This window comes from Arachis hypogaea, chromosome 9 (genome assembly GCF_003086295.3).
Source record: "Arachis hypogaea cultivar Tifrunner chromosome 9, arahy.Tifrunner.gnm2.J5K5, whole genome shotgun sequence".
In the NCBI taxonomy this organism is placed as follows: domain Eukaryota; kingdom Viridiplantae; phylum Streptophyta; class Magnoliopsida; order Fabales; family Fabaceae; genus Arachis; species Arachis hypogaea.
The window spans coordinates 104,197,852-104,342,030 of NC_092044.1; the positions used below are offsets into that span (position 1 = coordinate 104,197,852).

The 144,179-nt window shown below is 34.8% G+C and overlaps 7 protein-coding genes and 2 long non-coding RNA genes across 20 annotated transcripts; 1 reads left to right on the forward strand and 8 right to left on the reverse strand.

Moving 5' to 3' along the window:
- Positions 1-25,424: 25,424 nt before the first annotated feature.
- Positions 25,425-26,033, reverse strand: LOC112711421 (ethylene-responsive transcription factor ERF106). Its single transcript, XM_025764070.3, has one exon. The coding sequence runs from the start codon at positions 26,031-26,033 to the stop codon at positions 25,425-25,427; it is 609 nt and encodes a 202-aa protein (XP_025619855.1).
- A 1,837-nt stretch (positions 26,034-27,870) lies between these two features.
- LOC112711422 (ATP-dependent 6-phosphofructokinase 4, chloroplastic) lies at positions 27,871-33,979 on the reverse strand. The gene is made up of 15 exons (XM_025764072.2): positions 33,860-33,979; positions 33,412-33,765; positions 32,492-32,538; positions 32,308-32,347; positions 32,123-32,185; positions 31,908-32,045; positions 31,554-31,712; positions 31,413-31,466; positions 31,248-31,316; positions 30,788-30,917; positions 30,527-30,567; positions 29,998-30,222; positions 29,233-29,281; positions 28,699-28,853; positions 27,871-28,318 (listed from the first exon to the last, which is right to left on the reverse strand). Exons 2-15 carry the CDS (start codon positions 33,640-33,642, stop codon positions 28,172-28,174), a joined length of 1,548 nt encoding a protein of 515 aa, XP_025619857.1. The 5' UTR covers positions 33,643-33,765; positions 33,860-33,979; the 3' UTR covers positions 27,871-28,171.
- An 867-nt stretch (positions 33,980-34,846) lies between these two features.
- On the reverse strand, positions 34,847-44,213 carry LOC112711423 (uncharacterized). Of its 3 annotated transcripts, XM_025764075.3 has the most exons (4): positions 42,259-42,563; positions 38,921-39,054; positions 36,348-36,622; positions 34,847-35,693 (listed from the first exon to the last, which is right to left on the reverse strand). In XM_025764075.3, exons 3-4 carry the CDS (start codon positions 36,614-36,616, stop codon positions 35,135-35,137), a joined length of 828 nt encoding a protein of 275 aa, XP_025619860.1. In that variant the 5' UTR covers positions 36,617-36,622; positions 38,921-39,054; positions 42,259-42,563; the 3' UTR covers positions 34,847-35,134. The 3 variants fall into 3 exon arrangements, with proteins under 3 accessions (XP_025619860.1, XP_025619859.1, XP_025619861.1); XM_025764074.3 differs by lacking the exon at positions 38,921-39,054 and having other exon boundaries at positions 42,259-44,213; XM_025764076.3 differs by lacking the exon at positions 38,921-39,054 and having other exon boundaries at positions 40,428-42,554.
- A 1,549-nt stretch (positions 44,214-45,762) lies between these two features.
- LOC112711425 (uncharacterized) lies at positions 45,763-49,896 on the reverse strand. The gene is made up of 6 exons (XM_025764077.3): positions 49,494-49,896; positions 48,323-48,811; positions 47,539-47,760; positions 47,388-47,460; positions 46,772-46,879; positions 45,763-46,433 (listed from the first exon to the last, which is right to left on the reverse strand). Exons 1-6 carry the CDS (start codon positions 49,608-49,610, stop codon positions 46,066-46,068), a joined length of 1,377 nt encoding a protein of 458 aa, XP_025619862.1. The 5' UTR covers positions 49,611-49,896; the 3' UTR covers positions 45,763-46,065.
- Positions 49,897-78,063: 28,167 nt separating this feature from the next.
- LOC140175354 (uncharacterized) lies at positions 78,064-83,097 on the reverse strand. Of its 9 annotated transcripts, none has more exons than XR_011865999.1 (9): positions 82,292-83,097; positions 81,763-82,031; positions 80,669-80,766; positions 80,321-80,588; positions 80,056-80,216; positions 79,819-79,943; positions 78,996-79,723; positions 78,640-78,725; positions 78,064-78,558 (listed from the first exon to the last, which is right to left on the reverse strand). XR_011865999.1 is itself a non-coding variant. In XM_072203350.1 (7 exons), the coding sequence occupies exons 4-6, from the start codon at positions 80,544-80,546 to the stop codon at positions 79,866-79,868; spliced, it is 465 nt and encodes a 154-aa protein (XP_072059451.1). In that variant the 5' UTR covers positions 80,547-80,588; positions 80,669-80,766; positions 81,763-82,031; positions 82,292-83,097; the 3' UTR covers positions 78,064-79,723; positions 79,819-79,865. The 9 variants fall into 9 exon arrangements, 3 of the variants coding, with proteins under 3 accessions (XP_072059451.1, XP_072059452.1, XP_072059453.1); XR_011866000.1 differs by having other exon boundaries at positions 78,640-78,748; positions 81,763-82,043; positions 82,292-83,053; XR_011865997.1 differs by having other exon boundaries at positions 78,064-78,725.
- A 6,717-nt stretch (positions 83,098-89,814) lies between these two features.
- On the reverse strand, positions 89,815-91,806 carry LOC112711427 (uncharacterized). Its single transcript, XR_003157483.3, has 2 exons — positions 91,074-91,806; positions 89,815-90,768 (listed from the first exon to the last, which is right to left on the reverse strand). It is a non-coding gene; the product is annotated as an uncharacterized lncRNA (long non-coding RNA).
- Positions 91,807-94,261: 2,455 nt separating this feature from the next.
- Positions 94,262-96,684, reverse strand: LOC112711428 (steroid 5-alpha-reductase DET2). The gene is made up of 2 exons (XM_025764080.3): positions 95,763-96,684; positions 94,262-94,799 (listed from the first exon to the last, which is right to left on the reverse strand). Exons 1-2 carry the CDS (start codon positions 96,090-96,092, stop codon positions 94,323-94,325), a joined length of 807 nt encoding a protein of 268 aa, XP_025619865.1. The 5' UTR covers positions 96,093-96,684; the 3' UTR covers positions 94,262-94,322.
- A 29,100-nt stretch (positions 96,685-125,784) lies between these two features.
- On the reverse strand, positions 125,785-138,128 carry LOC112711430 (uncharacterized). Of its 2 annotated transcripts, none has more exons than XM_025764081.3 (2): positions 137,281-138,128; positions 125,785-126,520 (listed from the first exon to the last, which is right to left on the reverse strand). In XM_025764081.3, exons 1-2 carry the CDS (start codon positions 137,620-137,622, stop codon positions 126,044-126,046), a joined length of 819 nt encoding a protein of 272 aa, XP_025619866.1. In that variant the 5' UTR covers positions 137,623-138,128; the 3' UTR covers positions 125,785-126,043. The 2 variants fall into 2 exon arrangements, with proteins under 2 accessions (XP_025619866.1, XP_025619867.1); XM_025764082.3 differs by lacking the exon at positions 137,281-138,128 and adding an exon at positions 127,515-128,155.
- Positions 137,718-141,261, forward strand: LOC140175355 (uncharacterized). Its single transcript, XR_011866001.1, has 3 exons — positions 137,718-137,834; positions 138,615-139,343; positions 139,784-141,261. It is a non-coding gene; the product is annotated as an uncharacterized lncRNA (long non-coding RNA).
- Positions 141,262-144,179: the final 2,918 nt, after the last annotated feature.

A 144,179-nucleotide genomic window follows, 5' to 3' on the forward strand; every position in this document is an offset into this window, starting at 1 on the left:
CATCCAAAAAGACAAAAATAGGCACGTCCCTAGCCTATTAGGGATTAAGCAAGGAGATAGGAAAAGCTCCACAACTACATGAAAAGATTCAACAAAGCATGTCTAGACATACAAAATCTACCAACAGAAGCAGCTATCATGGATCTCATCAATGACCTGCGAGAAGGACCTTTCAGCCACTCAATATCCAAAAAGCACCCAACATCCCTGAATGAGGTACAAGAACGGACAGAAAAATATATTAACATGGAAGAGAATTCTCAATTAGGAGAGACCTCAAAACATGGATTCTCCTACCTCTCTCAGGACAAGGATAAAGAGTCCAACAAAAATGAAGATCAACCCGGTGAGAAGCCTAGAAAATACCACAATTACACCCCTCTTCGGGTGTCTCTTATGGATATTTACCGAGAAATATGCAACACTGAGAAGATTTCACCTCCTCGCCCAATCAAAAGCAAAAGAGAAGGAGGAAGTCGGACAGAGTACTGCGAATATCACTAAATCTATGGACACCCTACTAACGAGTGCTTCGACCTAAAGAATGTCATAGAAAAATTGGCAAGAGAAGGGAGACTAGATTGATACATAGCCAATAAAGTGGATGAACCAAGAAAAAGAAGAAGGGATGAAGAGGTCGGAAGAACTAAACGTCCACCTCACACCCCTGAAAGGCATGTTCACATGATAAATGGGGGATTCGTCGGAGGAGGGATTTCTAAATCATCCCACAAAAGACACTTGAAAGAGTTATACCATGTCGGAGAAAGGAACAGGTCGCCCAAACTCCCCACTATTACCTTTACTCAAGAAGATGCAACGGGCATCATCTCGGGGCATGACGATCCCATGGTCATCACCATCATACTGGCCAATGCTAATCTCCACCGAACATTGATAGGCCAAGGGAGCTCCACATATATCTTGTTCAAAGCCGCCTTCGACAAGCTCGGTCTACAAGAAAAAGAGCTCAGAGCGTACCCAAATAGCTTGTTCGGGCTAGGGGACACACCAATTCAACCACTAGGATACATCTCTCTGCATACAACTTTTGGAAAAGAAACCCAATCAAGGACACTAAGCATAGACTACATTGTAGTCGACGTGAGCTCAGCTTATAACGCCCTTATAGGTCAGACAACATTAAACCAGCTCGCCGCGGTAGTCTCCACTCCGCATATATGCATGAAGTTCCCAACTCCAGAAAGGATCGCCATAGTAAAAGGAGATCAAAAGCTCGCGCGACGCTATTACAACGAAAGTCTGAACCTTAAAGGAAACCCCAGCGGGAAAGAAATTAACACCATTCAATTAGGGAGAGTTTGAGCTCGCGAAGAACTTCGTCTACAACCTGAGGGTGAGACCGAAGAAGTCCAGATTGGGGATGCTCAGGACAAAACAACAAACGTTGGGGCACCCTTGAAAGGAGACTTAAAAGAGATACTGATACAATTTCTAAAGGATAATGCGACCTCTTTGCATGGAAGGCAGCAGACATGTCCAGCATAGATCCTAAGCTAATGAGCCACAAGCTGGCAGTATATCCCAGCTCTCGGCCCGTGCAACAGAAATGCAGGAAGCTCGGGCCGAAAAGATTCCAAGCTGTGGATGAGCAAGTTAAAGCCTTATTGGAGGCAAGGTTCATAAGGGAGGTCAAATACCTATTATGGCTAGCCAACGTTGTCTTGATGAAGAAGTCAAATGGCAAGTGGAGAATGTGTACTGACTACACCGACCTCAATAAGGCCTGCCCAAAAGATCACTACCCGCTCCCAAACATAGATACTCTAGTGGATGCCTCTTTTGGATATAAGTACCTCTCCTTCATGGACGCCTATTCAGGATACAACCAAATCCCAATGTACCCACCTGATCAAGAGAAGACCTCGTTCCTAACCCTAAAGGCAAACTATTGCTATATAGTTATGCCCTTCAGACTCAAGAACGCATGAGCTACCTACTAAAGACTGATGAACAAAGTCTTTGCTGTGCACATTAGGAAACTCATGGAGGTTTATGTAGATGACATGATGGTAAAGACACAAAGTGAGGAATCGCTGTTGTCCGACCTCACCAAGGTGTTCAACATGATAAGAAAGCATGGCATACGACTCAATACTGTGAAGTGCACCTTCGCGGTAGAGGCTGGAAAATTCTTGGGCTTCATGCTCACACAAAGAGGAATTGAGGAAAACCTAGATAAATGCCAGGCTATACTCGACATGAAAAGTCCGAGCTGCGTCAAAGAGGTACAACAACTCAATGAAAGGCCGGCAGCCTTGTCCAGGTTTCTAGCCGGATCAGCCACAAGATCTCTTCCCTTTTACGCAACACTAAGAAAAAGGAAGAGGTTTGAATGGAGAACAGAGTGCGAACAAGCCTTCCAAGATTTCAAAAATTTCTTGGGGCAACCGCCCATTCTTACCCGACCACGGGAAGGAGAAACACTCATATTATACCTCGCGGTAGGAAGTCGGGCAATAGCCTCAGTACTAGTCAGAGAAGACGAAAGTGGGCAAAAACCCATCTACTTCATCAGCAAGGCTCTACAAGGGGCCGAACTAAATTATCAAAAGATAGAAAAGTTCCCCTGCGCCTTCATACTCACTTCTCGGTGACTCTGCCCATATTTTCAAGCTCACACTATCAAAGTTCGGACCAACCAGCCCATAAAAGGCATCCTACAGAAAATAGACTTAGCTGGAAGAATCCTTCAGTGGGCAGTCGAGTTGTCCGAATTTGACCTTCAATATGAAGCTCGAACGGCTATCAAATCACAGTACCTGGCTGACTTCATCGCTGACTACACTGACACCCTGGGAACTCCCATAAAATGGAATCTCTACGTGGACGGCTCTTCAAACAAAATCAGGAGTGGCGCAAGGGTGATAATAGAAAGCGATCAGGGAATACAAATCGAACTCTCACTAAAGTTCGAATTCCCTACCTCGAATAATCAGGCTGAATATGAGGCATTACTGACTGGTTTGAAGCTGGCTAGGGAGGTAGGAGTTTAAAAGCTTGCGATCTTCAGCGATTCACAAGTGGTTACCTCCCAAATAAAAGAGAGCTATCAAGCTAAGGATCCCACCGTGAAGAAATATCTGGATAAAACTAGAGAACAACTCAGACGGATAGGGGAATAAGAGGTCCAACATATACCTCGAGAACAGAATGCCCGAGCTGATGTACTTTCAAAACTAGCCAGCACCAAACTAGGGGGTAACAACAAAAGCCTCATCTAAGAGACACTTCAAAGTCCATCAATCTTGGAGGAATAAAAGGTCATAGCCATATCAGGTCAAGATCAAGAATGGACGACCCCAATAGTCAACTACCACAAATTTGAGACACTCCCCACAGATAAAAAGGAGGCAAAAAGGCTAATACGAGAAGCACAGCACTACACCATGATGGGCGACACCTTATATAGGAGAGGGATCTCAACACCCCTCCTAAAATGTGTGCCCACCTCCAATACAAAGAAAGTCCTGGAAGAGGTACACAATGGCATGTGTGGCAACCACCTGGGTACACGAGCTCTTTCCAAAAAGATACTCCGAGCTGGATTCTTCTGGCCGACTTTACAAAAAGAAGCGATAGAGTTCGTCAAGACATGCCCACCATGTCAGAAGCATGCTAACTTTCGCATTGCTCCACCAGAAGACCTCATCAGTGTGACGTTGCCCTGGCCGTTTGCAAAGTGGGGGCTCGACCTCCTTGGACCCTTTTCCCAAGGGTCGGGACAAGTCAAGTTCCTCATTGTAGGAGTAGACTACTTCACAAATGGATTAAGGCAAAGCCCCTAGCTAATGCCACCGCTCAAAGAAATCAGAAATTCCTATACAGGAACATTATTACAAGGTTCGGGGTCCCTTACTCCATCACCACACACAATGGTACCCAATTCACTGACACAGGTTTCAGGAACTTGGTAGCTGACCTAAAAATAAAGCAACAATTTACATCCGTAGAACACCCACAAGCCAATGGACAGGCAGAAGCTGCCAACAAAGTCATACTAGCTGGGTTAAAATGGAGACTACAGGACACAAAGGGAGCTTGGGCTAAAGAGCTTCCACAAGTCCTATGGGTATATCGGACAACTCTGCACTCCACCATAGAAGAATGACCTTTCCGACTTGCTTACGGAATGGAGGCAATGATCCCACTAGATATCGAAGAAGGATCTCCCAGAATGATCCTATACAATGAAGAGGCCAACTTTCAAATTCAAAGGGAAGAACTCAACTTACTTGCAGAGGTCCGAGAAAGAACTCGGATTAGAGAGGAAGCGTTAAAATGTCAAATGGCTTCAAGGTATAATCAGAAGGTAGTCCAGCAAAGTTTCACCAACAACGATCTCATCCTAATCCAAAATGACATTGGAACTGGTCGATCAGGAGAAGGAAAACTAGCAGGTAACTGGAAAGGACCTTACCGAGTCATAGAGGTACTGGGAAAAGGCTAATACAGGGTGTCCGACCTCGAGTGGTGAGAGCTACCAAGGTCATGGCATGCTTGTAACCTAAGAAGGTATAGTTAGAAAGAAATAAAGATCTTAGGTCAAGGTGCACTCTTTTTCCTGAAAAGATTTTTTAACGAGGCGCCAGGCCAAGTTCTACAAAATTACCCAGCTTAGAATGGTAAGCACTCATATGTATATATTTTTGTCTATATTCCTATTTTCTACTTGAATAAAGTTTTTCAGATTCCCTAAAAAGTTTCCTACCAAAGACGCATTAACCTGAGCGCAAAAATTCATCACCCGATACAATGAGGTCGGCAAGGTGAAAGCGATAAAAATAGATTAAGGCAAGAAGTTATAAAAAGTAATCCATAAAAGTGGCTTGATGAGGTCTGACTAAAAATAGACTACTAAAAATAACTTAGCTTAGACCGATAAGAGAAGTCGGACCAACAAAAACTTAGCTTGGACGATAAGAGAAGTCGGACCAACAAAAACTTAGCCTGGACCGACAAAAGAAGTCGGACCAATGAAAACTTAGCTTGGACCGATAAGAGAAGTCGGACCAACAAAAACTTAGCTCAGACCGACAAAAAGAAGTTGGACCAACAAAGACTTAGCTTGGACCGATAAGAGAAGTCGGACCAACGAAAACTTAAGAAGACCCGACAAAGAAGTCGGACTAATAAAAGGATCACTAAAAAGAGACCAAGACATCTCGCAAAAGCCAAAGAATCCAGGAATACTATGCTAAAAGGTACGAAGCCTTGAAAAAAGACACTACTTAAAAAGCAAAATACAAAGTCAACACGGCGCTAGAAAGTCATCCAAACAAACTAAAAAGAAAAAGGTTCCTTATCAGGATACTATCTAAAAAGTTGTTAGAATATGACTAAAAAGCCCGGACAGCAAAGTCGTGCAGATCGACGTCAAGAAAAGGCGCAAGCATGATCTCAGGACAAGAAAAAGCCAAAAAGGTTGAGAAACAACCTAAAGGCTCGAAGCCATGCGCTAAAAGGGAAATAACTCTGCCCAGAACGTCACGATCCAAAGTCAAGATCATTCAAACAAACTAAAAAGGTTCTATAACGAACACTAGAAAGTTGTTGGACGAGTTAACCTCTAGGATCATGACGTTAGAATTTTTACTAGTAAAGAATTTTGTAAAAATATAGTCGCGTTGTGAGTATAGATTCTAAACTAACAGAAAATCCCTTCGTACAAATGTTTGGTTGTCACAAGTAACAAAACCCAATAAATTTATAAACCGAAGTATTCAAACATCGGCTCGTCTTCTCAAGGAATTGCAGGGAAGTATGATTTATTATTGGTTATGGAAAAACAGTGTTTGGGTTTGAAAAAGGTTTTAAGCAAGAGAAATAGATTGCAAGAATTAATAAATTAATAACTAAAGAAACTCTTGGCAAGGTATGAAAACTGGAAGTCCTATCCCAGTTATCTTTAACAATTGTGATGAGAATTGGATTTTTCTCCCACTAAGTTAACCTCTAACTATGAAGATAAGTCAAGTGGATAGAATAAGTTTGGTTCCTCAGGTCCTAGTCTTTCTTTGGAAAAGGCTAGAGTTATTGAAACTTGAGTTAATTCTTGAAGAATTCCAATTTTCAGTCGACAATGAGTTTGACAACTCAAGAGTTACCAAATAATCAATTAAAGCCAAGAATATAAAAAGCTAAATTGAAATCATAAATATTCGGAATACCTCAAATTATATTGAATGAAGATGTCAATTCTAACATGGACAATATTCATAAGCCAATTGGGCAACATAAATCAAACACAAATAAAAGCTTCAAAGTAAAAAAAAATAGAAGAGAAACATAAATTATTGAACCTGGTATGAAGAAACAATCCTAATCCTAATAGAAATCCTAATCCTAAATCCTAAGAGAGAGGAGAGAACCTCTCTAAAAACTACATCTGAAACCTAAAATTGTGAGTAATGATTGAATTATGAATGAATGATCTAATTCTGCTCCACTCCCAGTCTCTAATCTATGTTTTCTAGGCTGAGAACTGGGTCAAAAATAGCCCAGAATTCACTCTCAGCACTTTCTGGTCCGTACAGGTCGCGGCAAAGTGACGCGGAGGCGTCGTCCATGCGTTTGCGTGGATTGAAGTTCGCAGATGCGACGCGGACGCGTCATCCACGCGTTCGCGTCGCTTAACTTCGGGGCAGCTATGGCAAATTATATATTGTTGCGAAATCCCGTATGTTAGCTTTCCAACGCAACTGGAACCGCATCATTTGGACCTCTGTAGCTCAAGTTATGACCATTTGAGTGCGAAGAGGTCAGGCTAGACAGCTTAGCAGTTTGTTCAACTTCTTGTGTTTCTTCTACTTTTGCATGCTTCCTTTCCATCTTCTGAGCCATTCATGCCTTGTAATTCCTGAAATCACTTAACACACATATCAAGGCATCGAATGATAATAAGAGAGGATTTAAATAAAAGAAAATAAAAGGCAAAGAAGCATGTTTTCAGTCATAGCACAAAATCAGGAATGAGAATGTAAAACCATGCAAATCATATGAATAAGTGGGCAAAGGCTTGATAAAAACCACTCAATTGAGCACAAGATAAACCATAAAATAGTGGTTTATCAGATCACCTCGTCCAGACAAAAACCAGGAAAAACCAAAAAGAGGTCGGATAGGAACACACTGACCCTCTATAGAGGCCCACAAGAGGGTGCAAAGGTATAATCAACATCTCAGAAAAGCATATTAAGCAAAATAAAGCATTAAAGACTCAGAAGGTCACCTAAAAGACAGTCTCAGAGTTTAAAAGTGTTTTTGTTTTCACAAAATAAGATTGCGTAGAAGCAACTAAGTGTCAACATAGCCAACCATATAAAAAGTTACAAAAAATTAATGTTCAAAAGTCCACAATCCGGACTATGCAAACACACAGAAATCACAAGGGGTTCAAAGTTTTCCCAGTAGCAGCATCCTGAGCAGAAGGAGGAGGAATGGTCTTCAAAGGAGTTGCATCCACAGTCCCATCTTTTCGGTTCAGGATTTGCACATCAGGGTCAGGCTCTAGACAGTCGATCTCAGCTGAAGGAAGTGAGGAAGCAGAGGCTGCAGAAGCTTTAGCTGGCAGAGTAGAAGGAGGACCCTCATCTTCATCGTCAGGGGCAAGAACAATCTTGCCATCCTTCACGACATTGTCTAGACTGAAGAGAGTCAGGTCGAGTTCGGGAGCAAGAACTCGGACCTGGGCTTTCAAGTTCTCATATGCGTCAGTTACGCAGCCCACCAGATGACTTTGCAATTCTGCATAATCGGCATGGGCAGATTGAAGCCTCTCCTGGGTCTCCAACAACTCACCATAAGTACGGGTATAGCTCTCCTTATATTTTGCCTTCGACTCCTCAGCAAGGTTTGCGGCAGCCTCCGTAGTAGTAGCTCGGGATTTCTCCTTCTCCACATCCAGCTCAAGTTTAATAACCTTGGCATCAAGCTCATCTTTCAAGCTCTTAATTCTGTCATATTCGGACTTGGCATTCTCCATAAAAGCTTTGGTAGCTTGGACAGGAGATTCCATAATAACCTGTGACAAAGCCGCACCCATGTGGGCCATCCGAACACTATTGCTGGTAATGAAATCCAAGTGATGAAGGATGGACACATCATCCATGGGAAGATGGCCACAAGGAGCAATATGATTATCAACAAATCCCACAGCATCAAAATATGGGGCACTCAAGTCAAAAGTACCAACAGTCTTTTCCTTTTTTGGAGGAAGACTGGTAGTAGGAGAAGAGGCAGCACCAAAGGTCGGCTGGAGAGGATCAAAAGAAACCACATGAACCTGAGGCGTGGGAATTACCATCCTCAGCCCGGAAGCATCTGAGGTCGGCTTCTTGGGAGGAACTTGAGAAGATCCTTCCCCAGAGGCTTTCGCCGAGATGTTTTGAGCGGCCGTTGCTTTCTTAGGCCTACGAAAGTGTTTCATAGATTTTGTAGATTTCACCATTTTTGCAAAAAGAAGCCAAAGGAAAGGTCACAAACAAAAAAATGCAAAATTCAACCAAAAAGCAAGATTATAGAAAAGAAGTCGGACACTACCGAGCTCAGCACGGAGAAAGGAGGGATCTCCTAAGAACCTTTTTGTGTCGAGATGAGGAGGTTCTCCCCAATTCTCCTCTAAAACACTCACAAAGGCATGTTCGACCTCATCCAAACTCTCCCAAGAGTATTTAGTCACAACAACATTTTCTTGCCAACATAAAGGGAAGGTCGGCTCATTATCCTCGTCTAAGAAAAAAGGGTGAACACCCTCAACAGCTCGAATCTTGAAATAGTAATTCTTAAAATCCCTAAAGGACTCGTCATACATAGAGAAAACTTTCTTCCCTTGAGCAGCTCAGAAAGAAATCCAAGAAGCTTTCTTTTTAGCTATCCCAGGCTTTGTCAACATAAAGAGGTCAGAAAGAGATTTACGGTAGGTCGGACACCCAATTCCTGACATAGTAGTTGAAAGATCTTTATGAAACCCCATGAGTTCGGATGGAGTTGAGAAGGGGCAAAATTGCAAGACTACAACAGTTCGATCTCGAAAGCGGTAAAAGGGATGGTGATATTCAATTGACTAAAAAAGTAGTCGTACGCGTAGAAAAAGGGTCGCTCCCCCTGAGTCAAAGAGGGAAAGCTAACCCTCTCCTCGGGGTCTGGCGACACCAACTCATACTTTTTTTCCTCATCCCTATTACTGCAAATTTTATGAAACCTCCTAAGCCGGACACAGTACTCAGGATCGGCCACGGTAACGTACATCAACACTATGGAGTCCAACCAGTTAGACATCCCTTCAGGAACCTTAGTAGATATCTCAACAATATTTTTGCGAGAAGATATGGACCAACTATTCCTACAAAAAGAGAAAAAAAGAAAAAACTTAGGTTACTACCAAACAACTCGGGCAAGTATGGAGACAACTCGGATAAGGAAAGTAACAGACACGACAGTAAAAGGGAAATCCCAAGACTCACACCAAAGTTCAAGGGCACCCTTTGGAGGCAGCAACAAGGCAAGAATTCTAAAAGAAGGGAAGACGAATAATTCATGCCCTAAACACTTCTTAGATCAAGCGTCATTCCATACAAGTAGCGAAAATAAAAAATTACAATCCTTTCCTACCAACAGTTTATCTCCAAAGCTACAACCTTTCTCTATAAAAGTTCAATCAAGAGATTCTCATATAAGGAGGAAAAGAATCAAGAACGGTGACAATAAAACCCTAAGAAAGAAAAAAACTACTAGGCACAAAGGTGCAACCTTTTTCAGAAAAGATTCAAACTTTCCAAAGCAAAAACCAAAGGCTTTATGCGCAACAATGTAAGCATGCAAGATATGGAGAACACCGAAGGAAAAGAGAAAAGGCCTACTAACCTGCAGAAGGGTAGACGACAAACGGTTCAGAAAAAGAAAAACGATGAAACCTGCGCCAAATAGTCACTTTGAAAGCTTGAAGAGTAAAAGGCTTAGAGACGAGAAAGCAGATAACGAAGCAAAGGGCGAAGAGAAAGGAAAAGAAAGAAACTGAAAGCAAGTCTTCGAAATTCAAAATAAAGATGTAAAAGAGGGAGAGAAGGAAACGGCAAAAGGAATTAAGGGGCATTAAACCCTTGCACGTTTTCAAGGAAAACAAAAATGCGCGCTGCAAATAAAAGAAGAAAGAAACGCTTCGCATTTTAAAGCAGGAGGCTAGCCAAACAGAATTTCTACAAGAGATCATATAAAGACAAAATGCTCGAGCATGACTTCCTCAAAGGGGTCGAGGTTCAAAGACACGACCTTAAGGGTAAGATCGAACTCGAGCAGGGGCACTGTTCATACCCTGGACCGAGTTGTATGACCCAGGGTGACCAAAGGTACAAGTGACCGACCTCTTCAGGTTGGGTTGCCACCAATTTCTTCTAAAAGAGTTCGGTCAAATCACTATAGAGGCCCAAGCAAGCCCAAACGAAGAAACGCAGCCCATTCTAAAGGCGGCAAAGCCAAAAAAGATAAGGTAGTTCCCTTAAAAATATAAGATAAGATAACTATCTTATCTCAAAGGAAGGTCGCTCCACATTACTATAAATATATTGGAGCACCCAGGTATAACTCATACTCTGATTCTACACAAAATCCTACCTAAAGCACGTGCTAACTTAAGCATCGGAGTCTCTTGCAGGTACCACCACCCTCCGGTGACGAAGGATCAGCAGCACCACCAAGTCCAACACATCGGACACAACAGATCCGACCACAACAACAGATCTCAGTCGAGATCGACTTTCAATTTCAGGTAACACTCGAAACACTTTCAAATTCTTGAGGGTTTCATATTCTTCAATATTGGTTAAAACTTACAACTCATATTTGACTTTAATTCAAGTTACTTTTTCTATGTTATTCTTGTTGCTTGTAGTATGCATAAGGTGGTGTTTTCAACTTGTTGCAATAGAGTTCAAATTGATTAAAACCTTGAGTTGACAATTAGATATATTTTAATTTATCAAATGTATCAACTTCTACATCTTTTTATTTTTGTCAACATACATGAATTCAATTTTCACTTCTTTTGGATACTTGGATATGAGTTGTTATATTAAAACTTTTATAATCTTCTAGCAAATTGATTATTGATTGGTAATTGATAAATTTAATTTAATTTTTAACATTTTCTCTTAAACTAAGTTTGACAAAAGCTTTTTCTTCCATATTTATCTTGATTATACAGCGACAGTACTAATGATATCTTTCTTCTCATATGTTGATTCTTTAATATTTATGAATAAAGTCTTTTAGATATTGAAAACTCTTTCAACCTCTAGTTCCTCTTTGCAAATGTTCTTGTAATCTCTTCATCTAAAATCTCTTCAGCCTCTACTTTAATAATAAAAATCAGTCTCTTTTTTATTTTTCTTCTGTTATAATGGTTGTAGCTAACTTTTCTCTCTCTCTCTCTCTCTCTTAAATTATTGTTATACGTATCCTTTTAACACTTATTTTAATTATATTTAATTGTATTTATTGTCACGTTCTCTTGTCAACAATTATGACTTAGTTCAATACCATGTTGCATTCATCATTTAACTCTTTAAGATAGGTTGTTGTAGTTGACAACGATTATTTTCTTCTTTCAACAAATTTTGGACTATCTTCTTTTGTGTACAACTCTGTATCAAGTATCTTCGTATTTCTAATATGAAACGTAACGTTGTAGTCACTACATGATTGTATCTCATCAACATTATGTGAAAAACTCTTTCTACTATAATTTGTCATAGTGTCAATGAAATATTCTTCTGAGCTACAACATAAATTTCTCGTGAACTTGCATCAATAAGACTTCAAACATTATAAGCCTTTTAATAGTTTGATAACATCTTCTAACTATTTTTTTCCATTGATTTGGGAATCTCACTATAATAGCTATAATAAGCTAGCTAACATGAGAATACTCTTAATTCTTACCACTTTTTTGCCAAGAACTCTCTTACTTGATAAAATCTCTAATAAAAATACTCTTATTTTCACAAACTCTTTAAGTGAAAAAACTATTCTCACAAATTCTCTAACTCTTTATCAATTCACACTAAATTAAACTAACTCTGTGAACAAATTACTGCATACAAATTCTCCCATACCTTACAAAATCTATAACAATTAATATTGGATTAAATTAACTCTGATACCAAATAAAAATATAAATCTAATAATTGAGTGGTCCCAAAATTGCTCATTCACATAAATGACACCTTAACAATAATACAATACAATCTTAATATAATTTTCTCTCAACAAATATAATTTTCTCTCAACAATAACATAACAATATACTATGAAGAAAAATAATATTATAATAATAAGATATATCTCTATTTTCTATTAACTCTCTTAATAAATAAAAAGTGAAGACTCTTAAACTTATATTATATTCCTTACAAACTTCACTTAAGAATTATTTCATATGTAAATTTCTATTTACAGGCAAATCTAAATACCTAATAACTAATATTCTTAATGTTTAAGAATAGTATTAATGATAGACAATTTATATTTAATTTGCTACTTGCTTTCTAATTTTTAAAGGTTTCATATTCTTTAATATTGGCCAAAGTTTGCAACTCATGTTTAATTTTAATTCAAATTGCTTTTTCTATTTGATATTTTGATTCTTCTTTCTTCTAATGTGCATAAGGTGGTGTTTTTCATTTTTAGTAATAGAGTTCAAATTTTTTAAATCTTGAGTTAGCAATTGGATATGCTTTGACCTATCAAACATGTTAACTTCTATCTTTTTTTTGTCAACATTGATGACTTTAATTTGTATTTCTTTTAGACACTTGAATATAAGTTGTCATGTTAAAGATTATATAATTTTTTAGCAACTTTATTATTGATAATTGATAAGTTTAGTTTAATTTCTAACATTTGTGTTAAACAAGATTGTGATCTTCTTATCAAAATCGAATCTCATCAACATATCCTTATATAAAATTTAAACCTAATGACACACTTAGACTAAAAAGAAAAAAACCTAATGCTAGGCCTAAATTTTATATACTATCTTTTCAAATACTTCTATCATTTTTTCAAATACTTTTATCATTTATATCTTCTATAACAAAAACATATTTAAATTATTTTATATTAGACCATCTCAATAATGCTACATGATAAAGTTATTCTCGTAATCAACAGTTGGTTTAATAGTGTATTAACACAATAAAATCTGTTAAAAAAAAAGGAGACACAAAAAAAATTAGTTAAACTTGATTACAAAAAGAACTTCTTTACCTAACATTTCTCTTAAAATAATATCTCTCCAAATACACAATTATAGTAAACAAATCACAAAATTCTACCATAGTATTAACTCAACACATATATAACTAGATTGAGTTGATCAACATACAACATAACTTACAAACTCATAACTCATGCTTCTTATTATGCTTCTCACAAGATATGACCTGTGAACCTTGATTCATTATCTTTTTCATACTCTAACCTAAAAGTTCATGTAATTGACAGAGCGTGCCTCAAAAGTGATGTAGAATTAGGGTGGTAATGGGGCGGGTTTTTACCCCATTCGATCTCGTTCTGCCTTATAATAACCCATCCCTTTTCTACTGCAGGTAGTAAAAAGTTAAACACTAACCTGCTCTTACGGGTATTCGTCCCTATAATTATTAAAATTCAACAAATAAAATTAAATTTTAAAATTTATATAACCATCATCACATGCATAACATAATTAAAGTAAAAACTTAAATATAATAAAATATTATTAATTATTTTACCAATTATTTTACATATATTATATATACCGGGATGAGTATTAGTTAAATCCGACCTCGTCCCATCCAAAATTCTGTCCCGCTAAAAATTCATCCACATCAGGATAGATAATCAGCCGTCTAGATCAGGTAGAATATGGGATAGGTACCCGCGGGTTCAGGTAGTGTTTCCATTCCATCCTTATGTAGAACATCATACTAGTAATAACTTGAGCATTTGTCTTGACAAGGATATCAAATTCAAACCTGCTATTATTTTTTTCATTATAGATTGCCAAGATTTTTTTGGATAAATCTATCAAAGAAAAATGTAGGGCTAAATTGCATTAGACAACACGACTTTAACTCCTTAACATTAGGATTATCTGTCCAAATCAGGTAGGGTGTGGGGTGAGTACTTGCGGGTTCAAATAGTGTATTCTATCCTTATGTAGAACATCATACCAGTAACAACTTGAGCATTTGTCTTGACAAGGATATCAAATTCAAACCTGTTATTATTTTTTATTATAGACTGTCAAGGTTTTTTTAGAGAAATCTATAAAAAAATGTAGGGTTGAATTGCATTAGGAAACATGATTTTAAACTCCTTAACATTAGAGGTAGAAACAGGTCAGACAAAATCAAGTTTCATCCCTAATAAGCTAGGCTATAATAAATTTAAGTGGCTTAGGCTTAGTCTATATGTCACGGCTGAAAATGAGACATGATCGGCGCTCAGGAAAATAATCCCCAAGCAAGCCTAACCGACTTAAAAATAAGTTGAATAAAAAAGTTACAAATATTTTACAAGTTCTAAAATAAATATTTATATATTTTTAACAAAAAATTAAAATAACTAAGAATGGTTGGATCCTACCTGTGACATATGGAGCATACACTTCTAGAAGTTTGACAAAGAATAAGTACTCATTGCAGACCATTACTCTTGAATAGAGAGTTTCACATAGTCAAATATTTGTTCCTGAAAAATATTTTTAGAAAAACGGGATGAGTTTTACAATTCAGTGACTAGACAATACATCTATAATTGACATGAGACTATACAAACATCATTATTAAAGTAATTTTTATTAGAAAATAATAATTTATAATAATAAGTGAATCAATAAGGGAGTTCTCATACAAAAATCAAATCAAAAGTCCACACTTGGGCGGCTCCACCTCAATGGGTAGCCCTTTCCTCTCATGTGTCCTAACAGAATAACAGATCTAACGTGTGGCCTACATGTTAGGCTAGCAACACCCGTGCTAGCTGGGGTCTGAGTTAGATACATCTAAGTTAACATCATAACCGTCGTTAACTACGGTTTTCTAATACGAGCCTCCCAAACCAATTCAAAACATATAATTTCAAATACAACCAATCTTTTGACCTTTCAATTACATAAGGTATCGAATCAAATCAAATAATACCTTCTCATAAAAAATCCCTTTCAATCATATGAATGTCGAATATACTTTAAAAACTCAGAGTATATAAGTGAATATCAACAATATTTCAATGTTTCAAAAACACATATTCAAATAAAATCGAATATTCAAAAATAATACAAACTTCATCAAAAATATATATGGTCTCAAAAACAGATATTCAAGTAAGATAAAAAAAAGTTTAAAATAATGCAAAACTTCATCAAAAATATATACAGTCTCATATGCATATTAAAATTTTGAATTTCACAAAAATAAATATTTAGTTCTAATAAATCCATTATTAAAATCAAATTCAAATTCTTGATTAATAATTTGTAAATATAGTCATAAATTCAAGTAGCATATATCAAAATAATTATAGATGTAAAGTCAAATAATTATAAATGTAAAGCCTACTCACAACGTGGTCCTAAGGGACTGAAGAGACCAAAGCCGAAGTGCGAAATTAATGGGTGAGGGAACGGCGGTCTCCAACGGTGTGCTAGGCAGCAACCAGGCACGACAGAGCTGGCGGCGTCCTCTCCTCCATCGCGTTTCCCACAGCGACAGCTCTCTGCCTCAATGTCTCACTCTCTCCCCTCTTCGTTAGCACCGGTGGCGACGTGTGGGACAGCGGCTCCACGACGGTAAGGCACGACGTAGGCGTGCTCGAAGGCGATGGCAGTGACGGCGGACAGCCTTCCTTTCCTCTCTTTTCTTCTTCGTTCCCTCACTCTCTCCTTTCTTTTTTCTTTCCTTCCGTTCCTTCTTCCTCTTTCTCTGAAATGTGTGTGTGTATGTATGTAAGAGGCATGTTGTGAATTTTATTTTGATATTAGGATTAGGGTTTGATAAAAGGGATAAGGGTAGAATAGGTATTTTAATAAAATTAGAGGATAAATGTAAAATGTTTCAAAAAAAACCTTGAAATATTACACTATAGCTTGTTATAGACTATTCACTGAGCACTAAGTTTAGCTTGTTGATAAGTTTGACTTAACTTAAAATCTGTTAAAAGACATAATAATTTAAAAAATAAATAAATAATAAAATAAATAAATAAATAATAAAATAAAATAAAAGGTATTAAATATATTTAAAAAAGTGTATATAGTTAATTAAAAAAAAATAGTCTAGTAGATAAAATTTTTTAAATAAAATAAATGATATAAAGTTAAGCTCTCGCCATTATTATTTTTTAATATAATAAATTTATATATTTATATATCTTAACAAATTTATGTATTTATATATCTTAATAAGCTAAACATGCTATTTCATAAGTTTGAGCTTAGCCTGCTAGAAAATTATTTAATTATTTAATTTGTTTGTGGTAGTACCTATATTAATTATAATCACAAATTATGCTATTTCAAATTAGATGACTTATATAATGGTGATCTCATTTATTGTTATACATGTTAAATTGAATAAGTTATAATTACTTTTGATTTGGAATTAAATAAGAATAAAATCAGATATTATCTTTTGGACTTTAGATAATTATCTTTTGAATTTTAAATATATTATCTTTTGGACTTTAGATACTATTTTTATTTAGACTTTCGGGTTTAATAGGTGACATGCTCAAATATAAATAGTACTTTCAGAGTTTCGGTCCAAAAATATACCAAAAGTCGCCTCTGCAACTCTTTCTCTATCAGAGAAGTTGTAATTCAGCCGTCTAGGGATATAGAAGATTTTGGTTCGTTGAGGAAGACTGAGACAATCCTTGCATCAATTTTTGATTTTTAATTTCTAATTTTTATGAGTAAAGGTATGTTTTCGCATTATGATATGTTTTTAGTGATTCAATATGAATGATCTAGATTAATAAAATCATTTATTCCAATAAGTGGTATCAGAGTCATCCATAATTTAGTCATAAAAAATATTCAATTTATTATTCCTTTTAAATTAATGTGTATATATATGCGTATGTCGTATACATTTAGAATTGTTGTGCAGTAAAATTATATATTTTGAACATTCTTCAATGGTTTAGTTCATTGCTACTGCACATATATGTAATTTTACCATGTGCGTGCGTCATATATATGTATGCTATAATGGGTTCCTTTTATATATATATATACACACACAAGGACACATAAGAAAGGATCGGGAATCGACACATATGAGGAACTTCTCTATTGTAGAGAAAAAGAAAAAAGCATTCCTTTCAAGTCCCTCCTTATTCCTTAGTCTATGTCAGAGCGGCCGGAGACTAGTTTGATTCTTTTGCCACAGGAAAGATGATTAAATACTTGCTTCAGGACTGAGATATTCTAATTGACTCTTTACACTTGGCTTGAATAAAAGAGATTACTTGAATTAGAATACGGATTATGGCTCTATGACCTCAGAGCAGCCTAAGGCAGGTTGATCTAGAATCCCGCTTTATACCATTTTCAAACCTATATATATACACACACACGCATCATTATGTTATTTTTTGCTATACACATCGTGTTTCAATTATTCCTTTCCTTTTGAGATTATGCTCATAAAATTATTCTGATAAATAAATATTGATGATTCATTCTAAAATATTGATGGAATATTATTGAATTATAATTATTTTGTTTTAATTGTGTGTGCCATTAATTTGGTATAAAATTAATTGATTATCCTTTTGAGATATAAGGATTATTATATATATGTGACTCATGCGAATATTAATCTACTCAAAGGAAGATTTATATTTGGTCAAGTTATGTGTGCACATTAATAATATTTGAATAACGGAAAATAATGTTCATTATTTATGCAAACAATAATCGGCTCAAAGGAAGTTTATTGTTTGGCCAAATAATAAGCATTATACACTTTTGTTTATTTTCTATTAATTATGCGATAAATAATCGGTCCAAAGGAAGGTTATTATTTGGCCAATTAATAGAAAATATATGCGGTAATAAATAGGTTGCAAAGTTTAAGTTTCCATGTGCGCATTCAGTCGGTCCAAAGAAAGGCTTAATGTGTGACAGAAATTTTGACAATATTTGATTACTGCAATGAAAGTATCACTTACAGTTAATTTTTCTATCCAAAGATTGAAAATTAATGTTGTTCTAGATATCTCAATATGGATCTTTTCCCATTATTTAACTAATATTTACTACATATTTTTTTGTTCTAATCCAGAAACTATGGTTTCTGATACCAATATTTCTGCACAAATTAGTAGTATTCCTATGTTGAATAGTTCAAACTTTAAGGTTTGGAAGGAAATTGTGAAAATTACCCTCGCTTGTATGGATCTGGATATAGCTCTTCGAGAGAAGAGACCCACTTCTACTCTAGAAAATCTCAATGGGGTTAAAATAGAAAAGTGAGAGAGATCTAATCGAATGAGCATTATGATCATGAAGCGCTTAATTCCTGAGGCATTTCGGGGCTCAATTATTGAGGATAAAGATGCCAAACAGTTCCTGAAAGATGTTGAAAAATTCTTTGCTAAGAATGAAAAGACAGAGGCAAGTAGTCATTTGAGCAAACTTATCTCCATGAGGTATAAAGGTAAAGGGAACATAAGAGAATACATTACGAAAATTTCTCATCTTGCTTCTAAATTGAAAGCTAAAGTTAGTGTTGTCTGAAATTTCACTTGTGCATTTCATTTTGATCTCTCTTCCTGTACACTTTGGGCAATTCAAAGTGAGTTATAACACTCTGAAGGACACTTGGTCCCTAAATGAGTTTATATCTCACTGTGTGCAAGAAGAAGAGAGGTTGCAGTAAGATAACACTGAAAATGCTCACATAGTTTCATCTTCTCAGTATAAAAAAAAGCGTGATACTACTGCGAATGCACCTTCTCAGCAGAAAAAGGCTAAGAAACAGGATCAAGTTTCAACCTGTTTCTTCTGTAAGAAGGTGGGACACATAAAGAAGGATTGTACCAAATATGCCACTTGGCATGTAAAGAAGGGTATGATTCTTACTTTTGTTTGTTCTATGGCTAGTTTAAGTTCTGCACCTGTTGATACTTGGTGGGTATATTCTGCTGCTACTACTCATGTAAGTGTTACTATGCAAGGTCGCCCGTGGAGTGGACCATCAAGTGATGCTGAAAGATACATCTATGTGGCAGATGGCAACACAGTTGTAATTAAAGTTATAGGAACCTTTAGATTATGTTATACGAGTGAATTTTACTTGAATTTGTTTGAGACATTTTATGTACCGTCATTTGGATGGAACTTAGTTTTTGTTTCTCATTTGGACAAATCAGGTTATTTTTGTTCGTTCGGAAACAAAAAAGTCAATCTCTTTTATAATTCAAATAACATTTGCTCTGGTCGTTTGGTGGATAATCTATATAGGCTTGATTTGAATTCCTATAATAATTAAATACTACAAATAGGTACAAAACAAAAACTAAATGAGAATTCGGCATCATTATGGTACAAACGCCTAGGCCACATCTCTAAACAGAGAATTCAGAGGCTCTTGTCTGATGGAATTCTTGGACCCCTAAATTTGGCGAATTTTGAAGTCTGCATTGTGTGCATAAAGGGAAAAATGACAAACGAAAGAAAATTAGGTGCTAAGAGAGCTAAAGATGTCTTAGAACTGATACATACTGATATATGTGGCCCGTTCCCTACTGTCTCTTTGAATGGATAACAGTGTTTAATTACATTCATAGATGATTACTCTCGTTGCGGGTATCTATATTTAATTAATGAAAAGTTCCAAACCTTGGATGTTTTCAAGTCTTTCAAAGTTGAAGTTGAACTTCAACTTTGGGAAGAAAATTAAAGTTGTTAAATCTGATCGTGGTGGTGAATACTACGGAAGATATGACAGTTCATGTGAGCAATGTCCCGGGCCTTTCGCTCTTTTCCTAGAGGAGTGCGTATTGTTCTGCAATACATCATGCCAGGCAAACCTAGCATGACTGGTGTTGCAGAGCAAAGGAACCGAATTCTTAAGGACATGGTGAAAAGTATGATTAGTCATTCTTTCTTGCCTGAATCACTCTGGGGAGAAATCTTAAAGACCGCAATGTATATTCTTAATAGGGTGCCAACTAAAGCAGGTAACAAAACTCTTTATGAAATTTGGACTGGGAAAAGTCCTAGTATAAAGCATTTGCACATTTGGGGATGTTCAGATGAGGCGCAACCTTATAGGCCACATGAAAGAAAATTGGACTCAAGAAGAATTAGTTGTTATTTTGTTGGTTATGCTGAGTATTTATGGGGTACAAATTTTACAATCATGCATCAAGGTCTATTTTTGAAACTGAAAAAGCAAGATTTTCTGAGGATGTTAAGTTTGGGGGGAAGAAAATATTAGGAATGTTACTTTTGATGAGGATTCTGTAATTGATAATGATCAGGTCTTTGTACCTATTATTATTCAAGACACAGTTATAGTACAAGAGTACAATGAGAATCATACTATAGATGCAGTTACAATACAAGAGAATAGTGAGAATATCGTTGTTGCTCAAGATACTACTACAGCATAGAAAAATAATGAGAATTCTTCTCAACTCCAACCTATACAACAAGCTCAACAACCTCAAGAAGTGCCATTAAGGAGATCCAACAGAGAAAGGAGAAGTGCAATTTCAGTTGAATATGTAGTCTATCTCCAAGAATATGAGAATGGCATTGGTTTGACAGAAAATGACCCAATCAATTTTCTTCAAGTCATGCAAAGTTCTAACTCTGAAAAGTGGATCAATGCCATGAAAGAAGAGATGAAGTCTATGAAAGACAATGACATTTGGGATCTCATAAAATTACTTGAAGGTGTAAAACCAATTGGTTGTAAATGAATATTTAAACTAAAAGGGATTCTAAGGGTAATGTCGAGAGATATAAAACTCGTCTAGTCGCTAAAAGCTTTACTCAAAAGGAAGGCATAGACTATAAAGAGACTTTCTCTCTGGTATCATCGAAAGACTCTTTTAGAACCATACTAGAATTAGTAGCTCAATTTGACTTGGAGCTACATCAGATGGATGTAAAGACAACGTTTCTCAATGGTGACATTGATAAAACGTGTATATGGTATAACCAGAAAATGTTGTATCAGACGATTCAAAATCTATGGTTTGTAAGTTAAAGAAATCCATTTATGGTCTCACACAAGCTTTCCGTCAATGGTGTCACAAGTTTCATCAAGTCATTACCTCATATGGTTTTGAGGTAAATATCATATATGAGTGTGTATACCGCAAGTTCAGTGGGAGTAAATACATCTTTTTGGTCTTATATGTTGATGACATTCTACTTGCCAATAACGATATAGGCTTGTTACATGAAACTAAGAAATTTCTATCGAACAAATTCGAAATAAAAGATCTTGGTGATGCCTCTTTTGTATTAGGAATCGAGATACTAAGAGATCGCTCTCAAGGTATTCTTTGATTATCACAAAAGAACTATATCGAAAAGATTTTAAGTAGATATGTCATGAAAAATTGTAGACCAAGGACACACTCTTAGCTAAAGGAGACAAGTTCAGTCTCAAGCAATGTCCCAAAAATGATATTGAGAGGACAACAATGCATGATAAACCTTATACATCAGCACTAGGGAGCTTAATGTATGTTCAAGTCTGCACATGTTCTGATATATCATTTATAGTAGGAGTGTTGGGTAGATACTTAAGTAATCCGGGCATGGATAATTCGATAGTTGTTAAACGCGTAACGCGTTATCTGAAGAGAACAAATGATTACATGCTTACTTATCAGAGATCAGAAAATTTAGAGATCATTGGGTACTCTGATTTTGATTTTGCGGGATGCCAAGATAGTAGACGCTCTACTTTAGGCTGTATCTTCATTTTGGCTGGAGGAGCTATTGCATGAAAATCTAACAAACAGACTCTTGTAGCTTCCTCAACAATGGAGGCATAATACGTTACTTGCTTTGAGGCATCCAAACATGACATATGGTTGTGAAACTTTGTCACTAAATTTTATATAGTAGATGACATTGAAAAGCCATTAAAGATATTCTGTGACAACAAGTCAACAGTACTATACTCCAATAACAATAAGAGCTTGACAAATTTGAAGCATATAGACATTAAGTTCTTAGTTGTCAAGGAGAAAGTTCAAGAAAAACAGATTTTTATAAAACATATAGGAATAGAGTATATGCTAGCAGACCCATTAATCAAGGGATTGATCCTTAAAATCTTTCATGAGCACACTACTCGGATGGGTGTCAATATTTGTGATGCTTTAATTTAGTGGGAGTTTATTTTATGCTATATGTCCTATGACAGATATTGAATTAATTTCTGCAGAATTAAGTTGATAGTTTATTTCATGTTATGTGAAATATTTATTTTGTAATATTTGTTTTGTGTTTGATCTCAATAAAGTTTTAAAATTGGACTAGTTGGAAATAGACATGCATGAGATCACTTGACATGTAATTTCCATATTACTCATCCAAATTTGATCTATGTCGTTAATTATATTAGGATGGTGATTGTGGTAGTTCAGTTACGACATTAATGTAATAAAAGCTGCGGTGATTCCATATCTAATATACGAGGCGGACCAGATTGTTAAAGTAATAAGGGAATAGCATTTAGATGCGCACATAAAGTTTATAAAATGTGATTATATCAAGAAAGAATATATGTATAGCTCAAGTGGGAGATTGTTAGGAAATTATTTAATTTCCTAATTTGTTTGTGGGCAATACATATATTAATTATAATCACAAATTATGTTATTTCAAATTAAATGACTTATATAATGGTAATCTCATTTATTGTTATAAATACTAAATTGAATAAGTCATAATTACTTTTAATTTGGAATTAAATAAGAATAAAATCAAATATTATTTTTTGAATTTTAGATAATTATCGTTTAAATTTTAGATATATTATCTTTTGGACTTTAGATACTATTTTTATTTGGGTTTTAGGGTATAGTGAATGCCATGCTCAAATATAAATAGTGCATTTAGGGTTTCGGTTTCCAATATACCAAAAACCGCCTCAGCAACTCTTTCCCTATCAGAGAAGTTACAATTCAACCGCCTAGAAATACAGAAGGTTTTAGTTAAGAAAGACTGAGACAACCCTTCCATCAATTTCTGATTTTTAGTTTCTAATTTCTATGAGTAAATATACGCTTTCGCATTATGATGTATTTTTGGTAATTCAATATGGATGATCTAGATTAATAAAATAATTTATTCCAACATAGCCTATTAAAAAATTTAGACTTTTAAAATAGTTGGAACCTGAACTTATTTTCTATCAGGTTGAGCTAAATCAAGCCAAACACAAGCCAATCCACATATCCCTTGCTTGCAATTGTCTTCGTTGCAAACGAGTTTCTTCATTACTTATGAAATGCTTAGGAAACACCGATCCCATACATATTCATTCGAAGAATCATAATCATCATCTTTTGTATCCTCAACAACTTTTTCTTCATCAAGAGGGAGAGCACTATCTTCTTCTTCGGAGGAACTGACTTTGATACAAGGCCACTTTCTGGGCTATCTCTTGTTTCTCTTTTTCCTATTGCAACATTTAAAATATCCATATCCATCATAAACTTGCCAATTGCAACGTAGCAGATGAATATCTTCCTTACGTTTTCAATGAATTAGGGTTAGAGTTTTAAATTATAGCACTTACTCCAATAAAAATGTTAAAATATCTTCTCATAAAAATATTTGTATTAAAAGTATGACTTATTTATTTAGTTACATTTTAAATAAAGATAATATTTTTATAATATATCAAAATTAAATTCTACAATTCATCATATAATGATAAAAAATAATTTCACATAAAAATAATTATAAAATCTTCGTTAAAATATCCACCTTAAATTATAGCCCCTTTTTATGTGGGTGACTTTTTGATAGATTCTCCAAGTTTGTTTAGATAAACTTAAAACAAAATTTGTTTTTAAGTAATTTTTTTTAAATTGAAAAGAATAGTATAAAGTAATCTGATGGAGAGTTTATAGCTTCTTTTACTTTTGTTATTAAAAAATTATCAAAATACTAAAAAATCAAAAAGATATTTTCTTCTAACAACTTAATAATATATAAATAAACTCTCCATGAGTTAATGCTACACCTTTTTTCGGTAAAAAAATTAACTCGATAAACTCAAATTCGCACTATTTATAAATTAAAATGCCTATGCCAATTAAATTGGATTGGTCCAATAATTAATTTACTAATATACTTAAACAAGTGTCAGGGTTTAATTCCGCCTTATGCAAGCAGCAAGTGACTATCAGCAAACCTTTAAATGGAGTTTAATAGTACGACGGATTAATTCTTAGTCAGTCGAACTAGGAGATACAGTAAAAAAAAAAAACAAAAAACAAAATCTCCATGCCAATGGACTCTCATGTAGCATAGCCCCACAAAGAAAATTAGTAGTTGGCAATTACTTCGTTATCTTCTGAAAATTAGAGTTCTTTTTTATATATAACTCTATCCAAATAAAAGAGGAGGGAGCGCTAATACAATACCAATTGTTTATTAATCTACCCTATTTAGTAGGGCCATCAAGAATAGACTAACAGAAAATATCAGAGAATAACTTAAATTTTTACAGAAGTATGTAATATATGAAAGATGATAATTTATTCTATAAATTTGTAAAGATACTGGAAACATTGCATAAATTATTTAATGAAAGCACCCATACTATTCAATGTAACATACAATCATGGGTAAAATATTATGGAGTAACAACATCGTTGATAAATCTAAGAGTAACTTAGAAGTTAGAAGTCACCCTTATGGTATGTGGACCTGAAACAAGTGAAACTTCACTCTATCCTCCTCAATTACAGGATATACTATCTTTTTAGCCTTTTAGGTGTATGCTTCAATCCTTTTGTTAAGTTGTTCTCTTTTTATAAAGTTAAAAAGAAACAAGGGATATAGTTACATTATTTAATTCACATAATACGTTGCTCTTCATTAATAGTGAATGAAAACTTCACAAAAATACTAAATTACACATTCATGGAAAATTTTAGTACATATTGCACATTTCTTTAGCAAACAAAAGTAAAGAATGACTATAACCTATAAAAGTTGAAAAGGAGAAGATAATGCAATCATTGAAAAATGATATTTGTACATAACATTTGTGGCAGATATATGTTCATGTTCACAAAAATATATCAATACAATATTCACAAAATATTATGTTCAAATAACATTACTCGATGAAGTTGAATATCAATTCTCTCTACACTACTCTTCTCTTTTTCCTACCACAAACATTAGGCTTTGGTTCAGATTCACCAGCCTCAAGAGGAAAATTGAGAATTGCTTTTTGACCCCTCATCCTAAAGGCAGCAAAATCATAAGCCTTAGCAGCATCAATCTCACTATCAAATGTGCCTAGCCACACTCTCGAGCCTTTTCTCGCCGGATCGCGAATCTCAGCAGCGAACTTTCCCCACGGCCTTCTCCTTACTCCTCTGTAGTGCCTAAACGTAGCTTCTACCTTCTCCCCCACAGACTCCAACATTGTTGGTTCAACCGAAGTATCCGAATTCTTGATTATTTCTTCCTCCGTGGGGCTTTGTGCAATAATGACATTGTTTTGATCAGCAGCGACTTCCTTAGCATCAAAGCTACTACTACTTTGTTCAAAGAAATATGAATCCAAATCCAAGAATTGGTGGTAGTCGAGTTTTGGTGATTCCAAAGGGTGTTCTAATTCTTCAATTTTCACTAGAGGAATGAGATTGGTGGTGCTAGTGAAGTATGAATCTAAGGCATTATTCTTATTATCACCTAAGAGATGTTGCCTTAAGAGTTCTAAACTTGAAATTTCTTGAGATGCTGTCATAGTGTATTTGTGTTTGAATTGGATTTTTATTTGTGGAATGTGTGGAGAGAAGTGGCATTGAAACTATGATATTTATGCATATAAGAATACTCTAGTCCCCACATTTTGTGATATAAATTGATTGATGATAGTGTTATCAACTCATCAAGTTGTTGAGGAAAATTAAATGGACCCCTTTTTTTTATGGCACACGGAATTCACTAGGGAGTTTTTTTTTTCTTTTTCTAAAAAAAATTATTACGTTAAGAGACAGTGCATCTTATCCAAATTATTGGATGATCATGGTTATGTACTTTGTCATGGGGCCCGATACGTATAAGCAAGTTGTTTGAATATTAACAAAATATTATTGATTTATACCAAAAGAAAATATTCTTGATTTATACATAATTATAAATATCTTGCCGTACTACTGCCAAAGAATTTAAGTTTTTGAATATTAAATCTTATCTAGAATAATAATAATAATAAATTTTAGTTAATTTTTCTTTTCAGAAAATAATAGTATCATGCTTAGCATTGTAAGATTTATTTTTCGGGATAAAATATTGTAAGAAAAATTTAAACAATTGATTAATATAATTAATCAATATAAGACATAATATGTATCGTAAATGATATAATAACTATATCAAGCCTCATCAATTCTTGTGTTCACAAGGTGCTTTCAATGGACTATCTTCATTTAACAGAGAGAGAAGAGGGGGAGACTGATGAATAATAAATCTAGATATCTTAGGTTTGGTTATTTTAAAGATAATTGTTCTACAAAATATTTAAGAAATTATATTTTCCTTTCACTTTTATTTAGCTTTTTATTTAATGTTTTATATTACTTTAATAAAAAAGTGTTATCTTGTTGATTAATGTTTTTGTTTTAAATATCGGTTTTTGGAATAAGAAATACTAGATGACTATCAGAATTTATTATTTTTTATATAAGCAATGCTAGGGGGCCAGCAATTTTTGTGATTGTTAGCCATCAACTAGCCATCAATGATGATTTGATGGTATGAGATTGGTATGAGATTTCATCCAATGGCTCACCTTCCTCTACTGGTTACATGCTGGCCAAAATTCAATAAAACTGCTGGCCCCCTAGACTTTTTCTTTTTATATTACTTTGTTATGTAAAATCAATAATTTTGACATAGGATATATATTTAAGAGTCTCAACTTGTGCCAACAAACTACAGCTCAGATGGCATAGTTCTCACTAAGAGGTTTCGGATTCAAATCTCACTCCTAACTTAATAAAAAAAAAATCTCAACTTGTAAGCTGTTGTGTTGCAAAGAGTTGCTAGAAACTTGGCAACTTGTGTTAAGACTTAAGACAAAGTGGGGCATCAAAAAGTTGGTTTTGGTTATGGTTTGTACTATCTACAAAAGATCGCAATCAAGAAAAGATTGCTGTTTATAAGGGTACATCTGGAGCCTTATCATTCTTCAACTTGCTGTATTTAAATCAAATCACACCATGGGGCCCTTATAGTTGAATAATGGAGACTCACAATTAACCAAATCTAACCAAGATGAGATGAGTTGAGAAGAGAAGCCTTTGACTTTTAGGGCTTCACCTCCTCCGAATAATTGCTCTCTAACTAGTATTACAATTTGATAGATTTTCTTCCGTTTTTCTTTTTGTATTCAAGAATGTAACAAAATATTAAAGTAATATATATTATAAATAAAGGTTTCTTGGATGTGAGAGGAAATAGTTATTTAATCAAATACTTAACCTTATCGAAGTTGAAGTGTGAATCCCGCATGATAAGATGGTGTTTTGCAAAGAGAGTTTTCTCATGAATGATGCGTATAAGTTGGCACTAGTTGAGCATGTTCAAACTTGAAACACCAGTTACATTAAAAAAAAAATAAAAGAAAAAAGAAAAATACTCCATGTCTGTGCTGAGGTTTCAACAAATACAACAAACATATAGCTATTACTAAGTAGTGGAATTTCACACTAAAAAGAATAGTGGCAAACCATATGGTGGTAGTGTCCAATTACAGCCAATACCACTATATGTTAATGCATCATCTGTTATCTGAAAGCTCATCAAAATTCACAGCACTGATTTAACATACAAATGAAACCTAAAATAGAGATCTGTTGCTACACATAAATATGAGAAAACCTAAATCGAGGTAATATTCAGACTATCGATACCTTGGACAACTCCTTCTAGATCAGAGGAAATGAAACTAGGTTGATTTGTAGATGCAAGAAGTCTAGCCCACATTCTACCTGTCAGCTCAACGGTCTTTTGTTTCTCTGTCACACGCTGCAACAAGATGTTATATAATCATCAGCCGGCATGCTACATAACATAATGTGGGAGCATATAACATACTAACACATATCATGAACAAAGGTAAAACATAATCTCCAGTAACCTAGGAAGTGCAGCACATCCTATTAGGTTAATAAACATTTAAACTGCATCATCTCAATCTTGCATGCCCTTACATAAGGTGTTTGTGTTGAATTTTTTACAAAATGATTAAATTTTCAGTTCTCTTGGTAAGGTTGTAGTGTTAGGTAGAGGAGATGGATTACATGGTGAACTTAAGAATAGTACAAGACTCCAGTAGCATAAACTTTAGTAATGGAAGTAACTAGTTGGATGCAGATGATCTAATTCTAATGAAGTGGTCAACTTACAGAAATAGGGATATAAGCATGTCTACTATTCACAGGGCCAACGGTGAAGCCAGTATATCCAGCCATAGCTCCATGAACAACACTATGAGCAAGTAGAGTGCAGTAAATGTTGTCTGCGGCATTACTCGGAATAGCTCGAATCATGTATGTTGGATCTATAAGAGTAACACAATGAAACTTTTATGATGAACACAAAATCAATGAAAATTTTAAAATTAATTTCTTAAAAATGATAACATTATTATGTTAAAGTAATAAACAAAACTTAAAACGGTTCCTTTGTTGAAAATAAATGATATAAAATATAAGAAAATGGAAAAAAATTTTAATTCTGAATTTCAAGCTTGCTTGCTTTTATTTAGGGGTTTTGAAATTCCAATTAACCAAAACTAAAAGGCAAACAGGAAAAATAAGATGCCGTTCTGGTTATTCAAGAATAATTATGAAAGAATAATCTTATAGCTGTTTGTTTTCCTGGTTATTCTTGCATAATTACAATAAAAGAAAAGTTTTATAGGAAACTCAGGAACATACCTATATATTTCATATTAATTGGCATCTTTTGAGCCTTTGTGAAATGGTCCTATAACAAGTAAGCAATATATTTAGAAGCAAACTGAATAACTTAAAAAGGTGAACAAAACAATGTTGGCAACCTCAAGAAAAATGAAAGGAAATATTTTATAACCCTCCGTGAAGGACAAATTCGAATTCCAAAATTATTCTTTCAAAATCATTCATCATTTCCTCTATTATGGGAGTGAATACTTTCCTATGAACTGAGTTAATGAGAAAAAAAAAATTCATAAGCAAAAACTGATAGAGTTCTAGACTACAATGACAAGTCAAGATAGCATGCACAATTGCACATCAACAAATTTCCCCTCTCAAAGAGGTCACACACTTCAATGTCAAGATCAAAAAGAAGGGGGGGGGGGGGGGGGAGAACATGCAAGATTAATTTAGCAAGGAAAGTGCAAAAGATTTTAATTAGCTTCACCATATGTAACCGATCTATTAGCAAATTGACTGATGCCATCAGGCATCAGCATAAATCTAGTTTTAAGAAAAATATATTGAAAACCATCTTTGGAATAGATACCTTAACTAGGACCACACATATTAAAAATTCTACAATCAGAACTGGAAAAGATCACAAATTTTCTGCAGTCGTATCAATTATATTTAGAGATATCATATCTATGGTCCAAGTAAGTATACATATCTGAGAATATTATATATGTAAAATCTGTGAAGAGAACATAAGGAACAGAAGGAAAGATATATGATATAGTATACCTTGATCTTATCAGATAACCAGGGACCAACATCAAGAAGTAGCTTGTTCCCAGATGCATCCTTTTGATTGACTGCAGGCACTTCTGCGGCAACATATTCTTGACCTGCACCTTCTGCTATAACAATAACTAAATGTCCATTCTCTTTCAACCTCTGATCAAGAAACTCATACAGCCCACCTCTCCCTTCCAAATAAAAGGGAGATTCTGGAATCAAGCAGCAATCCTGTTAGAACTCTTGCTATTAGAAGGCATTCTTTAGTCATTTTTTAAATTTTGAAAAAATGGCAACAACTAATGGCAATTTGAACTCCTTTTGGACCATTTAAAATAGACTTTAATATCAAAAGGAAAGAAATATTTTTACGGAAAACTATTAAAGAGCTTCAAGCCAAAGAAAATCACCAATACATCTCTATTGTTGTCATCATCATCATCATAATAAAAAAAAAAACACAAATTTTATGCTAACAAAGGAATAAGTTGACCAATGACAATCAACAAATTCTGAGACTGGGAAGATGCCTTACCACGTCTCGGCTAGCCAAAGTTGCAAACATGGCAATGAAACCTGCAGATGGAAGCTTGTAAAGTCTATCTCTGAAATGAGAAATAGGATTCTTAAAGTTCTAAATACCAATATTTCATTAAACACATCAAGTTTCCACTCTGTCATTTCAAAGAAAAGATTATTTGGAAAATTAGAAATTGTGATGAAAAAGAGGGGGGGGGGGGGGGGGGGGGAGGGGAGAAGCAAAATAGAGCATCTGAAAGTATTGCTTAATGTCTACCACTATATCTGCCCATTAGCTTAACAATTCCAACTCCGTTTTCAACACTTTCAACTTCAACATGAGCAGCATTGATGGCTCTCTGGGCTTCTTCTACAGCAGTATCAAATCCAAAAGATTTGTCAATAACCTGAAGCCAAACAAGTAAAATATTACAAACAGCGAGGGCTTCATCTGTCTCAATATATATTAAATGTTTACATGGAAAAAATAATTGATGAGTAGATTAATATCTCCGAGTTTACACACAAATGTGAACAAAGCATAATGACATCAATAGTATACAGTAATTAGACCATTGTTAAGTTCCTATTAAAATATAAAACGAGGAGATACAATTACTGAATACATACAACACAGAGCCAAATCTCAGGTAAAAAAATTATTACATATCACACACACACACAGAATCAACAAACACTTTTCCAAAGGGTGCAAAACTTATATAACTAAGACTTACAGCAATATCATTATCAATTGTCTTTGGAATCCCAGCCACAGCGACGTGAAGACCACGTTTTTCAACTTCCTTCATAGAAAGATGCTCATATTACAACATACTATCATGGAACTACATCATTGAGTAGATGAAAGCCATGTGTAATTTAAGAGAGAAATCAATTACCTCATATATGCGTGCTGCTCCTCTTTGAGTTCCATCACCTCCTATAATGTATACCTAACATGCACAGATAAAATTTCCCTTTTGTTCAGATATTATGTCTACAATCTGTTCATATACTAAATTAATATAACAAGTAACCACCTGATTTATTCCACGGTCTGCAATGTTATCAACTATCTTCTGTGTATCATGTCCTCCTCGAGATGTGCGGAGAAGGGTGCCACCACGTTTATGGATATCATTAACCACTTTAGGAGTCAATCTCACGGTATTTTTTGAATAAAACCCTCTATATCCTTCCTAAATCATTTTGAAGAGCAACATGGTAACTAATAGGAACTCAAGCAATGGACATAAAAGAAATGGGGAAACTATCATGTTACAACTCAGATAAGAAATTCAAATTAAAATGATTCTAAGAAGTTGGTCCAACAGAAAAAGCTAAGTAGTATATTTGTTAGATAGCCAGAATTATACAACTTCTGCAAAACTCACTTCAATCCCAAGTATATCCTCAACGCCATACATGTTGTTTAAGCCACATACAATCTCCCTAATCACCGTATTGATTCCTGGGCATAATCCTCCACAAGTCACTATGCAAGCACGTACTTCTTCCGGCTTGAAATAAACCTAATATTAGAAGATGCAGTTATCAGCTCCAAAATCTAAATACTATAAATTGACACACACATTTTCATGTTTTATACCTTTTCTCGAGGTCCTGCACGCCGAAAATGAACCCCTCTAGGGTTATCTTTTCGAATGACAATCTGAGATATGAAGCATGGTGAGAAATACAGAGATAAGAAATAGAATGGGGTATCAGTGATTCAGAAAAGAAAAGAAAAGAAAAGAATTCATGAACAAAGAACTGGGAGATTGTGTCACTTACATTTTGTGCAACCACATCTTCTTGGCTTACAAAAGTATTCCTTAGAGTATAAAACAGTTAAAAGAAGTAAAGATTAATCCATAAGAAGAAACATAGTTTGAAATTAGGAAAAAAAAAGTTAGGATAAACTTTGATGTTACGAATCACAAAGTTAAAACAAAAATGCAAAGCAGAATAGACTTACTTTACAATTGAATAAGCTTGGCTGCTATGCAATGGGTTTGGATAGGACTGCAAAAAAGGAACTAATGCTTTAAGTATCAACAGTCATCAATATGGTAAGAAAAGAAAAATCATTAAGAAAAGAAAGGGAAGTGCACATTATTTGAAGGGTTAAAAAAAAATCTTGAAACAACTAAATTGCTTAAAAAAAGAAAACTAAACACTAAAGATACCTCCCATCCCTATCCAAAACATCTTAGGTTGTAAGTCCTATTATTAGTAGTTTCAAAAATAAGAATCATAGGCATAGAACTTTAAGCATTCTTCTATTGCGCTAGTAGGTATAATATGTATTTTCTATTATGTTGTACTGAGCTGGATTCTGGATTCAGTAACCGAAGCCTCTTGTAAAGCGTATCAAAGTAAAGCAGCCTAGCCTAGCAAAGTTTATTTAGTTTAAGTTGACTGAAATATCTGTCATCAGGTAGTTAGAGATCATTCTAGATTACGTTGAGACAGTTAAGGGATGCTGCATCAGCTGATAAACATGCAAAGAGTGTTGTGAATTCATTTGGTATCAATCCATCTAAATAAAATTTCTCAGTTTCTCAATGTCTCTCTCTGCTCCGAGTGAATTCAATTGAGGTATCGAATTAAATTTCTCAGTGGAAACACGCAGCTAAAAATTTATTTAAATAATAAAGAAAAAAAATCCTACTTTGATCACAGGCTGAGAAGCATACAATATCATATCATATCAAAGCATAGCAAATCATAGTGTACTTGTGCTACAGTAAATGCCTGACTGAGCTACATGTTTTTGTAAATGTGATATAACTATCCGGAATGAATGTAAATATCAAACAATGAATAGAATCCATACGAATTTGGAATCAACAAGATCATACATGGCAGCACATTTTCGCGGGAAAAATAAAGTACCGGCAAATTAGGGAGGAAATTGGTGAGGTGCGGCACGTCTTCGAGGACAAAATCGTCATTCTGGGATTGTTGAAGTGCTGCTGCGATTGGGCGATGGTTTGGGCGGGAAAACAGCGGCGGTGGGTTGTTCCGGAGAAAGATTCCAAAGAGGGACGCTGGTTTTGGACGGAGAGAAAGTTGATTGAGAGAAGAAGAAAGAGAGGAGGAGAGAGAAATGGTGGAGAGATCCATTGCAGAGAGAGAGAGAGACAGAGAGAGAGAGAGAGAGAGAGCAAAGAGAAAACGTTCAACAACTGAAGCTGAAGCTGAAATTTCTAGTTGGAGTTCGTTACTTCTAGCTTCAGTTGAAGCTCACTGAACCCAAAAAAAAAATAAAAAGATAAAGAATAATTTTACCATAGATTTACAGGTTACTGAGAAAAAATATTACATAAATCCTTGAAAATACCTGCTTATCGTATTATCATGTTACTAGAAATCAAATTATTGCCCGGAAAAAAAAGTTGTTTTGCATAAGAGGTACATATTTATTCATTTCTTTCCAACTCCACCAGGGTATACCCATTATTAAATCTTAATGCAAACACAATTATTAAATAAAAAAAGGTTTTCGAACAACGATAGAACACTACAAATACAAAAAAATGGGCAAATGGCATCGTACTATTGTAATACTTTTGTGATAATGCATTAATCTTTAAGAAGAAAAAAATAAATAAAATCAATAATGATGGTTGATATATGTTTCTACTTTCTACAGCAAAGGCCGAGATGGCCTTTGATTTATTACAAAATGCTTAAGCTTATACACCACAGATCAATTCATAAACATACTTCTATTGGGTTAATGCATATATTTTTCATGGATTTATCACTTAAAATTTAAAAACTCTTTTCTTTCTTCTTGCAAGTGTTGATGATTGATTAACAATTTTTAAATTGGTTTGACTTCTTTTTCACTGCCATTTTGCTAATTACTTGAAAATTAAAATAGAACACAATTTTGATACATACACCATGTGAGAATACAAAATGAATTTTGATACACTTTGCCAAGTTGTAATTTGTAGTAAAAAAATTCAAGTCAAAGAATGATGCTTAATTGCTTATGCATGTTATCAAATTGGAATTTGATATAAGGTGCTACTATGTACCTAAGGAAAGCAAAGATAAATTTGATATGGTTACCATTACGGCATTACCGCTTAGCATGAGGCTTTATCTTCTCTCCATTTTTGCCTTCAAATTCATTCAATGAACGGAATAAAAAAAATTATTACTCCATATTTCACGTCTCAAATGCACCAACCACCAAACCTTAGAATTTATGGCCACGAGTATTATACTAATATATTACCTCTCTTGTACCAAATTAGGAGAAAGAAATGGAAAGGAAGGACTTAGAGAGAAATAAAATTCATCTCCATTGTGAACATTAAAACAACAACCTAGCCATCCCATTTTATTCCCCAATTTCCCGTCTATTTTGAACTCAGAATCACCTTCAAGATACAAAAATATCATAGCTATTATCAAACTATTGCTCCTCACTCGGGCAAAGTACACTGCCGGAGAAGAAAAAAAAAAGGAAAATAAAAAAAAGATCTATTGGCAGATCTATTAATATCCATAGAAAACAATTAGAAAGTGCAACTCTAGCAGAGGAAATAATGACCTCCAAACAAGAGAACCAACTCGATAACAAAATTTATAACTTCCCTACTTATAAAAGGAATGGGATTTTCAAATTAGCATCATCACTGTTGTCGTGGTCATTGCTCTGCACAAGTTTCTTTAAGCTAGTCCATGATCTTTTCCGTTTTTTGCTTGCTGTGCCCTGAGTTTTCGATGCTTCTGATTCAACAGACGCACTCGAAGCTTCAAGTGTCTTCTTAGACTTTCTTTTCTTTGAGGTTGTGGCACTTACACTTGATGGGGTGGCTGGACTATCTACAACGGAGACATCTTTATCTGTAACTGATGAAGCAAATGCATCTGCTTCTTTGGTGTTGTCTTCACCTATAATGCCTTTCCCCGATTTTGAAGACTCATGTGTAATGGGTTTTGTTGCTGGTGTTGATACCGATGACGTTTTGGTTTTAGATGAACATAATCCTTTCATATGTCCCTTAGGAGTCCCCCTCTTCACATTGTGATGCAAACAGAAATGGCACTTGTACACTACATTGTTTTGACTGTGTTTATGCTTGCCCCTGTGCTTTGATCTATTCTTCTCAATTCTCACAGTTGAATTGATGCCAGGATGAAGAACAGTTTCACATCTATAAAGCAGTCAAATTACTTGATGTTATGATATTTTACATGAAAACTGTATATTGGTAACCTAGGAAATTGATGCATTAAAGGTTCAAACAAATAAATAACCCAGTCTGCCAGATTTTGTGAGCACAACAAACAAGAGTAAAATGTTCCTTTTCGGGGGGAAAAGAACCCAGTTATTGTTATCATTCCAAAACAAAGTTTAAGCATTTTTGGGGTACTGGAGACCTCATGGTCTCTGATTCTGCCAAAATAGATAAATGAGGACAAAGTGCTTCAATTTATATGATAACAGATGCTGATATTAGCATTTAGTTTTTGTGAATAAATATATAGTAAATAGAGCAACGTGTAAATTAATTTATCTTAAAACTACTAACATAGCACACATCAATACTGGAAGAAGGAATACACACTATTGCAAACAAGTGGCAGTTTCACAAAGTGGATTGTTAATTTGAAGCTTGGTTCATCACAGTGACAATGTGGCTTATTGTGTTTTACTTAATGGCTCTCAAATCTTGAAATTTAATCAAATGGTCAAGTTCTAAAATCTAAAAAAAAAAAGGCATGGAAACACTGACAATATGACAAATAACCTAGATGGAAAACAAAATCCCTAAGCAAAAAAGAAAAGGAAGGTATAGAATCAAAACCTATGGCAAGTTATCAAAGAAGAATCAGGCGTTATTCCATTGGCCTCGGCAACAGTGGCCAAACGCTGCCCATAGAAAGCTCCTAAAGACGGTATCTGAGCCTCATGAGAGGCCCAAACTGCAATCTTTTCCAAGTGCTCAACCTCCACTAATGACCTGGTGGTGGCTCTTGGCTTTTTATGTATTTTTCCTGTGGCTTCTTCCCTGAGTGATACAGGAGTGTTAGGCTGACAAGCCGGGTTTTTAGTTCCTCCTCCTTGCTTCCCCATGCCTTACTGGAGATGAAGCATGAATGGTAGCAAAAATTATAAGAAAATATTTTAAAGATAAGAATGGTAGACGTCAGAGCAAACATCAAGCATAGTTCTTATAGGAACTTTAAACCATAAAAAAGTGACACACGCCTAATTAATTAATTCAAATATACATGAACAAAAGTATTCAGTGTACATAACAGCATAACAAGCAAAGCTCCAAAAATTTTGGGATAATAATTATGAAGGAATGGAACAAAAATAGGAAAACCAGTCAAAGAATAATGATGAAAAATCAGTCTCAACCTCGCAAGAACAGGTCAACCAGAATATAAAAGTGTCAAGGTTCAGATGAAACAATTGCAAATCAAGGTTTCGAATTTGAAGCAAAAATGGCATAGTACCAGGTGAATTAACAACACATAACACGGAGGGTGAGTCAAGGCCTAAGATCAGGCCGAAAGGCGTAGTCGATGGACAACAGGTGAATATTTCTGTATTACCCCTTGTTGGTCCCAAGGGACGGAGGAGGCTAGGTACTGCACATGGAAGGTGGCAGCCAGCAGCGACGGATGTCAGGAGGTAACGACGGTGAGTGGCATGGAAGAGAGAAGAGAGCACATTTGCAGCAAAAACAGGGAAGCGGCAGAGGGACACAGAAATCGTGCTCGTCAGAACCCCGCAGATTAGAAAAATAGGTAATATAAAAAAAGAGAAACTCTTGGGACAGCAATTTTTAGTGCTTGTTTGGACGCCATTATTTTGATTAAAAAAAAAATCTTTTTTTAATGAAAAAAGATATTTTTTATTTTTTAGCATGTTTGGCAAATTTTTAGTAGTAAAAGTAAAAGCACTAAAAAAAATTAAAAAATATCTTTTTTAAGAAGCTGTAATTTACATTTTTTTAAAGATCTTTTTTCTTTAAAAAAAGATATTTTTCATGTAATAAATAAACAAAAAAATACTTTTATATTGTTATACCCAAAAATAATTGATAGATAAAAAGATCTTTTTGTATGAGATATCCAAACATAAAATTACTTTTACTTTTTCATAAGATCTTTTAGAAAAAGATAACTTAAAAAAAGATCTTTTCTTAAAAACTCCCCCAAATAAGCATATTTTTTGTCATTATTTAATTAGTATAAATACTAAATTATTATTTTATTAATTTATGTGTGGAAGTTCTGAAAAATTTGGGTGCAAATTGTATTCATTTATAAATACAAAATGTATTAATTCATGTGTGCAAAACTTTAGTAAATATAGGTGCAAATTATATATTTCTTGAGTGCAAAACGTCTGTAAATATGGGTGCAAATTATTGCTGTCTAAGTGCTGGTCAAAAATGACAATATTTGCTGGTCATGTAGCATTACCCTAAAAAAAATACACCTAAATTATTTTATAACCGACAAAAATATTTTAAATTATTAAAAAATGTGATAAAAATATAGTGAACAAAGTTTTCTATGTGGTACAATTTGCACGCTTCGGGAATTTAACAATATGAAGAAACCTGATATTATTTTGTTGTTTGAGACTTATATAAGTGGTGTGAAAGCTAGTGAAACTGCTGTAAAAAACGCTGGAATTTAGGCATTTCATTATTGAAGAAGCAGAAGGATTTTCTGGTGAAATATGTGTTCTTTGGGGTGATGATAACATAAGTATACATGTGAGGAAAAGCCATAAAGAGTACATATAAATGTTAGTAGGAATGGACAGTGGGGTGGGCATGGTTTGGATTTTTGTAAATCCAAACCAGATCCATTTCCGAACCAGTTTTATGGTTCATAAAATCAAACCAGAACTGGATTGAAGAGAGAAACTGGTTCTAAACCAGTTTGAAAAAATAAAAACTGATTTTAAACCGGTTTTATAATTTAAATCCGGTTTTACTTATAAACCGGTTTTAAATTCAGTTTTACATATAAAACCGGTTTTAAATTCAGTTTTTTAAAATCCATATCTAAAATTCGGTTTTTTTTTAATCCATATCTAAAATCTGATTTTTTTTTTTTTATAAATCCAGTTTTAAAACCAGATTTTTGAAAATCCAGTTTTAAAACCAGTTTCTTCAACCAAAAATCCAATTTTAAAACTAGTTTTGAAATTTATTACTGGTTTAACCTAAGTTGATTTCTTAACCAGCTATCTTAATTTAGCATATAGGTAGCCTTTCTGTAACCCAACCTTTCATAAGAATAACAATTGTTATTGTTATGACTCAAAACCTATGGATAGAGTAGCCCAACCCAAAAGACTAGATATTAAGTTGGAGCTTCATGACTTCAGTATTATATTTAGCTTACTTACTTGGTTACTTGCCTAATCCAGGACCCGTAACACTCTCCCTGTCTAACTGCAAGATTCAAAACCTACTCAAGAAGCATCGTCAAAATCATCTGCTTATCAGCTTGTGTGATTCTTTAATTTCTTTGGTCAAATGCCTATATGCATTGTTTCAAAAACAAAGTTACCATCTCATTTTTTCTTTAGGGATATGCAGCCTAGTATATATAATCATGCAATTAAACATAGATTCAGAACTTCCCTAAACAACAATAACATGAAATAAAACTAAGATTCATATAAAAACCAATAAATAATAAAACCAACCATCCATCTACAAACTAGGAAACTTAGGCAACTAAATTCGAGACAGCTTAAACTACAAAGTTCTTAGAGTTTTTTATGCAACCAACTAGACTTCTTAGAGTTCCAGGACAAATTAGTTCTCTTATCACTTTTCATCATTTAATCTCAGCCCCAAGTGTTTGATTAGCATTCAATCATCACAATATAAAATCACATATTCAGAAGATCAATTAAACATTCGCCACAACATAATCAAGCACAAATCCAGCAACACAAACTCAACCAATACAGCTTCATAATTTCAGTTTATATATCATATGATTGAGCTTCTAACTATCCTAACCCTTATTCTTAGTAGCTGATTTCTCTTAGTATAATTCTCTTGGTCTTAAATTACAAAGAACCTGAAAATCCATTGTTTTCAAATTTTTAATCACTCAGTTAAGATATATACTTAAAATATATATAAGACTCGTGTTTCAGAGTAGTCACAAGTTGTATCTGCTTGCTATTCTACTGTGTGTATATATATATATATATATATATATATATATATAAAGTATGAAAATCATTTTGAGTGGATAACATCTCCTTATTGCTAAATATATAGTTAATTTTTGCAGTATGGCTATTAAATTATAGGAAAATTAAATGATGAGTATGACTTGTTGAACATTTGCTACATGATAAACTAACAATACAAATAAGGAAAAATAAATGCACGCATAAACAAAAAAAGCAAAGGCACACGTGATAAAACTATAAAAAAGATAATATAATATTTGAGATAAGTCATAAAATTGGAGAAGTTGGTCTAAGCATCCAACCAGTTCAATTAGACCAAAATAATGAGTTCTGGAAGAGGCTTCTATTGCTTCAAAGTTGGACTGAACAGTTGAAGAGTATACAGATTCTAAAATTTCTATTCCAACAGTTTCTCATAAAATTCTACATTTGATATGGCATTAACACAAACACTTGATATGCATAACAGCATAAGCAATCAAACCTTGTTCAGTTTTTCAAATTGATGGAATGGAACAGAACAGAAAAGGACATGGAAGCACCTTTGGCAATTTCAACTATATAATCAAAAATGTAGTAAATCCCTATCTACCACTCAATTCCTTTTTTCAGATGATAGATTCACTCTCTGGTTCTTCTCTGTTGCTTCACAACATTTCAATCTACCAAATTAATTTACTTAATGGTAAAACTATCTAACCTTGAGGGAACCCAGAGAATGGAGAAGAACAAAGCTGGGTCACGGCGAGAAAAGGCGGACGACGGAACCGCGGATGGCGGAACAGAGCAGTGGCGCGACGCGCTTGTGGTGGTGGTGGCAGCTACGAAACTGCAGTGCCAGTTGCCTGCTCCGGTGTCGGCTGCGGCGGAGGAGAAGAGGCAAAGGAGAAAAGGATTCGTGCGAGAAGTGTGATTGGTTCACGATTCACCAAATCTGAAATTCAGATTTAGGGTTTTTTGGAGATTTGGATCTTAATCTGGATCTGGATCCGGATCCGGATTTAAAATTGTTTAAATGGATTGGATTTAAAACCAAATTATAAAATAAATTTGGTTTGGTTTGAATTTTTTTTTGTTTAAAATTGGTTTTTTTTAATGGTTTGGATTTGGATTTGGATTAAAATCTAAATTTTGGATTTTTTGCTCACCCCTAATCGACACATAGACTGGTTCCTTACAGCTATTTATGCCAAGGTTCTGAGAATTGGACCAGTCATCGAGCTGCTCTAATAACTGGTTCATTGGTTTATTAGTTCAATCAGTCTAACCGTGATTCATCCGAAAAAACCGTTTTAGAATAAAATAATAAAATAATAAATAAATTATAAGGTGCTTAATGCAAGTAAGCTTATTAGAAATATGCAAAACTCTAAAAACATGAGAAAGTACCTGTTGAAAGTTTTCAATTACAATTGTTACCAAATATATATAACCTTTGTATATGGCTAAATTTTAATGGAAAAGCATCTTATGTGCAATACATCATAGAGGTCACATTCAAAAATTTTATTAACTGAAAGCTCATTAAAAAAAACAAATAAAACTCCTTGATTCTTTGGCAACCAAATGATTAGAAAGAGACCAAATATGCAGGGGTTGAGCACTGACATTTGAAGAATTAGCAATACTCAACATCTAAAACAGAGAAAACATTTGTACAAAACTAGATATTAACAATTTATAATTTGTGGATGCATAGACATTTGCTTATGCTATTGCTGTGAAACATGATCATTAATAAACTTCAATACTTGGAATTCATGTAATTTGTTTATGCTACTGATTATTTAACAGTCTAAATATTTTGCATAACTCATGACATTTACTTATGTTTTTTTTTTTTTGGGAATTAATACTTAATATTCTACCGTTTGTGGAAGCTTTCTTCTCCTTTTAGTTTCTTATTTTTTTTTTCAATGGAAACAAGATTCAACAACAACAAAAATTCAACACCAATAAAAATTCCATCATTCATTTTAATCAGAAGAACTAGGAAGATTAGGATTTGCAGCATCATTCGAAATAGGAGGATTTGTAGGCAAGTTATTATTAAGATTAGGATTAGCAGCATCATTCGAAATAGGAGGATTGGCAGGCAAGTTATTATTCACAGATGCATTGTTATCAACAATTGCTTCTTGATTAATATTATCATCTATAACTGAAATTAATAAATCATTCACAAAATTAAAAACAGCACCATCACAGCCAGAAAATTAATAGCAACACAAAATTAATACTACCAAGAGTATTCAGCATTCAGCAACAAAAATTATCATTCAGCAACAAACAGCATTTGATCTGGTTTCCAAACATTACAAAACAGCAACAAGTAATCCCTAATCCATAATCCATTTTTAGCAGCCGCAGAAAAATTTTCAACAAAAATGTCAGGAATTAAAAAAAGAGCAGCAGCACAAAATCAATCAATTATTTGATTTTCATTAATCCATTCAGAATTTCACATTCAAAAATCAGCAAACAGAGCATAAAAGGAAGAGAAGAACTGAAGAAGTGCAAGCAGTGCTAACCTTCGACGGAGACACGGACGGCGACCGGCGACACGGCGGCGAGCTGCTCCAAGCCTCGAACAGAGAAGCCAGGGAGGACGGGGACAGGGGGAAGGAGCACGACGAGCTACAAGAGAGGACCTGGGCTACAAGAGAGGACGCGGAGGCGCCGACAGCACGGACGGCGGCGGCACTGCGGCAGAACCGTTGCAGGTAGAACGTAGGGTTTTGGTTGGGTGATTTTGAACTTTGCTTCAGAGTTCAGAGGGATAGTGATAGGAGGGGGGTAGAGAGGGTTGGGGGAAAGGAGGGTTAGTGAGTGAGGGCTGAACGTTGGGTTTTTTTTTATAAAAAACAAAAATCAAAACAGCGCCGTTTAACAAGAACCGGCCGGTTATCGGTCCGAACCAAACTGAACGGTTTTCGAATGAAAGATCATCAGCAGCGAATCAGACCGTTTTTACTATCGATTCCCGGTTGGATCGGTTCGATTGACCAATCCGGTTCGGTTTTTCGAATCATGATTTATGCTAGTCCGTAAGAACGCAAGAGGAAACTTGCAGAGTAGCTAGCACAATGCAACTGCCATGGATCAAAGTTCACTTGGAAAAGGAGAGCTAGGAATGATCGGGATAGGGTTTTCAAGCATCTAGGTAGAGCATTCTGTAATGCTAACTGGAGAGTGCAATTCCCTGAGGTAAGAGTGGAAGTCTTAACCAGGGTCAGCTCTGACCATCACCCACTGCTGGTCTCTTTAATGCCAGCTAGAGTAGATATTGGTCTAAAACCTTTCTGTTATGAGGCCATGTGGGAGTCCCTTCCTGACTTTGGAAGTTTTCTTGCCTTGCCTGGGAGGAAGGAGGAACTTCTGCCAACGCTTTCAATGATCTATCTTCTGATATTACAATGTGAAACAAAAATATCTTCGAGGAGGATCATGGATAGATTGAAGGGAATGGAAAGAATAAATTCTTAGAAAGATTAGAGGGAGAACTAAACAGAGAACTGGAAACCATTCATGAACAAAAAGAAATTTTTGACAATTGTGGTTAGTTGAAGGGGATAGGAATACCAAGTTCTATCATACAAAAACTCTAAATCCTGAAATTAAGGCGTGATAATGGTGAATGGTGCGAAAACCAAGAGAAATTGAAAAGCATGGCAGTAAATATTTTCAAGGCGCTATACCAATTAGATAATCAAAATTGATGCCATGTTCCCCTACCCGAGTATAGAAAGGAGCTATAAGCATAAATTATCTCAAATCCCTTCAGATGAAGAGATCTGCAAAGGAATTTTCAGCATAGGGTCGCTCAAAGCGCCGGGAGAGGATGGTTTTCCAGCCTTATTCTACAAGGAGCATTGGAGCTTGGTGTAAAGAAACGTATATGGCTTTATCAAGATGCTTTGGTAGAACCCCCGTCATTGCTCTTGTTCCAAAGGTCACAAACCTAGAATTTGGTTTCTAGTTTCATTCGATTGCGGTCTGCAATGTCATTTATAAGTGTTTGACCAAGATAATTGTTGCAAGTCTTGTCTGAGAGAATTGCTCTGTACCAATAAAACTTCATCTCAGGATGAACAATACATGAAAATATTATCATTGCTAAGGAGATGGTCCACAACATGAAGAGAATAAAGGATAAGAAGATGTTCATGGCTGTTAAGATAGATTTCGAAAAAGCATATGATAAACTACATTGGCAGTACATTAAGGAGTAGTTAATTGATTTTGATCTACCAGAGAATCTCATTGATATTATTATGAGCTGTATCTGTCGGGTATCTTATAAAAAGTTTTGTGGAATGGATGCAAAGCTGAACCTTTCAGCTCCAAACGAGGGTTGAGGCAAGGCGACCCTATCTCACCATACTTGTTTTCTCAGATTATCAATAGTAAAGTAGAGGAAAGGTGCTGGTTTCCTTTGAAAGCAGGGAGGCTAGGGCCTAATATCTCTCGTCTCCTTTTCGGGAATATTACAACGTAGTTTTATTTTGGGAGAAAAGGAGGGTGCAAGAAAATCACATGCCATTGGGTGGGACATGTTATGCAAACCCAAACCGTTAGGGGGGGGTTTAGGAGAATGGATATTATGAATGAAGCCTTCATGTTAAAGCTATTGTGGAGATTATTAAATGAGAAGGACTTTCTTTGGGCACAAACTCTATATCATAAATACGGGAGAGACTAAAATCTTCTTCAGGGGATGATACAATCGGCTTCCGATTCACCAATGTGGAAAAGCCTCACAAACGCCTGGCATTTTTTAATTAAACATATTTCCTTTTCTTTAGGGAATGTTGTGGAAGCATAACTGGGTTAAGGGATATGAATATGATTAATCAAAGTATGAAAGTGCGGGATGCTGCAACTGCTGAAGGGGAATGGGATTTTGAATTTCTGAACAAAATCAAAGCCATTCCTCCTCCCAGTGATGAGATTGGTGAAGATAGAATTATGTGAAATCCCTCAATGGCGAATTCACTGTGAAAAGTGCTTACAATGATTTATGTAACTATGGAAAAATACAAGACTACATATCTACAGAGCTCCTTTTGATGGAATTTAACATCGGAAATTGGCCAATCCAAACAAGTGTCATGGATCACTCAATTCATGGCCACTTGGTGGATTTGGAGATGGTGAAATAAGGAAATCTTTTTGAGTGCAAAAATAATTTTATTGGTTTTTTTTTTTTTCATTGCTGTAATTTTTGCTTTATATATAACGCATACTTTTCTACTAAGTAAAAGTGTTATACTCCTTAGTCCTTAATAGTTAGATAAATCTTAATTTTCTAATTCGTTGTGTTTTAAAGTGTGATCATTATGAGGAATTTTATTATGATAATACAAATTGAATATTATATCCAATTTTAATAATTATAATTACAAATTTTAAGATAGTTTTATAGATCTTTAAACGAAAAAATACTTCTTGAAAAATTATAAAGCTGTGCCAAAATAAACCAAAAGACGGGTAAGAAAAATGAATGATATCTAATGTTACAATTCTTCAAAGATTTAAGTCAAACATTTTAATGGGCAATTTCCATAAACAAATTGTGTTAAGATAGTATTCCCTTGTCCTAATTGTTAAAAAAGTTACGTTTCAATCATGTTTGATTTTTATATAATCTGGTTTTGGGTTCCATTAGTTTGAAGGAACACAAATATAGTTTGAACATGAGTATATTAAACATATTAAATTTTTAATACACGATTATACACAATTTTAAAATACATAGTATCTATTTAAGCAAAAATTGAGATGGCCTACGTTTTTTGAATAAATCGAATAAATCAATAACATTAAACACAAAATGAAATTAAATTAAATGTTAAAAATATTTTTTTTTTAAATTGTAAATATTTGAGACAAATTATACTTGACCCTTGTTCATTTATCTCCAACTCCATTAGGGTGTAGACATTATTAAATTTTAATACAAAAACAATTATCAAATAAGAAGGATTTTGACTTAATCAAATGGTATTGCAATATTTTTTAATAATGCATTAAACTTTAGGGAAAATATAATAAAATAAAATCAATAAGAAAATGATATCTGATATCTGATATCTGATATATGCTCCTACAACAGAGGCCGAGATGGCCTATGATTTTTCACAAATATTACTGCAAATTACAAAATGCTTCAATGGCATACATATCCTCCCCTCATCAATTGAAGTCATTTCCACACATTTAATTTACAAAATTCAGGATTCATATAATCCTCAACCTTATACTCATTCATCAGAGGCACAATGGCTGCTACCAAATATATTTACCATAATTTTAGTTTCCTTTCCCTTCTTAGCATCTCAATCATCTGAGCTGTATTCACTAGATTCTGGCAACAAGGGAACGGCGGCGCAGCAGAAAGATTCCTTGTCCTTAAGGAGTAAACAACTGCCATCTGAGTTCCATTTCAGGTCTGTTATAGCGAATTGGGATATGGGGACATGGACACAGTAGGCACCAGAGGGTGTCCACATGTACAAGTGTGTGCTTCCGGTGCAAAAAACAAGGCGAGTGCATGATGGATCCCAGGCTGCTGCTTTGATAGGGTCTTTCTGCACTAATATTGAGGCGAGTTCGAGATGTCGAATGTCCCATATCCAAAGTACTGTAGGCATGCTGTCGTTGCGAGTACATATGTATTGGCTATCGTTACTCCATGACAATAAACCTGCAAGACAAATGAATGTGTTTGGCTGTTTAGTTGTGCTGGTAGTGGTATCTTACAAGGGCCATGATTAAAAAGTTGGGGGAAAAATTCAATAAATCGAGAGAATCCATATGATTTTGATTTTGTCCAATAATCAAATTTGGAAAGGAAACGGAATCCATATGATTCCACTAACTTTTCTTTTTGTTCATAGGTCTGTTAAACAAACTATGCAGCCGAAAATGATGCATACAGAGAATCCACATCAACTTCAAAAAATTCTGTAGTTTCTTTTTACATATTGAATTTCGCAACCAAGAAAGCTCTGGCATTTGAAAAATTGGAGAAGCATAGCTTACCTATTCCTTGTTTGGGATTAGGTTTGTCAGCAGGAGGCTTCTGGAATGGTAAACTGATAGGAACTTCCATAACCTCATACCTTACTCTAAAGGGTTCTTCGGGAGCATCTGGTTGGAAAATTATGAGAGGAAAAAATGATTATGAGGAGAAAAAAATGAAAGAAAACACCCCATGACAAAACTAATTACCAGGGAGAGTTACATATATATATGAAACAAATGTTAATTGAACATCAATTTGCAAGTCCAAACAGCATATGCTTGTTCAACTAGAAATACAACAAATTAAGCATTGTCTTACTAAGTGGGGTCAGCTTCATAGAGCAGGCCATGCCATAATACTTTATCATGAATTTTAGTAAGGAAAATTTTCTATCTGACTTCTTAAAGCTCCTAGAGGAACTCTACTGGCTCAAAAATTATTCCTCAAAAGAAGTTAAGGACATAAGAAGATAGAAGAAAAGCCTTTGGAGTCTGAATCAAGCACAACTATTTGGAATGACTTCATGGCATGGATTCAAGAGTTTACTGCTTACAGTATTTTAGCAAACAATAAATAAATAAATCTATGCATAATAAAGTAAATAAAATAAAAAAATAGAGCAATTATATTTACCATTGTTTCCTTGGGAAAAATCATCACTCAAACACAGTTCAGACATATCAAGGTGCAGTGGCTCATCTACTTCCTGCAAGTTCAGGGACAAGGTAAAGAAATTTCTCATAAACTAGCATATAAACATGAGTATAGTTGAAAAAGGGAATACTTTGAAGACAGCTGCATAACAAGGGGCCCGGAGAGTATATGGGTGCATAAACTCTGCAAATGTCTTCCAAGTTAGATGATTCAAGACCCGCAGCATCTGGTCATAACTACCCACTGCAAGAAATTGACCAGAAGGAGACCATGACACAGTTTTAACACCCAATCCACTTTCATATGCTTGATACTTGGAAAGGCATCTTCCGTCTGGAGAATAGATTAGAACCTATGTCAAACAAAACTGACTAAGTTTTTGGAGAAGGCAACTATATAATAAATCAATAAAGTTAACGTCATATGAAAGCAAAGCAGCAAGCTATAGCTGACATGAAAGTAGATATGCAACACCAACGCATGATATGCTGCCATGCTTGGAACTTTGATTTTAAAATGCAAGTACAATTTGGCTACATGTTGCTAATCAAACATCAATTCTATAATTCGATCTTACTAGGGTTTATATGTACTCACATTAATGAGGAGATATCAAAAAACAAATAGTCAAGTTATCGAGAAGACAAGTCTGGAAGATGTAAATACACATTGTGTTTCAACCTATGAATGACTACTATTTAATGTCCCACTGCAGAGAAACATATTGTTCTTATCATTATTTGAAACTAGATATGGGGACCCGTGAGTGTTTCTTGAATTCACGAACTTGGTTGAAGTAAGTAGTCTTTAAAATCACACCATTTATTTTTCATCTAAAAGAACTAAAACTTCAGAATACCAAATTTCAGAGGCTAGTGTTTGAAAGAAAAATATGAAAAGACAACGGAGGTTACCTTGTATTCAAGTGGTGAATCCCATATCACAATAGCACTATCATCTGGTGACCATTCAATGTCAGCCAAGTCTACTGTGTCGACTGCAAAACTGCCCATGATTTCCCAATTGTGACAAGATAACAGATTTATATAATCCTTGCAATCACGCCTTGTGCAAATTGCTGCAAATTTCCCATCTCTCGTGAAAGAAACTCCCTTGGAAGCGTGCTTTGGCCACTGCACATGAACACAGGCTGTGTTTACCAAAGACCAAACTGTCAAACGCAACTGGAAATCTGACGTAGTGAGTATGTGGCGACTATCTGGGCTCCATCTAGCATAAGCAATACCTGCAGGACCTTCATCTATTTTGCATGTCCATTCGGGTTGGGTCAGTGACCAAGCTTGTATCATCGGTCTCTTATACAGACCACAAAGAATGTATTCAGAATCAAGGGCCCATTCGATATAGCTAATCTTGTCCAAGCAGGAAAACAGCTGCACAACCTGAATGATCCAAAAAGAATTATCAGAAACCAAGAACTAAAAGCAGAATATTAGAACCAATCATCTTAGTGCTTAGTCAATGTGCCATATACGACATACTATATGTGATCCACCGTTGAAGTTTACATTTAAACAAGCATCTTAGTTTATCCTATTGCTTTTATTGACATAAAGCTCAAGATATTCAGAACCGAAGTTCATCAATTCGATCTTAGAAATTCAATGCAAAAACCAGAACATCACAATCAAGAGTTAATGTATATAGTAACCATGTTCCATAGGCTAAGTCAAACCATTTTAAATCCCTACAAATCTATATATCTGAGAACTGGGAACAACCCAACTTTGTTTCTCTATTGAATCCAATTACCACAGCAACGTTCTAATTTCTTTTAGAGAAAATAATCTAGATCCCTTAATCCTCTTCGCTTGACACTCAAGCTGAAAATCTCAACACACACTAGCAGAAATCACAGATAGGGAAACCTAAATGCAACTCGACATTCCCAAAAGATCATCTAAACCCCCACATTGTTGCACCCGATGAAGTCACAGCTCACAAAAGAAGGCAAACCCACAAAACAAAATCAAAGATTTTAGAATGCTGACACAAATTCACAATAAAAAAGACAAAAAAAATGAATGAATGAAATTGAGGTGATGGAGTGAGTGTTCGGAAGACCTTGAAAGAGAGAGTATCCCGAATGACGAGGCGGTAATCGACGGCGACGGCGATGAATCGAGCATTGGGAGAGAAACAACAAGGACCCGTTTGCTTGTAAGATTCAGTGAACTCCATGGATCCGCCAATGAAGAACAACAAGGAACCAACTATTCCATAAGGGGAGAGATATGGCGGTAATGCAATTCTGAAAGCGGAACTGTACCAATTGATTGCGATAGAAACTCAGCAGACACTAGATCTGGATTTTGGAACCGTGATCAGAAAATGGTGTCTTTCTTTTCAGAAGAAAATATTTTCAAATTTTCACCCCCTTTTTTTTTTCAAATTTCACATTTTATTATGGAGATGAATTTACCTACATTTGAACTTTGAATATGAAAGGAGGACTTAGGCAATTAAAAAAGTAATTAAAGAATGCTAATGGTCAATTCCTTTATATCTTGAAGAGATTTTTTATTATAAAATAAAAAAAAATAATTCTTATAACAAATTGAAACATTTTTATTTTTTTTAATATCTATTTGTTTTTTAGGAATTTTCATAAAATTTGTCCAATTACCCAAATTTTCGATAAATGGCTTGAAAATATACAAAATTCATCTAAGTTTTAGACAAATTTGATGTTATTTTTTATGTTCAAACTTATCTCCAATTTTTTTTATAAATATCGTCGAGTGAGAAGCTTACTTAAGTATAAAAAAATACATTCACTTCTTATCTATTCTTTAAAATGTCTGAAATATTATTGTTATTGATTTATTTTGATGAAAAAATAGTATACGATGAAAATAAAATTGTTGTATTTAGTTATGCTCAACCCATCTTTTTATATATGTCAGTTGAAGTGAGATGTCTAATAATATTAAAAAATTTTATAGTGTACATCATTGATCAACAACATAAAGAAAGTGAAAAAATCTATTATAAATATTCAATAAAATTGATGATATTTTCTTTTACCAAAGATATAATCTTATTATTCATAGTATGTATTTAATTATTTTTATTATTTTGTGTTTCATAGATGATACTTTTTATTATTATTTTATTATATTATTATCAATTTTAATAAGATTTTGTGTGATTTAAGTCTGGGTTAGGTAACTCCGCCTGTGTTACACTTGCGGTATATAGTCGGTCTCAAACTCGGATAAAGGAGGAGGGTTGTGTTAGGTCTTCGACAACCAACATAAAAATATAGTCGAACCCCCATGACATGAATCAAAGACATTATTGCGCTAAAGTTAGGTCGTTACCCAGAAACAACGCGTTGTATGGCTCGAGTACGGTGTCAAATGAGTAAGAGCCGCTACATCGGTACCCGGATGTAGTGTTAAATGAGCAGGGGTTCTCGCGTATTCGTGAACGGACGAGGGTAAATAAGCTAGTTCACAAAGTAAAAGGTAAAGGTCGGAGCGACAGAATATTGAGATTTGGGACATGGAACATAAGCACTCTAACAGAAAAATTCATGGAGGTGGTGGACACCATGACAAGGAGAAAGATTAACATTATGTGCCTACAAGAAACAAAATGGGTTGGTGCGAAGGCTAGGGAGTTAGATACTTCTGGTTTCAAACTTTGGTATACAGAAAAAGTGAAGAATAGGAATGGGGTTGGAATAATTGTAGATAAGCAGTGGAAGAAGGACGTAGTGGATGTCAAGAGGGTGAGAGATCGGATCATCTCTATCAAACTTGTGGTGGAGGAGGTGCTTTCAATGTGATTAGCACCTATGCACCGCAAGTGGGTTCGGACGAACAACACAAGATAAGGTTTTGGGAGGATCAAGAGAGTTTGGTTCAAGACATACCTTTGGGAGATAAGATTTTTTTAGGAGGAGATTTAAATAGCTATGTTGGGAGAGAAGTGACTGGATATGGGAATATTCACGGAGGCCATGGTTTCGGAGTGATAAATGCCGAGGGTAAAACTATTTTAGACTTTTTCTCAACCTTTGATCTTCTCATCACAACTACATATTTTAAAAAGAGAGACGAACATCTTATAACCTATAAGAGTGGCATGACAAGCTCTCAAATTGACTTCTTCTTGTTGAGGAGAGTCGACCGAAAATTTTGCATTAATTGTAAAATTATCCCGAGAGAGAGTTTGACAACACAACATAGGGTGCTCGTCATGGATTTTTGCGTTGAGCAAAGTTGAGGAAAAGATATCATACGAAGAACCCAAGGACGAGGTGGTGGCGGATGAAAGGTGAGGAACAAAGAAGCTTCTTAAGACGAGTAGAAGAAGAGGCAAAGTGGGATGGGAATGGAAGCGCGGAAGAGATGTGGAGGGAGATGGCAGAAGTTATTAGAAGAACAGCAAAAGAAAGCTTTGGTGAATCTAAAGGAATAGGACCAAGAGACAAGGAGTCTTGGTGGTGGAATGCGAGTGTACAAGATAAGATAAAGATAAAAAGGGAGTGCTTTAAAGAGTGGTCTTTATGCCGCAACGCAGATAACTGAGAAAAATATAAGGCGGCTAAGAAAGAGATAAAAGTGGATGTAAGTGAAGTAAGAACAAGAGCATATGAGGGTCTCTACCAGTCTTTGGGCACGAAAGAAGGAGAAAAAGGTATATATAGAATTGCAAAGAGCCATGAAAGAAGAACGAGAGATTTGAATCAGGTTAAGTGCATAAAGGATAAGGATGGAGAGGTGTTGGCTCAAGATGAGAAGATTAATGAAAGGTAAAAGATCTACTTCTACGAGTTATTTAATGAGGGACAGAAGACTCTTCCAAGCCTTGGTCAGTTATGCACAAGGGAAGAAGAACAAAACTTTGACTACTATTGAAGGATCCGAGACTTCGAGGTAAAAGAGGCTCTAAAGCAGATGAAAAATGGCAGGGTAGTAGGACCTGATAATATCCCGATTGAGGTTTGGAAGGGTCTTGGAGAAAAAGGCATCAACTGGTTAACCAAGCTTTTTAATAAGATTTTAAGGTCAAAGAAGATGCCTGATGAGTGGAGAAAGAGCACCTTAGTACCTATCTACAAGAATAAGTGGGATATACAAAGTTGCAAAAACTATAGAGGGATCAAGCTTATGAGTCATACCATGAAGTTATGGGAAAGGGTGATAGAACAGAGGTTGAGAAAAGAGACACAAGTAACAGAGAACCAATTTGGATTTATGCCAGGAAGATCTACCACTGTAGCGATATACCTATTAAGAAAGATGATGGAGATGTATCGTAGTAATAAAAGGGATCTACATATGGTGTTTATTGATTTGGAAAAAGCGTATGATAGAGTACCAAGGGAGGTCATATGGAAGGTTTTAGAAAAGAGAAGAGAAAAGATCGCATATATTCGTGCAATTAAAGACATGTATGATGGGGCCACAACTAGAGTGAAGACTCAAGGTGGTGTGACAAAAGAATTTTCCATTGGTATAGGATTACACCAGGGATCATCCTTAAGTCCATACCTTTTCACATTAGTCTTGGAAGTACTCACAGAGCACATCCAAGAGCCTATGCCATGGTGCATGCTTTTTGCCGATGATATCGTCCTTATGGGAGAGTCAAGGGAAGACCTAAATAAGAAGTTAGAGTTGTGGAGAGAAGCTCTAGAAGTGTATGGTCTGCGCATAAGCCGTAGCAAGATGAAATATATGGAATGTAAGTTCAGTCTGAGAAGGGAAAACCCTAATATAGAGGTGAAGATTAGAGAAAATATCCTACGAAAAGTTAAAAGTTTTAAGTATCTTGGGTGCATCATACAGGACAATGAAGAGATTGAACAGGACGTAAATCATAGGATCCAAGCAGGTTGGTCAAAATGGCGGAGTACATCTGGTTTTATATGCGACAAAAAAGTGCCTTTAAAACTTAAAGGTAAATTTTATCGCACCGCTATAAGACCTGCTTTGTTTTATGGTACGGAGTGTTGGGCAGCTAAAGGGGAGGACGAACGTAAGCTGAGTAAGGCAGAGATGAAGATGTTGAGATGGATGAGTGGTCATACGCGATTAGATAAAATAAGGAACGAAGATATAAGAGAGAGAGTTGGAGTAGCACCCATTGTGGAAAAGATGGTTGAATCGCATCTCAGATGGTTTGGTCATGTGAGAAGAAGACCGATAGTACATTCAGTCAGGAGGGTGGATGAGATGGAAGATGGACAAGGGGCGAAAGGCAGAGGAAGACCTAAGAAGGCCATCCATGAGGTGGTCAAACGAGATCTACTTGTAAACAGTCTCTCTACAGGCATGATACATGATAGAGAACAATGACGTCGTTTGATTCATGTAACTGACCCCACTTAATGGGACAAGGCTTTGTTGTTGGTCGTTGGTAAGTCTGGGTTAGGTGATGACAAGAACATACGTTTAATTAGGAGTTAGCACAATCGTTAGATAAATGTATACTTCTTGGAGTTATTTGTTTTTTTAGTCGGTCTGTGGGAAAGGATTCTATTGATATTGGTGATGATACTCCTTAAGTGGGACAACTATTACAAATATTAGAACTTTAGAAGATTTATGGTTGACCTAAACATATCATATGAAGGTAGTCAATAGGGGTCAAATACTAAGAATTCTGATGAAGAAATATTGCAAGCAGATTTTGAAAGCCATGAGGGTTCTGCGATCAAAGACCCAACGACAGATTCCTGTCAAATTGGCAGATTCCTATTATGTTAACCCCGTATCTGATGGTAAAAAAGTAAATGTTGAACCGATGAATATTCCTAATGATGAGGAGAAAGAGAATAATACTTCACAGACTTATAACTCGCACTAACACAACCTGCTATTTCCGATCGTACAATCATCTCCCTCATTTTTTCATATTAAATCTCGAAGCAATGAAATTGAGGCTCAAACTAAAAAGTCATATTTATATAAAATTGAGACCCCCGACTAATAATACAAATTTTAAACACATAAAAGACATAAAGTAAATGTTATACCAATTGTTCAAATCTGCCAACATTATGGTCAACTTGATTTAATCTACACAAGGTGTCCTTGTAGCCTAACAAATTTTTGGCCATTAAACTATGCTAAAATAACATAAATTAAAATAAAATTAAATAAATATAATAAAATGATTTAAAACGAACTAATTTTTTATTAATTATAACAACAATTAAAGCAAACTAATTTAACAAATTAATCTATCATAAATTTCAATATAAAATAGGATAAAATTATCATAAGTTCATAACATATTGGGTAAAAACTTGATTGGAAGTCTCAGGTACTTAACTACAACTAGACTAGATATTGTCTTTGGGGTTAGTTTGCTTAACAGATTTATAGAGAAGTCTTGTACCAACAATTTGCGAGCGACAAAAAGGATTCTTCGATATATCAATAGTACTTTAAATGATGGTAATTTTTATGAAAATACTAATGAAGTGAACTTTGTTAGCTACGCAATAGTGATTGGGTTAGAAATATTGAAACAAGAAAAAGTACTTCGAGATTTTTATTTCATCTTGATTATGGTGAAATTTTATGGTCATAAACTGATAAAAGAAACAACCTATAGTCGCTCTCTCTACAACAGAAGCAGAATATATAGCAGCAGCAAGTTGTGCAACACAAGCAGTTTGGTTAAGAAGAATTTTTGAAGAATTAAATGAGAAACAAAGTACTTTAATAGTAATATTTTGTGATAACAAGTTAAGCTATTGCATTTTATAAAAATCCAATACTCTATGGAAGATCAAAACACATTGATATTCGATTTCATAAAATCAGAGAGTTGGTGAATGAGAAAGAAGTTGTAATCGAGTATTGATTTATTGAAGAACAAGTTACATATATATTTACAAAGCCATTGAGAACCAAGTTATTTTACAAGTTGAAGAAGATGTTTGTAATGATAAATTCTACAAACTTGATTTAAGAGAGGCAATATTGGATAAAATAAATCAATTTGTATCCACCTCCATATTAGAATTATCATGAATGATCACGAGATAAGCAAGTTGTCAAATTGGATAAAAGTATAAGAAACTAGAAGACTCTACATTACTAAGTTGTTAGAAGATTTGAGAATTTACAACTCATATAATGTTTCTTACAAAACCCTAGAGGATTCAAGAATGTTACAAGTTGCTTACAACATTATTAGAAGTGTTTAGAATGTAATCGTAAAAAATGACTTCCTAAGTTTGACCATATGCTAAAGGCAAGTCAAAAGTAGTCAACAATAGTGGCTAAATATATATTATATTTATGAGTCATCAAACTTATCAAAAATAACTAGTGTAGCAAATTGAATTTTCTATAAGTTTCATCACCTCCATTATAACTCAAGCTTAGTTGTTCACAGCCAGCAATAACTTTTTTAGCAACTAAGTATGTCCTCATATTTTATCTGTAAAAGACTTAAAACTCATGTACTTTAATCATCTCTCCATATTAATGAAAATGTATTGAATTATTAGAAATTCTCTTCTACTTTGTGAGTGTGTTATTGGTGAGTTTGAGAGTAAAAAAGATAATAGTGTTATTTATGTGAATAAGTGATCCTAGAACTAATAAATTGTGAGTATTATACTCTCAATGATAAAAAGAGAAAACAAAGGACAAACTAGAAGAAATCAAATTAAAGAAGGTCTTACCTTTTCTGTTGAATTCCATAATCGAATGAAGATTGAAATTTGAAAAGAAAAGCAAAATTTATGGTTTAGTGTTACATCTTATTCTTAGGTTTTTCGAAGAGATGCAAATCTTCGAAAGACTTCCACAAAAAAGATGATAATGCTGTAAAGTTTAAAGGGGATATTTTTTCTATTTAAAAAATTATTGTGTTTTTTTTTGGATAAAAAAAATTATTGTGTTCAAAAAGATATTAAAATTAAATGTAATGTTGAGGACTATTTTGAACAAAAAAAATTAGGGATGATTTTGATTTTAGACTGAAAATTTAAGGACAAAACTTAAGACATTTTGAATAAAATAAAAATATTAACTATAGTTATCAAAATCGAACTGATAATTAAACCGATCAAATTACTGAATTATTAGATTATTGGTACGGTTTAACTGATGGGTCACAAGTTAAACTAATAATAATTAAATAACTATATAAAATTTTACTATTATCTTCGTATATAAAGTGTCTTTTTTTATTTTATTTTTACATTATAGTAATTATTATTTTTTATTTTAATAATTTATTAATTAATTTATTTTTATTATATTATTATATGATAAATTCTAGTCAATTTTTTTTTTCAAATAAAGAATATGTTATCGTCTATAATATGTTTTATGATTATTGATGAAGAAATTTGATTATTATCATATTTAATATTAACCATCTTTTTAATTAGAATTTGGATAACTACATAACCATATCTATAATAAAATTATTGACTTTATTTTCTTGTTCTGGATTAGCCATTAACAACTTAAACAATGCTAATAATCTACTCGACGTAAACCTTGTGTATTATACAAAATTTTAATTCAAACAGATCAATGTGAATTTGAATTAGATTAGTCACCCGAGACAACCACGAAATTTTAACTGCAAATAGTTGGATAAGTATCAATGAGAAACAAATTTTGGATAGTGAAAGTTCTTTTTTTGGTCAAAGTTCCTTATTTACCGTGAAACTTATGACTTTAATGATATCTTGCAGTCATTAATAAATAAGGGATTATTAATCATATACAAATGTGCCAAAGAATATTTGATTCAATAGTTAATTCTCTCGTTTTTTTTTTTTCTTTTGGCTGTAAAAGATTATTAAGGGATTGGGTAGTTTGAAAAAAAAAATGAAATTTTTGTTAAAAATTCTTGTAAGTTGCAGAAATTATTTTACTCTAATGGCATAATTTGAGTATCCAAATTTATGTTAGAGAGATGGTTAATATTAACTATGATAATTCAATCAAATTCTTTTAATAATAATAAAATATATGTTATAAAGGGTAACAAATTCTTTATTTAAGAGGAAATTTGCTAGAATTCATCATATTATATTACAAATCTACAAGTATTTATTAAAAAATATATATTGTGATGAGTGAAAAAAATTTTTTACTTTTGAAAATATTTATATTAATACTTATGTATAATTAAAAATATATAATAATTGTCATTTTTAGTAGTAAAGAGTAACGTAATTTGGTGTAATAATACTAGGGACCTAAGAGGGGGTTCAGCCAAAAATCTGCAGACTCCTGTTGGGTTGGGACCCCGAAGTATACTTCACCTCAGCAACATCCAAAATTCACCCAGGTAAATAAAATTAACCCTAACTAAACCCTCTCCTCTCTTTTACTTCTCTTTAACATTGGTTGATTTTGACGCAGTAATCCTGATTTCTTGTCGATGCGAGACTCGAAAAGCGAAAAAATATGGGAATACCTTGAGCAACTTCAGTACACGGAGTCCCTGCAGACCGTGATGCCAATCACTCCGTCTTGCAAGACACCTAGTCCACCGAGCCACCGGATTTCACCTGGAATAACTCAGATGGAAAAGAACCCTACCCAGTGTACTCCTATAAAGGTGCATCCGTTGCTAAAGGGTCAAAAGATCGACGAGGATGATGAGGAGCGAGTGCGACAATAGGCTGTCAATGCGTCGTTAGGGGAAGAGCAGACCGTGGCGTTGTATGAAGGAAGACTACATATAGTACTGTTCCGAGGGGCCTATGCATACTACAAAGGAACCTATAGTAATCAATCTACTCGGCAGGTTCCTTTGTGTTGGCACCGGTGACTTTATCCAAAGTAACCTGTTGAGTAGACTGATTCCGAGGAAAGGCTATGTAATGCTTAAAGTACCAGCAACTTCACAACTTCAGCAATAGAAAATCATATACCTGTAGTGAAACAGGATTTTTCTCAGGCTCACACGAAACTACTGTAAGGCAGAAAATACCATATAAACGTCCACAACTCTAACACAAGAAAACTATAGAAATAGTATGGCAAATGTACATTTTCATTATTTTTACCTAGGCATCTTTCTTCTTTCGTTGTCTTCCCTCTTGCTTGGCTTTCTCATGGGTAACCCCGCACGCTGCAGCATGGTCTTCGTGCTCGGTGCTGTAAAGGGTGATCTCACTGTCTTAGACTTGTTTTTCGGCTGGTTGCGACGTACAAGATGGTCGTCCAATGCCTCTAGAGCCTCTCCAATGAGTGAATTATGAAGACACATCACTATTTCTAGTATAATTTCTTTCCGGAACTCCTGCAGAACGTCATGAATGACAAAATCGTGTGTGAGCGGGAGATTTGGAAGCGAGAAGGTAATTAATCGGAAAGAGGTACAAGTTAATTGTAATAGAATTTTTAAATTCAACTTGTCCCAAAATTGTGAGGGTTTATCTGGATTCCAGTACTGCATGAACTTGATCACGTATACACCACAATCACAGCTACATGTATAAATAGAAATATTATTTTTAACCAAGAGACTAAATATCGATATCAAGTGAATTGCTAGTAAGATTATTGATAGGTGGCATTTCAACTGACCGGTTAGGTTGTTTTGGGACGCTGGCATAGAAACGAGTCGGCCGTTCTCCTTGGGCTCGTATGCGGGCATCGACACTTTAGCTACGTCTTCAATAATTCTACCCTGGAAAGTAATAACACTTGAGCTATGTTACATGTTTAACGAGTGAGGATGTTGTTACACTAATTGGGTAATGTATGCTTACTGCATAAGCATCTATTTTCAATTGTTCATCATTATGCGCTCCAAAATGCATACTATCCAGTACCCACAACCTTTTTTGAGAGACCTCAAAGGCATACTGCCACCAATGACGATCAACACAGAGGGAAAAAACCACTGCGTTGTAAACAAACGTATTAAAACAGTAACATGCAAGCATTAGTTCGTTTAATATAATCAAACATCTAGAATAAGAGACAAGAACCATATAGTTTTTTAGTATAATAAGGCAATGTAGTGCTTATTGAACTAGAGACATCCACAATTTCATCACTAAATATAAACAGTCGCAAATTCTTAACACATGAAACCTGCTGAAGAATATCTAAAAAAACAAAAGTCATTCACATCCCAATTAAGTACACGCATTCGCAAATGCTTAACACATGAAAACTCGGAAAACATTTCCAGAACCATCCAATTCGCAATGAAAAAAAAACATCTTAATGCTTATCACAAGCAACATCCACTTAAAAACCACTGCATTGTAAATAAACATATCAAAACAGTAACATGCAAGCATTAGTTCGTTCAATGTAATCAAACACCTAGAATAAGAGATAAGAAACATAAAATTTTTAGTCATGTAGCGCATTGACTTACCCATTTTCTCCTGAAAGCTGCTACCTTGTCAAAATATCTGGTATCGGCACCGAAGTTAGGACCCAACACCACATAACTCAAGGTAGAGACCTCCCTGAAAGAATCCAGGTTCATCTTTTGCAACATTGTTTCCTGTTAAAACAACACTATTTAGTTTTCAGTACACAAATCTTAAACACTGAAAATCCACTAAATCATGCATACCAAAATTCCTGGAGGAATACAGTAGAATTCATCCTTAAACCGTGATGATTCCGAGTCATTAAAAGTGAAACACATCCACTGAACAATCTGGACAGTCAATTTAAATTGGTTACGGTCATTGGTAGGCAAAATTATGATTTCTGATAATGGCGTTCATGTTCGTTCTCTCCCTGGTAATGGCGCCAAACACTTGGTGCATGATACCATGGTCCAAACATAACTTCACAACTTCGCACAACTAACCAGCAAGTGCACTAGGTCGTCCAAGTAATAAACCTTATGTGAGTAAGGGTCGATCCCACAGATATTGTTGGTATGAAGCAAGCTATGGTCATCTTGTAAATCTCAGTTAGGCGGATAATAAATGATAATGGAGTTTTCGAATAATAATAAATAATAAACAGAAAATAAAGATAGAAATACTTATGTAAATCATTAGTGGGAATTTCAGATAGGCATATGAAGATGTTGTGCTCCTTTTGAATCTCTGCTTTCCTACTGCCTTCATCCAATCCTTTTTACTCCTTTCCATGGCAAGCTGTATGTAGGGCATCACCGTTGTCAATGGCTACATCCCATCCTCTCAGTGAAAAAGGTCCAAATGCTTTGTCACGGCACGGCTAATCATCTGTTGGTTCTCGATCATGTCGGAATAGAATCCATTGATTCTTTTGCGTTTGTCATCACGCCCAACAATCGCGAGTTTGAAGCTCGTCACAGTCATTCAATCCCTGAATCCTACTAGGGAATACCACAGACAAGGTTTAGACTTTCCGGATTCTCATGAATGCCACCATCAATTCTAGCTTATACCACGAAGACTCTGATTAAGGAATCCAAGAGATATGCGCTCGGTCTAAGGTAGAACAGAGGTGGTTGTCAGTCACGTATTCATATGTGAGAATGCTGATGAGTGTCACGGATCATCACATTCATCATGGAGAAGTGCAACGAATATCTTAGAAAAGGAATAAACTGAATTGAATAGAAAATAGTAGTAATTACATTAAAACTCGAGGTACAGCAGAGCTCCACACCCTTAATCTATGGTGTGTAGAAACTTTACCGTTGAAAATACATAAGTGATAGTGGTCCAGGCATGGCCGAATGGCCAGCCCCCATGAACGTGATCAATAGTCTTCTAAGATGAATAATGGAACAAAACTGAGACCAAAGATGTGTGGTCAAAAGACCGAATGGTCAAAGACGTCTAATACAATAATAAAATGTCTTATTTATACTAGACTAGCTACTAGAGTTTACATAAGTAAGTAATTGATGCAGAAATCCACTTCCGGGGCCCACTTGGTGTGTGCTTGGGCTGAGCTTGAGCTTTACACATGAAGAGGCTTCTTTTGGAGTTGAACGCCAAGTTGTAACGTGTTTTTGGCATTCAACTCTGGTTCGTGACGTGTTTCTGGCGTTTGACTCCAGAATGTAGCATGGAACTGGCGTTGAGCACCAGTTTACGTCATCTAATCACGAATAAAGTATGGACTATTATATATTTCTGGAAAGCTCTGGATGTCTACTTTCCAACGCTTTTGAGAGCGCACCATTTGGAGTTCTGTACCTCCAAAAAATCTATTTCGAGTGCAGGGAGGTCAGAATCCAACAGCATCAGCAGTCCTTTGTCAGCCTTCTATCAGAGTTTTGCTCAGGTCCCTCAATTTCAGGCAGAAAATACCTGAAATTACAGAAAAATACACAAACTCATAGTAAAGTCCAGAAATGTGAATTTAGCATAAAAATTAATGAAAACATCCCTAAAAGTAACTATATCCTACTAAAAACTACCTAAAAACAATGCCAAAAAGCGTATAAATTATCCGCTCATCACAACACCAAACTTAAATTGTTGCTTGTCCCCAAGCAACTGAAAATCAAATAGGATAAAAAGAAGAGAATATACTATAAATCTCAGAATATCAATGAATATTATTTCTAATTAGATGAGCGGGACTTGTAGCTTTTTACTTCTGAATAGTTTTGGCATCTCACTTTATCCTTTGGAGTTTAGAATGATTGGCATCTATAGGAACTTAGAATTTCAGATAGTGTTATTGATTCTCCTAGTTAAGTTTGTTGATTTGTGAACACAGCTACTTTTATGAGTCTTGGTCGTGGCCCTAAGCACTTTGTTTTCCAGTATTACCACCGGATACATAAATGTCACAGACACATGACTGGGTGAACCTTTTCAGATTGTGATTCAGCTTTGCTAAAGTCCCCAGTTAGAGGTGTCCAGAGCTCTTAAGCACACTCTTTTTGCTTTGGATCATGACTTTAACCACTCAATCTCAAGCTTTTCACTTGGACCTGCATGCCACAAGCACATGGTTAGGGACAGCTTGATTTAGCTGCTTAGGCCTGGATTTATTTCCTTGGGCCCTCCTATCCATTGATGCTCAAAGTCTTGGATCCTTTTTACCCTTGTCTTTTGGTTTTAAGGGCTATTGGCTTTTTCTGCTTGCTTTTTTTCTTTCTATTTATTTTTTTCGCCAAATATTTTTTTCGCAAGCTTTTGCTTTTTCACTGCTTTTTCTTGCTTCAAGAATCAATTTCATGATTTTTCAGATTATCAATAATATTTATCTTTGTTCATCATTCTTTCAAGAGCCAACAATTTTAACATTCATAAACAACAAGATAAAAAATATGCACTGTTCAAGCATTCATTCAGAAAACAAAAAGTATTATCACCACATCAATATAATTAAACTAATTTCAAGGATAAATTCGAAACTCATGTACTTCTTGTTCTTTTGAATTAGAAACATTTTTCATTTAAGAGAGGTGAAGGATTCATAGAATTATTCATAGCCTTAAGACATAGTTACTACATACTAATGATCATGTAGACACAAACATAGACAAACATGAAGCATAAAAATCGAAAAACAGAGATAAGAACAAGTAAGTTAAGGAATGAGTCCACCTTAGTGAGGGTGGCGCTTTTTTTTTGAAGGACCAATGGTGCTTTTTGAGCTCCTTTATGTCTCTTCCTTGCCTCTGTTGCTTGATCCCTAGTGATTTTGGTGCTCCTATCCTTAGTTGCTCCCAATAATTGTGTGGAGGAAAATGTATCCCCTAAGGTATCTCAAGGATTTCTTGATGAGGGAATTCCTCATGCTCTCTTCATGTGCAGTCAAATACTCTACTACTGAGCTATGGACCCTTGAGATGAATCTCTCCATCTCCCATGACTCAGAGGTGGAAGCAATTGCCTTCCCTTTCCTCTTTCTAGAGGTTTCTCTGGCCTTAGGTGCCATCAATGGTTATGGAAAAACAAAAAAGCTATGATTTTACCACACCAAACTTAGAATGTTGCTCGTCCTCGAGCAAAGAGAAGATAGAATAGAAGAAGAAGAAGAGGAAGATATGGAGGAGAGGGAGAGAGGTTTGTGTTTTGGCCATTTAGGGTAGGTTTGGGTGGGAAGGATGGATGGATGTGAGTGGTGAAAAGGTGATGAGGAAAAGAGATTGAGGTGATTGGTGAAGGGTTTTTGGGGAAGAGTGTTATTGGATTGTGTGAAGATGAGAGAAGGTGAGTTGAGGTAGGTGGAAATCCTGTGGGGTCCACAGATCCTGAGATGATCTTGTGGGGTCCACAGATCCTAAGGTGTCAAGGATTATCATCCCTACACCAATGAGGCGTGTAAAACGCCCTTTGCATGCAATCCTGGCGTTCAACGCTAGATTGATGCTTGTTTATGGCGTTGAACGCCAACTTCATGCTTGTTTTGGGCGTTCAACGCCCATTTGCAGCATGTTTCTGGCGTTGAACGCCAGTTCCATGCTTGTTTCTGGCGTTCAGTGCCAGCTTTCCTCAAGGTGTATTTCTAGCGTTTAAACGGCAGGATGCTGCTTGTTTCTGGCGTTTAACGCCGGATCCATGCTCTGTTCTGGTGTTAAACGCCAGCCAGATGCTCCTTACTGGCGTTTAAACGCCAGTAAACTCTTCCTCCAGGGTGTGTTTTTTCTTCTGCTGTTTTTGATTATGTTTTTAATTTTAGTATTTATTTTGTGAATCCACATGATCGTGAACCTAATAAAACATAAAAGAACAATAAAAGAATAATAAAATTAGAAAAATAAAAATTGGGTTGCCTCCCAATAAGTGCTCCTTTAATGTCACTAGCTTGACAGTGGGCTCTCATGGAGCTTCACAGGTGATCAGGTCAATATTGTAGACTCCCAACACCAAACTTAGAGTTTGGATGTGGGGATTCAACACCAAACTTAGAGTTTGGTTATAGCCTCCCAACACTAAACTTAGAGTTTGATTGTGGGGGCTCTGCTTGACTCTGTACTGAGAGAAGCTTTTTATGCTTCCTCTCCATGGTTGCAGAGGAACACCCTTGGGTTTTAAACACAAGGTAGTCCCCATTCAATTGAAGGACTAATTCTCCTCTGTCAACATCAATCACAGCTCCTGCTGTGGCTAGGAAAGGTCTTCCAAGGATGATGCATTCATCATCCTCCTTCCTAGTGTCTAAGATTATGAAATCAGTAGGGATGTAAAGGCCTTCAACCTTTACCAACACGTCCTCTATCAATCCATAAGCTTGTCTTACTGACTTGTCTGCCATTTGCAATGAGAATATGGCAGGCTATACCTCAATGATCCCCAGCTTTTCCATTACAAAGAGTGGCATAAGATTTATGCCTGACCCCAGGTTACATAGAGCCTTCTCAAAGGTCATGGTGCCTATGGTACAGGGTATTAAGAATTTGCCAGGATCTTGTCTCTTTTGAGGCAAAGTTTGCTGAATCCATGTATCTAGTTCATTAATGAGCAAGGGAGGTTCACCTTCCCAAGCCTCATTACCAAACAATTTGGCATTTAGCTTCATGATGGCTCCTAGATATTGAGCAACTTGCTCTCCAATTATATCTTCATCCTCTTCAGAGGATGAATAGTTTTCAGAGCTCATGAATGGCAGAAAGAGGTTTAATGGAATCTCTATTGTCTCTATATGAGCCTCAAATTCCTTTAGGTCCTCAATAGGGAACTCCTTCTTGCTTGAGAGATGTCCCATGAAGTCTTCCTCATTGGGATTCACGTCCTCTCCTTCCTCCCTAGGTTCGGCCATATTGATTATGTCAATGGCCTTGTATTCTCTTTTTGGATTCTCTTCAGTGTTGCTTGGGAGAGTACTAGGAGGAGTTTCAGTGATTTTCTTACTCAGCTGGCCCACTTGTGCCTCCAAATTTCTTATGGAGGACCTTGTTTCACTCATGAAACTTAAAGTGGCCTTAGACAGATCAGAGATTAAGTTTGCTAAATTAGAGGTGCTCTGCTCAGAATTCTCTGTCTGTTGCTGAGAAGATGATGGAAAAGGCTTGCTATTGCTGAGCCTATTTCTTCCACCGTTATTAAAGCCTTGTTGAGGCTTTTGTTGATCATTCCATGAGAAATTTGGATGATTTCTCCATGATGAATTATAGGTGTTTCCATAAGGTTCACCCATATAATTTACCTCTACTATTGTAGGGTTTTCAGGATCATAAGCTTCTTCTTCAGAAGATGCCTCTTTAGTACTGTTGGATGCATTTTGCCATCCATTCAGACTTTGAGAAATCATGTTGACTTGCTGAGTCAACATTTTGTTCTAAGCCAATATGGCATTCAGAGCATCAATTTCAAGAACTTCATTCCTCTGAGGCGTCCCATTATTCATGGAATTCCTCTCAGAAGTGTACATGAACTGGTTATTTGCAACCATGTCAATAAGTTCTTGAACTTCTGCAGGCGTTTTCTTTAGGTGAATGGATCCACCTGCAGAATGGTCCAATGATATCTTAGAGAACTCAGATAGACCATAATAGAATATATCAAAAATGGTCCACTCTGAAAGCATGTCAGAAGGACACCTTTTGGTCATCTGTTTGTATCTTTTCCAAGCTTCATAGAGGGATTCACCATCTTTTTGTTTGAAAGTCTGAACATCCACTCTAAGCTTGCTCAGCTTTTGAGGAGGAAAGAACTTAGCCAAGAAGGCCGCGACCAGCTTATCCCAAGAATCCAGGCTATCTTTAGGTCGTGAGTCCAACCATGTTCTAGCTCTGTCTCTTACAGCAAAAGGGAAAAGCATGAGCCTATAGACTTCAGGAACTACTCCATTAGTCTTAACAGTCTCACAGATCTGCAAGAACTCAGTTAAAAACTGATAGGGATCTTCTGATGGAAGTCCATGGAACTTGCAGTTCTGTTGCAGTAGAGCAACTAGTTGAGGTTTCAACTCAAAATTGTTTGCTCCAATGGCAGGGATTGAAATGCTTCTTCCATCAAACTTGGAAGTAGGTGTAGTGTAATCACCAAGCATCCTCCTTGCATTATTATTTTCGGCTGCCATCTCCTCTTCTTTTTCGAAAGTTTCTGTAAGGTTGTCTCTGGATTATTGTAATTTAGCTTCTCTTAGTTTCCTCTTCAGAGTCCTTTCAGGTTCAGGATCTGTTTCAACAAGAATATTCTTATCCTTGCTCCTGCTCATATGAAAAAGAAGGGAATAGAAAATAATAAGAGGGATCCTCTTTACCACAGTAGAGAGATTCCTTTATGTTAGTAGAAGAAGGAAGGAATAGAAGAAGGAAAAGGTAAGAATCTAAACACAAGGGTGAAAATAGGTTCAGATTTTTGAGATGAGGAGAAGTGTTAGTAAATAAACAAATAATTAGAAGACGATGAAAGGGGGAGTTTTCGAAAATTAATTTTGAAAAATAAGTTAGTGATTTTCGAAAATTAGAGAAGGGAAAGTAGTTAGGTTGGTTTTGAAAAAGATAAGAAACAAACAAAAAGTCAATTAGTTCGTTGAAAAAGATTTGAAAATCAATTTTGAAAAGATAAGAATATAAGAAGTTAGAAGGGATATTTTGAAATCAAATTTTTGAAAAAGATATGATAAAAAGATATGATTAAAAAGATATGGTTGGAAAAGATTTAATTTTTTTAAAATTAAAATTAATTGCTTGACTAACAAGAAACTAAAAGATATGATTCTAGAATTTAAAGATTGAACCTTTCTTAACAAGAAAGTAACAAACTTCAAATTTTTGAATCAATCACATTAATTGTTAGTGAAGTTTTTGAAAATCATGAATTAAAGATAAGAAAAAGATTTTAAAATTCAAATTAAAAATTTTCGAAAACTAGTAAGAAAAATGAAAAAGATTTGATTTTTGAAAAAGTTTTGAAAAGATAAGATTTTTAAAATTGAAAATTTGACTTGACTTATAAGAAATAGCTAAGTTCTTTTTTTTTAATTTTTGACTAAGTCAACTCAAATTTTTGAAATTTTGAGAAAAATAAGGAAAAGATATTTTTTATTTTTGAATTTTTAATAATGAGAGAGAAAAACATAAAAATGACCCAAAACATGAAAATTTTTGGATCAAAACAATGCATGCAAGAACACTATGAATGTCAAGATGAACACCAAGAATACTTTGAAGATCAAGATGAACATCAAGACTTATTTTTGAAAAATTTTCAAGAAAAGAAAAACATGCAAGACATAAAACTTAGATATTTTCAATGCTTAGACACTATGAATGCAAAAATGCACATGAAAAATAACAAAAGACATAAAACAAGAAAATATCAAGATCAAACAAGAAGACTTGTCAAAAACAACTTGAAGATCATGAAGAACACATGTATGAATTTTTGAAAAATGCAAAAAAAGTTTTTAAAGCATTCAATTGACACCAAACTTAAAAATTGATTCAAGACTCAAACAAGAAAAACAAAATATTTTTGATTTTATGATTTTCTAATTTTTTTTGGATTTTTCGAAAATTAATCTTTAGAAAAACGAAAATAAAGAAATTTTTTTTGAGAGATATTTGAAAATTGTTTGAAAAGAAAATTACCTCATCTGAGCAACAAGATGAACCGTCAGTTGTCCAAACTCGAACAATCCCCGGCAACGGCGCCAAAAACTTGGTAGGCAAAATTATAATTTCTGATAATGGCGTTCATGTTCGTTCTCTCCCTGGTAATGGCACCAAACACTTGGTGCATGATACCATGGTCTAAACATAACTTCACAACTTCGCACAACTAACCAGCAAGTGCACTGGGTCGTCCAAGTAATAAACCTTACGTGAGTAAGGGTCGATCCCACGGAGATTGTTGGTATGAAGCAAGCTATGGTCATCTTGTAAATCTCAGTTAGGCGGATAATAAATGATAATGGAGTTTTCGAATAATAATAAATAACAAACATAAAATAAAGATAAAAATACTTATATAAATCATTAGTGGGAATTTCAGATAGGTGATGAGCGGATAATTTATACGCTTTTTGGCATTGTTTTTAGTATGCTTTTAGTATATTTTAGTTAGTTTTTATTATATTTTTATTAGTTTTTAGTTAAAATTCACTTTTCTGGACTTTACTATGAGTTTGTGTGTTTTTCTGTGATTTCAGGTATTTTCTGGCTGAAATTGAGGGTCTTGAGCAAAAATCTGATTCAGAGGCTGAAAAGGACTACAGATGCTGTTGGATTCTGACCTCCCTGCACTCGAAGTGGATTTTCTGGAGCTACAGAAGCCAAATTGGCGCGCTCTCAACAGCGTTGGAAAGTAGACATCCTGGGCTTTCCAGCAATGTATAATAGTCCATACTTTGCCCGAGATTTGATGGCCCAAACCGGCGTTGCAAATCAGCTTCAGAATTCCCAGCGTTTAACGCTGGAACTGGCATAAAAATTGGAGTTAAACGCCCAAACTGGCATAAAAGCTGGCGTTTAACTCCAGAAAAAGTCTCTACACATGAAAGCTTCAATGCTCAGCCCAAGCACACACTAAGTGGACCCAGAAATGGATTTTTACGTCATTTACTCATTTCTGTATACCCTAGGTTACTAGTTCACTATTAATAGGATCTTTTGACATTGTATCTGTACCTCATGACACTTTACACGTTTCTTTGTGTACCTTCTACGGCATGAGTCTCTAAACCCCATGGTTGGGGGTGAGGAGCTCTGCTGTGTCTTGATGGATTAATGCAATTACTACTGTTTTTTATTCAATCATACTTGCTTCCATTCTAAGATATCACTTGTTCTTAAACCGGATGAATGTGATGATCCGTGACACCCATCATCATTCTCAACTATGAACGTGTGCTTGACAACCACCTCCGTTCTACCTTAGATTGAGTAGATATCTCTTGGATTCCTTAATCAGAATCTTAGTGGTATAAGCTAGAACTGATGGCGGCATTCAAGAGAATCCGGAAGGTCTAAACCTTGTCTGTGGTATTCTGAGTAGGATTCAATAATTGAATGACTGTGACGAGCTTCAAACTCCTGAGGGCAGGGCGTTAGTGACAGACGCAAAAGAATCACTGGATTCTATTCCGGCCTGATTGAGAACCGACAGATGGATAGCCGTGCCGTGACAGGGTGCGTTGAACATTTCCACTGAGAGGATGGGAGGTAGCCACTGACAACGGTGAAACCCTTACATACAGCTTGCCATGGAAGGAGCCTTGCGTGCTTGAAGAAGAAGACAGTAGGAAAGCAGAGATTCAGAAGATGGAGCATCTTCAAAACCTCAACCTATTCTCCATTACTGCAAAACAAGTACTTATTTCATGTTCTTTTACTTTTCACAATCAACCCTGATAATTATTGATATCCTGACTAAGATTTACAAGATAACCATAGCTTGCTTCAAGCCGACAATCTCCGTGGGATCGACCCTTACTCACGTAAGGTATTACTTGGACGACCCAGTGCACTTGCTGGTTAGTTGTGCGGGGTTGCAAAAGTGTGATTGCAATTTCGTGCACCAAGTTTTTGGCGTCGTTGACGGGGATTGTTCGAGTTTGGACAACTGACGGCTTATCTTGTTGCTTAGATTAGGACTGTTTTATTTTTGTTGGTTTAGAGTCTTTTAGTTGAGTCTAGTTTCATATTCTAAGTTTGGTGTCAATTGCATGCTTTTATTTTTCTTTTAATTTTCGAATTTGCATGTCCTTAGCCCCTTTTTGATCCTTAAAAATTCTAAGTTTGGTGTCTTCTTTTTGTTTTCTTTTGAGTTTTCGAAAATTTGTGTCTGATTTTCTAAAAATTTTAAGTTTGGTGTCATTTTGTTGTTTTTCTCTTTCCTCATTTCAAAAAAAAAAAGAAAAAATCAAATCTTTTTCAAAATAATTTTCAATCATATCTTTTTTTTTAATTGCTAATTTCAAAATATTTTTAATTAACTAATTGATTCAGTTTTCAATTTGCTTTGATCTTATTTTCTTTTAATTTTCGAAATTTTATTTTATTTTCCATTTATTTTATTTCATTTTTTTTCGGTCACTTAAAAAAAATACTTTGCTTGTGAATTCATATCATATTCCCTTTCTCCATCATGGACCTAAGTGGAATTGAACAGTCTAGAAGGACTCTGGGGTCATATGCTAACCCCATCACGGCTGCATATGGGAGTAGCATCTGTATACCTCCCATCAAAGCAAGCAGCTTTGAACAAAATCCTCAACTCATTATCATAGTGCAGCAAAACTGCCAGTATTCCGGTCTTCCACAAGAAGAACCTACTGAGTTTCTGGCACAGTTCTTGCAAATTGCTGACACAGTACGTGATAAAGAGGTGGATCAGGATGTCTACAGACTATTACTGTTTCCATTTGCTGTAAAAGATCAAGCTAAGAGGTGGTTGAATAACCAACCTACAGCAAGCATAAAGACATGGAAACAGTTATCAGACAAATTCCTGAATCACTTTTACCCTCCAAAGAGGATGACACAGCTAAGGCTGGACATCCAAGGCTTTAAACAAGAGGATAATGAATCCCTTTATAATGCCTGGGAGAGGTATAGAGGTATGCTAAGAAAATGTCCCTCTGAAATGTTTTCAGAGTGGGTACAGTTAGACATCTTCTACTATGGGCTTACAGAAAAAGCTCAGATGTCTTTAGACCACTCAGCTGGTGGATCTATACACATGAGGAAGACAATTGAAGAGGCTCAAGAGCTTATAGACACTGTTGCTAGAAACCAATATTTGTATTCTAGCAATGAGTTCTCTCCAAAAGAGGAAGTCATGGCAGTGGCCACTGATCCTAATCCTCAAGAACAGATGATTGAGCTTAATCAACAATTACACATGATGACAAAACAGTTAGCAGAATTTAAAGAGATGCTCCATGAAACTAAAACTACTAACAAGAACATAGAACTGCAGTTGAATCAAGCAAAACAGCAGATATCTAAACAGATAACAGAAGAATGTCAAGCAGTTCAACTGAGGAGTGGGAAGACATTGAATAACACTGCTCAAAGTAGCAAAAATCCAAATAAGGAACAATTGACAGAGGATAACCAAACCACTGTCCAAAATCCCTCTGAGGACAGTAAGAGCCCAGAGAGGAGTACTGTTGGCGTTCAAACGCCAGAAAGGGGAGGAAAGCTGGCGTTAAACGCCCATTCCCTACCCAGTTCTGGCGTTCAAACGCCAGAAGAGGGAGAGAAGTTGGCGTTAAACGCCCAATCTTCACCCATTCCTGGCGTTCAGACGTCAAGGGAGGATCAGACACCTGAGAGTGCTGACAGTAATCCCTCTAAAAAGGCTTCTTCAACCACTTCTGTAAAGAATAAGCCTGCAGCAACTAAGGTTGAAGAATATAAAGCCAAGATGCCTTATCCTTAGAAACTCCGCCAAGCGGAACAGGATAAGCAATTTGCCCGCTTTGCAGACTATCTAAGGACTCTTGAAATAAAGATTCCGTTTGCAGAGGCACTTGAGCAAATACCTTCTTATGCTAAGTTCATGAAAGAGATCTTAAGTCATAAGAAGGATTGGAGAGAAACTGAAAAAGTATTTCTCACTGAAGAATGTAGTGCAGTCATTCTGAAAAGCTTACCAGAAAAGCTTCAAGATCCAGGAAGCTTTATGATACCATACACATTAGAAGGTGCTTGCACCAAGACAGCCCTATGTGATCTTGGAGCAAGTATCAATCTAATACCTGCATCCACTATCAGAAAGTTTGGGTTGACTGAAGAAGTCAAACCAACCCGGATATGCCTCCAACTTGCTGATGGCTCCATTAAACATCCATCAGGCATAATAGAGGACATGATTGTCAAGGTTGGGCCATTCGCCTTTCCAACTGACTTTGTGGTGCTGGAAATGGAGGAGCACAAGAGTGCAACTCTCATTCTATGAAGACCTTTCCTAGCAACTGGACGAACTCTTATTGATGTACAAAAAGGGGAAGTAACCCTGAGAGTCAATGAGGATGAGTTCAAGTTGAATGCTGTCAAAGCTATGCAGCATCCAGACACACCAAATGACTGCATGGGCGCTGACATTATTGACTCTTTGGTGGAAGAGATCAATGTGACTGAAAGCCTAGAATCAGAGCTTGAGGACATCTTCAAGGATGCTCAACCTGATCAAGAGGAACCAGAGGAAACAAAAGAATTTTCGAAAATTCCTCAGGAGGAGGATAAGCCCCCCAAACCTGAACTCAAACCACTACCACCATCCCTGAAGTATGCATTTCTGGGAGAGGGTGACACTTTTCCAGTGATTATAAGCTCTGCTCTAAATCCACAGGAAGAGGAAGCACTAATTCAAGTGCTAAAGACACACAAGACAGCTCTTGGGTGGTCCATAAGTGATCTTAAGGGCATTAGCCCAACAAGATGCATGCACAAGATCCTATTGGAGGATGATGCTAAGCCAGTGGTTCAACAACAAAGGCGGCTAAATCCAGCCATGAAGGAGGTGGTGCAGAAAGAGGTCACTAAGTTACTAGAGGCTGGGATTATTTATCCTATTTCTGATAGCCCCTGGGTGAGCCCTGTCCATGTTGTCCCCAAGAAGGGAGGCTTGACAGTGGTTCATAATGAAAAGAATGAACTAGTTCCTACAAGAACAGTTACAGGGTGGCGCATGTGTATTGACTACAGAAGGCTCAATACAGTCACCAGAAAGGATCATTTTCCTTTACCATTCATAGACCAGATGCTAGAGAGACTAGCAGGTCATGAATACTACTGTTTTTTGGATGGCTATTCAGGTTACAACCAAATTGCAGTAGATCCTTAGGACCATGAGAAAACAGCATTTACATGTCCTTCTGGAGTATTTGCCTACAGGAGGATGCCTTTTGATCTGTGCAATGCACCTGCAACCTTTCAGAGGTGCATGCTCTCTATCTTCTCAGATATGGCAGAAAAATTTTTGGAAGTCTTCATGGATGACTTTTCAGTATTTGGAGACTCATTCAGCTCCTGCCTTAACCATCTAGCACTTGTTCTGAAAAGATGCCAAGAGACCAACCTAGTTTTAAACTGGGAAAAATGTCACTTTATGGTGACTGAAGGAGTTGTCCTTGGGCATAAAATTTCAAACAAGGGAATAGAGGTGGATCAAGCTAAAGTTGAAGTAATTGAAAAATTACCACCACCTACCAATGTTAAGGCAATCAGAAGCTTTCTGGGGCATGCAGGATTCTACAGAAGGTTTATAAAGGATTTTTCAAAAATTGCAAAACCTCTGAGTAATCTGCTAGCTGCTGACACGCCATTTATCTTTGATAAGGAGTGTCTGCAGGCGTTTGAGACCCTGAAAGCTAAGCTGGTCACAGCACCAGTCATCTCTGCACCAGACTGGACATTACCATTTGAACTAATGTGTGATGCCAGTGACCATGCCATTGGTGCAGTATTGGGACAAAGGCATGGTAAGCTTCTGCACGTCATTCATTATGGCAGCCGTATTCTAAATGATGCACAGAAGAACTACACAACCACAGAAAAAGAGTTACTTGCAGTGGTTTATGCCATTGACAAGTTCAGATCTTATTTAGTAGGATCAAAAGTGATTGTGTACACTGACCATGCTGCTCTTAAATATCTACTCACAAAGCAGGATTCAAAACCCAGGCTCATAAGATGGGTGTTGCTTCTGCAAGAGTTTGATATAGAAATAAGAGATAGAAAAGGGACAGAAAATCAAGTAGCTGATCACCTGTCCCGGATAGAACCAGTAGCAGGAGCATCCCTCCCTCCTACTGAGATCTCTGAAACTTTTTCGGATGAGCAATTATTTGCTATTCAGGAGGCTCCGTGGCTTACAGACAGTGCAAACTATAAGACTCAAGGTTCCCGTTCTGTAACCATGGAAAGGAAGCATGAAGAGCTTCTCTCAAAACAGAGTCAAACAGAGCCCCCACAGTCAAACTCTAAGTTTGGTGTTGGGAAGTTCCAACATGGCTCTGAGTATCTGTGAGGCCCCATGAGAGCCCACTGTCAAGCTACTGACACTAAAGAAGCGCTTGTTGGGAGGCAACCCAATGTTATATTTATTATTTTTCCTTTGTTATTTTATGTCCTCTGTAGGTTGATGATCATGAGAAGTCACAAAATCAATTGAAAAAGCAAAAACAGAAAGAAAAACAGAAAGAAAAATAGCACACCCTGGAGGAAGATCTTGCTGGCGTTTAAACGCTAGTAAGGCTAGCAGATGGGCGTTTAACGCCCAGTCTGGCACCATTCTGGGCGTTTAACGCCAGAAAGAGGCACCAGACTGGCGTTAAATGCCAGGAATGGGCACCAAGCTGGCGTTAAACGCCAGAAATGGGCACCAGCCCGGCGTTTAACGCCAGGATTGGCAGAAGGAGCATTTTTGCTCACCACTTGGTGCAGGGATGAATTATCCTTGCCACCTCAGGATCTGTGGACCCCACAGGATCCCCACCTATCCCACCACTCTCTCTCTTCTTTTGCTCGAGGACGAGCAAACCTTCTAAGTTTGGTGTGGTAAAAGCGTTGCTTTTTTGTTTCTCTATAATCATTTATGGCACCTAAGGCCGGTGAAACCTCTAGAAAGAGGAAAGGGAAGGCAAAAGCTTCCACCTCCGAGCCATGGGAGATGGAGATATTCATCTCAAGGGATGCACTTTCCTCCACAAAACTATTGGGAGCAAATCAATACCTCCCTAGGAGAATTGAGTTCCAACATGGGACAACTAAGGGTGAAGCACCAAGAACATTCCATCCTCCTCCATGAAATTAAAGAAGATCATAGAATCATGAGAGAAGAGCAACAAAGGCAAGGAAGAGACATTGAGGAGGTCAAACACTCCATAAGATCTTCAAGAGGAAGAACAAGCCGCCATCACTAAGGTGGACCCGTTCTTTAATCTCCTTGTTCTTTATTTTCTATTTTTCGAATTTTTATGCTTATGTTTATCTATGTTTGTGTCTTATTACATGATCATTAGTATCTTAGTGTCTATGCCTTAAAGCTATGAATGTCCTATGAATCCATCACCTCTCTTAAATGAAAAATGCTTTAATCACAAAAGAACAAGAAGTACAGGATTTTGAATTCATCTTTGAAACTAGTTGAATTAGTTTGATGTGGTGACAATACTTTTTGTTTTCTGAATGAATGCTTGAACAGTGCATATGTCTTTTGAATTTGTTGTTTTAAGAATGTTAAAATTGTTGGCTCTTGAAAGAATGATGGAAAAGGAGAACTGTTATTGAGGATATGAAAAATCATCAAATTGATTCTTGAAGCAAGAAAAAGCAGTGAATCAAAAAAAAAGAGAAAGAAATAAAGTTGTGATCCAAGGCAAAAAGAGTGTGCTTAAGAACCCTGGACACCTCTAATTGGGGACTCTAGCAAAGCTGAGTCACAATCTGAAAAGGTTCACCCAATTATGTGTCTGTGGCATGTATGTATCCGGTGGTAATACTAGAAGACAGAGTGCTTTGGCCACAGCCAAGACTCAGAAAGTAGCTATATTCAAGAATCATCATACTTAACTAGGAGAATCAATAACACTATCTGAGTTCTGAGTTCCTATGGATGCCAATCATTCTAAACCTCAAAGGATAGAGTGAGATGCCAAAACTGTTCAGAAGCAAAAAGCTACTAGTCCCACTCATCTAATTGGAGCTAAGTTTCTTTGATATTTTGGAGTCTATAGTATATTCTCTTCTTTTTATTCTATTTTGATTTTCAGTTGCTTGGGGACAAGCAACAATTTAAGTTTGGTGTTGTGATGAGCGGATAATTTATACGCTTTTTGGCATTGTTTTTAGTATGCTTTTAGTATATTTTAGTTAGTTTTTATTATATTTTTATTAGTTTTTAGTTAAAATTCACTTTTCTGGACTTTACTATGAGTTTGTGTGTTTTTCTGTGATTTCAGGTATTTTCTGGCTGAAATTGAGGGTCCTGAGCAAAAATCTGATTCAGAGGCTCAAAAGGACTACAGATGCTGTTGGATTCTGACCTCCCTGCACTCGAAGTGGATTTTCTGGAGCTACAGAAGCCCAATTGGCGCGCTCTTAACGGCGTTGGAAAGTAGACATCCTGGGCTTTCCAGCAATGTATAATAGTCCATACTTTGCCCGAGATTTGATGGCCCAAACCGGCGTTGCAAATCAGCTTCAGAATTCCCAGCGTTTAACGCTGGAACTGGCATAAAAATTGGAGTTAAATGCCCAAACTGGCATAAAAGCTGGCGTTTAACTCCAGAAAAAGTCTCTACACATGAAAGCTTCAATGCTCAGCCCAAGCACACACTAAGTGGACCCAGAAGTGGATTTTTACGTCATTTACTCATTTCTGTATACCCTAGATTACTAGTTCACTATTAATAGGATCTTTTGACATTGTATCTGTACCTCATGTCACTTTACACGTTTCTTTGTGTACCTTCTACGGCATGAGTCTCTAAACCCCATGGTTGGGGGTGAGGAGCTCTGCTGTGTTTTGATGGATTAATGCAATTACTACTGTTTTTTATTCAATCATGCTTGCTTCCATTCTAAGATATCACTTGTTCTTAAACCGGATGAATGTGATGATCCGTGACACTCATCATCATTCTCAACTATGAACGTGTGCGTGACAACCATCTCCGTTCTACCTTAGATTGAGTAGATATCTCTTGGATTCCTTAATCAGAATCTTCGTGGTATAAGCTAGAACTGATGGCGGCATTCAAGAGAATCCGGAAGGTCTAAACCTTGTCTGTGGTATTCTGAGTAGGATTCAATAATTGAATGACTGTGACGAGCTTCAAACTCCTGAGGGCGGGGCGTTAGTGACAGACGCAAAAGAATCACTAGATTCTATTCCGGCCTGATTGAGAACCGACAGATGGATAGCCGTACCGTGACAGGGTGCGTTGAACATTTCCACTGAGAGGATGGGAGGTAGCCACTGACAACGGTGAAACCCTTGCATACAGCTTGCCATGGAAGAAGCCTTGCGTGCTTGAAGAAGAAGACAGTAGAAAAGCAGAGATTCAGAAGATGGAGCATCTTCAAAACCTCAACCTATTCTCCATTACTGCAAAACAAGTACTTATTTCATGTTCTTTTACTTTTCACAATCAACCGTGATAATTATTGATATCCTGACTAAGATTTACAAGATAACCATAGCTTGCTTCAAGCCGACAATCTCCGTGGGATCGACCCTTACTCACGTAAGGTATTACTTGGACGACCCAGTGCACTTGCTGGTTAGTTGTGCGGGGTTGCAAAAGTGTGATTGCAATTTCGTGCACCAATAGGCGTATGAAGATACTGTGCTCCTTTTGAATCTTTGCTTTCCTACTGCCTTCATCCAATCCTTTTTACTCCTTTCTATGGCAAGCTGTATGTAGGGCATCACCGTTGTCAATGACTACATCCCATCCTCTCAGTGAAAAAGGTCCAAATGCTCTGTCACGACACGGCTAATCATCTGTCGGTTCTCAATCATGTCGGAATAGAATCCCTTGATTCTTTTGCGTTTGTCATCACGTCCAACAATCGCGAGTTTGAAGCTCGTCACAGTCATCCAATCCCTGAATCCTACTCGGAATACCACAGACGAGGTTTAGACTTTCCGGATTCTCATGAATGCCGCCATCAATTCTAGCTTATACCACGAAGACTCTGATTAAGGAATCCAAGAGATATGCGCTCAGTCTAAGCTAGAACGGAGGTAGTTGTCAGTCACGCGTTCATAGGTGAGAATGCTGATGAGTGTCATGGATCATCACATTCATCATGGTGAAGTGCAACGAATATCTTAGAATAGGAATGAACTGAATTGAATAGAAAATAGTAGTAATTGCATTAAAACTCGAGGTACAGCAGAGCTCCACACCCTTAATCTATGGTGTGTAGAAACTCAACCGTTGAAAATACATAAGTGATAGTTGTCCAGACATGGCCGAATGGCCAGCTCCCATGAACGTGATCAATAGTCTCCTAAGATAAATAATGGAATAAAACTGAGACCAAAGATGTGTGGTCAAAAGACCGAATGGTCAAAGACATCTAATACAATAATAAAATGTCCTATTTATACTATACTAGCTACTAGGGTTTACAGAAGTAAGTAATTGATGCAGAAATCAACTTCCGGGGCCCACTTAGTGTGTGCTTGGGCTGAGCTTGAGCTTTACACATGCAGAGGCTTCTTTTGGAGTTGAACGCCAAGTTGTAACGTGTTTTTGGCGTTCAACTCTGGTTCGTGACGTGTTTCTGGCGTTTGACTCCAGAATGCAGCATGGAACTGGCGTTGAACGCCAGTTTACATCATCTAATCACAAATAAAGTATAGACTATTATATATTGCTGGAAAGATCTGGATGTCTACTTTCCAAAGCCGTTGAGAGCGCACCATTTGGAGTTTTGTAACTCCAGAAAATCCATTTCGAGTGCAGAAAGGTCAGAATCCAACAGCATCAACAGTCCTTTGTCAACCTTCTATCAAAGTATTGCTTATGTCCCTCAATTTCAGCCAGAAAATACATGAAATTATAGAAAAATTCACAAACTCATAGTAAAGTCCAGAAATGTGAATTTATCATAAAAACTAATGAAAAAATCCTTAAAAATAACTATATCCTACTAAAAACTACCTAAAAACAATGCCAAAAAGCGTATAAATTATCCGCTCATCAGTCATCTTTATAAGAGATTATATTTATTAAGAACTCTGTTCATTCTAGAAAAGTGTTAGCATGTTCTACTTACATTGCTGTTGATCCAGCGACGGGGTTGCAGTGTGCACATGTCCTCTCGAAACAGGACTATACGTAGCCTTCCTTCATACGACGCCATGGCCTGCTCTTCCCCTAACGACGCATTGACAGCCCATTGTCGCACTCTCTCCTCATCATCCTCATCGATCTTTCGACCCTTTAGCAATGAATGCACCTTTATAGGAGTACACTGGGTAGGGTTCTTTTTCATCTGAGTCATTCCGGGTGAAATCTGGTGGCTCGGTGGACTAGATGTCCTACAAGACAGAGTGGTTGGCATCACGATCTGCAGGGGCTCCGTGTATTGAATTGCTCAAGGTATTCCCATATTCTTTTGCTCTCCGGGTCTCGCATCGACAAGAATTCAGTATTACTGCATCAAAATCAACTAATGTTAGAGAGAAGTAAATTTTGTATGCATACATTTCCTAATTCCCTAACGAACAAAATAGACACACAAAAAAGTGTTCTGCATAGGAAACTTATTATGATTGTCGTCAGGGGTCTCCGAACTATTTTCTGTTGGTCAACTCCCTGGTGAAACAATCGGCGCCTCCTCTTAGCAAGAGGCTCATTGTCCTCATCATCATCTGGGCTCACTGGGAGATCTTTTTCTTCAGATGGTTTTGGTTTTGACTTACGTGATCGGTCCTTTTTAACTCCCTCATTTTGCTTGGTAGCTGACTGGCTTATCTATTTTATGCACATTGAATGTGTTACCTAAAGAAACATCCAATTTCATTGAAATCAACCTTCGAAAAATACTTAAGTTAGTCTAGAATTTAATTCATACACAACCATAAATGTATACTCACTTTCGGACTAATTTTCGATCTCTCCGTGCACCGTGAGCATTTTCTAGTTAGAGGTGGATTTGTTGTGCTTCCAGTTGGTCGTCTTTCCATTGCTTCCTACTCACTCTCTCTACCGGCGGAGCTTCCTGTTTGTAAACATAGCATGAATCTTCTGGGATCAGAAACATCTAAGACGGAGTAAATATGCCATGGCGAAATTACCTATTATGTTGTAGGACACAAGAACATTTTCATTACCACTAGTAAGAAATATCTTCTAAACTCCATCGTGTTTGATTCCATTGCCATAGGACAACTATAAACCAAATCCCGGAGTTCAGTTGTTGTCCGTCTATGGAACCTCTTTTTGATGGCCATGTTGGCCAAATTTGTGTCATCCAAGGATGGGAATGGATCGCCTACAACATGTCCATGCATGAGTGCAAGATAAAATATATATACACAATGATATTTGTACGAATATGCCTATGGCACACTAAGTAATTCGAAGATCAGAACTTACCACGAGATGGAATGCCGAAAACCCGCCCAATTAACTCGGTATTGAGGCGGATGTTGCCAACGTCGAGTATAAAAGTTCTTGTCTTAACTTCATACGACTCGGCTAGATGAACCATGATGGCCTGCTTCACAGACCAATTCGGAACAAGCCTGAAGAATCCGAATCTGATTTCATCAATCTCCGCAAGCTTCTCAACGGCATTGTTTTTAGTTAGCTTGCTCATCATGTCACGAATGTAGTTGGGCAAGCATCATGACTCTAATAATTTCTGGCAATGGTAACAATAGCTGTAAGTCAAAAATAAGATCATGTGGAATGACACGTCGATAACGGTAAATATCATTTTACCTTTTTCCCCATCTTGATTGGTTTTTCGGCAACACAAACCTAGTGCTTGTTCACAAGAAACAGTTACACAACACCATGCCCAAATCCTTTAATAAAACCTGCAAAAGAAATAAGAAGCAACATCCAATAAGTCCTTAATAATACATTGTTGTTGCTGCTATATAAAACTCAAATCAAGTAATACCATAAAAAACCCAAATCAGAAGCAACATCTAACAATTCTTTAATTATACCCAAATTAAAAGCAACATCCAACAAGTCTGATCCATGGTACTCAAATCCTACATCAATCCACATCAATTATTAAACACTAACTAAGTATAGATATCATGATTTCACCACCTTCAAGTAGCATAAGTTATTTATTGGAAAATGAATTATATTGGATGTTTTGGGCATGCTATATTTCTAGTAAAAAAGGTTCATGTCTTTCCATGCCTTAGTAAAACATAGATATTCCATATAATCCATACAATATATTACTTTCATAAATTTTCTCAGTCCCAGTTCATACATTTTCAAAATTTTGCAATCATGCAATGGATTGTTCTTGTACTTTAGCTCTCTTTGGCATCCACATAAAGATTGTAAAATTCCTCTTATAAAAGTAACATTGTTGGTGTTAGTTTAGCTTTTGATCCTTCCAAATTACAAAGTTATCTGTGTTAGTTAAGGAAAATAGATATTCATTGGCTTACTATTCTAGAAACCAAATCAAACTGTTCTAATTCCTAGTTTATTAGTTAATTGGTTCAATTAATTCAATTATGATTCAACCAGAATAACAATCTTATAATTCAAATATAAAGTTAAAAGTCAAATAACAAAAGATACAACCAAACATAAAATGCCATTTTGTCCAATCAAGATTAGCAAACTACAACAAAAAATAATTTATAAAATTAGCAAATTATCAAAAGGTCAAGAACAACACAACAATCTAACAACAAAATGTCAAGAACAATGAAAACTTTAAACTACAGCAAGCCAGCAACAAAGAACTGAAACAACATATTGATCATCAAAACAACAATCGCATAAAACTAACTGAATAATTAATACAAGAAAGAATAAGAAGAAGGAAAAGAAATCACCTTAGGCTATAGCACGTTTTGAAATTCGAACAGAATAGGGAGAAGGAGAGATTGCTAGAGCTTTAAAACTCGAACAAAATGGCTTAACAGAGGCTTAACAGCGGTGGAATAGTGGCTGAACGACAGAACCTCGGCGACACCGCAGCAGAATCACGGCAAAGCAGAGGCTGAAGCTCGGACAAAAAGAGGCTCAGGGAATAAGGGCGGAACACATGCATTGCAACGAGGAGATGGAGAACTGGACCTTGAAGAAGAAGAACTTCTCTTGCCTGCGTTAAGTACTACAATGTTTTCTTTAAGGATTTCTTTTGTTGTTACTACTAATTTGTTATTGGAAATATTCAGGCACTGATCAAAAAATGTTAAAAGATACTATGGATAAAACCATAAATTTTAACCTGGATGCGGTCTAATTAAAGTTAATGGAATTCCTGGTATTTTTTAGCTTACTGTGAGTTGGTGATATAGCATGAAGTGAGTTGCTTTATGACCGTTGAACTGAATTGCAGATTTTTATGCACATAGTTACCTTGACCCCTCGGCCCTCGTGAAGTTTATGTTGCAATAATGGAAGTTTGCAGTGTTTTTTGGCATTGTTTTTGGATTTTTTATTGTATTAATATAGAGGGCTGGTTTTCAAAGTACATAAGCATGAACCCCCCATGATTGCCAGCTCCGCATTGTCGACGTGGTAACCGGAAACCTTCTCCTCCAACTTCAGGGAAGCCAGGACGACCTCCTGCACCCCCAATTTGTTGTCAAAGATCTCATTGACAAACACGATAGTTACGGCGGTGGCGCTGGACCCCAGGCCACTTCCCAGGGGGAGACCCTTTTGAAGAGAGTGGGACAGGCCAACGGAGCGGATTCCAAGCATCTTCATGACTTCGAGCGGTGATCCCAACGCAGTTCCAGAGAGAGTTTTTGATAAGCCTGGTAATGTTGTTGCCCGTACTGGATATGTCGAAGATGAAGATCTCTCTTGGGTGGACGTGTGGGTCAACAGTGAGGGAGACGGTGTCACCGAGGCTATCAATGGCGCAGCTGAGTAAGTCGAAGCCGGGACCAAGATTAGCGATGGTTGATAGAGCAAAGGCTTTGACGGAGGTGCAGACAAGGTGGGGCTCAGTCTTGGTGATGGCGTCAGTTTTTGAGTGGACAGAGAAGTTGCATCTGATCCTGGTCGTCCTCGTCTGTGTTGGAATGGCGATTGTGATGGAGATGACTCCTCCTTCGTCTTTCAAATTCAAAGGAAATGCAGATGAAGAAGCAGAAGAAGCCAAGAAGGATGTGGATAGGGACAAAGGATGAAAGTGGTGGTAGGGTTTATGATTCAGCGTTTGAATATTCACTCTTTTTTATTTTACAATCATTTTTCCAGTGTTCTTCTCATGGAGCGGATTTTTTATTTTAATAAATAAATAAATTATAATAATTACTAAAATAAATATTTTAAAAAATAATTATTAAAATAAATATTTTTTTATCTCGTTTAGACAGTAAATGAGATAATTTTGTACATATTTTGTTTACGGTGTGAATGAGATACATAAAAAATTATCTTATTTATAGTATAAACGAGATATATATATTTATAAATAATTAAATATAATTTTTGAAAATAAAAAATATATTAATAATTTAAATTGGACCAAATTCTTAAAAGTTGAATGTTTTAAATAATAGAAAAGATGGACGATTTTAAATAATAAAAAAGAAGACAGTATATTTTAAATAACAGGGAAGATGGACAGTCCATTTAAAATAAACACGTTAATACGTTTACTTTCAAAACACATAAGACGTTAAACTGCCCACTATTGACAACAACCCACTATTAATACTATTGTTTCTTCCATTTGCTAACTTCCATCTAGGGATGGCAAAATTTCCCGAGACGTGGAGATCCTTGCGGGGACTGCCCCGAATGGGGATCCGATTGTGGGAAATTTTTTCCACGGGAATGGAGATAGGGGACAAAATTCCCCCGAAGCAGGTGCGGGGACCTGAGCGGGGATCCCTGCCCCGTCCCTGCTATTCCCCGAAATTTATGAATTCCTTGAATTATTCTTAATAGTTTATTTCTCATATATGTTTTTTAATCATTTCTCACACACACATATATATAGAAACCCAAAACTCCTAATCTTTATTTGCATAACCCTTCTTCAATTCAGAGATCCCTAAAGCTGTCCATACTCCATCCAACCTCTCTGCAACCACCGCATCGTCACCCTTCTCATCGCATCGTCACACCTCACCGTGCCATTACCCTTACCACGTCATAATTTCTATTTGCGGCGATCCTTTTTGTAACTCTGCCGTCGTGTCCATTCTCTGTTGCCGCGTCTCCCACCTCGTCCATTGCTTTTTCCTTTGGCTCGTCGTTGCGTCCTCCCATTGCGTTATTTCGAAAGAAGTCACCATCGTGTCATTTAGACTTTTTGTATAAAATCTTGCAGTTTTTGTATAAGATAGATACGCTCTATTCATATGGAAATTAATAATTAGTTAGAACTATTATGTAGATGGGGAATGGGTCCCTGTGGGGAATGTGGCTCCGTAGGAAATGGGGATGGGGAGTAATATTCTCCCAGGGCGGGAAATGGGGGTGGGGATGGGGAGCAAATCTGAGGGTGGGAATGGGGAGCAGGGAGGCATCCCCCGCGCCCGCCCTGCCCCATTGACATCCCTACTTCCATCCATTGACATTTTTTATTAGGATTTACACTAAATCAATTCAAATAATATTTTAAATTTTTAACTGAGATATAATTTGTCTATTAAATTTTTAATTAATATATAATTTTTAACTGATAAAATTTTTAAATTTTTTACATGCTCTCTTGAATATTAATTTTTAAATTTAAATTATATATTTTAAATTTCGTTTGTTGCATAGGAGTATATAAAAATTTAAAATATAATTTAAATATACATAATTTATTTGATGACCCACTTAATGAATATCACGACTCTGTTAGCATAGAATATAGAATCTTTTCTACTTCAAGTTGGTTATACAAAATTTGTTATAATGTGACTCAATTATATAAGTGTGCTGTAGCTAGAGCAAACAAAAGGATTGACTCTTGTTCTTTAATGAGAATTATCCAACTAATCAATCCATCTCCATTAAATTCTTCCTGATAAAGTTATTTAAATTATATTTTAAATTTTTATGTACTTCCATGTAACAAACAGAATTTTTATATACGGCTTATTTTACCTATTATTTAAAATTGTCCATCTTTTCTATTATTTAAAACGTTCTATTTTTAAAAGTTTGGTCCAATTTAAATTATTAATTTTTTTATTATTTTTAAAAATTATATTTAATTATTTATAAATATATATATCTCGTTTACACTGTAAACGATATAATTTTTCATGTATCTCATTTATACTGTAAATGAGATATATGAAAATTGAGAAAAAATACACGTATCTCGTTTACAATGTGAACGAGATACGTACAAAATTATTTCATTTACCGTGTAAACTTAATAAGGGAAGGGTATTTATTTCGTTAATTATTTTTTAAAATATTTATTTTAGTAATTATTACAATTAATTTATTTATTAAAATAAAAAATCCTTCATGGAGCTTTTCATTTTATTTTATTTTATTTTTTTGGTATAGTGATGAATTTAAAAATCAGTTTAAGAAACATTCTTGTCAAACTACCAATTGGGCCTCATAATAAAGGATACATATTCAGCACAATAAAACAACTTGGGTCAAATTAATTTGGGTTGGTCGAGTGGTCAGCTCACTCATCTACTTAAGCAAATTTTGGGATTTCGAATCCAGCTTTGTGCTATGCCTTTTCCAAAACCTGAATCTTATCAGGTCAGAGTGTGTCAGACCGTACGAGACGTTTTATTAAGTATTAACCGCAATTGGACTAGTATAGACTAAATTGCTAAAATTCACCTCGACAAAACACTTGAATAATTTAAAATTGTGATAAAAATAATTAATAAATATTATATTTTATTAAGTGACAAAATTTTTAAATTTAGTAAATAGTTTATTCATTTAATCTAAATTTTTGTGGCAATATTTTAATAAATATTTAAAAGATGCACACAAAAAAATTGGCAATTGATAATAAAAAATTTCACTTCGTATAAAACCACCAAATTTTAAAGATGAAAAGATCTTATTTTTCTAATAATATCTGCAAAAAATTATATCAAAATCTTATCTCTAAATTTTTTTTAGAATATATATATATATATATATATATATATATATATATATATATATATATATATATTTGATGAGTTTAATTTTGATGCAATAACATTGTACAGTGTTTTACACAGTCATGCAATCACATTCGTTCTTTTAGATGACCATTCACGAGATCAATGTAAAAGGTAATTTTTACTGGTGTGGCATTACGTAATTGGATGTACATATAAAACTACTTTACAATGACAATACATTAAAATTAATATATGATTCTTTTGTCATATTTTTAAATCTTTGGAATGACTTTTTTGTCGTTATCATCTTTTGAGATTTTTGGCCAGTGATGTAAATTTTCATGTACTATTTTAGTAGTTTACTTTTTTTTTATTGCCAAAACAATATCGTTTGAAATTTAAAAAAAAAAACTGCTAGGTCTCGATTCGGTTGGATTGACCGTTTTAACAATTTTTTATCGGTTTTTAAAACTTGCAGTTTTCACTATTAGCCGAGCTACTAAAACCAACGGTTTTTAGTTCAATTGACCGGTTCAATTCAATTTTTTGAATTTTGGTTTCGAAAGCAGCTTGAGTAAAAAATAAAAGATACGCCACCACCACAAAAATCAAAAAACAACTTGGGTCAAAGGAGGAAGATAATTATTTTGGAACTTGCAGGGATCAATTGCATCTTATTGAAATTTATGATGGAAGGATATTAGAGTATGATGCTAATTTGAAATGTCAAAAGACTATTTTAGTTGGTTTGTGAAGTATCATATTGATCTTATTGCAGTTTCTACAACATTTTTAAGTGTGTTTTTTGATAGGTTTTCAGTAGTTTGTGTTATTCAAGGTGAAGTGGGTAAAAATTCCTATTTAATGCTTATTATACATTGAAAGCCTCGTTTAAATTTGTGGTTGCCAAAAAGTTTTTGAGAATTTTTTATTAAAATATTTCTTTAGGTGGAATAGGAGGGTTAAAGACCCGAAAAGACAAGAAAGAAAACCAAATAAACAAACAAAAAACTAAGTAACCTGCCTTAATCTCAGAGTATCAAAGACATCATAGGACAGGGCATGTTTGATATTAGGAGTTGCAACGTCAAAGATATGCAATCCATAGGGTAGCTCATCCCTTCTTAGCAAGAAGATCTGCAACTGTGTTAGCTTCTCTAAGAGTATGTGTCTAGCTTAGATTATGAACATGAGCCGCTAGGATTTTGATGTCTTCTAGGAGAAGAGAGCACAAGTGGGATGATACACATTCTTCTCTAACCATCTTGGTAGCAACTTGGGAATCAAACTCCACAATGACATTTCTAAGATCATTTGCAGCAGCTATTTAAATGCCTTTCATAATTCCCCACAATTCTGCATGGGTGATAGAGCAACCTCTTATATTGCAGGAAAAAGTCTTGATGAACCTGCCACAGTTATCACGAAACACTCCGCCGCACGCTGCATTATTATTACTAGAATAAAAGGATCTGTCCACATTCAACTTAATAAAGTTTTCATGTGGAAGGTTCCATTTAACAAGTTTATTACTCCTTAAACCCAAGCTGTAAGGACATGTCTTCACCTTAAAGGTGTGCAGAATTTCATATGATCGGGTCTTAATGAAAGCGATAACAGACGTTGGATTGGTGATGCTTCTTTCAAACAAATTTATTCTGAAAAAATTAGAGTGGTGCTATAGTGATACCAAGAAGACACGACCATTCATTCCTCCTAGAGAGATTAGTAATGAGCCAATCTCGATTATTCAAGATGAAGAAATCTCCAATGTGGTTTTAATTATGCAAACCTTGCCAAATTATTCTAGAAAACGAACAATCGCGAAGTCTATGAAGGAAAGTTTTGTCGCTCAAATTGCATCTCTGGCATTGAGAGGAATCTGCCAAATGTCATCTTTTTTATTTTCGCATTTGTAAGAAGGGCTTTTGGTGCGGCTAGCCAAATGAATAATTTAATTCTCTTCGAGCCTTTTCAGTTCCAAGTATGTTTGAAAAGTTGATCTGGAGGCCTGGGAGCGTCCATGGGAAATTGGTAAGCAGTCTTCAAGTTGAAAGTCTCATCCGATGATAGACTCCATGTAATGCTGTCTGGGCCTTTCCTGGGAGACGGGGTTAACAAGCTTATGATTTTGTTATCTAACTGATCCGACAGCCATTCCTTCAATTTTCTCACATCCCAGTCACCTGAAACAGAAAGGAAATCATTCAGAACTAAAGATAAGTCATAAGAGTTCAAGGTTTAAGAGGCAAGATTTTCCAATAATCTTCCAATTTTTGGCACCCAAGAATGCTCTTAGAACTTAATCTGATTGCCATTCCCTATATGCCATATTGTATTCTTCTCCACATCATTTCAGGCTGAACAGACTCTCTTCTAACGATTAGATTCCTTTCTGATTCTTTTAATGTTAAGAATAATATCCATCCCACGTTTGTATTTTGGCTTCAGAATCATCACCCACATGTTATCCTTTTTTTCCACCAAGCTCCATCCTATCTTTATCATGAAAGTATGGTTAAGTTTATTTACATGTCTGATCGCTAGACCCCCTTTAGCTTTTGGATTTGAGATAGTATTCTAATTAAGCAAATGAATTTTTTTGTGTGTTCTGTTTCTCCCAAAAAAAATTCCTGCATTTACGATAAATCATATCACAAGTAGCAATAGGTAAAGTAGCAGTTTGCATAGTATAGAAAAAAATGGAAGAAAGGGTAGATTTCACCAAAATTTTTCTCCTTGCAAGGGATAGAGACGAGGTCTTCCAATTGTTGAGTTTTCTATTCAACTTATTAATGACCTCTTTGTAGGTATCCTTATTGACTATAGAGTGTAAGAGAGGCACGCCAAGAAATTTACCGAGATCATTAGTCCTTGAGAATTGTAGAACCTTGCTAATTTCTTTTTTAACTGTATTTCCAACATTATCTAAGAAAAAGATTCTAGTTTTCTTGTTGTTGACTTTTTGGCCTTAGCTATTCAAAAAGTTTCCAAAACTCTATTGATAACCTCTACTTGTTCCATGTTGCTTTGGCAAAAAGGATCAAATCATCCGCAAAGCGAAGATGAAAAAGGCTCGATCAATCCTTATTAATGTGAATAGCTCTCCAAAATTTATTATCGATAATAACACTAATGAGTTGTGACAAACGCTCCATGCATAAGATAAAAATGTAGGGAGATAAAAGATCACCTTGATGAAAATATCTCTAAATGGGTTAAATTCATCAAAGGTCTCCCCATTCCACAAGACCCTCATCTTAGCAGTAGATATGCAAGTATAGATCAAATTTATCATGTGAAAAGGAACACTAATATCTATAAGAGTATCCTTAATAAAACCCCACTTTAATCTGTCATAGGCCTTTTCCAAATCTATCTTAATAGTCATCCATCATTTTTTACCGTTTTTTGCCCTCAAAGTGGATAACTTCTAGAGTAATAATAATACTATCTGAGCTATGCCTCCCAGGAACAAAATTGCATTAGATAGGCATGACCATCTTCTCCATTAAATTTCTTAGCCTTCCAGCCACAATCTTTGTAAAGACTTTGTATGTTATAAAGACTGATAGGCCTCATTTGCTTTAAATTCATCACCAATTCAACCTTGGAAATAAGAGTAATGATAGTTTTATTTATGCCTCTGACCTCCTAAAGATTTTTAAAAATATTTTTCACAAAATTGTATAGTTCAAGACCCACAGTTTTTCAATTAGTCTGATAAAAAATGGCTTGGATGCCATCTTTCCATGGTGCCTTGAAGCTTTCCATACTAAAAATAGAGCTCCTGATTTCAACATGAAAAACATTAGCACTTAACGAATTAATATCAGATTGACTAAGCAAAGAAAATGCATGATTAAAGATATAAGGGACATTTGGAAAGTTGTCTATATAAAGCTCGAAGTAGAAATTTGTACATATCATCTAGAGAGCTTGTTAATCTGAAATCCAACTACCACCATCATCTTGAAGAGCCTTGATCTTATTCCTTTTCCTTCTCGTCATGGTAGTGCCATGGAAGTATTTGGTATTACAGTCACCGAATTCAAGCCATTGGCACTTAGACTTTTGGAACCAGAGCATCTCCTCTTGAGAAAGGATTTCTTTATATCCTTCCACAAATCAAACTGTGATTTTTCAAGAAAGTGATTATTGTTTACATTAAGACTTGCATTTATTCCCTGAAGCCTTCTGAAAATTTTGCTTTTCCTTTGCTGAATGTTGCTAAAAATATTGTGATTCTACTCTTTTAAATCTTTTTGAAAGTCTGCAATGTAATTAACCCAAAAAATTCTCCATATTCCAGCTTCTATTAAGAAGATTTTTAAAATTCGAATGAGACATCCAGGCAATACCAAACCTAAAAGGTCTTCGTCTTCTATTTGGAGAAGAGGCAAAAGTGAAAGAAAGGCAGAGAGGAGAATGATCGGATTTCATCATTAGTGGATGCTTAATTCTTGCTTCGGGAAAGGCTATTTGCCAATCATGATTATTGAGTCCCCGGTACAGTCTTTCCACAAGGTTTCCACGTTTCTAGGTGAAAGGCCATCTATCGAACCCAAGTCCACTAATCCACAATCTAAAATGCAAGCTTGAAAATCTAAGAATGTCCCATGGCCAAAATTTGGTACAACCCTTCTTCTTTCATGATCATGGAGTATCGCATTAAAGTCCCCCAATAAAGCACCAAGGTTGATCAATACCTGCCACCAAATGCTGCGGACTACCATAGACTGTCGTTAGCAATCACGAACCAAAATTGGCACCAGAGACTCTCATGTGAACCTGTTGCATATTAGGATGAAGGACATCAACCTTCTAAATACTTGAGTCCTAGAGACACCAAATAGCTCCTAAATATCCCCTTGCTTCTTCAATGAAACAACCATCTAGACCCATTTTATCCCTAACTACTTAATCATTGTTTCCAGTAACATGAATTTCCAACAGAACTAAAAATTTGGCAGCATATTCTCTTCTAATATCTCTAATTAGAGTGAAAAAAATCTTTCCCCCAGCCCCTCGACAATTCCAAACGTTATATTCATGGATAACCAAATGCTCGATAAAAAAGGTCAAGGCAAACAAACCTATGTAGCGGCCAAATTGGCACCGTCACCTTGACACGAAGAGATTAAATCTTTTACTATTTGGAGTTGAACATGAGGTCTTCATATTAATATTTGGTGGCTTCTTTGGCAGAACCTCATGCCTTTTACCCATTTCCACCACCGCCGACTTTGTGGGCAAGGGGGTTTGTAGGATGAAAGTGTTCTTCACCGCATGTTTTTCAATTTTAGATTCCATCTGTTGCTTGTTATACTCTCTCATGCTCTCTGATATGGCAGTTTCCATGGCCTCAGTGTTGGGGTTTTTCGTTTGCGATACCAACTTAGGAACATTTGCAAAGGTTCCTTCCAAGAGGAGAGTTTGGGAATGGATCCTCTCAATTGTTAAAAAAAATTGAGAGAGTAAAGTGTAATTTCTAACTCTTCATTGCTCTCTTTATCATATTTTTTTTATCTTACTTATAAAATTAATGGTGAAAAATCATACTTTACTCTCTCAATTGTTAAAAAATTGAGAGAATTTATTCCCGTGGTTTTTCTCAACAACTTTCTATATTTGTTTCTGTTTAGGCTTGAAGCTGTTGGCAGATAAGATAGACCCAATTTTGGGCATTATTACTTTTTTGTTTCCTTGGATTTTTTTCGAGTCCCTATTCTATTTTGAATGGAAACAACAGGCCTTAGATTCGCTAAGCTTGCTTTGCCTTCAACCCAATTTGTATGACCACTCATTCATTTCTTCACTCAATTTGAGGGAATCGGTTGCCAAAACTATACTCTTCCTATATCTTGAACGTATCTTTCTTGCTTTCTCCTACTATACCATTTGACCATCATCTAAGACCCAATGGGATTCACGCTTTGATCGTGTGCCATCAATATTTTAAAAAATTTTCTCATTGGGGATGAGATTCTGGCTAGGATTGCCAACGTCAGGCTCTTCTACCGTTTTTGACATCGTTGAGTCATCCATTAGATTTTTGCTACATAGTTATACTCTATGACCATATTGCCACAGTTGAAACATATGAGAGAAAGACCTTTATAAGAGCGCTTTCAAGGATAGAAATTTGGGGAACTAGCTTTTTAGATAAATTAATTTCCACACATATCCTTGCAAATCTGTCTCGAGTGGATAAATGTGGTATGATCAATTTTCAATATGCTACCAATCGATGATTCCACCCGCTATAAGAAATGATGGTTGTATAATTTTATAGTCAAGTTTGGAATACAAATCCATGCAGCAGTCTTTTTGACTTCCTTCTCAGAGTAAAAGAAAAAGGATCTACATCTCTGCACTATAAGATAATGCTTCGCTATCATCCATGGTCTGTTAAGTAGGACATGGTTGTAATCCTCCTCATCTGAAAAGTGAACTAAAAAATAGTCACACTCATCAAACTTGGTTGAGGCGTTGCTCCATGAATCCCAAACCAATTCTCTTATCCAAAACTTTAACTATCCGAACCGCTTTCTATAGCTTGTATCACTCATCAAACTCCTCCTTCGATACAAGAATGACAAGGCATGGATCGAACGGTTTGTCCTTCATTTCAGCCCCTCCATCTTCCTTATATGAATCATTTTATTATTATTATTCTGCTATAAAAGTAATCCAAAATATTATAAGTATACACAATATTAAAAAAGAAAGTAATTGTATTGATCAATCTAAGCATTTTAATCGATTATTTTCTAATTAAAGTTCAAGTTTGGTGTATGCATATTTTAGAATAGAATCTCTTAGCAATCACGCATCATATGATAAAATATGACTTTCATACTTAACAGACTAATATCTTTTTGTGCACTTGCTAGTTTAAAGACTTAGTGCACTTGAAGAAAAGGATTTTGCATGTCAACTTCAACTAAGAAATTTAGTTTTATATATTTGTCATATTTAGACACAAAATGAACACTGAAAGGGACATAAGGTGAAAGCAAATTATTTGTGTTCAATTTTGTTGAGACTGAAAACAGTAAGGAAAAAGGAATCAGAAGAAACAAAGGACAAATGAGGAGTAAATCTTATCTGCGGAAAGATTAGGCTGCGTTTATTTATAGAGATAGGATACTGACACATGGATACAGAGATACAAAATCGTGTTTGATAGAAGAGACATGGACAGAGACACTGAATTAGTATATTTTGTGTCCATTCTAACTGGAAGGACACAGAGACACTAACAAGGAACACAACTTATTTTTTATTATTATATTTTTCGTCTCAAATATTTTTAATGAAAAAAAGAGAGAATAAATTGGATTTTCATAATTTGTTCTAGTTTATCACTAAACAAAATACAAGAACACAAAATTTTGTGCTCTGTCTTTTATGTTTTGTTCTCACTATCTTGTCTTGTTTTGTTTTCAAAAACAAACGCATAATAGACCATGTTAAATAGAAAAATTTTTTATTCATTGAATATTCTTGTCGAACTCATGTTAAGGCCCACCTTATCAATCAGTAAAAATTTTGGCATTGAAATTATTAAGTGAATTTTCTATTTGACAAAATTCACTCCTCAAAACCTTGTACCAGAATTAAACTCTAGACTCCAGTAACTCTTTTTTTTTTGCCAATAAATCAGAAAGAACTCAAATTAAGGTGTTGTGTTTTATTAATTTAGTTATTTTTCCAATGAAAATAGGTGACTGCGGAATAAACTGACTCTAAACTCTTACCAAAACTACTTTGGGAAGTCAAATTATTTCTTTCTAGAAGAATTCAAACAGATAAACACTTAGTTTTTTGAAAAAGAAGGTTCCACAAATTACCTAATGAACCTATTATTTGAAAGCATCTTCAAATTTACCAATTATCAGTGCAGTAGTGTCTTCATGTTTCATTGTATCAACATCAAAAATCAAAGCCTGCAGTACAATCTTTTAAAAAGCATGTAAATAGCATCCAATAAAATTTGGTTACTTGCATCAGTAGCTTTCGGTATTTTTGAACGCCCTTTATGTTCTTCGGTGGCTGCAATCAAAGCTGTAAAAATTTTTTAGAAAGTTCACCTGACATTTGAGGTGGTTAGACAGGTTAGTTGTATTGCAATATACTTTTTTTATTTTAATAGAAAAAAAAAAGAATTTTATTAAGAGAAATAATGTACAAAAGAGGATGAGACATCCTCAAATACATAAAAATTATATGACTAAGACCTAATTAACAAAACACATTTGATCAGCCGAAGAGAGTGTAGTTGCAATGTATCCAACATAAGACCTGCAATTCATTCATGAATTAACCGTTCCTAGCAACATTTAGAAGACAAATGGGATAACAGCCTTAACATTTTTAGGGAAATCTTCAAACTTAGAGAGATACCATTTCCTCGTTGCATAGCTCCTTCCAACCAAATAGAAAGTGGTGCCTATGGTAAAACACAATGAATACACAGTCTGAGAAATCATTGAAATCCCGTAGAACATAGTGATTTCAAAGAGGTAATGAGGGCATATAACAAGCCCAAACAAGCCACCCTTTGGAATCTTGTACTCCTTTTCGCTCACCCCTCGCAGTTTCGAAAGGAGATAATGGTGGTAGAGGTTTCCAATGATACCAATGAGGAACACCGCAACCCCAGGGTACATGAGATCAATTTGTGGCTGTGGAAGCCCCTCTGTTACCGTTAGGTGCTGACTATAGGTCATAGTTGCAGCTGATATAAAATAACTCAGAGTGATGGGGATTGCAGAATCAAGATACATGTAGCCACTATATTTGTGGACAAACAATACCTACACAGCACAATCAAACAGCATTTCTTAAAATTTATGAGAATCGAAAGATTCTTTAATAGGAAAAGAACATAAGCAGAATGCTTAACACATATATATTAAACAATAATCAGTTAATCACTCATATCCAACCAAACAGCAAACTGTTGTTTCTTTTATTACAAGAAATTGATCACAATTTCCAAGTAAATAATGACCGTTACCAATTTGTGATTCCTTAGTCCTTTCACCAAAAGTCTAAGACTACTCGACCCCGGAATGGAATTAACCTTACCAAGAGTTCGTCATAATAGGCCCATCTCTCCGAAATAGGAAATTCATGATTTTCTCTACTTTCTCATGCTGAAGTCAAGAATCGAAACGCCAGCTTCGCCAAAATACTCTCTCTCAGAATATAAACCCTAAAAAACGAAAAAAAAAAAATTGAATGTGTTTAAAGAATAGATAAACTACCATAGTACCATTTTCTACTTTTGAATTATCAGAATACTATCAAATCTACTGGAAAAAAATAAAATAAAATATATATATATTAAACATAATTTTGATAAGATTATCTAAATCCTAACAAAATTATTGAAAAATTTTAAATTACTCTCTAATCTAAAGTAAATTCCACCTCAATCCTCAATCCTCCACCACGCCGCCAGCATGGCCACCACCAGTCCACCATGCATCCTTCCTCTACTATTGCCGCCAGAGCCACCATCCTCACTCTCCCCGAGAAGATCTCCCTTCTCTCTGACAATGCCTCCTCTCTCCCCACAATGACATGATGCTACAACAATTTCCCTCTAAGAATGTAGCCTCCATGTTAAAGGGAATTCAAAATTCAAACACTCTATCAGGACTTACTATTAAGATAATATGATACGAAGTTATTGCCACTAGTTATTAGTTTAAAAAAAGTTGTGTGTTTTTTGAATAGATTTGTGGCCGTTTTGAACATTTATTAATTACTACCTCTAAGTCTCTCTTGAAGAAATGGAGGGTGAGAGCAGATTGGAGGAGCGTAGATCTGAGCCCCTCGTTAGGGAAGATGAAGAACGAAGCGACACCGGCAAGAAAGGCGGGAGTGTAGAGCATCAGCATCGCAGCTCTGCTTGACAGCTTGATCTGTTTAGCAGAGTTGGCGGTGGTGGCATTCCAGAATTTGGAATAATTCATATGCTTCCCTCTCATCTCCGAGAACCCTCCGCTCGTCAGCGACACCAGGTTCACCACGGACAAGGCTGAAACCACCAGAGACGGCGGCGGTGGGAAGAGGAACTTCAGTAGCGCAGACATTACCATGATGCTAGCTAGAAATAGTAATAGTAGGCTCTACTTATTCTTCATGCCCCATGTCTGGTTGAGGCTTTTATGTGTATGCAGCATGTTTCTTTTCGTATATAGTTTTTTATTTGTTCAAAAGACATGGAGAGAAAAAATCTACGTGGCCTTCTTTTAGTCGCTTGTATATACTTGAACGTGTCCAATGTTACGGTGGTTCTAACTAATTTGGTGGATCGGTTATCTGTCGGCTCTACTTATTCTTCATTCCTCGTTCCTAAATGAGGCATTTATATGCATAACTATGTGGTCTTGCTTTAGTTGCTTCACTTGCTTGCAATATACGTGTGTTTATAAAGACAAGGAGAAATTCTTAAGCCATCTAACGAAACTGGGTTGCGTTCTTCTTTCTTCTTTATCCTAAGATCTTCTCTTCTTTTTATGTGCTTTTCACTCCTTTGTTGTGTTGTAGTGGTTGTTGGTTGTTGTGCAGTAATTTTTAATATTGGACAAAGAAAAACACCAAGTTTCGGTAGCAAGTTAGCAAGGGTGGCTATGGCACTGCAAAAGTAGAGGGATGGAGGCTGAGATAAGAGTGATTTAAGACTAGGTTGTGATTTATTTGGAAAATAGAATCCTATAATTGAGATTCAATTAGGATTAGGGTTTGTAATTAAAGAACTAAAAATTTAAAGTTTTTATAAATTGGGGAATAAGTGGTTGTTTAAATGTTATTATTTTGATAAAAAAAAATTATTTTTATGAAGATTTTTTTTTATTTTTAATGTGTTTGACAAATTTTTAGTAGTAAAAATAAAAATACTAAAAAAACAAAAAAAATATTTTTTTTGAGAAATTATAATTTATATTTTTTTAGAAGATTTTATTTTTAAAAAAGATATTTTTCATGTAATAAATAAATAAATAAATACTTTTATATTGTTATACCTAAACATAATTGATAAATAAAAATATCTTTTTACATGAGATATTCAAATATAAAATTATTTTTACTTTTCCATAAGATCTTTAAAAAAAATAACTAAAAAAACTTATTTTTCAAAAGCTCACCTAAACAAATCCTCTCCTAAATATAAAACGGTCTACATAGACCATTTCGTTTGCCAGGTCGATATAAAACGTTAACGAACCACTTTTTTCTATGAACGTGCAATTTTGACATTTTTTATTTTAATTAAGAATATTTTTATTGATAATAAAAGTGGAAGTTATTTTTGTCATCGTTCAAAATATTTTATCAATTTCGTTACGTAACCAATAAAAATTTGGTCAGCTCCTACTAATTTTAATTGGGCTAAACTCTAAAATTCATTTCATTTAAAAAGTCACATTCCTAATTATCCAAGGTTAATCCTAATGTCTCATATTTACTATTGTAAACCTAATTTATCCAAATTTTTTATTGCACAGCCACATCCCAATTTGTTTGAATATGTCTTCTGTTGGAAATGTCTTTAATAAATGTGTTTCTATTAGAAGTGTCTTTAATGAATATATCCTTTATTTTACACTTCTTTAAATGTGTCTTTAATAGATGTGTCTTCTGTTTAAAACTTATTCGAACGTGTCTTTCGTTAGATGTGTCTTTAATAAATTCGTCTTCTATTTAAAACTTGCTTAGATTTATCTTTATTAAATGTGTCATTAATTTCATAACTAATTAATAAACATTTTGCCTCCTAATCATTTCTACAATCTTAAATTATTTCTAAGCATCATATATAAGTACAAGTTACTAAACATATATAATAATATAATAATAATAATAATAATTCAAAATTGTAACAAGAACTGGCCTAAGATTTTGTATATGTTCTTCAGTTACAAGACTCATTATTTCTAAGCAACGTATATAAGTACAGGTTACTAATAATAATAATAATAATAATAATAATTCAAAATTGTAACAAGAAGTAACCTAAGATTTTGTATATGCTCTTCAGTTACAAGATTCATACTTTACTGATGTAACATACAAAATGTTACTGGTCCATAATTCATAACTCACTACAAGCGGATCTATGCAATAATTTAGAGTATATTCATAAAGGTTTGGCATAAAATTGAATTAAAAAAAATAAGATGAAAGATCTATTATCTCCGTAATAGATGAATTATATCCTAAATTAACTACCTTTCATTCATAAGAATTAAACTAAATTGATTCACTTTCATCTTTTGACTACCAACTATACAAAAAATGAAGCATGTTCAGTTGTCCTTTCCCTCTTTCTACTCATGTTTGCTACCTTCTATTCTTACACCAATTCAGCAACAGCACCATCTCCAAAAACTTCTTCCACAACATCATCAAAACCATCAGCAACAATCAGATAACAAAATTCCATAAATCATCAGAATAAGAATAATCTTCATCAGCAATAAAAGATGTTATAAACATTATCGCCCTACAAGAAATATCGTTAAAATCGACAGCCAAATCGACGGCTAAGCCGTCGATAATATTAAAAATTGACGGCAAAATGGACGGCGGAGATGGTCGCTATTAAGCTTGTCGATTTTTCAAAATTCTAATAAAATCGATGGCTCGCGTAGCCGTCGATAATAATTTAATAAAATCGACATCATTTTCGTCTATAATATGAGTTTGGAAATTTTGTCTACTTATTAAAATCGACAACATCGCCGTCGATATTATTATTTAAAATCGACGCCTTTGTGTCAATATTTGATTTAATAAAATCGACAATCTTGCCGTCGATATTTGATTCATTAAAATCGACACAATGGCCGTCGATTTAATTATTATATTAAATTTAAAAAGCGACAACACGGTCGTCAATTTTAATAGCTATATTTTTTAATTATTTTTTTAATTTGAAAAAAAATTAATGCAAATAAACTTTTAAATATAGAAATACAATTTATACAGAATATTAGATAACAAGACAAATAAACATTTAAATATAAAAATTGACCAAGCTATGCCATTTGTGAATTGCTAAAAATCAATATACATGCCATTAAGCACACACAAAGACCTACTCACACAAGTTGCAAAAAGTATATCTTCCCAAATTTAATTGTGTTTAAAGCGTCAACAAATTAATGTGAACAGTTTACATCATGCTAATTTAAGAATAAAATCAATGTAGACACCACACATTTTGCCTACACAGCTCAACTTCAGTGGTCATTGAGAAACAAATGTGAAATATATCAAACATGATCTAAGGGTACCTTGAGCACATCTGCAGCAGCTAAAATCTGTTGGCCAGGGCAGATGGATGCAACTGGCTTGGCTTCTTGCTTTCCATAAAATGCTTCACTAATGCAATGACAGATTCATTTAGTTCATATGAAGCAATTCCAGAGAGCATGAGAAATTAAATTAAAGTGGTAAAGTAGTGTAAGATGAGAGCTAGAAGGGGTAAACAAACTAAGTGAAAAAGAAGAATATATTATGTGTCTGTTTTAATTATGGCATTACCAATACATAATAAATGCAGGACATGATTGAACTCTGATTCATCACATCGATCTCTCCTTAATTAATTAACAACATGGACTACTCTATTCACTGCCAAAAGAAGCTGCAATTGGCAGCGTGTGCATCAATATATCATCCATTTATCTTCTCTTTATTATACTATATGGATTATGAATACTATTTATTAAAAGAGAAAGCACAATACAACACAACACAAGACCAAAAGTAGCATACAAAGAAAAGACCAAAAGTGATCATGGCTAAATAGGCTATATAGTGCAGTAAAAAGGTAAAGTCATGAGTCATGAGTCATGACGAATAACAATTATGGTATTGTATTGTACCTCTTGCTTGAGAGTAGTGTGGACTTCATTTCTAGCTTTAGTGCATTCTGTGAGGTGACCCATATCCTGTAACCAAATCAAACCCATACTTGTTAAGAGTCACAAAAGTCCTGCTACTCAAATGGAATTTGTTGTATGTGGGGTACTATATCCAATGATGTCACAGATCATTAATGTCTCAACAAAATGCAAACAGATTAACTAACTCTCTATCTCAAATCATATATACCATTTACACAATTAAATTCTATGTAAAAAATGAAAAAGAAAAAAAATTGTTATTTCAGCATCATGAATGGTTCACTATACCAGCTTCATTGAGTCTAATGCCTCAAGTTGATTATCATGTTCCTCCACTCCTTTCTTAACAGGAAGACTGTCATGTAGAAACAGAAAACACATTAAAAAATAGAAGCAAGTTGTCATGTGTAAACATTTACAAGTATGTAAAGAACACCAATCCGTGCAACAAACAATAGAAGCTAAAAATTGAAGCATATGGAACAGAAGGTATACCTCTTTGAACGCTTGTGACTTGAAGTGAATCTCAGTCCAAGAATTTTGTTTTCTCCACTTCTCTCAATCCCCATATCTAAAACTGAAAGCCACCCAAATCAAGAGTTATTCACATAAACAACAAAATCAACGGTGGATAAAAAAAAAGCAATAGAAAGTCACTAGAAACATCATACCAAGGAACTTAACAATCAAGAACTCTCAGCAAACTTCACAAATGGATTCTAAATCACTATATAGCATTCAAATATAAATAGAAAGATTACAAAACCAGCTAGTTACAACACAATCAATACATCAATTTCAACCCCAACCAATCACAGAACTTTCCAGGTTTCTTCAATAAAGAGAAAATTATTTGATCTTATCAATTGAAACTCCAAATGATTTACCTCTTACATCAGGTTTCTTCATTTATTCATTTTAAAATTATTTTTTTTCAGGTTTTTTTTGTCTTTTTTGGATGTCACTTTATATGGAGAAACTAGAAGACAAGAAAATACTAATGTCATTTTAGATTTTCCTATTACTAATCTGGCATTTTCAACATTTTTCAAGTCAATGTGCTGAAATTCCTAAACTCAACAAACATAACATTTTTAATCCATAATCTTATCTATCCAATGCTAAATGTTACAAACAAGCAACAATAACATGAAAGCTGCTTTTCTGAAATGCATTTCTACAAAGCTAGATTTGGCACAGGTTGAAGGAGAACATCACTCTAGCAAGCATGAATTAGAACTCTAATGAAAAGATTTGGCTAAAATGAACTAAAAAAACATCAAATAGCATGAACACCACCAAGATCAGCAACATTTCAATATAGAGTTCAAAGTTCGAATAGTAGCTTACATCTGTTCAGCTCCTCTTAAGTTAATCACCTGCAAGCATTAGACAGCAGTCCAAATAAGCATCAAGCTGGAGAATATTTAATCTGAAAAAATCATAGTAATAGGGAAATAAATGCAGAAATATATGCCAAATGTTTGGAAGAACAAATAATTACAAATTTTGGAGAATTTGGAATAGAAATAAGACAATGAAATTTGGAAGTTCAGTAACAATAACTGAAAAAGATACCTAATTTTTGTGATCTCGATTGAGAGAAAGAAGACGTGTAAGAGAGAGCGGAGAAGGAGGAGTGACGGCGACAATAGAGAGAAGGAGCAACGGCAGCGCAAGCACGAGGAGTGACGGTGGCACGAATGTGAGGAACGACAGCGGCATGGCAGCAACAGAGCGCAACGGCGGCGTGAGCAGGAGGAGCGATGGCGGCGTGAAAAGGAGGAGCGACGGCGGCGCAACCGTGACGGAGCGATGACATCAGCGAAGAATGGTGTGAATTTGGGGTTGAACTAGCGAATTTGGGAGAATTCCGTTTCTGCACTTTAGACGCGGGAGGGGGACGCGGGTATATGTGGCTGTAGTTATAAAAACCGACCGCATATTTATCGAGTTTTATTTAAAAAAAAGCAACACCTACAGCGTCTATTTTATATATTAAATCTATACCATTTATCCTATGGTGGGAAGCGAGTTAGACCATTTAAATTTATCGACGACAATTTTGTCGATATTTTAAATAATAAAATAGACACCATATACGTCGATTTTAAATTAAAAGTATTTTCGATTCCAAATACGTCGATAATATGACTATAATAGAAAAGAAAATTAATGCTCTATAAAAATATCGATGATTTGGCTGTCGATTTTAATATTTCATTTTTTTATTATTTCTTTTATTATTATTGACAGCAAGCCGTCGAAAATTATCAATGAAAGAAATAGCCGTCGATTTTTGGCATCGAAAAAAACGCTTTTTCTTGTAGTTGCGTAAATGCAAAAAATAATTATTGTGATTATATATCTTTAAAATCATTCTTGATTTTTAACTTTAAAACCTTGAGATCAAAAGAAAACATAGGATGTTACAAGTATTATCACAGTAAATAAAGAAAATCACTAAATCAACAACATAAGAATAATCTTCATTAGCAACAAAAAAAAACACAAACTCCTAAAATCAACAAACATTGCAAATTTCATAAGGACCCACCATTTATATATTAATGTAAGCATTAATATACAAAGTCACAACTCATAATCTCAGATAGAATTAATATATATGTGCTACAAGAAGTAAATGCATCATAGATGCAAAATTTGAATAGTACATAGTGATGAGCGGATATTTTATACGCTTTTTGGGGGTAATTTCATATAGATTTTAGCATGTTTTAATTGGTTTTTAGTAGAATAATATTAGTTTTTAGGCAAAAATCATATTTCTGGACTCTACTATGAGTTTGTGTGTTTTTCTGTGATTTCAGGTATTTTCTGGCTGAAATTGAGGGAGCTGAGCAAAAATCTGAGTTAGGCTGAAAAAGGACTGCTGATGCTGTTGGATCCTGACCTCCCTGCACTCGAAATGGATTTTCTGGAGCTACAGAAGTCCAATTGGCGCGCTCTCAACGGCGTTGGAAAGTAGACATCCAGGGCTTTCCAGCAATATATAATAGTCCATACTTTGCACGAAGAAAGACGATGTAACTTGGCGTTGAACGCCAAGTACATGCTGCTGTCTGGAGTTAAACGCCAGAAACACGTCATGATCCGGAGTTGAACGCCCAAAACACGTTATAACTTGGAGTTCAACTCCAAGAAAGGCCTTAATTCGTGGATAGCTCTAGTCCCAGCCCCAGCACACACCAAGTGGGCCCCAAAAGTGGATTTCTGCACCAATTATCTTAGTTTACTCATATTTTGCAAATCTAGGTTACTAGTTTACTATTTAAACAACTTTTAGAGAGTTATCTTGTACCTCATGACATTTTCAGATCTGAATTACATACTTTTTGATGGCATGAGTCTCTAAACTCCATTGTTGGGGGTGAGGAGCTCTGCAGCGTCTCGATGAATTAATACAATTACTTTTGTTTTCCATTCAAACACGCTTGTTCTTATCTAAGATGTTCATTCGCGCTTAATTATGAAGAAGGTGATGATCCGTGACACTCATCACCTTCCTCAATCCATGAACGTGTGCCTGACAACCACCTCCGTTCTACATCAGATTGAATGAGTATCTCTTAGATTCCTTAATCAGAATCTTCGTGGTATAAGCCGGATTGATGGCGGCATTCATGAGAATCCGGAAAGTCTAAACCTTGTCTGTGGTATTCCGAGTAGGATTCTGGGATTGAATGACTGTGACGAGCTTCAAACTCCTGAAGGCTGGGCGTTAGTGACAGACGCAAAAGAATCAATGGATTCTATTCCAACCTGATTGAGAACCGACAGATGATTAGCCGTGCTGTGACAGAGCATAGGAACGTTTTCACTGAGAGGATGGGAAGTAGCCATTGACAACGGTGACACCCTACATAGAGCTTGCCATGGAAGGGACCTTGCGTGTGGGAAAAGGATTTCAAGGAAAAGTTGAGATTCAGAGGACAAAGCATCTCCAAAACTCCAACATATTCTCCATTATTAAAGTAATAACTATTTATTTTATGCCCTTTTCTTTATTAAAATACGAGGCTAAAGAACCCTATTGGTATCCTGACTAAGACTAATAAAATAAACATAGCTTGCTTCAATCCAACAATCTCCGTGGGATTCGACCCTTACTCACGTAAGGTATTACTTGGACGACCCAGTGCACTTGCTGGTTAGTTGTGCGGATTACAAATTCGTGCATCACATAGCTGACTAAATTTTTTTTCCAAATTTTCAGTAAATTATCCCTCAATGTATTCTTTAGTGTTAACAAGCTATAAAAAGATTCATCCACACAAAAAATAATGTCAGTTACTAAGAACTAAGAATCCTAACATGAGTAAACTATACAATAGCAAATAAATAGGGAATGATTTAGAACATGCATGTAACATCCTAATTACCCTAAACTTTACCTCTAGCCGTAAAGCAAAGGTTAATTAGAGGTTACAATAATTCTAAAGCTTATACATAAATATATATAGAAGGAAATAATAATTCTAGAAGCCCAATAAAGAATACAACTCAAAAACAGGATTTGAAAAGCGCAAAACGTACACACAAAGTTACTAACTTAACACACAAGAAAGAGGTATAATATAACAAAATATAAGTATATAAGAGAATATAATAGTCATAAAGATCTAGCCACAGATCGCGGAGTTTAAGCCAGCTAGCTATATATAGACAATACAGAAATCTGAAGTTAAAAACAGCTAATACAAGTTTTTCTCTTAAGGTAAGCCTCTAGGTAAAAGTAAATACAAAAGATGAGAGAACTAAGCAAAATAATCAAAAGACTCTAAAATATATATCCAGGATCCTCCAGCGCAACTCATCGAGGTGGGTTGCGACCTGCATCTGAAAAACAACAACAGAATATGGTATGAGAACCGGAAGTTCTCAGTATAGTAACAGTGCCCAATGATATAAGATATAAGACCCCGGGATGCCAGAGGCAATCCTAGAACTTCATATCCAACAAAAGATTCATCTTAAAGCATAATTAAAATAGTAAAGCATAACTTAAAACCTTAACATAAAAAGGGGTAATCTAACTTAGGGAGTTTTCTAGTCTAACAGTTCTCCGCTATCCCACAGCCTTCACCAACCTATCCTCCATGCGATTCCATTGCCACCGCCTTCCGAACCTCCTCAATCCCAGTAGAAAACACATATAATATCAATGCAAGTAAAACACAAGTATAGGCATATATGGCAAGTAATTCAAGTAGGCAATTAGGCATGTTATACAATTAGGCAAGTAAATTACAAGTCGGCAAAGCAAACAAACAAATAGAAGATGCACATGATGAATGCTTGTCCTATTGGTTGTGATATCACATTGTCGGTTCAACTGCCAACCTGACATATCTCCATTGAGACATCGCCCTTCGGAATCATAATTTGGAACCCTCGAGATATGGTGCTCAGAACACCGTCATAGATTTTATGCCTGCACACTCTAGTGATCCAAAGGGATGCGAGTGGGATACTTTTGCCACGGACCTCACATCTCAACGTAAGTTGGACGAACCACCGCCCTTACACCGCCGCCGCTACCTCGACAGGCGGGATCCAACTGCCGTCCCTGACGAGCGCATAGCGTCTCAACAATATCAATATAAAAAAATGTTACATCAGTGATTTTTCAAAAATTTATTAATTCAGTATATCAATGATTCATCATTACAACTCCGAGTCCTCGACTCATTTCAACCACTGTCAATTCACAATTTCCTTTTTGAACTCATTAATTCATCAGTTCTCAATTCATATGTCTTTCTCCCTTCTCACTCCACCAAAGCCATCTTCAGTACACCAGATTAAATCTTCTAGGACCTTTCCCATTTTTTGATACCAGAAAATAAGTCAAAGAGTCTTAAATAGGTGTCACAGAAGTTTACAAGTTTGTTGCGAAGGTGAAACAGTCAAAAATAAGATTTTAGTTGAAAAACAGGGCATGTGTGCACGCCCAGGAGGATTTTCAATATGTGTGCGTACACATAGAGGTGCGCGTACGCACAAGTATAAAATTTTTCAATTCTGTTCGCTCACACAAGGTGTGCGAACGCCCTCAACAGAATGCACCTTGCAACGTGTGTGTGGGCACAAGGCTGTGCGTGCGCACAGCTTGCAGAGCTTCGTTGATTGTGTACGCGCACAAAGCATGCTAGCGCTTCCATCAATAGCCATGTCTCCGTGTGTGTGTGTGTGTGTGCACAAGGCTGTGCATGCGCACAGGTTCAAAAATCTATGGGGTGTGCGTGCGCACAAGGCTGTGCGTGCGCACACAAACCAGAAATCACAAATTCTTTACAGAATTCAGATTTCAAAACCTAACTTTCAACGATCATATCTTTTTCTACAAAATTTAGATTTCCACAAAATTTAAACCATTTTTAAGCTTGTTAAATTATATTTCATTTGATATAAAATGCATTAATTTTGAAAACAAGTTGCTCAAGATATAATCTGTTGAAGTTCATCAAAAACTGGTTTTTACCAAAAGTTTACTAAGTTATTAAACCTCCAAAATTCTCTACCAAATCAATTCAAAGCCTATTCAATTTCACCATAAAACACAACCAAATGCTATACTTTACCTTTCTATCATAATTCCACATCCTCAACACCTATACCAATCAATTCCTCCTTCATAGATTCAATAACTTTACAATTTGCACATCAATATTCCACGATCACCAACTTTATAAAAATCTCATTACTCACAAGCATATTCCAACATCAACACACATAAAAATTCATTATCATCTCACATCATCATCATTATTCCACCCAATTTCATAATTCAACATCATTATTTACCACACTTAACACAATCATCAAAATCATCATACGTCACAATTATTAGCAATCAATTTCAATCCTATCCTATGGTCAACTAACTTATGTATCCAAAAATATTATATATTACATAGAGAAAATCGAAATCATACCTTGGCCGATTCTGAATATGCGCAAAATTACCAAATTGACCTCAACCAAGCTTCCAAAAGTTCTCAAAAACTCAATCAAGCCACCAATTAATCTCCAACAAGCATCAACAATCACTAGTCCAAGCTATACATATGAATTTACCACAATTAATACCTAGGGTTCTTAATTATTCAATTTCACAAGGGATAAGAGTGAGATTACCTTATCCACAGTTGATTAGGATAGAACCCACTGGAAACCAAGTGCTAGAGTGTACGTAAACATCCAAAACACAAGATTTCACTCAAAACCAAAATTCCAAAATTTGAATTTCACAAGGGTACAAAACTGGGCAGGGAATTTCGAGTTCTTACCTACACAAGTGGGATAGAACTAACGGGCTCGGCGAAAGCTTTGTGTAGCCGCTGATGGCACACAAATCGGAGTACCGTAGCTCGAGATATGGCCAACGGAAGAGATGAGTAAATAGTGTTTTAGCTCTCTTCTCCTCTCTTCTCTTGCAGCTGCAAGTTTGGTGTTTAATGAGTTTATGGGATGTGTTAAGAGTTCATGTGAGTGTATTTATATGTGGGGCTTGGGTCCAACTTGGTTTCGGTCCAACCCGTTAGCGTTTTTGGCCCGTTTGGCCCAATTTCAGGTCAAACCTTTAAAATTAGTGCCCAGTTTTCAACTTTAATTATTTTCCTAAGTTTTTTTTCTGTTTTTATTATTCTCACATAGTACCGGACAGGCTTAAGCTGATACTGCCAGTTAATTTACCGGTACTCGTTTTTACGCATTTTTTTGAAGAAAATTACATTTTTCAACTCAGAAAAAATTATTGAGTCCAAAAATCATATTTATATTTTCTAATGAATACTCTAAAATTTTGAACCTATTTTGGGCATTTAAATTATTATTATTTTACGTTAATTAATAGGTTAATTAATTCGCAGTTCTTACATTCTCCCCACCAAATAAGAAATTTTGCCCTCAAAATTTGGCTTACCCATCATCATCCTTAAATGTTTCCTCAACTTAAATCTACCTCTCACCATTCATCGTTTCATTCCTCCATGTCGGCTCAACTTCCTATTTGCATCTTTTATTCTTATTTATAACTCCATATTCTAACTGAATCCAAGCCTATATCGTACTTGTCCTTCTCACTCTTAGCTCCCTTCAATCAACTTCAATACAACATTAGCATTTCAATTCGATGCTCTTCAAATCTATCCTTCAAATGAATCAGTTCCTGTCTCAATCTAAGTCCAAAGTCATCATGATCAAATATCGCAATTCCTATCTTTCTGACATGACAATTGCATTCAGTTATCACCCAATTCTAATTTATTTGCCTACCCTCATCTTCACAGCCTATCCCAACTCATTCTAATCTGACAACCACAATCAACTTAGTTCTTAAAAAAACTTTACTTACATTAACCCACTAACTCTTCAAGTATTCAAGCCCAAGATACGTTTAGTCATCTTCCTACAACCTCTTCTCATAAGTAGCATGCGCTATTGTATTCCACAAGCTTTTGCTACGCCACTCTGATTTTTAGCCACTAATTAACTAACTAATCCAAATATTCAATCAAGTCATACATCATTTATCGGATTACAAAATCTAAACTTACTTCTGAATTTTCTCAACTTGACCTAAATAGGGTTTACATTCATCTTATGACTAATTCCTAACTTAGGGCCTTATAGCATCTCTATGCCTAATTCAAAGTCTCATCAATTCTCAATCGTAAGCAATTTTCCATAGCTCCAATTACAATACCCATCAATTTCCAACCATTCAACACCTTCAAAACCTAGCAACAGTTCTTATACTAACTACAATTTCAATACCATCCACTCAATCACACTCATAACACACTTAATCGTTTTAAACACATAAAATATTCTATTCTTCATTTTCTTTACTCATTTGACAAAATTCCAAGATTCACAATACCACCATACCGTTTATTCTACATCTAATTATCCAATTCATTTACAATTTCATCAATGTATCTAATTCAACCTCCCTTAAATATACTAAACAATCGTTAAATTTTATTTATTATAACTAAAATCAAATGTTAAATTTAGCAAAAATTCAACCCTAAATTTTTCCTCACTTATTTTTCTCCTTCTATAGTTACCTCTGCACTCAATAGTTCATCATGTACCAAACGTTATATTAATCACCCTATAATCTACACGTAGAAAGCATGTCAAGTTTAGAAATTTCTGGGTGGTAGCTTAACTCAAAATCGTAGTCCTAACTGGTTCACAGAATTCCAACGACCTAAATATTGTCTCTGTGGTTAGTCTTTCTTTCAAGTTCTTTGAGGAATCTTCTCCACAATTTGACGTTCTCACCAATGGGCACCTTTGTGTGTCGACTCAGTCATCGGTACTGCCATTTGCAAAATCGAAGCTTCACAACTCCTCGTAAGGTCACACACTCACTGGTTTCATTCTTCGTGTTCATAAGTTGTATCCTAGGAAACTAAAATATTGATGGTTCTGTTTGAGAATTGCATGTGATGTCAAAATGAGCTCAAGCTATCCAAAGGAATATCAAGCTCAAAAAAAGCAAACAATTTTGAATGGTATTCATAAGAAATTTGAAAAGATACATTATGTTGTGATCAGACAAGGTTGTAGAAAATAAGAAAGTGCACCAAAAAGAAAACTAGAGTGCACCTCAAGAAAGAAATTTCAAATTAATAATTCTTGGTAGAAGCAATAGGATGAATTGAATTAAAATAGGTCTTTACTGATTGTTTATCTCAATAAAAATCTTCCTCACACTCGATTAGGTTAAAATAGATTTAGGCTCAGGTCAAGCAGTACGAATTTTGTGAAAGGAAACATGCAAGAAAGGTTTGATTTTGGACACGTTCAATTTAATTATCAAGAAAGGTCACGGAATAAAGTTCTTCAACACGGATTACAAAAGAAAGATAGATCGAGTCACAAGCATTTGTTAGTAATCTCTCTCCTATTAGGTCTCCCATTACTATCCTCCTTCACTCTAGCTCCTCGCAACTGATCCATTAAGTTATCTACCCTTGGAAACGGATACTTGTTCTTCACAGTCACTTTGTTCAACCGTTGGTAACCCATGCAAAGTCGCATTCACCACCAAGCGTATATAACCCTTAGCTAGAACTGCCCCTCTTTCCATGAAGTGTTCTGCTACTTAATATCGCCAAACCTAACTCTAGTCGTTACCGCATTTCACCTTTTGTAATTTTATCGTGTCAATGCTTCCTCATGCCTTCTACTATGTCACTCTAATTGGTTGTCACTAAGAACCCAAATCGCTTGGCTGTGCCCACCAGACTTATCTTCTCCCATTATTTCTTCCGACGCTAAGTTTTTTGCCAGCCTTAACGGCTCCCATAAAATAAAACTAAATGAAATAAAACTAAGCTAAACTCTGGTCCTAAGCCTGTCGTTTAATCTAATCTTCCTTGTTCTAAATCCTTGTCTCCATTATAAGCTAATAAGAAGAGTCAAGTTACAGTCCCCCACAACGTGATTAAAACTAGGTTATCAATTTTATCGTTACCTCGAGTTGGAGATTCTTAACCCCGTCACTGGGACCGGTCTGTACCTTGGTTCTTTTTGTAAGGACAGCGTCAAGAGATATGCCCTGACAATCCGCAATGGTAACATCCACTGAACCTAGCCATGCATGACTTTTTCGGATGGTATCTTCCACATTTCGGGCACCTTAACTCCTCTTGTTGGTCCCACACCTGCTTACCTCCTCCTCTCGCCTGGTGATACTTGTCATGGTTAATACCTCCGATATGTCCTTGAACTTGGGATTGCTGAGGGGCATGCCTACCCTTCTTGAAGTTTCGACCTCTTGATGGAACATACTTCCCACGAACTTTGCTACTAGTACCGCCACGAACATCCTTCTCTCCAAAGTTACCTCCTTGGCATAATCATCAACAATTGTTGCCTTGTCCACCAATTAAGAGAATCTCCTAATCTCCAATGGAGCCACAACATACATGATATCTTCCTTCAGTTCTACTTGGTATTTGACACATTTCCAGCCCTCATAGGACTCAGGAGTACCCTGACTTATTCTCGAGAACCTACAGAGTTCCTCGAACTTGCTGGTGTATTTAGCTATAGTCATGGACCCTTGCTTCAGCTGTAAGAGTTCCAACTCTCTGACCTCCCTTATTGACTCATGCAAGTACTTTTTGTAGAAAGCAGTTTGAAACAGTTCCCACAGAATATCCATATTTTGCAGTTGCAAAAATTGACACTCTCCTTGCCACCAATGCTGAGTTTCTCCCACTAATTGATAAGCCGCATATTCCAGGAACTGATTATTCAGAAAATGTTGAGTCTGTAATGTACACTCCACAGCTTTGAACCAGTTGTTTGCTTCAGCAGGGCTTGTCGATCCATTGAAAATCGGCCGGTCAACTTTCAAAAACACATCTAGAGTTCTTGGAACACCATCTAAGATGTCCTCAGCACCTGCTCCATTTTTGTTTCCGGCTGATTACCTTGTCCGCCGGATAGCATGAGTAGTCATCGTAGTGCTCTCTTGAATCGTGTTAGCTAGGTTAGTCATCGCCGCCATGAGTTCAGTGTGATTATCCGTCTACAGGTTACTCTCATTCTCTCTTCGAGTATGAGTACGACCTCGGCTGCGAGTAGTCATTAGGGTTCTTGTCTACACCAAATAGTCTCAATATCAAAAGTCTAGTACTTCAATTATCCCAAAAGGCACTCACAAACAAGCATGCTATGAAATATCAAGTAGATTACCTAAATAGCATGAAACAAAAAGACACAGAGTATGCAATAAAGCACAATCGGTCTATTTCTCAGGCTCACGAGGATGAACTGCTCTTATACCACTAAATGTAACACCTAATTACCCTAAGCCTTACCTCTAGCCGTAAAGCAAAGGTTAATCAGAGGTTACGACAATCCTAAAGCTTATACATAAATATATTTAGAAGTAAATAATAATTTTAGAAGCCCAATGAAGAATACAGCTCAAAAACATGATTTGAAAAGCGCAAAACGTGCACATGAAGCTATTAACTTAACGCACAAGAAAGAGGTATAATATAACAAAATATAAGTATATAAGAGAATATAATAGTCATAAAGAGCCAGCCACAGCTCGCGGAGTTTAAGCCGGCTAGCTATATATAGACAATACAGAAATATGAAAATTAAAAACAGCTTATACAAGTTTTTCTCTTAAGGTAAGCCTCTAGGCAAAAGTAAATACAAAAGATGAGAGAACTAAGCAAAATAATCAAAAGACTCCAAAATATATATCCAGGATCATCCGCTTTGTCACCATCAGCGTAACTCATCGAGGTGGGTTGCAACTTGCATCTGAAAAATAACAACAGAACATGGTATGAGAATTGGAGGTTCTTAATATGGTAATAGTGCCCAGTGATGTAAGATATAAGACCCCGGGATGCTAGAGGCAATCCTAGAACTTTATATCCATCACAAGATTCATTTTAAAGCATAACTAAAATAGTAAAGCATAACTTAAAACCTTAACATAAAAAGGGTAATCTAACTTATGAGATTTTCTAGTCTAACAGTTCTCCGCTGTCCCATGGCCTTCACCAACATATCCTCCATGCGATCCCATCACCACCGCCTTCTGAACCTCCTCAATTTCAGTAGAAAACACAGATAATATCAATGCAAGTAAAACACAAGTATAGGCATATATGGCAAGTAATTCAAGTAGGCAATTAGGCATGTTATACAATTAGGCAAGAAAATTACAAGTCGGCAAAGCAAACAAATAAATAGAAGATGCACATGATGAATTCCTGTCCTATTGGCTGTGATATCACATTGTCAGTTCAACTGTCATCCCAACACATCTCTATGGAGACATCGCCCTTCAGAATCATAATTGGGAACCCCCGAGATATGGTGCTCGAAACACCGTACAGGATTTTGTGCTTGCACATTCTAGTGATCTGAAGGGATGCGAGCGAGATACTCTTGCCACGGACTTCACATCTCAACGTAAGTGGGATGAACCACCGACCTAACACTGCCGCCGCTACGTTGATAGGTGGGATCCAACCGCCATCCCTGCCAGGCACATAGAGTCTCAACAATATCAATTTAAAAAAATGTTACATCAATGGTTTTTCAAAAATTTATTAATTCAGTATATCAATGATTCATCATTGCAACTCCAAGTCCTCTACTCATCTCAACCACTGTCAATTCACAATTTCCTTTTTGAACTCAGTAATTCATCAGTTCTCAATTCATATGTCTTTCTCCATTCTCACTCCACCAAAGCCATCCTCAGTACACCAGAAACCTAAGCCTCGGTTCTCTATCTTGTCAAGGTAATACCAAATTAAATCTCCTAGGACCTTTTCCATGTTTTGATACCAGAAAATAACTTAAAGAGTCTTAAATAGGTGTCACAGAAGTTTACAAGTTTGTTGGAAAGGTGAAATAGTCAAAAACAAGATTTTAGTTGAAAAACAGGGCTTGTGCGTATGCATAGAGGTGTGCGTGCGCACACCCAGGAGGATTTTCAAAATGTGTGCGTATGCATAGAGATCACAAGTATAAAATTTTCTAATTTTGTTCGCACAAGGCATGCGAACGCCCTCAACAGAATGCACCTTCCAACGCGTGCGTGGGCACAGGACTGTGCGTGCGCACAGCTTATAGAACTTCATTGATTGTGTGCGCGCACAGAGCGTGCTAGTGCTCCCATCAGTAGCCATGTCCCCATGTGTGTGTGCGCACAAGGCTGTGCATGCGCACAGGTTAAAAAATCAACAGGGTGTCCGTGCGCACAAGGCTGTGCGTACGCACAAAAACCAGAAATCACAAATTCTGCAACATTCACAGAATTCATATTTCAATACCTAACTTTCAACGATCATATCTTTTTCTACAAAATTCAAATTTCCATAAAATTTAAACCATTTTAAATCTTGTTAAATTATCTTTCATTTGATATAAAATGCATTAATTTTCAAAAATAGTAGCTCAAGATATGATCTGTTGAAGTTCATCAAAAACTGATTTTTACCAAAAGTTCACTAAGTTACTAAACCTCCAAAATTCTCTAACAAATTAATTCAAAGCCTATTCAATTTCACCATAAAACACAATCAAATGCTATACTTTACCTTCCTATCATAATTCCACCAACTCAACACCTAGACCAATCAATTCCTCCTTCATAGACTCAACGACTCTATAATTTGCACATCAATATTCCACTATCACCAACTTTATAAAAATCTTATTACTCACAAGCATATTCCAACATCAACACACATAAAAATTCATTATCATCCCACACCATCATCATTATTCCATCCAATTTCATAATTCAACATCATTCTTTACCACACTTAACACAATCATCAAAATCATCATACAACACAATTATCAACAATCAATTTCAATCATATCCTATGGTCAACTAGCCTAAGTATCCAAAAATATTATATATTACATAGAAAAAATCAAAACCATACCTTAGCCGATTTTCAATATGCGCTAAATCACCAAATTGACCTCAACCAAGCTTCTACAACTTCTCAAACTCAATCAAACCACCAATCAATCTCCAACAAGCATCAACAATCACTAGTCCAAGTTATACACATTAATGCACCACAATTAATACCTAGGGTTCTTAATTATTCAATTTTACAAGGGATAAGAGTGAGCTTAGCTTATCGACAGTTGATTAGGAGAGAATCCACTGAAAACCAAGTGCTAAAGTGTACCTAAACACCCAAAACACAAGATTTCACTCAAAACTAAAATCCCAAAATTCAAATTTACAAGGGCACGAAATTGGGCAGAGAATTTCGAGTTCTTACCTACACAAGTGGGATAGAACTAACGGGTCGACGAGAGCTTCGTGTAGCCGCTGACGACACGTAAATCGAAGCACCGTAACTCGAGATATGGCCACTAGAAGAGATAATGAGTGAATAGTATTTTAGCTCTCTTCTCTTGCAGCTGCAAGTTTGTTATTTAATGAGGTTATGGGCTGTGTTAGGGTTCATGTGAGTGTATTTATATGTGGGGTTTTGGCCTAACTTGGGTCTGGTCCAATCCGTTAGCGTTTTTGGCCTGTTTGGCCCAATTTCGGGTCAAACCTCTAAAATTAGTGACCGATTTTTAACTTTAATTATTTTCCTAAGTTTTTCTACTATTTTTATTATTCTCGCACAGTACCGGACATACTTAAGTCGGTACTGCCGGTTAATTTACCGGTACGCGTTTTTACGCAATTTTCCGAAGAAAATTACATTTTTCAACTCAGAAAAATCTACTGAGTCCAAAAATCGTATTTATATTTTCTAATTAATATTCTAAAATTTTGAATCTATTCCAGGCAATTAAATTATTATTATTTTATGTTAATTAATCGGTTAATTAATTCGCAGTTCTTACAATGCACCTGCACATTCGTATAGAAATCAAATGAGACAAGATAACCTGGAGAAAAAAATACCATAAACACTAGATGATTAAAATCATGCTTTAACAATAAACTAACACTTTTTCCTTGTTTTATTTGAGGGAAAGAAAAGGAGGGCTGCGGCGGTGGTAGGGGAGGAGGACTGCGGCGGTGATCTACGAACCACGATAGGAGGAGGGCTGTGGCACTGCAAATCTGATAAGATCGGCGATGATCTGCAGGTGGGGTTGTGAATCGCAACGAGAATGGTGCCGTGGTGGTCGGCGACACTTCGAATTGCAACGAGAAGGGCTCTGCGATGGTAGACGACACTGCAAATTGTGAGGGAGGCACTGCGGTGGTTGGAGGCAGTGCAAAATGCGAGAGTGGTTTGAGTGGGGATGGGGTGCGGCGCGATAAATAAATCTAAAGAACGGCGAGTGACGCAAAGGCGGGGATGCGACACGATGGAGAACGGCGAGGTGAGGGAGAAAGAGGCAACATGGGGGTTGAGTAAGGTGGCATTCTCAAAGAGGCAACGTTGGCGCCAAGGAATGAAGGAGAAGAAGCAGGCACAACGCAAAGAGAGTAACGGGTGGGTGGAACCAAAATAGAATTAGGATAAAATTTGAATGGGATTATTCAAATTCTGATTTTTTTATCGAATTCCTAATTGATATAAAAAAAACTGTATTTAATTATTTTTTATTACTGTTGGTACCAGTTTGTAAATTTATATCTTGCCTATACATTTTCATATTTTATAGATAGTTTTAGTGGTTAATCCTATATTATAATACGTAGTTAAAATAAAAATATTAGATAATTAATTTTTTTAACTAAATCCAACTAAATTTTTTATATTTTTTGTGTCAAAATTAAAAGACTTTTTGTGTCACGATTAAAATTTTCGGTGCTATTTTTTTAATAAATTTTTCACAATTCAAAATCTCCTTTCCTCCTCTTCTTTTTCTTCATAATCATTTTCTTCTTCTTTTTGCTTTTTTCGTCTTTTTTTTTCTTCACCTTCTCATAATTCTTGTTGTTTCACCCTCTTAACAAAAACTTGCGTCACAGATTAAGAAATTCTGTGTCAAAATTAAAAATTTCTGTTATGACTAAAATATTTCAATTCTATATTTTTGATAAATTCTGCAAATTCAAAATTCTCCCTTTTCTTCTTCTTTTTCATCATCTGTTTTTTCTCTCATTTTTTTTGTTTCACTCTTTTAACAAAAATAAAAATTTAAAAAAAGAGAAAAAATCAAACAAAGAAAAAAAATGCTGCAATAACACCAGAATGAGAAGATGAGGAAAAGAAATAAAAAACCGCAACAATAATAGCAATAACAAAAAAATGACGACGAGGAGTAAACACGTAAAGAAAAAAGAAAAACACCAAAAAAAGTGTCTAAGTAAAAATTATTATACATTTATAATAAAATTGGGGATCGAACTCACATTCTTTTATTTTTATAATTTCATCAAACTATTGAACAGGGAGAAGAGTAATAATGTTGTTGCAACAAATTGGAGTTAAAAGAAGAGCGACAATAATTTTATTGTTGTTTGTAAATTTTAACAAGAACTTGATAATAAATTGGTGATTATGTTATTTGTAATTTTAACATGCACTTTTTTATAATTTTATTGCTTTTAATTTTTAATATGGACTTAATTTTTGTATTTTTTATTTTATTAGTATATTTATAAATATGAAATAATTAAATATTACGTTTGATTAAAAAAATTGATTTTATTGTGGAGTTAGATCATATGGGAGTCTTTAGAATGTTTTAGGATGCGAATAGGGTATAGTTGAGAAATTCTTAATCCACGAATAAGATATTATTGAATTTTAAAAAACTTTTAAATTCGTGAGTAAGGTTAAAATATTAACTAAATTCTAAGGGTAAATTACATATATAAATTGAATGAGAATCAAAATTACACAAATGTCCTAAATTGAACTTAGTTATATACATATCTCATTTGACCCTTTATGTAAATTGAATCAATTAAATTTGATTTATACAATTATACTTCTTCAATATAAATCGAATCAATGGATTCAATTTAGTACAAGTTAGAAGTACATGGTAAATCAAAAACAAGTAAACTCGATTTATGTAATACATGGTAAATCAAATTCATTGAATTCGATTATCCTTTATACAACCATATTAAATCAACATTATTGAATTTATTACAAGAGAGAAATACAAGGTAAATTAAATCAAATAAAATCGAATGAGTAGAAAATCTTATCTATGTAGATCAAAATCAATTGATTCGATTTAATGTTAGCATACTCTATATAAGAGTTCGAATCAGTTTGATATGATTTACAGTCACATTTTACTCCTCCCACCATATTCCACACGAGAGAGAAATTTTAGACTTCCAAACAACAAGGTTCAAAATTGTGGATATGGAAGACGACCTGAATCATATTTACCGATTGGATGAAATTATCCATATTGCTGGTAACATTAATGAAGAGGTTAGAAAATGAAATTTTATTTTTTCAACTTAGATTAGAAATGTTAGCAATATTTAGTATTTTTTTGGATGCTATTAACTTGATAAAATAAAATATTTTTTCAATAAAAAAGATTTTTTATTTTTTAATGTGGAAAAATTTTTAATAATAAAATAAAAATATTAAAAAATAAAAAATATTTTTTTTGAAAATATACAATTTACATCTTTTTTTAAATATCTTTTTTAAAAAAAAATGTTTCGTAATCATTGAAAAACAAAAATATCCTTACTAAAATTTTAAAAAGACAATTTTTACCCTTTTTTTATTGATAGATGTACATTAAAAATAACAAATTTTAATAATATTTAAATCATACAAATATTTTGAGATAAAACTTTTAATGATTTAATATAGAGAGAGAGAGAGAGAGAGAGAGAGAGAGAGAGAGAGAGAGAGAGAGAGAGAGAGAGAGAGAGAGAGAGAGAGAGAGAGAGAGAGAGAGAGAGTTAAAACATGATCCTTAGTATTATTTTTGTTACACATTCAACAAATTCAAGACATCATGTTCTTAATTTTTTTAACCTTTTTTGGCGTTTTGTTCATTCACGTTCTATACAGCTATAGTTGATTGTAGTTCTTATTCCTTGGCTTAATATAATATAACACGTTTCACATTATTATTATTATTGCTTTTGCTATTATTTTATTATTATTGTTATTATATTGTTCGTGATTTTTATTTGGTTTGATATCACATTGCGGCTAATTTTTTTTTATATTGTTTAAATATATGTGTAATACATTATTATTGGAAGATTGGGTGTTTTTTTTTTATATGGTGTTTTATTCAAATCGGACGGTCCGATTTGTTTGAAGGGAAAAATAAATTACAAATCGGAGGGTCCGATTTGTTTGGAGGAAAAAATTAACTACAAATCGGAGGGTCCGTTTTGCATTTTTTATTTTTTTTATTTTTTAAAATAGAAATCAGACGGTCCGATTTTAACATTAAAATATTTTTTTTTTCGAATTCACAAATCGGACCGTCCGATTTGTGATTGTTTGTTTGAAAAAAAATAAAACAAACAAATCGGATGCACCGATTTATTAACCCCATACCAATGTGAAACACACTTCTATTCCCACCTTCTTGCTATACACTTCTCTCTCCCACATAAAAAATAACAAGCGTCACATTGCTTTATTTTCGTTTGGTTTGTTATTATATTCATTATTATTATTCTTCGTACAATTTGTTTCGTTAACATTATATATTATAGAATTTGATGTAATTTATAATTTATATAATATAGCTCTAAAGCTAAATTAAAAAAAAATTGCAGTGAAGTGAACATTTGAAAATGAGAATACAACAAATAAAAGAGAAATAAAAACTGTAAAAGTAAAATGAGATAATTGAAATACTAAAATATTTTTGTTATTTGTGTAGAAGAGATACGAAATAATAATAGGCCTAATAAATATTTTAATAAAATTTGTTGAAAAAATTTCAAAAAAAAAATTAGAGAGAGAATAAGACTTTTATATATGCATAGATAATTAAAAAATAAATGAAATACTTTTAAATCTTATTTTTAATTATGGGTTAAATTAGTTGGACAAGATAGTGGTCTTAGTTGGGATTATAAAAAAAATAATGTTAGTTTATGAATTTTGGTAGACTGACAAAATTAATGTATGTTAATTTTGCATTACAAAATAATATATAAGTTAATTTTTTTAAATTTATATTTATTCTCTTGAATATTTTAAATATATTAATCCAGAATTCCGTAATTTAAGAATGAAGGTTCTAAATTTTTAAATAATTTTGAACAATGTTTCAAGGACATCGTAGCTATTGGTTATGGTACTTGAGCTCTATCAGAAAATTCAAATACTGAAAAATTTAATAATCAGAATAATGAGAATTTTGAGAATGAAAATTTTTATAATATTTAGTTTTTATGATATTATTTATACAAATAAATTTGTTGAAGAAAACATTATTAATTATACAATTGTTTCAAAGTCCTACTAAAAAGAAAAGAAGGAAAACTTTTGGCAAAAAAAGTTGAGAAATGAGTTAAAATAGTATTTAGATGATGGGATTTGCTTGATCGTATTTTAGTTGGTGTAGAGTCAAAAGCTGTAAATAGTGTTGGGGGTTCGAATCCCGCCTTGTGCATGCAGCAATTCATTGGCCAGCGGCAAACCTTTAAATGGAGCTTAGTACCGCGGCAGATTAGTCCTTGACCTGCCGGGTTGGGGGATACCGTGGGAAACCAAAAAAAAAAAGGAAGATGATCCTTGCTCCATAGAGAATTGCATCAAGTTGCTGCACAAATTACCTAGTCTAGAATTATATAGTTTACAGTTTTATTTGGACATTAGATTAATGGCTAAGCCATAATATAAAAAAACTTTTATTACATTAGGTGATGATTCCAATCAACAATTTGAATGGCTAAAATTTTTTAAATTAGATGACATAAACTGTCTCTAAATTTTATTTTTAAATTTTTCTTTCTATGAATTTTTATTATCGTTATTGTTGAACTTTAATTTAGTGATAATGTTATAGTTTATGTTTTGATTTTATATTTTAGAATTTTTACTTAATAATATGACTTTATGAATAATATTTTTTGCTTTGTTGTCTTATTTTTTATATTAATTTAAATTATATAGGATGAATGATTATGAACAGATAATGATATTGAATATGAAGGATCTGAAAAGATTATAAGTCAACTGCGAGGGACGGATTTATGAATTTTAATATTTTAGATGAACTTTCTTATTTTTTATTATGTTTTTTATTTCATAAAAATAATTAATATATAGCCATTCGATCTGGTATTTATGGAGAAAGACAAAAAGAAGTTTGTAGAGGGTGTAGCGAACTCTATCATAATATAGAAGTTCGTCGAAAAGTGCGGTGAACCGCATAAAATTCATGAAGTTTGTCGGGATAAGGCGAACTCGGCCAAAATACTAAAAAAATGTATTCCAAAATTTAAAGTCTTTTTAATTTTTTGAGAAATAATATATTTTTTAATTTATAATAGAAAAAAATTCATAACAGTTGATATTATTAATAATAACAATATTTTATTAATTTAATTATTAAATATATTTAAAAAATGACATATTTTAATTTTTTATGTACTTATTTAACTATTTTTTATTGATCTTTAAATATTTCTAATAGTATTTTTGATATTTTAGTGTTTATACTTGTAGATAAATTAAAATGACTAAAAAAGACGAATAAGAAGTAGTTTTATGACTATAGGAGAGTCTCATTGTGTAAAGCTTATGTAGTGTGAATGGGTCTTGGGTCTGAGTGAAAGTGAATTGAAATTTTTTTTTTCTTATTTTCTTTGTAACTAAGTGAAAAAGAATTTATTTTCATGAAACTAATTTATTTAATTGAGAATTTATTTCTTATCCATTGTTATTTTAGAACATCAAATTTTAACATTTAGTATCATTTAAAGAATTATAAAAAAAATCAATCATAAACTAACAAAAGTAAACAAAATTTTTTGTTTTTGATATTGGAGTGGTAATAGTGTTTTTTTGAAATGTGAATTGTTGGGTGTTATTCTCAAATGTGAAACTGTTTAATTAGAGAAGTGAAAATTGGACTGTCCGATTTGTAGAGGTACAAAAATCGAACCGTTTGATTTGTAAGAGGTACACAAATCGGACTGTTCGATTTGTGTTAAAATAAATTAAAAATTTTGAGGTACAGAAATCAGACCCTCCGATTTGTGTACATTCCATAATTTTAAAAATATCAAAAATTACAATGTTAAGATATATCATTACTTTTACTTCCGTACCAAAAAAAAACAGCCAAGTAAACATTATTAGCAAAAAGGAAAAGAAAAGAAGTAAAAGTATAATATTTATTTAGTTGTCTTTTGGGCTGTGTTACGTTTAGAAGGAAAATTGAGATTCAAAGATAGAGATTCAGTGACTAAGACTGAATAAAGTTTCTGTATTATATTTGATGTATGTAAAGTGTACAGGAAGTAAACATTATTAGCAAAAAGGAAAAGAAAAGAAGTAAAAGTATAATATTTATTTAGTTGTCTTTTGGGCCGTGTTACGTTTAGAAGGAAAATTGAGATTCAGAAATAGAGATTCAGTGACTAAGACTGAATAAAGTTTCTGTATTATATTTGATGTATGTAAAGTGTACAGGATTGAGTTATGTCTTAATATCCTATTTGATTCAAAATAAATATAGAGATAAAATAAGAATATTTACTAAAATATCGTTAGTTATTAAAAAAATATTGTTAAAATTTCTGTCTCTTCCTATAAATTTTAGTCTTTTATATTTTCATTTTTTAGAGGTATTGAAGGTACTAAAAATTTGTGTTCTAAGACTAAAATTTTAGCCATAATCTCTAGCCACCGAACACAATACCAAATTTCAATATTTCAGTTCCAATTTGAACATCCGAAAACAAGCATTACCTTAGATACTAAAGTATAATAAAGTTCAAGTAAAAGTACAAATTATTATACATGTATAATAAAATTGATGAAGATAAAATCTACATCTTTTTTCTTTTGTAATTTTAACATAAATTTTATTATGATTTTGATGTTTTAATTTTAATATAGACTTAATTTTGTATTTTCTATTTTATTACTGTGTTTATGAAATATGGAACAATTAAATATTGTGTTTGATTTAAAAATAATTTATTACAAATAAAGTTAGATAAAGAACTTTAGGGTGCTAGTACAATTAGAATTAAAAAAAAAATCTTAACTCGCAAATAAAATAAAATTGAATTTTAGAAATAATTTAAACATGGGGACAAAATTATAGTATAATCTAAATTCTTTCTTATCTAATATATTGCTAGTCCTAAAATTATTATTTAGGGCTTAGTTTAAAATTATAATTATTGTTAGTTATTTTTTTAAATTTATGATACTGTTAACTAATTATGTAGATCTTTATTTATGAAAATATATTTGAAAAAGCCTTAAAAAAACTTGTAGTCTCTCTTAAAAATATTGTTTTTGGTAAACCTCCATTAGAGATTTATATTACTATGAAGTTGTTATAAACACACAAAAAAAGTCTTAAACAAAACTCTCAAAAACAAAAAATAAATAAGGTATTCAAATTTTTACATATGATCACTCAAAATGTGTTTTCTTTTTTTTTTTTCGATTAGGCCAAGACTAAAATCCTAATAAAAACATAAGGATACAAATATACAGTAGAAAAGCAGAAAGAGACAATAAATTTAGGCTGTATTTATTTATTATCTTTTAAATACATAGATATAAACACAAATATATAAAGTGACATGTACATAAAGATACACAAATGTTTTATTGTGTTTGGTAATATTAATTAAAACACACTAAAATAAATTAAATATCAATTTTATTCCTATATTATTACCAATGAGATAAGAATAAGAGTAAATTACTAAGGATAAAAGAGTAAATATTTGTTTCTTATTTAATGTGTCTCAGTGTCTCATCTTTTTTGAAAGACACCAAATACATGTATTTTATGTATGTTTGTGTGTCACCGTGTCATTCAAAAATTCGTGTCTCAACAAACAAATGATGGACGTATACCACCGTATCTATGTATTAGTATCTGTGTCCCATCAAACAAACACAGCATTAGTGAACCATGTGAACAATAGAATTAAAAAGGAAATTAAAATAAGATGATAATTAATTTAATTAATTTCTAATAATTTCGAATTTTGAATTTAAAAAAAATAAGGATTTGGAAATGGTGCAATTACGTTTACGGTAACCTCCCTTCTGTGCGTGTGATTTTCGTTCTGCAAAGCCTTCCTCTTGCCCATTCTCTTCCCATCTCTCTGGTCCGACGCCGCCAAGAACACCAGCCGACGCTGCCCAGCTCTCCACGAACGTCCGAGCAGGCACCCCCTTCGCACACATTGCGTCCCTCGCGCAGCCTACCAATGCGCCGGCCGTGCAGGCCCCACCATAGGCCGCCGCCTCCTGTCGCGCTATTCATGCACCGTCCTTCCTCCCACCGATTCGACTCCTCCTCCTCTTCCATCTCTGGCAGCTGCGCGTTTGGGTTAGAAGCCCACGGAGCAGATTCGCAACCTTGCCTAGTTGAAGTTGTCGTTGTGTGGCTACTCCGTCGTCGGATCTCCTCCGTTGTCTCCATGCGTCGACATCGACTCTCTCCACCCCGCAAATGTGCTGGATGTTCAATTCACTAGGTATGTAGATGGTTATTTTAATTCTTAATTGGATAGTTATTTTATTTGATTCAGTTTTAATATATACAATTAACAAATGTTGGGTGGTCATTTCATTATTTAGTTGGATGATTATTTTAATAAATACGTGGATGGTTATTTGATGACGATCCTGCGACAGTGATGGAGGAGGGGGCTATAGGAGGTGGCCGATGATGGTCGATAAGAAAGCTTCTAACAGCCGAAGATGTGGGATGATTGATGAGGGTGGGGTGGCAGACGGTTTGGAGAGGGGGGTATAGGGTGTTTGGGTGAATTCCTTTGGTAAATTTGAGTTGGGATGATTACTTTTTCGAAATAACTGTTTGTGTTTCTTTTTTTTCTTGTATTGAGCCAAATTCAAAGCCCATTGTTCTTTTTTGGTGACTACACAGAAAAGAAAGAAAAAAATAGAGATAAAACCAAATAAATTGGCTAGGTTCATATCTAAATCTATTAGATGTTGAAACTCTCTCCATAGTTGACTCCAATCTGAGTGAATGTCTGCGCCAAAAGCAGTTGCTCTAGCCATACAATCTGCAATACTATTTGCATTTCTCTGAATTAAAAGAATAGAACTCTCAAATTCCAATTCATAACCTCTTGTATATGGTTTGCCAAATTCCGTTTTGGAATATTCTTACCAAGCATTCTTTGGTTTACCAAGAAAAGAACTTCTAAACAGTTTGTTTCACAAATAACCTCATGAAATCCACTATCCTAAACTAGAAGTAAATCTCTTCAAATCGCATACAATTCAACAAAAAGAACACTACACACTTTGACTTTTCCAATGCAACCTTTTAACCAATCAAAACCCATTATTCACATTGTTAAAATTTCTTATTATCGAGCGGAGTTAATATACAATAGGTCACACTTGCCTAACAAAGCAAAAATAAGCCTAATAGGCTAAACAAAGTAACTGGGCATCCCAACATGTAAACCCCGTTCCAGTGTATCTGTTCAGCTTCCAGTCAAGCCAACCTTTCAACAAGTCATAGTCACAAGCTCTGATTGCTACAAGAGAGAGGGGAGGCACGTGTCCACAAACAAAAGCACCAGGAAGAATCTCTGTACACAGCATCTGTCTTGCAGTGTGACCCAATTTTCTTTTGTTGGGAAAAAAAAAAGAGAAAGAAAAGGAAAACCAAAGAAAAAAGAAAAGGGGAAACAACACAGCCGAAATGGCCACGACACATCTGAGGCTGCAACAACAGAGGAGGTTCTGTCCACTCAAACTCAGCACCACGAGAGCGCACACCCTTCTTCACCAACCAATCAGCAACCGTGTTAGCCTCTCACCGAACAACATTGAAGTGCACAGAATAGCCACAAATTCTTTGGGAAGTCAAATTATTTCTTTTCAGAAGAATTTAAACAGAAAAACACGGTTTATTTCTGAAAAGGTTCCACAAATTACCTAAGGAACCTTTTATTTGAAAGAATATTCAAATTTACCAGTTATCAGTCAGTGCTGTAGTGTCTTCATGTTTCATTGTATAAACATGAAAAATCAAAGCCTGCAGTACAACTAAAGCATGGAAATAGCATCCAATAAAATTTGGTTACTTGCATTAGTAGCTTTCGGTATTTTGAATGCCCTTTACTTTCTTCAGTAGCTGTAATCAAAGTTGTAAACTTAATCGTCTGGAAAATTCACCTAACACTTAAGGTGGTTAGTTGTAGGTGCAATATATATTTTTTCAAATAGAAAAAGAAGCATTTTTACTAAGGGAAATAATGTACAAAAGAGGATGAGCCATCCTCACATACATACAAAATATATGACTAAGACCTAATACAAAACATGTCAATTCCCTTGAATGTCTAATTAACAAAACACCCTTGAACAGGCCATTTGCTGAATACCAAAAGGAAGCCAAGAAGAGAGTGTAACTTAAATGTACCCAACATAACACCTGCAATTCATTTATGAATTAACTGTTCCTAGCAACATTTAGAAGATAAATGGGATAACAGCCTTAACATTTTTAGGGAAATCTTCAAACTTAGAGAGATACCATTTCCTCGTTGCATAGCTCCTGCCCACCAAATAGAAAGTGGTGCCTATGGCAAAACACAATGAATACACAGTCTGAGAAATCATTGAAATCCCATAGAACACAGTAATCTCAAAGAGGTAATGTGGGCATATCACAAGCCCAAACAAGCCACCCTTTGGAATCTTGTACTCCTTTTCGCCCTCCCCTCGCAGTTTCGAAAGGAGGTAATGGTGGTAGAAGTTTCCAATGATACCAATGAGGAACACCGCAACCCCAGGGTACATGAGATCAATTTGTGGCTGTGGAAGCCCCTCTGTTACCGTTAGGTGCTGACTATAGGTCATAGTTGCAGCTGATACAAAATAACTCAGAGTGATGGGGATTGCAGAATCAAGATACATGTAGCCACTATATTTGTGGACAAACAACACCTACACAGCACAATCAAACAGCATTTCTTAAAATTTATGAGAAACAGAAGATTAGAACATAAACAGAATGCATTACACATATATATTAAACAATAATCACTCATATCCAACCAAACAGCAAACTGTTATTTCTTTTATTCTAAGAAAATTAATCACACAATTTCCAAGTCAATAGTAATAGTTACCAATTTGTGATTCCTTAGTCCATTTACCAAAAGTCTTAGACTCGACCCCGGGATGGAATTAACCTTAGCACGAGAGCCTTAGCCTTACCCCTTTGATGAGACCTCGTCATATTAGACCCATACACAAAGAAACAAAAAAAAGTTAACCCCTACAAATTAAAGCTCTTCTCAAAGTCGTGACATTAGGACTAAAAATTATGGGTCATGTACCAAAAGGAAGAAGAGAAAAAAGAAGGGGGAAGGGGGAAGGGGGAAGGGGGGAGGGGAGAATTCCCGTTGGGTCAAAATCTACTTTCATCACCGATGCCCTTTTCATCCTTGCTAAGAAATCTCCACAAAACCTACCAACCTAATTTCTAAATTGACTTTTAAGTAAACAAGAGACTAATTTCAAAAACAAAAGAGGGATTAAAAAAACTGGAAGAGTAAAAGAGAAGAAAAACCTTAATTGCATACAAGTATACTTTGACCTATTTCCTAATACTAATCATCCCTAGAAGGCTAGAACTCTCTCTAAGACCTCCATAGATAGGTGATCAAATTAGTAGAAACTCTATTAATAGATAAAACATATAATAAATTGGAGAATTTCAATGCACTCATAAGTCTTTGAAACTTTAGATTTTAATTCTTTCTGTCCAAACTTGACACGCACATTCTCACCCCTTTCGTTGACCAAGACAAATATTTTTGTCTCCGAAATAGAAAAATCATGATTTTCTCTAGACATCTAAACCCTAAAAACGAAAAATTGAATGTATTTTACGAATTATTATTAGTTATTAGTTATTAGTTATTATTATTACTACCTCTAAGTCTCTCTTGAGGAAATGGAGGGTTACAGCAAATTGGAGGAGGGTAGATCTGATCCCCTCGTTAGGGAAGATGAAGAACGAAACGACGCCGGCAAGAAAAGCGGGAGTGTAGAGCATCAGCATCCCGGCTCTGCTTGACAGCTTGATCTGTTTAGAAGAGTCGCCGGTGGTGGCATTCCAGAATTTGGAATAGTTCAGATGCTTCCCTCTCATCTCCGAGAACCCCGTGTTCGTCAGCGACACCAGGCTCACCACCGACAAGGCTGAAACCACCAGAGACGGCGGCGGTGGGAAGAGGAACTTCAGTAGCGCAGACATTACCATGATCCTAGCTAGAGATGGTAATAATAGGCTCTAATTATTCTTCATGCTCATGCCTCATGCCTGATTGAGGCTTTTTATGTACATGTTTTTTCTAGGGCAATGCTATGGTGTAGATTTCAAATTGTCTACACATATGGAAGGACAGATGTCGAATAGAGGAGGAAGAATTCAGAAACGTACAAAACAAGACGGGATAAGGGCATAATAAGGCATTAAGGCTTGAAGAATTGGGACTCACAAAAGCTGAAAAAGTTTGTAATAAACTAATAATGGATCCACGTGTTTTTAAATTCGTTGCTAATGATTCTCATAATCATTTTTTAATGAGGTTTATTTATTTACAGTCATATTAAAAAAATATTTAAATGGATACGAATTTTTTTTTTTCATAAAGATAGCTTCACTTCAATTGCACGTGAAAAAATCGATCCACTAAAATATTGAATTTTAGTGATATACTGAAATCATTTGTCATTTTTATATTAATTTTGTGTTTGAAATTTTATTATTAACGAGTATTATATTTGTATTTTATACAAAATTAGATGATATTATTTGTAAAAAATTAAGTTTTAAATATCCATACATTAATACTTTTTAGTATGAATAAATTATTTTGTAGTTTTCTGCAGTTATTGTGTTGTTAACAAAAGAAAAATAATAATATTTTAAAAGATTTATAAATAGATTTTAACTTTAATTAAATAATTTTTTAATTAGACTGTAATAAATAAATAAAATAATATGGATAGGAGACAATAATATTTTAAATATAATATATTGTAAATTGGCCTAATTTATATTGTTATTGTAATTTAATTTTTTAATATGATTACAAATAAATCTCGTTAAAAAATAGTGATGAGAATCATTAGTAACAACGGTCAACATAAGTTATATATAGAAATGTTAATTAGAAGGTTTGGTTATTTATATATATAGTAATCTGTCATATATATTTTTGGTAGGAATAAATTAGAATAACAAATCAAGTTGTTATATTAGAAAAAGATTTGCTGTGATTTGTTGATTAGGGTATATATATATATATATATATATATATATATATTGAAAGTTTGTATCAAGAATACAGGCCGATTACCATTATTTATTATGGTATCAGAGCCTAATTTAAGAAATACATAAAATAGAGGATGACCTGAGAAATTATGGCGATAGAGCTAGAGAAGACCATCGGAGACAAACCACACTCTTCAGGAGGAGATGAGAAGAAGACTCACTCGCCGTATGACCTCAACGGAAGTGATAATCCAGAAAACATAATCACGCAGGTGTAATTGTATGGGAAAAATTATAACGAATGGGTGAGGGCTGTGAAGATCTCTCTTCGAGTTCGGAGAAAGTGGAGATTCATTGATGGGACTCATACAGAACCAGGAAAGGATGCACCTGAACTTGAAGATTGGTAGACGGTCCAATCCATGATTGTTTCGTGGATTTCGAATACGATCGAGCCAAACTTGTGGACCACCGTGGCGTATGCAGAGAATGCGAAGACGCTGTGGGAGGACATTAAAGAATGCTTCTCTGTTGTGAATGGACCTCGAATACAGCAGTTGAAAGCATATTTGACAAGGTGTAAATAAGAAGGTGCGTCCATGACTGCGTACTATGGGAAGTTGAAAATACTTTGGGATGAACTTGCAAACTGTGACCAGATTTCCAAATGCACCTGTGGTGGGTGCAAGTGTTCAATTGGCTCTCAACTTGAGAAGCGGAGGAAAGAAGAAAAGGTTCACCAACTCCTCATGGGCCTTGATGATGTCAGCTATGCCACTGTGAGGTCGAGTATCCTTGCAACCGATTCCATACCTTCGCTTAATTGTGTGTACGCGATGTTAATTCAAGAGGAAAGGGTGAAGACAATCACCAAGTCGGCGGATGAAAGGGGACTAGTTGTGGGACTTGCGGCGCATGTCGGCAACAAGGCGTCGGCAACAAGGCTAGAAGGGGAGGTGAACATGGAGAAAAGGTCGTGACATGTTCCAAGTGCGGTAAAAATAGGCATGATATGAAAGAGTGTTTTCAAATATGGGTTACTCAGAATGGTGGGGTGACCGGCCAAGGCACGAAGGAAGAGGCACTGGCAGAGGATCAGGAAGACAAGTGATGCGCAACCGAGGGGCTCAAACACGCGCTAATGTGGCATGTACTGGAGGAAGTGGAATTCGTGTGAATAACCTAGAAGAAAAGAATCTTGACATGACAAGTTTAACTAGTGAGCAATGGAAGGTATTGGTTGATATGATCAGCAAACAAAAATCAGCTGAATCTGAGAAAATGACTGGTAAAAAATTTGGGATTTGTGGATCATCGATAGTGGTGCTTCTAACCACATGACAGGTACCTTGAAAAATTTGTGTGAAAAAAGGACCATTTCAAGATGCCCAGTGGGCCTGCCTGACGGTGAGCAGGTGCTTGCTTGCAAACAAGGAACTGTGTTTCTTGACGGAGGACTTCAGTTGAAAAATGTTTTTTATGTACCAAAATTAAAATGCAACTTGCTTTCTGTTCCACAATTGACTGATGAAGAAAACTGTGTTGTACAATTCACTGACAAGCTGTGTATTATGCAGGACCGCACTTTGAGGAAGATGATTGAAGCGAGTGAACGGAAGGATAGGCTCTATTAGTATCGTGGTGTGCGCAAGGTTCAAGCAAGTCATGTCAAAGTTGAAAATAAATTGACTCTATGGCATAAGAGATTGGGACATCCATCATTTAAAATTGTGCAAATGATCCCCAATATGAGTGACAAATGTACTAGCTAAGAGGTGAATAAAATTTGTGAAATTTGTGAAAAATCCAAATAAACAAGAGATAAGTTTTCATTAAGTGATAGTCATGCTTCGAGTATTTTTTATTTGATTCATTGTGACTTGTGGGGGGCGTTATAAAACTCCGTTATCATGTGGAGCCTCATATTTCTTAACCATTGTGGATGATTGCTCACGGACTGTTTGGATATATTTGTTAAAAGAAAAGACGGAAGTGTCTGTTATGTTGAAAAATTTCTTTGTTTTGGTTGAAAAACGGTACAATAAATGCGTCAAAATAGTGCGATCCGATAATGGAACAGAGTTCATGTGTTTAAAGCAGTACTTTATGCAACATGGAGTGGTTCATCAAACTTCGTGTGTCGGAACTCCACAACAAAATGGAAGAGTAGAGCGCAAGCACAGGTATATTCTAAATGTTGCCCGGTCCTTGCGATTCCAAGGTAATCTCCTTATTGAGTTTTGGGGAGAATGCGTTTTAACTGCCGGGCACCTAATCAATCTCACACCGTCCTTAGTGTTGAAAGAAAAATTCCCATATGAAATTATTCATGGAAGAGTTCCCAGTTATGAACACCTATGAGTTTTTGGTTCTTTGTGTTATGCTCATAACCAAAGTAGGAAAAATGACAAATTTGACAGTCGAAGTAGGAAATGTGTGTTTGTCGGGTATCCATTTGGGCAAAAAGGATGGAAGTTGTTTGATTTGGAAACGAAAGTTTTTCTTGTCTTTCGTGATGTCCATTTCATTGAAGGTGTGTTTCCCTTTCATGAAGCCCAAAGAGCAAACTCACGAGTTGACCAAATTGGACCCCCAATGCTGGAGCATGTTTTTGAAGAGAACACTCCATTTAGGTCAATTTCCACTTCTCCCACAACTAAGCCTATTTCTCCGAATCAAAATGAGACTCTAGAACATTCACCCATTGCTCATGACATCCAAGACAGGGAGACATGAGCTCCGAGACAACCCAAACGAGGACGTCGTCATCCCTTCCAAAATCAACGTCGAGGAAACGGTGCCGATCTTTGATTTGCCACCAGTCGCAACCGAAGCCCCCCTTGGCCGTGGACATCGTGTAAAAATGCCCTCCATCAAGCTGCGCAACTTTGTCACCACTGCCATTGTCCAAAAGAGCCCCTCCGTCCAGAATCTGACTTCATTAACTTTCTCAGGTGTGTCCTATCCTATACAAAACTTTGTGAATTGTAACAATTTCTTTGACCAACACCGCACTTTTCTTACTTCATTACAAGCCGAGCAAGAACCTCGGTCCTTCTCCCAAGCTATCACAGATTCGCGATGGCGAGATGCCATGTCCAAAGAAATTCAAGCACTGGAAGTTAACAACACGTGAAAGCTCACACCTCTTCCTCCAGGAAAGAAAGCTTATGGTTGTAAGTGGGTTTATCGAATTAAGTACAATTCTGATGGGTTAGTTGAGCGATTCAAAGCACGGTTGGTCATCTTAGGAAATCAACAAATGGAAGGACTAGATTACAATGAAACGTTCTCTCCGGTGGCAAAGATGGTGACCATTTGAACAACTCTTGCTGTTGCAGCAGGCCGGGATTGGGAACTTCACCAAATGGATGTCCATAACGCCTTTCTGTATGGCGACCTTGATGAAGATGTGTACATGAAGCTCCTACCCGGGTTTCAAGTGTCTCAGCCAAGCTTAGTGTGTAAACTTCAAAAATCCATCTATGGCTTGCGACAAGCTCTCCATTGTTAGTTTGCAAAGTTATCCTCTACCCTTACTCGATTTGGTTTCCAGCAATCACAAAAAGACCATTCCTTGTTTAGTCTCTGTAAAAATGATGTCCACCTGGTTATTTTGGTGTATGTTAATGACCTTGTGATTGCAGGAAATAATGGTGATGCAATTAACAAATTCAAACAGTACTTGCACAAGTGCTTTCACATGAAAGACTTAGGGCGCCTGAAATATTTTTTGGGGGTTGAAGTTGCCCGATCTTCCAAGGAAATTTTTCGGTGCCAACGAAAATATACCTTGGACATCATCACTGAAGCAGGTTTGTTGGCTGCTAAGCCCGCAGCTACTCTGTGTGAGGAAAATCACCGGTTGGCATCCGCTGCTGGCCCTGTTCTCTCTGATCCTAGCATGTATCGCCGCCTAGTTGGAAGACTCATATATTTGTCCTTTACCAGACCTGACCTCGCCTATAGTGCTCATGTTTTTTCCCAGTTTATGCAGAACCCACGTACTGAACATTGGCACGCCGCTTTACGGGTTGTTCGGTATCTGAAGGGACATCCGGGGCAGGGAATACTTCTACTTAAAGAAAATGATTTGCAATTCTATGGTTGGTGTGATTCTGATTGGGCTGGCTGTCCCCTAACACGCCGATCTCTTACAGAGTGGTTCATTCAATTCGGTACCACCCCTATCTCGTGGAAAACACAGAAACAACAAACGGTCTCCGCCTCTTTTGCTGAAGTTGAGTACCATTCAATGGCCAAGGCAACTAGAGAATTAATATGGATAAAGGATATACTGTCCTCGTTGCACATGTCGCATCCTGCTCCCATTCGCTTGCACTGCGACAGTCAAGCGGCGCTTCACATTGCTAAAAATCTAGTCTTCCACGAACGTACCAAGCACATCGAAGTCGACTGTCATTTTGTTTGGGATGAAATCATACACAATCGACTATTACCTTCTTACATTCCTACTCATCTCCAACTAGCTGATATTTTCACCAAGACTTTCGGGACGAAACAATTTGGAAAACTCTTAGTCAAGTTGGGCATTCAATATTTACACGCGCCAACTTGAGGGAGATAACAATGGTCAACATAAGTTATATATAGAAATGTCAATTAAAAAATTTGGTTATTTATGTATATAGCAATCTGTCATATATATTTTTGATAGGAATAGATTAAAATAACAAATCAAACTGTTATATTAAGAAAAGATTTATTGTAATTTGTTGATTAGAGAAAATATATATATATATATATATATATGAAAGTTTGTATCAAGAATACAGACTGATTACCATTATTTGTTAATTAGCAACAAATTAAAAAACATGTGAATATATTATTATAAGTTTTTTTTTATATTTTTTGTGGATTCTAACACTTCAAACATTATCCAATCTAGGAATAGCAATTCTCTTGGGATGGATATTCACGAAAATTTATCCATCGGAGAGTATGCTACCCAACCCCCTCTAAAATAATATGTAAATTACCCTTCATTATGTGTCACATTGTAATTGGTTCTTATCTTAACCATAGTTGGGTGATTTTATAATTTATTATTCTTAAAATATCAAAGCTCCACTCCCGTTCATTGAAGCACATTCCACTCCTCCATTCTTTGTTTATCACTCACCATCGCGTTCGTGACGAGAAGCGCTAACTTCATCGCCATGCCCTCCTACACAACCTCTCTTCCCAGTATAGTATAGTCAGTGCCTCTTTTTCGCGTGAATCACTGCTTACCCACATAATTAATGGTTAATTTGGTTATTAAATTTTTTTATTAAAAAAACATATCTTTATTTAATTACGTGATGGAACATATATTTATATGTAAAATATAATATAATAAAATAAATCTATTCAAAGTATTTAAAAGTATAATTAAAATCATGAACATATAAATATAATAATAAAATTTGTACTCCGAAAAAATAAACATATTTTTTTATCATACATATATTATTTAAAAATAAATATATTATTAAAATTAATAACAGAAATTTAAAATGATAAAATTCAACTTTTTTACCGTATTTTTTATAGTATTTTTATTTTTTAATTTTTAATTTATTAGTACTTTATTATTTAATTAATAATTAAACAAATTATTTTTATGAAAAATTATTTTTTATATTATATTAGAGAAGAGACCAATGTAACAGTTTAAAAAATAAATTGTATAAATATTTAAGAGATAAATATGAAATACATATTTAAGTAATGTTTAGTTTGGTTATTAAATTTTTTTATTAAAATAAATCTTTATTTAATTACACGATAGAACATATATTCATATGTAAAATATAATATAATAACTCTATTTAGAGTATTTAAAAGTATAATTAAAATCAGAAAAAATATATTTTTTATTGTACATAAATTATTTAAAAAAATAATAAATTGTTAAAATTAATAACACAACTTTAAAATGATAAAATCTAACTTTTTTACAAGTATTTTTTATAGTATTTTTATTTTTTTAATTTTTAATTTATTCGTACTTTATTATTTAATTAATGATTAAATAAATTTTCTTCATGATAAATTATTTTTTGTATTATCTTAAAGAAGAAACCAATATAACAGTCTAAAAAATAATGTAAAAATAATTTTTAAATAAAAAATAGATAATATTAAATTTTTAAATACAAAAGTAAATTATATAGATAGATATTTAAGAGATAAATATGAAATACATGCCTAAAATAAATAAAACAAGACAAAAATAATTCTCCATTTTTCAATAGTACTCCCATTTTGTCTGTTTTATTTATTTTAGGTATATATTTCATATTTATCTCTTAAATATTTATATAATTTATTTTTTAAACTGCTATATTGGTCTTTTCTCTAATATAATACAAAAAATAATTTTTCATAAAAATAATTTGTTTAATTTTTAATTAAATAATAAAGTACTAATAAATTAAAAATTAAAAAAATAAAAATACTATAAAAAATACGGTAAGAAAGTTAAATTTTATTATTTTAAATTTCTGTTATTAATTAAAAATTAAACAAATTATTTTTATGAAAAATTATTTTTTGTATTATATTAGAGAAGAATACTATAAAAAATACGGTAAGAAAGTTAAATTTTATTATTTTAAATTTCTGTTATTAATTTTAATAATATATTTATTTTTTAAATAATATATGTATGATAAAAAAATATGTTTATTTGTTTGGAGTACAAATTTTATTATTATATTTGTATGTTCATAATTTTAATTATACTTTTAAATACTTTGAATAGATTTATTTTATTATATTATATTTACATATAAATATATATTCCATCACGTAATTAAATAAAGATATATTTTTTTAATAAAAAAATTTAATAACTAAAATTAACCATTAATATATGGATAAGCAGTGATACATGGCAAAAAGAAGCGTTGGCTATACTGGGAAGGACAAGTTATGGGGGACGGAATTCAACGACGTGACTAAGGGATGATGCACTAAAAAAATAGAGGTTGTGTGGGAAGGCAGTAGATGGTGATGACGTTGGTGCTTCTTCTCACGAACGCAACAGTGCTTGAAAGGATCGAATCTAGGTGATGAAGTGATGAACAAAAAATGGAGGAGTGGAATGTGCTTCAATTAACGGGAGTGGAGCTTTGATATTTTAAGAATAATAAATTATAAAATAACCTAACTATGGTTAAGATAATGACCAATTACAATGTGACACATAATGAAGGGTAACTTACATGTTATTTTAGAAGGGGTTGGATAGCATTCACCATATATATATATATATATATATATATATATATATATATATATATATATATATAAAAGTTTGTATCAAGAACACAGACTCGTTACCATTATTTGTTAATTAGCAACAAATTAAAAAACATGTGAATATATTATTATAAGTTTTTTTTTATTTTTTGTGGATTTTAACACTTCAAACATTATCCAATCTAGGGATAGCAATTCTCTTAGGATGGATATTCACGAAAATTTATCCATCGGAGAGTATAGTTAGAGAATATTTCTTTCTTTAAAAAAATGGATATATATGAGTACTCGTGCAATAAACAAAACGGAGAGGATATATATATATATATATATATATATATATATATATATATATATATATATATATATATATATATATATATATATTAAAACTCCAGCCCCAAATCACATTTCTACGCCTCTCTAAAATATAAAAAAAATCATCATTTTGTAAAAAAACGAAAGATATTATATAAAATAAACGAAACAAAAATTCAATTATATTAGGGGGTTGCATTTTAACCATGAGATTATTATTATTATTATTATTATTATTATTATTATTATTATTATTATTATCCCACGACCAATGTATAAAAATGATTATTTTAATAATTATATTATGTATACACTAAAAATTAATCATTAAATAATTATAATATATATATTAAAAATAATTAAATAACACATATAATTATATATAAATATATATTAATTAATTTAATAATTAATTTTTTATATAAATATAATATTTTTATATTTTGACATATTAAAAAAATACTAAAAAATTAGTTAAATTTATTTTTTTTACTATTTTTAATTATTAAACCTATTTTTTTAGTCTGATAATATAATAACATACTTTTAATTTATACTTTTAAATATTAATAATTAATTATTAATAAAAAAAATAAATTTTATTGATCTTTTAATATTTTTTGTATTTAAATTTCAGAAATAAGACTATTCTAATCAATGAATATAGAATTTAGATCTTTTAAAATAAAAATTTAATAAAATAATAAAATATTAAATTAATAATGATTAATTTTATAATTTTTATAAAATATATATTTTATTATCTTAATTTAAAAATAATAAACTTTTAATTTTACTAATTTTTTCATTTTAGAAACTTAGATACCTCAAAGAGTCTCTTGAAGTAGTGGAGAGTAACAGCAGAGTTGAGGAGCGTGGATCTAAGACCCTCATTAGGGTATAACCAAAACGAAGCAGCACCCGCAAGAAACGCAGGTCCGTACAACAAAACCATTCCTACTCTGCTCGAAACCTTTATGTTCTTATTCTTCTGCTTCTCCGTCGCTGCATTCCAGAACTTGGAGTAGTTCAAGTGCTTCCCTATCATCTCCGATACTCCGGAGTACGCTAATACCAAGAAGCTCCCCACCGTAACGGCTGAAACCACTGCAGACGCCGGCGGCGGGAAAACCAACTTCAACAGCACAGAAGACATCACCGTCGCCATGCTGCTTAATCGATAATTAAGGTTTTATTTAACTTCTTTTTCTAACTCTAATACTTGCATTGCATTATTGCTATGCTGCTTATTATATATTCTTCTTTAGACCGACGGCTACAGGAATTGAAACACGTGATGTCGGAGCTGTGGGGGCGGAGGATCTTATCTTGAAGATATTGGATCAATTATTCATTAATTAAAAATTGATCAATGATTAGGTACGGAAAAGAAAGGAGGATTTTTTTAAAATAAATAAATTAAATATTTTATTTACAAATATAAATCTAAATGAGATATAAATAACTTTTTTTTACTATAAACGTAATAAGTAAGACGCTTATAAAAGTAAGTCATTTATAGCGTGATTATTATTTCTTGTAAATCATTTTTTACTTCTTTTCTCTTACTTCTTTTCTCCTCCTCATTTATAGCGTGACATTTCTGTTAATATTATTGAGATATTCAGACATTATAATGCGGCAGATATATGAGATAATGATATCAACTATTTGAATGTAATATGGCATATCATTAGGGCAATTGACTTTTAGATTAGTATTGTTATTTTTCTGTTTCAATTAAATAAATATATAATTATAGTTAAGATACTTTTTATATTTAGTGTTTATTAAGTAGTGGATTGTATTTAGTTAGTGTTAATTAATTAATTTAAATTGAACTTATAGTTAATTTAATTCAATTTATTTAATAGATTTATGTAATTTAACTTATTTAGTTAATTTAATATACTTAGTGTTTATTTCATTTTTTTATTTCTTTAATTCGAATTAAATTTTTTGTAATTTTAATTTTGAATATACCAAATTTTTTATTTGTAAAGTTAATTATTCTCAATTCAACTAATGTATGAAATGTGAAATAATTATTTTTTATTATTTGTATCTTTTTATTTCAAAATAAATTTTTTAATAATTAAAATAGATTTGTTATTGAAATGTTTTACTTTTTTAACAAACACCTTGTCTATTGCTTTCTAGGCGAGTGAGCCATATTCTTACATCACCGAACGTCATTCTCCTTTACTTGAGGGTGGTTGGGTTTGGCGACACAGTACAACTCAAAGACTTTATGTTTGACAACTCTCTAATTACTGCATTTGTAGAGCGTTGGTGTCCAGAGACCCGCACTTTTCACTAGTCTTGGGGTGAGTGCACAATTATCCTGCAGGATATTGCGTACAACCTTGGGTTATGCACTCACGGAGAGCTAATAGGTGGATGCTTGTATGATTTTCAAACATGGTACCAACACCCGACTTGGGAGTAGGTACAGGAGCTCCTTGATGCCAGGCATCCTCATGCTCAGCAGTAAGGACGCAGAAGAAGAAGTCATTTTCCATCAAGCTGACGTGACTTATGGATCGAGTACAACATATGCCAACCACTACAGATTTAGTCACTCTCCAACAGTACACAAGGTGTTACATCCTACTGCTAATCAGGGGTTAATTACCTAATGACAGACAAATCAAACAATCAGATCCATAGCAGGTGTTTGCCCTTATTAAAGGACTTTGAGAGGTGTCGCTGTCTGTCTTGGAGATTTGCTATGTTTGCATAGATGTACCACTCGTTATGCTTTGCAGCACATCGATATACCACCAACATCGCTAGAGGCACTCTGCTACTCGTCTCATGGATTTACCATAGATTTTTTTAGTAGTTTCTACCAGAGAGACAAATTCTGACGTTTGCTCTGGCCGTGAGGTAACTATTTTCTTATAAGGTTATTGTCCTTTTTATGTATGTAATTCAATAATTTCTTTCATAAATTGAGATATTGTTATTGTTGCATATGTCTACAAGTTGATAGGTATGGTCCCTAGTTTGACCAGTGAGTCTTTTATTGGCGTCTTTTGTTGGATCAGTTACAATTGCATGAGGTACGTGAAAATGTTTTAGTCAGTTATCTCTAAACGATTAGTTCTCCTATGTAATAAACTGAATCAGAGGATTGTATTACACTTTGTTTTGTGATTCCTATGGACGTCGTATAATCACCCAACCTTGCAGGCCATCTGTTGAGTTAAGAAAATTAACTAAATTAATTAGTGATGACAAACATTATTTTATTGGGCAAAATAAATAATTAAATATTAATTATTTATAATTATATGTTGCTGATTATTTATGATGATATGTTGCAGGCCAAAAATAAATATAATGCAGCAGCAGCCCAAGTGAATGAGAGAAACATATAAATAAGGCTGGTGGGCTAAAATGCAAACGAAGCCTAAAAGAAACAAAGAATACAAGGCAACGGGCTGAATGAAAAAGATCTGATCCAAGCCCAGTTCATTGCCTCTCTCATTCAAACTCTTCCATCTTGCTCTCACCCAAAAGCAACGTTAACCTATTCCCTCTTGGTCAGAACTCAGAAAAAGAAAGAGAGAGCTTCTTCCTAAGCTATTCACTAAAGAAGCAAGAAAGAGAAGATTAAGCAAATGATAGAAGTCTAATCACCCATCATCAATCTATATCAAGAAGAGGTCAGAAGTTAAAGGTGATTTTCATTTCCTTCTACATGCATCTCATTTTCTTCTCTTCTTCCCAACACTCTGCCATTCCAAAAATGGGTTACAAGAGAAAGTTGATTTTTGCTCTAATCTGCTGTGTATCCACGGTCACAAGTGTATCTTGGGGACCAAGTTGGTTTTTAATGGCTGAGATAGGGTTTTACCATTGGAAACATCTGTGTATGATGTCAAATGTCTTCGATCAAGCAAAAAAGAGACAGCTTGGAAATCAATTTGGGATAAATAAAGAAAGTAATCTCTGTTCACCACTACTGTACATCAATGGTCAAGATTGTTTCTTGGGGACCAAGAAGTATCTCAAGGGTTCAGATTTGGGTTCACCATTGAAAATAATTTTCTTTGCTTCCCTGAGGCTTTCGGTCAAGCAAGAAAAAGTCAGACTCAAATTTCTAATTTGGGGATTAACTGGAAAAGTGACGTGGTAAGTTGGTGAAGCTCAAGGCTCAAAGTGTTGACCTTGGAAGAAGAACCAAGCAACATGCAAGGAGATAAAAAGAAGCTTGCTGTTCATTCAGAAGTAAGGAGAGAAAACCAGAGTGTGAGAACAGTGTTCTGTAAAGAAGTTCCTCTACTTGGATAATGCTTACTTTCAAAGAAGCATTCGGCCAATACTGAAGAACTGCATCTGAGGTTTGTGAATCTGGTTTTGCACATAGCAAAGAGGCTGCTGATGAAGTCAATCTCCTTCATGTTTTACTGATTATAATGTACTTTTCAATGTTTATCATTCTGTAATTTCTAGTGAGAAAAGGCATTGTGAGAAAACTCAAGTAAAAGCCATGAGTGGAAAAAGGCTGAGTGAAATACTTGAGAGAAAAGCCTAGAGTTATTTTCAGATTTCTTTAGGTATGTTTATGTCTTGTATCTTGTACCTGTGAGGTATCCCTTTCTTAGTTGGGTTAGCACTAAGAGTGAATAGTTAGGTATTAGCAAAGCCAATGTCAAGTTAGGTTAGAACTTGAGTGTGAAAGGATTGTGTCAATCCTGTGAAATTGGTGTATGTAATAACTGTTAACTATAGTGAAATTCTTCCATAGTTGAGGAGGAGACTGGACGTAGGTTGCATAGCACAAGGCAACCGAACTAGGATACATGCTGGTGTTAGCTTTTTCTTCTCTGCCATGTTCTATTTTCTGATATTCATGAGACAAATAAATTGTCTCATAAATTTCTGCTGCTAAATTCAAACAGAATCAGAATTGTAATTTTGTTTAAAAGAGGGTCATAACAGCAACTTAAAAGGAAGGCATAGATTCAACCCCCCTTCTCTAAGCCTACCACAACCTTCAATTGGTATCAGAGCTAAGGTCTTAAGAATCAAGCTTAACCGCTTGGAGCAAAGATCCAATGGCAAACAACTTGGGCACAACCACAGTTGCTTACACCCTCACTGAAGGCCAGTCAAACAACCGGCCACCTTTCTTCAATGGAAAGAACTATTCCTACTGGAAAGAAAGGATTAGGATCTTCATCTAATCCATTGACTATAACATATGGAAGATCGTTGTAAGCGGTCCAAAGATCCCAACAAAAATAAGTGCTGATGGAGTGGTGACTCCAAAAGAAGAAGCTGAATGGAATGAAGATGATAAGAAGAAGATAGAGCTGAATGCTAAAGCAATCAACCTTCTTCACTGTGCTATCAGCTTTGAAGAGTACCGGAAGGTGTCTAGATGCAAGACAGCCAAAGAAATCTGGAAAAAATTCCAGGTTACACATGAAGGCACTAAACAAGTCAAAGAAACGAGGATTGGTATGCTGCGAAAAGAGTACGAGATGATTAGCATGAAGGATGGAGAAAGCATTGATGAAGTGTTTGAGAGATTCTCAATCATAATTAACAACCTTGATGCTATGGGTACAAACTATGCGGAACAAACCTTGGTGAGAAAACTCCTTAGAAGCCTCATAAAAGAGTGGAAAAACACTGCCACTGTCCTAACCGAGAGTAACAACATAAGTCCCATAACCTATGATGAGCTAAGAGGAAAACTCCTTGCCTATGAAGCCACACACACAAACACAAACTCAAAGAAAAAGGGAATAGCCCTCAAGTCACAAATAGAACCAAAAGAGAGTGAGTCTAGTGATGGTATTTCAGATGACGAGCTTTTGTTTTTTGCTAGGAGATTTAGAAGGATGATGAAGAGCAAGGGCAAATACAAGGGTTCAAGTTCAAAGGAGCACAAGATAGACTTGAGCAAGGTGACGTGTCATCATTGCAAGGAGGCTGGACACTTCAAGTCAAACTGTCCAAAGCTCAAAAAGAAGGACAAAGGAAAGAAGGAAAGGAAGAGAGTACTCATGGCAGCTTGGGAGGATCTTGAGAATGACTCAAATGAAGAAGAAGAATCTGAAGGAGATGACAAAGACTGCTTCATGGCTGGAAACAACAATCTTGATGAGGTAAATTATTATGATTTGACCATTGAAGACTTGCATGCTATTATTGATGATCTTACCTTAAACACCTCAAAACTGCTTGACAAATACAATGAATGCAGATCTGAAAGAGATGTCTTAAGAGCTGAAAATGATTTTTTTAAAAGAAAAAGTGAAGGAAACTGAATGTGCTTTGGACATCATTGAAGAAAACAGATGTCTAAAATCTGAACTTGAAAAATTAAAAGGAAAGCACATTGTGGATCCTTCACATGAGTTAATTGCTAAAAATGAAAGATTAAATGATATGATTAAAAAGCTGAATGGTGACTTAGCAAAATTTGCTCAAGGTTCTAGCAACTTGGACAAATTACTTGCAAGTCAAAGACCATTGTTTGAAAAATCTGGTTTAGGCTACATAGTCAAGGAAGATGCAGTTTCTAATATTTCCTCTATAAAGTTTGTGGCTTCTTCATCAAATACCAAAACCATACCAAACAAATCTGGTATTGAAAGTGCTCCAATATCTGAAGAAAAATTTGATGAAGTACACATAAGTGAAACTAAGCCTTCACCAAAAACTGAACCATGTTCAAACCGGCCAAATTTGGGTTACATTTTGAAAAATGAGGCTGTTTTCAAGAAACCACCATTTTACAACAAAACCTCATATTCGAAAGGTAAAAATGTTCAAAGAAATTCTGGTGAAAATGCTTTTGCAAAGAGGAATAACTTTAATAAAAATCAGTTTGTCAAAAGAATTGCATCTCCTCCAAAAACCAGAAAATTTCAACATTTTAATCATTTCAAGCAATATAACTCACCTCAGTTTCAGCAACACACCTCAGAAAATTATTGTGTTAATTGCAAGAAATTTGGTCACTCATATGCACAATGCTTCATTGAAAAGAGAGTTGTAGGAAACAAAGTCTACAATGTTGTTTGTGATTTCAATGCACTTGGGCAACCAAGATAGATTAACTTCAAAGGATCCAAATTAATTTGGATACCTAAGGCTACTTGAAACTCATCATGCAGATTTGCCTAGCATCCAAGAACAAAAAGGACATGTGGTACATGGATAGTGGATGTTCAAGGCACATGACTGGAAGGTCAACCTACTTCATCAAACTAAATAAGTATGATGGAGGTTTTGTGACCTTTGGAGATGATGGTAAGGTAAAATCATTGCTATTGGAAAAGTAGGTAATGAGCAATCTACTTTCATTGATGATGTACTTTTGGTTTGTGGTTTAAAGCACAATCTTTTGAGTATAAGTCAGCTGTGTGATTTAGGATATTTAGTTGTTTTCAAAAGGCTTGAATGCTGTGTTGTTAATGAAAAAACAAATGAAGTGATGTTTGTTGCCAAGCGTTTCAATAATATGTATGGACTTACTCTTGATGAACTAAAGGATCAAAATGTAGCTTGTCTTCATTCTAAAGAATCTGAAAAGTGGTTATGGTACAAGAGATTGGGCCATGCAAGTATGTTTCAAATAAACAAACTTGTAAAGAAAGAATTAGTAAGAGGTCTCCCTTTGATAAAGTTTGACAAACACATCACTTGTGATGCTTGCCAAATGGGAAAACAAACAAAAAGCTCTTTTAAACCAAAGGAAGA

What these genes read in the sequence shown, in the direction of transcription:
- LOC112711421 (XM_025764070.3), bottom strand. Translation starts at nt 26,033, where the DNA reads ATGACAGCATCTCAAGAAATTTCAAGTTTAGAACTCTTAAGGCAACAT.
- LOC112711422 (XM_025764072.2), bottom strand. Translation starts at nt 33,642, where the DNA reads ATGGATCTCTCCACCATTTCTCTCTCCTCCTCTCTTTCTTCTTCTCTC. An exon ending in AGGATATACTTGGGATTGAA is followed by an intron (nt 31,713 to 31,907) that starts GTGAGTTTTGCA and finishes AAAATGATTTAG; the next exon opens with GAAGGATATAGAGGGTTTTA. An exon ending in GCTAATGGGCAGATATAGTG is followed by an intron (nt 30,568 to 30,787) that starts GTAGACATTAAG and finishes TTCCATCTGCAG; the next exon opens with GTTTCATTGCCATGTTTGCA.
- LOC112711423 (XM_025764074.3), bottom strand. Translation starts at nt 36,616, where the DNA reads ATGGGGAAGCAAGGAGGAGGAACTAAAAACCCGGCTTGTCAGCCTAAC. An exon ending in TCTTTGATAACTTGCCATAG is followed by an intron (nt 35,694 to 36,347) that starts GTTTTGATTCTA and finishes ACTGCTTTATAG; the next exon opens with ATGTGAAACTGTTCTTCATC.
- LOC112711425 (XM_025764077.3), bottom strand. Translation starts at nt 49,610, where the DNA reads ATGGAGTTCACTGAATCTTACAAGCAAACGGGTCCTTGTTGTTTCTCT. An exon ending in GGGATACTCTCTCTTTCAAG is followed by an intron (nt 48,812 to 49,493) that starts GTCTTCCGAACA and finishes TGGATCATTCAG; the next exon opens with GTTGTGCAGCTGTTTTCCTG. An exon ending in ATTCACCACTTGAATACAAG is followed by an intron (nt 47,761 to 48,322) that starts GTAACCTCCGTT and finishes TGTTTGACATAG; the next exon opens with GTTCTAATCTATTCTCCAGA.
- LOC140175354 (XM_072203350.1), bottom strand. Translation starts at nt 80,546, where the DNA reads ATGATGAGCAAGCTAACTAAAAACAATGCCGTTGAGAAGCTTGCGGAG. An exon ending in TTTCGGCATTCCATCTCGTG is followed by an intron (nt 80,217 to 80,320) that starts GTAAGTTCTGAT and finishes GACATGTTGTAG; the next exon opens with GCGATCCATTCCCATCCTTG. An exon ending in GAAGATATTTCTTACTAGTG is followed by an intron (nt 79,944 to 80,055) that starts GTAATGAAAATG and finishes GTTTACAAACAG; the next exon opens with GAAGCTCCGCCGGTAGAGAG.
- LOC112711428 (XM_025764080.3), bottom strand. Translation starts at nt 96,092, where the DNA reads ATGGTAATGTCTGCGCTACTGAAGTTCCTCTTCCCACCGCCGCCGTCT. An exon ending in TCTTCAAGAGAGACTTAGAG is followed by an intron (nt 94,800 to 95,762) that starts GTAGTAATTAAT and finishes TGTGCTGTGTAG; the next exon opens with GTATTGTTTGTCCACAAATA.
- LOC112711430 (XM_025764081.3), bottom strand. Translation starts at nt 137,622, where the DNA reads ATGGCGACGGTGATGTCTTCTGTGCTGTTGAAGTTGGTTTTCCCGCCG. An exon ending in ACTTCAAGAGACTCTTTGAG is followed by an intron (nt 126,521 to 137,280) that starts GTATCTAAGTTT and finishes TGTGCTGTGTAG; the next exon opens with GTGTTGTTTGTCCACAAATA.